The following is a 144,179-nucleotide window of genomic DNA, read 5'->3' on the forward strand; positions in this document are numbered from 1 at the left end:
GAGCCCGGGGGCTGCCACGCGCAGCCCCGAGCACTCTCTCCCGAGCATTCTCACGCTAGCCCTCGGGGAACTGTGCGCTCGGGGACTGCTGCGCGCGGTCCCCGAGCACTCTCTCCCGGAACTTAGCTCTTCTGATCGTCGGGGAACTAGGATGCTCGAGGATGACCGGGCACCTCCCCGAGCACTTTCTTCCCGGTACTTGGACTCTACGGGTCATCGGGGAACTAGGGCGCTCGGGGACCAGAGACTGTGGCCCCGAGCACCTTCTCCCAGAACTTAGATTTTCCTCACCTAGCAGGAGGGACCTCGCGGGGCGGTGACACGTGGCGGATGGCTGGCCTGGCCTCGGGACTCAGGGACCCCCGGTTCCTGATACACCGACAGCGTGGCACTAACATCCAGCCCGTCGCCGTGTATAACTTGTCGCTATGAAATAGTGGGAAGCACCAGAATAAAAAAAACAACTGCAGGAATGATGACAGAATTAAAACTCATATTCAATGTACCCATCAGTACATTGTCACCCTCGTGAACTTCATCAGCGGTGGTGTGGTATGCTCGGCCACTCTTGGGGACGTGGGTGGCCAGAGAAGATTGTGGTGCAGACTGAGCAAGTGGTGGCCTTGGAGCAGTCACCACGACGCCCGGCTTCGGATATGGGTAATCCTGAGCATAGTGGCCAACACGACCACAGTGGTAGCACGGGCCACCAGGGCCACCTGTCATGCTCACTTGAGAGCCAACGGGTCTTGCAGACTACCCTTGTGGAGCGCAGAAAGACGGACGCTGCACTAGCCACATCGGCCGTGGAGCAGTCGGTACCAACATGTGAGATGGTGGAGGCTGACTCTCAGTGCGGGCGCATTGGGAGCTCCTACCCATGGAAGGTGACAGACCCCTCTTGTGCTTCTTCTTCTCTTGATGGTTCTTGAGCTTGAACTCCACTGTGAGGGATGTGCTCACCAATTTGATGAAGTCAGTAAACTCATGTGCGGACAGCCGGTCTTGCATCTTCGAATTGAGGCCATTGACAAAGCAGTATTGTTTCCTCTCGTCGGTGTTGATCTCATCCTGAGCATACTGTGTAAGGTGGTTGAACACCTGCACGTACTCCATCACCAATTTACGTCCTTGCATGAGGTCCATGAATTCCCTTCTTTTGTCCATAAGACCCTTAGGAATATGGAAATCCTGGAATGCCTGGCGGAACTCCGCCCAAGACACCCGATGATTGGCGGGGTGCAAGGCCAAGTAGTTGGACCACCACCATTCTGAACTGTAAAACAAAAGGGTAAACATCAAACTCCGACTTAGCACCATGCATTCGCCGGATACATCGTTAGAATCCCTTAACACATGTATAACATGAATGCATGCATGAATGCCATGAAATGATGCATGCTCGAACCTAACTACCGCTTCTTTCTCAAAATAAGAACTGCACCTGCAAGCATCAAACCACAGGCAGTATATAACATCCAGAACGTACCCTTCGCGCTAGAAAGGGTAAGAGCGCGAACGGCCCTTGTACCTCATGCCGTACAAGCGACAATCCATACGTCGACAACGACATATTCACTTCCCGTAGACCCTACGGGACATCTCGTGTAATCGCCACACGAGTAGACGACCATGTCTCCCATCGCATGGTGGATGTTCATACGCTATTGCTAGCGTATTCACTTCCCGTACGGATCGCCGTACGGGACACGCTGGGCCCCTGCCTCGCATCCGACTGAGCCCTCGGTGATTAACCGCCACCGAGCGTCGTACCTTACTTGCCGACGATGCAAAGCCGAAGATGCAATGCTCAACATGAATCAATGCAGGGTCAAAAGCAAAACAACGTGGTATAAGACATATAAACGCCACTCATAATACGCATTTTAACTTAGGGGCATAAACGATAGCAGTTTAATACATATTAAACATGAAGAGGCGTAAACATAAATTGTGGGTTGTTTAGGTGGAGTTGTCGACTTACTAAACAACGCACTAATTATGTTTAGGCTACTAAATTAAACCAAGCTCTGATACCAAGCTGTGAGGAACCGTCCAAATAGTATTCTAATTAATCATCAGGAGGATCATTATTCATAATCACAACCTCGACGATTGACCAGAATACCATTCCGGTAGTCCCGGCACGTGTTTTGTGCCCAGGATCGGAACACATGCCTTCCAACTCAAATATCACAACACAGTTTAATAGAGAGCAAGTAATTAAACTGGATTACAATTATTAAACATGCAACTGCTTCCACAATTTACAACAAAAGAAGAACAGCAACAACTAAGCAGCGGAAGAAAAACCTATACAACAAAAGAGTATGGAGCCGTATGCCCTTAGGCTCCATACCAAAAGCGTCGGAGTTCGGAGTAGAATGTGCTACTCCTGCCCGCCACCCGGATCGGCAGGCAAAAAGTAGCTGAAAACTGCCTCTTCCTCGCCGACCTGTGAACCTGAAAACAACTTAAGGGCAGCACCCCTTAGTACGAAGGTACTAGCAAGTCTTACACAGTATGAGTATATATATTCTCGACTCCAAGGATCATGCATTTAAAGCTGTAGCAAGGATTAAGACATGTTTAAGTTCATTAAGCGGTAAGCAACCTAGACTCTAGGTGTAAGCAACTGACTTAACCAACCACCGACTCAAACTCTGCCAACCAACTGACCACAACAGATATGTAAACAACAAGTGTATAAAAGTAAACCATTACCACCAAACCACCGACCACATACCCACCAAACCACCCCAATCCAACCATGCCACAACCCATATCGAAACTCTACGACCAAAATATGGTCGCTCGGTGGAGATAAGCGATAGCGATGCTCATGACCGAGAGCGCGGCAGTTCGAACTGATTATACACCCTGCAGGGGGATACTCCTGGACCCACACGACACAGGGACCATACGGCTTGTGCCACCCGCTAAGATGCACACAAGGGGGTACCCGTGACAACCTTTCCCAACCAGGCCCAACCATGTGGATCAACCATAGCTCGGCGAGGCGGTATTAGAACTACTCCTCGAGCAAACTAATACCGCTAAAAGCCCGGACTCAAACCGGACTCACACCGTCTATGACGAGGCCCATATGACCACGTCTGCGAAGGTAATCGGCTCGCCTACCATTATATCAGCATGTGGTGAGTAAGATAAGTGCTAAAGCCGACTACACCGATGATCGGTGCTTAACCGGTACAAGCGGTCTACGGTGTCCGGGTTCCCTCCCCGAACTGCCTGAGGACTCCTCGTGAGCAGATGACACCCCTAACACCGCCCACACCTCGTCTCAACTCACCACTCAACAACCGACACATCATCAACATAACCACAAATGTGAACAGGTAAAAAGCCCTAGGCTCGCGACAACGGTGGATGCCGTCATCGACTTCTACCGGAAAGCCTAAGTACCACTAAGCATAGCGAACTAAAATTAGACCGCGACGACACCACTAGGCTCCAATGGAATAACACATGACACGTGACCGAAATGGAAGAATGCATAGGCATAGGTTCTACCCAACTCGGAACCCGACACATGCAATGTATACATAAGCGTAGATAACATATTAGATTTTCAAGTAGACACGGTGCAATATGATAGATGCTTGCCTTGCTGCCCTAGCTGCTGCTCACAGCTACCCGAGGCACGATCACCACTGCGGGAACCTCCGGGGACAGCCTCGTTCGCCTCGCTCGCCGGGTCGAAGTTCCCTAAAAGAATCACGCATGCAATGTAATGAATATGAATGACATGCAACGAAAGATGCTTCACTATAAGACAACAGTGGAGATGCAATGCACTTATGCCATGAGTTAAAAGCCTTAAGGATTTCCTAATCTGAATTATTATTCAGCATTTAACAACTTCCTAAATTGATTAAACTTAACTCTCAGTTTAAATCTAAAAAGAAAACTAACTATACTTAACATGAGGGTGACCCTTTTAAGGAAATAGGGAACCCACTAATATAATTTACACAACTCTATTTATAGACCAACAAAACATGAAATGTTGAAAGATTGAAACCATTTTGACAACTCACCAATCCTCAGTAAGCATTTCATAAACCCTAGCACTTTTACTGAACATGGCATAATTTAACAAGATTAACAAAGCTGGACTTACAAATTTTGGACTCATCAAAAATTGTTTATGAATTATTGAAGATTAAACACATTTCATTAATTGAACAAATTTAATTATACATTTCACAACACCTAGTATTTTTTCATGTGCAGAGTATGATGATACAAGGCCAACAAAATTAGATTCATCAATTTTGGAAATACCAAACTTTAATTATAAATTATCAAAGCTTAGACATATTTTATTAATTCAATAATTCACAGCACACATTTCATGGCCACTGGTATTTTTAATGAACAGATCATGATACAACAAAACCAACAAAATTGGTTTTAGGAAATTTGGAGCTCTACACAATTTCCTCTGCACTTTTCAAGTTTTTAGCCGATTTATCAACTAAATAAATATTCATTTCGCAATTTTCGATTTTTTTTTAATACTTAAATACCCTAAACCTTTTTCCACTCGGGTTCGGACAGCCGCTGCGACTGACAGTGGGGCCGGCGTATTTTGACCTGAGTAAAAATCGACTCGCGCCCAGGACACTGCGCAGCGCGGCCGGCCGGGGCTCGGTTCGTGCCCGCCGGCGAAGAGCGGCGCAGGTCAGGCGGCCGGGAGGGACAGCTGCGGCACCAGCACGAGCGCGCAGATCCATTTGAGGCCTACGCGGTCGCTGGCGATGGCCGGAGGATGGTCAGCGGCGGCGGACAGCGGGACTTCACGGCGGCGGCACGGCTTTGCCTCGCCGTCGGTGAACGGCGGTGCAACAATCCTAACCGAGCACCCTACGCGTTCTACGCAAGCACGTGGACCTAACAGCACGTTTGCCAGCCGACGAGCTCGACGACGGCACGGCTGGCGGCACGCGCGGGGAGGCGGCGGCGGCTCAGTCATCGCGGACACACGCGCCGGTGACGGGACGGGAGGAAAACAGCGCGCGCATAAGGTGTACAGGAACACGGGGAAACTCACCGTGCAGCAGGTTGGGCCGGAGAAGCGAGGGCACGGCGGTTCGACGAAGGGCGGCGGAGTTCGGCTGCCGCCGTTGGGGAAGAAGGCGTGGATGGCTCCAATCCTTGCGGGAAACGGCCGGGGAAGGAGGGGAAACGGCGGAGGAGCTCGGGACGCTCTTCCCTGCGGCTCCACTGGGCTCGGGCTCGAGGGAGCTTGCCGGTGGCGCGTCGGACTTGGCCAGCGGCGCGGCGCAATGCAGCTCGGCGCTGTGGTGTGCTGGGCGACAGGAAGAGCAAGCGAGGGAGAGAGAGATATAAAGCAGAGGCGAAGGAGGAGATAAGGCCTGGGCCGATCTTTTGGCCGGCGACGTGGAGATGGCCACCGAAGTCAAGGATTGCGGCACCGCCTTGCTCTGTGAGAGCGGGAGAAGGGGGAGCAGAGGCTGTCTGAGCGAAGGGGATGACAGGTGGGGCAGACGAATAGTGACCGCCAGGCAAAAATATCTTCACTACTTTGGTTATCAAGGTGGAGGTCTTACTGTGGTCTAAAAATTGTGGAACAAATTTTGTTGGCTTCTATAAATTATGAACAATCCATTTTACCTTGTTTGACCCAAAAAGCTTGCACCAAATTCAAATGAAAATTCTCTAAAGAGGCAAGCTTTTCTAACTTGTTTTGATTTTTATGCCTTTAAAACAATTCCCAAAAATTTGGGAAAATTCATTTATATTCTCCTCCTGACATCTATTAATTTCTAAAATTGTTTCCAGCCCTATGTTGTATAGCAATATGGTGAGTTGCTGGACAACGCATCAACTAATATTGATTTTTACGATTTGTTTAATTGAAAATTGAAATGCCTAAAATTGCTCAAAACCAAACAAATGATGCTAATGACACCCATTAGCACTTAACTACATGTTTTAGAAACTCTGGGCCGTGACATAAAGCCAACTACACCGACGATCGGTGTTTAAATGATGCAAGCGGTCTACTGTGTCCGGTTTCCTCTCTCGACCTACCCAGGGGAACTCCACATCCGGGCATGATAAACACCTCCTAGCACCGCCCATATCTCATCTCATACTCACCACTCATACAACCATCATCAACAACCCTTATCCAACATTGTGATCAATACGAAAGTAAATAACGCCTATGCTCACAAACTATGAAACAATTCACCGCTCGACTTCTACCAAATGACCTATGCATTGCTAAGCATTTCGATTTAACTTGTAATCTAGACATCAACAACATACTCAAGGCTACAAGGAAAGAATGAATAAGCATTTAAGGTGGAAGTAATGCATTCAACATAGGTTCTACCCACTTGTACCCAATCTCGACTCGACACATGAAAACATACATAAGCATAATTTATCAATTTTAGACTTCATTTAACTGAAAAAATGTGCAATATGCTTAGTTGCTTGCCTTGCTGCTCAGGTGGTTGCCTATAATTACCCACGCAACACTCGCAAAAATCTGGAAGATTGGAGTCGTCTTCAACTGCAACCGCGACACACTCCGGCTCCTTGTTCACTAAACAAGAACGCGTGCAATGATGAGCATGAATGAATGCAACAAGGTATTCCACAATGCTCAAAAACATGCTAGAAGTATAAGACATGCGAATCAATGCAACTCTAAATGATCTAAACAAAATCTGAAAAATAATAGCCATCCGGAGTATCCGGATTGGTTCGGAGTATCCGGGTTCGGACCCTTCGGGTGAACCTCCGGAAGAGGCGCTCGGTTACTTCCTTTTTATTTGACTAGCCCAGAGTATCCGGGTGAATCCAGAATATCAGGGTTCTAGAGTATCCGAGCCATCCTCCGCTGAAGGCTCTCGGTTAGCTACTACTCTAACGTAACCCGGAGCCTTCGGGTTTGTCTAGACTATCTGGGATATGCTTGACACTCCGAGTAAGGCTCCGAACGAAGCTCTCGGTTACTCGATAATGCAACTACACGGAGTCTCCGGGCTTAACCGGATTATCCTGGTAATACAGACTTTGGGTTCTTCACAACTTTTCCCTAGAGTGATTCAACTCACTTTACAAATCTGTGCTACACAAACGTGCATATGCCCCATCCAAAGGATTCTAAATCAATCTCGCACCCCAAACCCTAACCAATTTTGAACACAATTCAACAGACAATTTATGCTAAACTCACAGTATCCGGGTGAGGCCGGAATATCCAGGTCAGCCCAGAAAAGCTGTTCTTGAGTGAATTTTTGGTTGATTCGACTTGCGATTTTTTCCAATCCTAAAGGGAACATGTTAGGGGTAGTCCAAGGGTACTGGAACTCGCTCACCAACTAGCAACACGACTCTAGAACTCATTTTCGACCAAAATTCCATTATTGCTCTAAAAAGCTCAAGAACGTCAAGAACTACTCGATTCCTCCACGAAAGCAAAAATGAATTGGATAGATGAGCAGCTCATGAGCTAGAGAATGCAATAGTACCACATGCATATCTTGAATCCTCCACTTGAGCTCAGATTTTGGGAGAAATGGAGAGAGAGCTTGAGTGGGAGAGTGATAGGGGGAGTTGAGTGAACTACAGCAGCTGTGCTGCTCAAGTGAGGGCGTGGGGAGTGAGGGAGGAGAGAGAGGGAGCAGCTGGGGCTGCCCCATTTGGTGGTTGGGATGGTGGGCCACTTGTGGGGTCCACATATTAGAGAAAATAGGTATTTCCAATGCAATTCCTATTATTTTCAATCCCAATTTTCTTTCTCTTATCCAAATAATTTTAAACGAATTGCTCTAATGTGCCAAAATAATTCCCCTCGAATTTAATTATGATGCTAATGACACATGATTAAGCTTAATCACGCGATTACAGAATTTGGGACGTGACAAGGGCTCACTTGGCCTATCATCAGATCATTTGGTGATTTAGTTTTCAGCGGGACCCACATGTCATTTAACTACTTTGCTCGGTCGGCTCTCTCCTTCCCAGATCTCACGCACTGCTGAAGTCGCTGTTCTCATCGCCTCACCATCCATCGCTGTCGGCCAGCACCTCCACGCAGCAGCCTCATCACCACAGCCTAGTGACACTGCCACAGCTCACCGTCACTGTAGCTCACCACAGCCACCACCGCCGCAACACCTAGCGTCGCTACCATTACAAGAAATCAAAATTGTTGCTGACATAGCTCGTTGTCACTAGCAAACAGGCTCACCTCCAGTCATCAAAATCCACATATTCATCATGTTGAGGCTTATTCTTCGGTGATTCCTTCAATTTGCAAAACCCTAGCACAAATTTTCTTAAATTCCATGAAATTTCATTCAAATTCAAGAAAATTTGAGTCAACCTGCTTCAATTAAAGTTCAATCCTATGCAATTGTTCCTCATTTAGAGTCGCAAACATGAATTCCTAGCATGTTCATCTAAAATCTCCACAAAATCGTGCTTAGAACTCAAAATTTGGGCAAAATTCATTCAAGATTCCTAAACCCGAAGTTCTCACTCATCCATATATTCATCTTTGATCTTTTAGATGGGTCGTGAGTGCCGCGACATGGGCATGGTCGTTGAACAACCCAAGAAAAAGAAGTCAAAGGAGTAGAAGGAGTGGGATCAGGCTATTGCAGACCCGCCGATGCCCCTGTTTATCAGCGAGGGCTGTAGATTAGAGGACGAGAGGTGTCTCCACCACATCGATCCACTCGCACCCATTAGGCAGCTAGGTTGGGTTCGACTTCGTCTGGTCAGGAGAGCCGGAAGAGGGCTTGACATGAGCCTCAGCCAGAGTCCGAGACAGAGCAGACAGAGGAGCCTCAGTCTCAGGGGGAGATTCAACTTTTGGACTTGTCTTCATACAAGTCCCCGAGGATCAAGAAGCTCTAATTTGTGCTGATTGCCAAGTGGTTCACCCGCAGAGGGATGAGGGGGTTAGCCCCATATTCTAACGATTCTCCAGGAGAGCTTTCACGCGTCATATACCTCAAGAGGGGGTCAGCTTGAGCGTTCATAAGAAGTTCAATTGGCACTATCTGGAGTTGGCCGCTAGAGGTGTGGACATGAGAGCACACTTTGAGGCTATTCCAGGGCTTATAGAGTTGTTGTCAGGAGTGAATCATTATGTGGAGGATTGGGTGAGAGTTTTCTATGCCACAGTTTGGATAGCACTCGAGAGGAACTTTATACAGTTCATGTTCTAGGGAGAGAGTTGGAGACTACAGGAAAAACATTCTAGAGGCATCGGGTCTTCAAGCGAGCTCTCAGTATTTGCACGAGATAGTACACCCTCACGCTCAGCCACCCCATCGTCCTCTCGTTGGTGGAGTGTTCCTAACAAATGATGAGATCTAACCGATCTTCAGGCAACCTTCATTACAGGAACCCCCCGAGTGCCAGACATGCTGATTATTGAGGCGAAGGCGTTACACATGACTTTGAGATGCAGCCTACTCCCGAGGATTGGATATGAAAAGGCAATCACCATCTTGCAGCAGTGATTGATTCTATCTATACTCGCTCACCAGCGCTTTGACGTAGTTGACCTGATCCTATGTGAGATTGAGGATGTGATTGTAGAAGGGATGACCATGACCAGACAGCAGCCATACGCTCATTTCATATCTCATTTGCTTGCACATTTGGTTAGGTTCCCAGAGTTTGTTCAGGCCTACGAGCAGTCTCTCAAGCACTTCAGTGTATATGCTCCCGCAGCACCTTCAAACAGACACCGAGGTCAGCGTGTGATGTTCCATGCTCAGGAACAGATGTCAGCTGCTGACAAAGAGTAGTAGTAGAGGACTAGACCCTTGCAGAGGTCGAGGCAGACCTCCCGCACACTTTTCACCGATAGCTAGGTCGGATTCTTCGAATCTCAAGTATTTCTCACCGATAGCTAGGTCACACGATGCTAAGGCTAGAGGATCCTCTCAGACTGTTCCTATAACTACAATTACTTTAGCACATGAAACGGCACCCTCCGTGCCCCTGCTGCACCTCTGTTAGAGTTCGTTCTCATCATTCAACAGATGCAGCAGCAGCAGCAGGCAGCTCAGGCTAAGCAACATGCCAAGTTACAGGCAGACATGCTACGCTAGGCCGAGCAGTAGGCCAAGTTACAGACAGACGTGATACGCTAGTAGGAGCAGCAGCATCAGACCACATTAGCAGCACTTCAAGCTGGCAGAGATAACAACGACTGCATGTTCACATTCATATCCGGATGTCTTGGTTCTCTCTTTCAGGCATCTGGCCTTCACCTAACCAGTAGCTCCTCAAACACCAGCCCCAGCACCTAGTCCTCTTCCGGGCGGTGTCAGGGGTCTTTTGGGTACACCAGTGTCAGCTTTTCACCTGTCACCACTCTTCAACAATGGTATCTTTTCTCAGCCTGTTGGGATGATGTAGGGGCCAGTCTTGCCTTCTCTTTATACACCGTTGACTCCTGGTGCTCTTTGTTTTGAGGACTCACCACGACCGTACCATCTCAGTAGTCGTACATTCAGTCTCCACCTGTCATTCAGTTTGCTTTCTAGGAGCTCGATGTAGCATTACAGGAGAAGGCTACTCAGGGTACCAGCACTACTAGCTCCACCCTAGCTCCAGCTTCAGAGACCCCTATAGAGACAATACAGCCTTCTTAGCCCGTTGTTGACCCCGCTACCGTTGAGCTGTCAGATTCATATGCAAATTTAGACTCACAGTTTGAGGTGCGACTGTCAGCAGTAGCGCTGACTTTCTCCTCTCCTCCAACTTCATATGTCTAGGAGTATACTCTTTTTAGTGCTTAGATGTCAAAGTGGGGGGGGGGGGGGAGAGTCTAGGTGATAGGGGGAGTCTTTTGTGTTGGAGAGAGATAGTATAGTGGCTAGTGAGCTTTCTAGTTCTTAGTATTAGGTGGAGCTTGGATAGTCTAGGGTCGGAATGTTAGTTCTTCATGGTTTTTGACGTAATGACAAGCTATTTGGTTCTTAATTGATGTGTTTCGCTTGTCATCGTATTGTGTTTCCTTTTGTGCTCAGATTTAATTCTTGTTCTACTAGCTTAATAGATTGCTCTAGTGCTAGGTTTTCTCTTGTTTAATTGTTATATGTCGTTAATTGCCTAGTATGATAGGGTGTTTTTCAATCAATATCTTTATCTTCCTATTTATGTTGTCATCAATCACCAAAAAGAGGGAGATAGTAGCATCTAGGTCCCTAGGTAAGTGGTAAGTGTTTCGATAATTAATAACAACCGTATCATTGTGACTAACGCGTATGTTTTGAAGGGAATCAAAACTTAAGTTCACAATGATTGTATGAGTTTTCTTGGTCCCTCATGAGTTTGTATTGGACGATTAAAGGATATTTGCATAAAAATTAAGGATCTTCTAGTTCTAAGCGTCCCAAGGTGATGAAGAACACTTAGAGTATATACAGGTTCCTTTCTAGTCTTTTGACCGTACTATAAAGGGGGCCTAAGTGTTGTAGCTTGTCCTAGTTAAATCTAGACTTAGTTAGATGCACACCTGCGAAAATCTAGCACTAGGTATCTCAAAGAAGCCCATGGATGAGAAGTCAAGAAGTTAGTGCTCAAAGTCGATTGAATTGGATGAGCCTCAGAGTTTTTGTTTTCACCAGATTGTCTGGTGCTCAAGATCTTGGACTCACTGGACCTTATTTCTGTTTTGAGCAAAAGCTCAACGACCTCACTGGATTGTCCAGTGATGATAAATATGTGCACCGGGGTATTTAACAGAAGGGATATTTTTTTAGGAAAATTGAAGTTAAGTACACCGGATTAGTCGGTGTTCAGAGAAGATGATCACCGGAGCATTTAACAGAAAGTTAGAATATTCGAACAATTTGGAATTCAAGGCACCAGATGGTCCGTTGTTAAGATGTGGAACACACTGGAGCATTTTCAGACTTGGTGTCTTGGTGCATGGGAAATGAACTCACGGGATTGTCCAGTGATATGGTATGAAGAGCACTAGAGCTTTTTAGGCAACTTCTACTGACAGCTGGCAAGCCAGCTTTTGGAAAAGGTTACACCCTGGATTGTCTGGTATGTGCACCGTACCATCCAGTGTTCATAGAAAGTGTGGGTGGTTGAGCAATAGCTAGATTTGGACCTCAAGCCTATATATACCCCCTCACTCGGTTTATTTTGTCTCTCTTGCAACCCAGAGGAGTTCATACACTGTGTGTGTCATTAAAAGTAATGGAGAGTACTTGAGTTGATTTCTAGTCTCTAATTGAAAGTTAAGGACTTCATTAGTGCTTCAAGAGTAGCGAATGTGCATCTAGCTGTTGTTTAGTCTTGATATGGATCGAGTGAACCAATTAGCTTATTAATTTTGGTGGTTGGCAACACCTAGTTGGTCATGGTGATTGGAGCTGTTCTCGGTGAGCTCTTAGAGTTGTTGTGGAAGCTCCGGGAAGAGCTTGTACTTGGTTTGATGTTCGCTAATCTGGATATGGAGAAGTGACAATCACTAATGAGAACTTGAGTCTTGGTGACTCAAGGGGAACGGTATCCTTATGTAATGCTCCAACGAGGATTAGGGGGGAGTGTCAACTCTTTAATACCTCAGAAAAAATCGATGTCCTCTTTCCCTACTCTCTTTCTATTCCGTAATTTACTTCTAGCATCTACTTCCATGCAAATTTCAATTTTGTAATTTATTCTTAAGTTATATCCTTGCATGTTTGTTCTCTATATTCTAGCTTGCTTGCTCAAGTAGTTGTATTTCCTTCTTCTAGGCTAAGGTTGTTCCTTGTTCTAGAAATTGATATTTGTTTTAAGGTTTGATTAGAGCTCTATTCACCCCCCCTAGGGCCATTATATCCTTTCAACAATTACATATATCATGTATATATGTTGTTCTCTTTGTTTAGTATATTTTTATGTTATCAAAAGCCAAGGATGGCTTTTCTTAAAAAAGGGAGGATGATGCGGACCTCCCTACTAATCGCACACTAAATATTCTACCAATTGATGTCAATGCTTCAAGTATATCTGAATAACATGAACTCACAAAAACAGCTGAAAACATTTCTGATGCATACAAAGAATCAATGAAGCGAGCATGTGTGTGGAAATATGAGAATAAGGTGAATATGTTCATAAATACTTTAAATTATGTTTTTTATGAGAATAGTATACTACCTAATGTATTTACTTTGCTTATACTTATCTTTGAAATAATAGCACAATTGGAGGATGAAGAACTTGAGGATAACCTAAATCTTGATTTGAGGTTGTGCATAACAAGACTAATTGAAGATGAGTTACCATCGAGGTCGACTTCAATTCAAGAATAGGAGGATGATGAGGACAACGCTGTTGCGAATATGCGCACTACAAGTAATCGTCCAGAATTGATTGTGGTTGTGCCATTGAAAGGTCCTACGACACGAGCTCGTGCACATCAATTAAATCATGAGGTGAGCTTGTTTCTCTGTGTTCATAACCATACTTACGAGGATAGGATGCTACTAAATAATTCTTATAATATCTATTTACATAGAAATATGGGAGAAGATAACTAGTTCTAAGTCTAGTTCCTACTCGTTCTTCTACAGTGGAAAGGTCGGATCCTAAGTTCCAAACAAGCTAGTCGAGTTCCAAGGCAATTACTACTCGAACTCCAAATTCATTTCGAATTTAACAAACAGTTGTGCAACAAAAGGAAGATATCTCTATCATACGCAGTCCAATGAAAGTGTTTAGCCACAAGTTGGAAAGATTACGTCGTGATCTTTCGAACAGACCCAACCCTATTAGCATATTCATCATGAGCGACTCGAAAACTTCAAAATGAGTCAACACTGTAACATATAGAGTTAGAGTTAAATTTTATTTACTTAGTTTGTTTTGTAGCGTCTAAATGGCTTGCATGCCCATTACTAGAGGACAGGTGAGGCTAGAATAGTTGAGCTTTGATAAAGTATAGTTTCACTTAGAGCCAAACAACATTATCTCTAGTTTTGTCTTGTGACCATCTAGTTGACTACTTTATATAATTCCACCCTATCAATATATCGTACTTCGTCTATATTTACAATTTTAGATTGCCTTCTTATTTTTGCTTGTTCTCCAATTGTTTGCAGTAAAAACTTCGTGTTTAGGCTGATCGTGCCCAAGGCAAGGTTAGTAACCTACAGAAATTGGATTAGTGATTGCCCAGGCGCTTCGTCATCGTACAATTGTAACTGGATCGTCAAAGTCTTCTCCACCAAACCGACTTTCGTTTGCCATCGAAAGATTGGGACACCCATCCCCATATCACGTGCATATCAAGTGCTAGGGGAACACGTTGACGGATTCTGCTGAGTCAGCGTGCACAGTTAGCTTTAGTTTTCTTTTTATTTGTTTTATTGTTCTGTTCACATCATAAATCCTACATATATTGCGCTAGAATTAGTTTTTTAGTGTAAAATAATTATAAAAAATAGGAATAATTTAGAAAATAATTATAATAATGTTTAAATGGTTTATTTAATTCTATTTAATAGTTTTATAAAGTTTAATAATTTAGATAAATGCTTGAAAATTTCAAAAAAAATCCTAGAAAATCGTAGTTGACTTTGAAAAAATTCTAGAAAATTCCTAGCAATATAATTTTATCTGTATATAATCTTTTTTGTCATGTTTTAATCTTTTGAAAGTCACAACTTGTTAATCATAGCACCATTTTGACCTATTTTTTCGCTGGATTGTCTAGATTTTTTTCGCTAGATTGTCCAAAAAAGTATGATCTTGTGTGTGATGATGTATGTTATGTGATATTTGGTTTTTTGGATCTTGATGTTTATGTGTTACCTTTTCTCTTATGTTACAAGTAGACGTTAATGTTTCGAAGGAGCTAGAAGGACTGCATGATCAAGACTTTTAAGACCCAATTGAGTACATAAAAGCAAGTTGTGTTCTTGAATTTATTTATCCTAATTTTTAAAATATTTTGTTTTACAAACATGCATACTAATAATTTATCGAGAATCCCAAGAGTTAGATTTTACCCTAATTTTTCATTATTATCGTTGTCACTAGGATTATGTTTTTGGGTTATGGATGGTTAGATGATGCTTAGCCTTACTTTGGGATGGTGATCAAGATAATTGCTCTACAAAACTTGATAATGACCCTATGCAACAATGATGATGGCAAAATTTTGTAGCAACATGGTATAAGGTTTGAGCAATGGTTTGATGAGACTGGTACGGGTTGTACAATTGGGATGTGGTAGTCTTGCTCAAAATCTAAGGATCGGTTCATGGAGTGATATTTCCATGTAAACAATACAACAAGCCTGGAATGGGATAGGCCTACCCAACTAGTTTGCATATTCTTAGTATTGTGTAGACCATCCGGTTATATGGAACGAAAGGGTGTACTTTCAGGATGTTCTATTGTCGCAAGAGGGGCTTACATTGTTAAGGTGTATTCACACAACGGTGAAACCTTATCAGGTATGTACGTGTTGGGTGGGACATTGTAAAGGCTTTGTAGTGGTCAACTCGATGTATACCTTGGAAGTGTGTAAGGTACTGACGGATGTCAGTAGCATAATATGATTATGATTTGTGGGTAAAGTGTACGACTTTTGCAGAGTGTAAAACTAGTTAATCAGTCATAGTCATGGTTACGAGTGTTAAGAAAAACTTCATATGATTAGAACTTGATAGTTTGGTTGGTTTGGTCAATCATGATGGTAGAAACTATGATTGAGGTGTGTTTAACCTTGGTGGTGGGAACCTTGGTTGAGGTGTTAGAATGTTGGTTAGGTTAAGATGGTTGGAATCTTAAGGTGGTTGTTTATTTATATTTATTTAATTAATTATTTACTACTTTACAAATACTTTTATTTAAATGTTGTTTCATGCAAAAGAGCAATATTGCTATATCCTTGTTAAGCCTTCATATACATATTATTTTCTCACAATTTGCTGAGTATGACATGTGCTCACTTTTTCTATCACTAAACACTCAATTGGAGAAAGAATCTAAGAGTTCGCTGAGAGCGGTTCATTCTAAGATGTATTCTACGTCGATCGCGCCTGTGGAAATATCATGAAGATTTAGAAAATGTGTAGCTATATTGTAGTTTTATTTGTATCTTAGCCTTCAATAATTACTTTTGTAAGATGTTTAATGACAATTAAGTGTGATATTATAATAATATTTATATGTAAAATCATTTTGTGTTAAAATTGATTTATAAGCTTAACCTATAGATGAGATTGATCAGTGGCTTTAACCGGTCTCGACACCCATGGATGGATTCGTCATGCCAAGTTGCACCTTCTAGTGTCGTCCATCAAGCGCATCGTGCCGCCAATACCGTCGTCAGTAAAAGAAGGTGGGATCACTCGTCAAACGCTGTGCAAGGTTGGTCGATTCACGTGCAGCTCTTGGAAGCCACAACATCTGTTGGAATCTAGTGCTAGGTGATAGAGAACCCTTGAACGGTGACCTACGGTTGAATCACAGCCGTTGGTGACTGATATAAATGTGATTAAAAAAAGAAAATATATTTGTAGCACGAGCTATCCTGAATTTCTCTAAAAGAAATTGTACCAAAGAGTCTATTGATCAGATATTGATCCTAAGCAAATAACATATAGTTTAGTCTTGGCTGAGTTCTTTTCTAGATATAATAGAATAAACATTCCCTACATCACATCCGTTATTACAACATTGCAGCGTAGCTAAAAATCACAAAGCATAGAAACTGCAATGTTTAACAAGCTCATAATAGTTTGGCATCTTAAACTGTTAAATATCACATATTTTGTTACTTGAGCATTGCCCATATCATTAGTGGCGGAGCTTATTTGTGGTTAAGTGGACGCAAGCCAAGTAGGCCACGTCTCCCTTGTCCAACATAAGCATGTAAATTAATGGTTATATAGAATACTATTTAGATTTATGTGTTATATAATTTTACTATTTAGCCCCTGCTGCAGACCAAATCTATTTTACTGGCCTCTACTGATTTTTGTCCAAGCTCCACCAACATGTCGGCTGAATTTCTTGGCTAAGTTATTGCCTCAAATTGTTGCTCCCTACAACGGACATGTTGCTTTGCCAGCCTCTTACAATACTAAACTAATGTGGATTAGGCATAAGTGGCCAACATCTCATCGTACCTTTGGCAGTTCATGATGCTAATTCTTGCTAATCAGTTACTGCATTACTTGCTTAGCTTCGTCTCTAAGAAAGATGATCAGTTGACTTTACCTGAAGATTTCCTTTAAAAATGAGTGAGTTAAAAAGCGTGGTTCGGAGAGGTGAATTTATCAGGTTAATAGTATATGTATCTATTTGATCGGGAAATTAGTTTGCTTGGATGTACAATGCTAAGTCGAGTGTCAACTTAGAACATACCTAGTTGCAAGCCCCGGATCTAGTTGTCGGCATAATTGCACGGAGGCTTTCATGGAGGTACATCTTGATCTCCAACTTCAATGTTCTTGAATCTGGTCATGGCGCGGCGCAGGAGGGTGGATCTGCCAACGCATGCTCCTCTTGTTATCGTCTTCCATCCATGTTCTACTGCAACGCTAAAAAATTGTTCGAGGTTTTGCGTGAAACTTTACTGTATCGTGACTCCACAAGTTCTTCCATGAAAGCACAAAGACAAAAGGATGGTTTTTCATTCTGTCCAACTGTTGCCTCAGCGATTTAAATTAACAAATTATTGGCACTTCCAAATTGATGCATATATGATCCATCCAAAGAAAAATACAATATTTTCATATCCCTTTTCCAGTATCATGCCAATGATTTTAGCAGCCTTGGTAAATTTGGCATAATTTTACATGTTTAGGGCCCGGTTGAGCTGTTTTTCAATGCCTGGGACCTAAGCAACTATTCGCTGACTCGTTTGTGCTATTCTCTCTTTCCGGAATTTACCATCAATTACCTAACTGCATATTCTACACAAAGAAAATCTTCATATTGCGATGTACTTCTAGATTAGTATCGTATATAATATAGGTTGTTGTTAAGAAATTCCTCTAGATCTCAAGCCATGTTTGGAACATATTAACTTATACAAATTCCGCAGCAATGTTATAAAAAATAGCAGTGCCCAAAAAATGGGAGGGAAATCATGTATCCCAAGCGGGGCCTTACGGTGAATGTAAACGAGCAGCCAAGTCATTTGATAGCAGCGAGGGGGAAAAAAAAGAAATTACAGTGGCCGGGATGGACGGAGTGCAGTTCAGACATCCAGACATGCAGTGCAGACATACGCGGCGGCGTTGAATTGAATTCCCACTGACACTCCCCACCTACGCTGCCTCCAACCAGGAGCTCCTCTTCAATGCCCGCATTCAATGCCCTCGTTTCCCTCTCCTCCCCCGTCCTTCCTCTCTCTCTCAACGAGCACACACGGGCGCCGCTCTTCCTCACTCCAAGCCCGCCGCCGCTCGTCTCTTGGTGGTCGGGTGCAGCGGGGAGACCTGCCGAGCGTGGATTGGTTCTTTCTTCTGCTGGTGAGTGAACAATCTTGTTGGCTTGCTTGCCTGGAATGGTTGTATTCTCTTGCTCTAGGAGGAGCTTGGTTTTGTTCTCAAATCAAATCCAAATCTTTCTCCCCTTCCTCTCTCCCCCCATTCAGTTTGGTGAGCACTTGTGTGCTGCTACTAATCCAATCTAAATCTGTCCCTCCATGGTTTGATTAGGTTCTTCTTCTTCATCACCACTCAAGATAGGCATTAGTTTGTTACTCAAAGATTTCGTGGGTTCGGCTAGCCCAATGCCCCACGCTGAGTCCACCCCTGTGGAGCAGGGGAGTCGAGGAAGCAAGATGCTGCACTGACGCTCGTGCTTCCACTGTTCATGCGTGCTGGGAGGGGGACGCTTGAAGCAATCTTGGTCCAAGAAAGCGTCGATTTTCTGGTACGGATGAATTATTTCTCACTTGTTATCTGCTTGGGTCCTTGATTCGCCGCTAAAATGCAGAAAGGCTCAACAGATTACGACTTCTTTTTAGTCAGGTTGCAATGCCGCTGCTCTAATCGTAGGTGTTCTTTCTTCTTGGTGGTTAGGGTCCTAGGGAAGAAAAAGAGCAAATCAACAAAGCAGTGTCCTGTTCAAATGCTATGCAGTGAGGGTGACTGATTAGCCACGCCACCATCCCTGTTTCTTGCTTCCTCGTATGTACTGAGGAAAAAGGTCCTCTTTTTGTTTCATGTATAATAAGACTCGCCTGGTTCTTGTTGGTATTAAGAAATTGTGTTTCATGTATAATAAGACTCACCTGATTCCTGTTGGTACTAAGAACTTTTTTTTCAATACAATAAGACTCAGCTGTTGGTACTAAGAAAGCCCAAAAACCTGCGTTTCTTGCAGGAATTTGCCCAGCATGAACGCCCAAGGCCCCAAGTTTCAAGAAATGGACCATGTGTTAGTTCTAGCAGTATGCTTCCTGGTTTTGCTGCCTGGCTGGGCCTGTGGCCTTGGCTCCATGTCATCCATTGCAGTGTCTTATGGGGAGGATGGCCCGGTGTTCTGCGGCATGAGCTCCGATGGCTCCCACATTGTCACATGCTTTGGTGCGGATGCCTCTGTTCTGTATGGCGCTCCCCCCAATATCCCTTTCCTCGGCCTTACAGCGGGGGACGGGTTTGTGTGCGGTCTTTTGCTTGATACCAGGCAGCCTTACTGCTGGGGGAGCAACTCCTACGTCAAGAGTGGTGTGCCACAACCGATGATAGAGGGCGCAAAGTATTCTGAGCTCAGTGCAGGGGACAACCACCTTTGCGCGCTGCGAGCATCCGCAGATGGAATTCATGGTGCTAATGGTGGCACGTCACTGATTGATTGCTGGGGATACAATATGACTGCCACACATGTTGTCACTGAAGCCGTTTCTACCATCTCAGCCGGTTCGGTGTTCAATTGCGGCTTGTTTGCACAGAACAGGACGGTGTTCTGCTGGGGTGATGAAACGGTGAGTGGTGTTGTCGGACTGGCACCAAAGAATGTGCAGTTCCAGTCTATAGGAGCAGGTGGCTTCCACGTCTGTGGGGTGTTGGAGAATGCACAGGTGTTCTGCTGGGGCAGGAGCATGGAAATGCAGCAAGTGGCACCGTCTAGTGCTATTGGTGATGGGGATGTGAACATAGTACCAATGGATGCGATGGTCTCTGTAGTCGGTGGACGGTTTCATGCTTGTGGCATCAGGAGCCTTGATCACCAAGTAGCTTGCTGGGGTTTCACACTTCATAACAGTACATCGCCACCAAAAGGGCTGAAGATGTATGCACTTGTGGCCGGGGACTACTTTACTTGTGGTGTGCCTGCTGAAACATCTCTGATGCCAAGGTGCTGGGGCAACAGTGGGCCATCGGCACTACCAATGGCGGTTCCCCCTGGGATTTGTGTACCTACTGCATGCAGCCGTGGGTACTACGAGTATGCGAACCATGGTAAGCTTGGCAGCAGCAAGGTCTGCAAGCCTGCAAATTCTAGACTCTGCTTGCCCTGTAGTGCAGGTTGCCCAGAAGACTCATATGAGTCATCGCCCTGCAATACCACGGCTGACCGCATTTGCCAGTATGATTGCTCAAGGTGCGTCACAGATGAGTGCATGTCATTCTGCTTATCCCAGAAGCAGACCAAGAGCCAGAAAGTAATGGCTTTTCAGCTGCGTATTTTTGTGGCAGAGATTGCGTTTGCCATCATTTTGGTGTTGAGTGTGACAGTAATTGCTTGCCTTTATGTCCGGCACAAGCTTCGGCATTGTCAATGTCCAAATAGCGAGCTGAGACTGGCAAAGAGCACAGCATATTCCTTCCGGAAAGATAACATAAAGATCCAGCCTGATGTGGAGGATCTGAAGATCAGGAGAGCTCAGGAATTCTCCTACGAAGAATTAGAGCAAGCAACTGGTGGCTTCTCGGAGGATTCACAAGTCGGCAAAGGCAGCTTTTCATGTGTGTTCAAGGGCATCTTGAGGGATGGGACAGTGGTTGCTGTGAAGCGTGCAATAAAAGCATCAGATGTGAAGAAGAACTCAAAGGAGTTCCATAATGAACTCGACCTCCTCTCTAGGCTCAACCATGCGCATTTGCTCAACCTGCTTGGTTACTGCGAGGATGGCAGTGAAAGACTCTTAGTTTATGAGTTCATGGCTCATGGATCTCTGTACCAGCATCTGCACAGCAAGGATCCAAACTTGAAGAAGCGACTGAATTGGGCCAGGCGGGTCACCATTGCTGTCCAAGCTGCTAGGGGAATTGAGTACTTGCATGGCTATGCTTGCCCTCCTGTAATTCACCGAGACATCAAGTCGTCAAACATATTGATTGATGAGGATCACAATGCTCGTGTCGCTGACTTTGGTCTATCTATATTGGGTCCTGCAGATAGCGGCACCCCACTGTCTGAGCTGCCAGCAGGGACACTTGGCTACCTTGATCCCGAGTACTACCGTCTCCATTACTTGACTACGAAGTCCGATGTCTACAGTTTCGGAGTTGTTCTCCTGGAGATCCTAAGTGGCAGGAAAGCGATCGACATGCAGTTTGAGGAAGGGAACATTGTTGAATGGGCAGTACCACTGATCAAAGCTGGGGACATTTTTGCAATCCTTGATCCAGTCTTATCTCCACCCTCAGACCTTGAGGCTCTCAAGAAGATTGCTTCTGTGGCATGCAAGTGTGTCAGAATGCGAGGGAAAGACCGGCCTTCCATGGATAAGGTGACAACAGCTCTAGAGCATGCCCTTGCTCTGCTTATGGGCAGTCCATGCGTTGAGCAACCCATTCTGCCAACTGAGGTTGTTCTTGGAAGTAGCCGGATGCACAAGGTGTCACAGATGTCCTCTAACCACTCTTGCTCAGAGAACGAGCTTGCCGATGGGGAGGACCAGCGGATCGAGTACAGGGCGCCATCTTGGATAACTTTTCCAAGTGTGACCTCATCGCAGAGGAGGAAATCATCTGCATCAGAAGCTGACATCGCTGGCCGAACGACCACAGATGGCAGAAATGCCGGGAGCAGCATAGGTGATGGACTGCGGTCGCTGGAGGAAGAGATCGGGCCGGCCTCACCTCAGGAGAACCTGTACTTGCAGCATAACTTCTGAAGAAATGTCAGGAGCAGCAGAACATGCAGTGACTCTGCCATTTGTGAGCAGCATTTCAAGTTCAGACTTCGTGACCTACTGCTATATGGAAATGCATCACAGTGTTTATACATCCATAGTAGCAGGCCATTTAAAAACAGAGAGCTAGTTATTAGAGAAGAAACCAGGAAGCATACTGCTATATTAGAGTACTGGAAAAAAAATTAGCATCTGGGGGCCTTTCTTTGTAGATTGATTTGGTTTCTTCTCTTCTTTCTGATGCTATTTATCTGCGGATGGTGGTGGTTAATGGATTATCTTATATCGTTAGCTTATGGAATTGTGTAGTATTCCTTAATCCTGCAAAACATCTCTTCATGTCAATTTTCTTCTGGCAGCAAATTGCAGTGCTAGATGCCAGTAGCTTTGGGAACCAACTGCATGTCTGGATCATCATATCTAACATTAGTTAACATATGTTCTTGTGGAAGGTTTCTTTAGTTGCTTTGCTTGTGATTCTCAGTAAGAGGTTGGTTGGCCCAGTCTTCTTCGGTAACAGGTGAGATGTAATTCTCAGTGGTCTGCCTCAGCGATGGCTGCTGCCATGTTCCATGAACTGCTTAGGGTGTTTGCTTTCAACATAATGGAGACAAGTTGCTGTTGATCAATTAATGTTGCTGTGACCTAATAAACTTGCCATTATGTTTGTTGTCGATGCTTCTTTCAGAAGTCATCTTGTGAGACCGTACTTAAATGAATTTTGTTGCTTTTGGGGACAGAGAAAAGCTACCCATCAATAATGTCTCGGCCAAGGTTTCAAAATTTGATTCAAAACCGAACACCAAGCCCCGGCGATTTACACGATATTCATGGTTTTTGACAATAATTCAGTAGAAATTAGTTGAATTTTATCAAATTTTTAATTTTGAATTTAAACTTAACCGAAAATCGGTCAATTTCTGAATGTAAACAGCAGTAAATTAGTCGATAACCATGAATATCGGGCAGTTACCAACACATTTTGAAACCCTAGCTTGACTATTTGTAAGTTTTGAAAATTTCAGCTTGCTGGCCTATGTTGGCGTTGACAGTCCTGTTAATTTGTAAAAAAAAAAAAAAAATTATTGTGGGGGGAGGGGAACCACGATGTCGTCGTTGAATTAGATTATGAACCGCATGATCTAAATTGGTGCTTTATTTTGTCGAACTTTTGAAAATATTTTGAGGGAAAACCATGACGTGGCCCTTGAAATTTCAAGCAGGTGTCAAATTAGACAATGAACTGCATGATCCAAATTGACGGCAGTCCAAACGATTAAAAAAAGCTCCGCTAACCGACGTGCTGATCACTTCCTCGGGTCGTCTGCGCTATAAAACAATTAACTGCGCACAGAAAAGGCATGGCAGATGGTTTAAGCAAAGAGTAATCAAGAACAACTATAATAATTTATTTTCGTTTTAAGGTTGAAAGACTGATCGAAACCACAGTTCCAAACAGGATAGTGAAGTATTTTCAAATTTTACAAGAATAATACCAAAAGTAATACTTTTGGGGCAAGTTCTTCTTAGTATCAGTTAATTGGAGCAACAGTTTTAACTTTTCACCTTAGGCTGGTTTCGTGAGTGGTTTCCCCCCATGTTAGCAGCTACGGTCATTTATTTTCGTTTAGGTATTTTTTTTCATTTATATAACTTTCACAAAGCTACACATTTTACAAGACATTTCACAGAATTATGCTAACTTTGGAATTGGATTCAAAGCTACTTTTTTTTTCCTTTCCCCTTACATGCGACGTAATTTGATTTCCTGGCAACACATAGAAGACTCAAATAAATAAAAGGTGACTCCATGTGGATCCACTTAACAGTAGCTACATCCATGTGAGTCTCAGGTAGGTCCAGATGGTCAAACACATCTAACATGAGCACCCAAAATTTTGATTATGTGATAGCAATGGCTATATTAGTATAGTTCCTAGAAAGATAATTTAAGTGAAGTTTTCTGATAGTTTGCAACACATATATAATACTAGAAAGATGGCACGCCCTTGGCACGCACAGTTCCTTGAGCCGGCTGGACTTGCAGTGGCCTGTCAGACTGGAATAATGAAAAGCTTCCAGGCAAGAGAACGTAAAAATAAAAGAAAAATGATTGTTTGAACTATGAGCCTGGAAAATAAATATAGTCATACTTGTGTCTATAGATTTCAACACAAGATGAGGTATCTTTGTTGAGGTTGAGATGGCAAGAAACAGATCTGTTTGGCGTGGATGCTAAGAAAACAGACAAGGGCAAGATTGTCATAGCTTCATTGCGACATTAATATCACTGATATATCCATATATAAATGGCTAGTTTCTTTGTGGCAAAGGTTACTGAGGAAGGTTAATATTGCAAAATTCTAAAATACTGCATATATCAAAGCAAACCTCAGGTAGAGAAGGATAAATTGGTATGCTACAACCAACAAAAAGATGGTCACTTTGAGTATTCAATATCATAGCCACTGGGATATCCATTTCGACTATTCCAAAATCTTCACAGACGGAGGTACCTCCATTTGTCAAAACAGCGGCACATACAGTCTAAATGGTGCAAGAGTTAAGTACACTGAATGTATAACTAATCCAAACTCAGTAATAAATGATCTCAGAATGGCATGACTTACAGAGTTCCCCACATCCTTTGCAGATAGCTTTCCGGTAGCATTTTAAACTTCTACAATTTCCATGTCCAAACTTGAGTAATCAATTGAAACTCCAACTTTTCGACCACCTTTAACGGAAAGCTAAACAGGAGGAAGACAAAACTCAGGACCCATTTTGTTCTTCACATAAGTAAAACTAAAATGTTAATGAACTGGCAACAGCACATGCTAGCAGTTTGGCTATCCTGAAAAGAACATACAAAATCTCGAGGGAATGTTAATTGAAAGTGATCACCCGGAGTGAGGTAGATGTACTCAGGATATATTTGTAGTAGTTTGTACACTTGCATCCTTACAACCCGACTCAAGACTCTTAGTCCAGAGTGTTGCTTAGTACTGACCTGAAGGTCGGACATAATAAGGGGCGTCAGCCAATAAGCAACTGAAGCTAACATATATCTATTGTCAATTTACATAAAGAGATGTCATGCCAGCTTTTGCATCTTTAATCATCAACTTGTGTGGACTAATAAGCTCCAGAATCTCGTCACCAAGATGCAACTCAATGCCCATGTACTTGTTCTGCAAATAATACAGCGAAATTAGCAAACTCAAAGAAATACAGTGGTGACTAGTAACTGTAACAACTTAAATGTGCAAAGACCAAAGGAAAAGAAAAGGACATTCAATTGACACAGTATGAAGATTTGAATAGGAAAAGGGATCATGAAGACAAATGAAAACTGTACTTGCAGGATTGGACCAGCAAGATAACTTAGAGTTAGACAATAGACTTGGTGTAGTTGATTGAATACAAATGCAAAGGGAATCTTCAAAGACTACCAGCTAAAGATGAGTTTGCTAAATCTAGAGTTGAGACAAATATAAATTACCAGAAAAGGTGTCCAAATGAAAAGGATATCAAATGAAAAGGAGAAATATTAGGCAACTTCCAAAAGACATAGCAGTCCTAATTGAAGCGTGATAAGTGTTTTTCATATCTTACATACACCTTATCATGCATGTTGTGTAAGAGTTCTTGCGCAGTGAGCAAAAGAAAAACTCTTGTGCATCTTCTGATTACTTGCTTCACAAAATATATACTCTTTCTTATATAATGTAAATCTAAAATAAACAGAGATAGAGGGATAATCTATTGAGTTACATTCTCCCTGGTTTCAGGAAAATTAATCTAGCAAACTATTTTCCCATATTGGCAGATAACATGAAACTACTCTAAAAAAATACTGGGAGGAAAATCATATTACGAAATAAAGATGCCTTTTAAGAAACAAACATCAGATGCAATTACGGGTGTATTTTGTATGCAGTTCTGGAACTCACCTTGTAAAGCGCATGACACGTCAGAAGCAAGCATCATGCTAGCATGGATATACTCCTGGAACTTAAATTGGCAAATATGCATTGCAGCAAGTATAAGAGGAGCGAATATTTTCTCCTGCACAAACAAAATAGAGTTTCAGAGTAAGCGGATAACCAAAGTCATAATTGGTTACTTGCAGATGTTAAATCAAAGGATCATGACTTCAGTCTAATTTCAATATTTTTTTCTTTGATATCCTGCTGTAACAAAGAGCGATTCATGGACATATGGAAAAGGAGACCAAGGCTAATTAGCTCATCAAAATATTGTCATATTGTAGATGAAGCAGACAGTGAGCTTGATTGAGTCAAATGTGAGCTAGAACATGGTGATTGCAGTGAACTCCTTTCAAACTCTGGATCATCATCCTCCACCGCCACCGCTGGAACATCGCCAGTTCTCACTGCTAGCACCCGAGGAAAACAATAATGAGCAATCAAACAATACCACAGGCAAGCAAATGCTTATGGGTCAAACCAGTTTGCAGCTGCCAGCAATGCCTGATCTGGTTGGGATGGCACAATCCCTAAGGCTAAAATAGCAATGAGCAGCCATAATGGGTTAGAGGTGTATGTGTTAATTAATCTTCACCCAACCCACCTCGCGTCGTCACAGGAAGCGCAATACCGGCAAACATCAAAATCAAGAACCGTGAGCAGATCGCCATCACAGGCCACATGAAGACGGCATTGCTCTTCAAGGGGGAGAGAGAGAGAGAGAGAGAGAGAGAGAGAGAGAGAGAGAGAGAGAGATACTCAAGTGCAGCAGCGCGAGCGTCACGGTCAACAGCTTGAACGCGTTTGCATACTCAGCAAGATTCACCGTCGCCTCCCCCAGCAGCGTCGCCTCGCTCCACCCCTGCACCGACAACATTACCCGGGTCAAGATCGAGAGGAATCTCGATGAAATAATTCTTTGAAGTTTAATTTGGACTTTGCTTTACAGAAGAAAACAAACTACATGTACCAGGGGAGGGCGTCTCCGGGTACGCAGGAGGGCAGCGGCGGCGTGGGAGGGGGACAGCGCGCACCAGGGAGGAGGCTGATCCACGCGCGCGCGGCTCCCTATGCTCATTCCGCGGTCAGGCACGGCCGCGCCCCCGCTCGTTGCTCCTTCCGTGGCGGGGAGATGGTGGCGGCGGCGATAGGGTAAGCGGAGGGCAGCGGCCGCGCGCGGGGGAAGAAGTGAGGCGGGCGATGCGCGCTGGGAAGCCGATGCGCCGGGGGAGGAAGAGCGTCGGCGAGGTGGCAGCGGGAAGGCAGAGGAGGCGGTGAGCGCGGGAGGTGGCGGAGGGAGACGCGCGGGGAGGAGGTAGAGGCAGAGGCGTTTGTCGCGCGTGGGAAACCAAAAAAATAAGCGGCGGCGGTGGCGTCGGAGAGGGGCGAACGCCGCGATGGCAGTGGCCGTCGTGGGCAGGAGAGGAGGGTGCGCGCGGTAGAGGTGCCGGCTGGGGAAGCGGAGGGCGTGGGGGTGCGTAGGAAGGAGGGGGAGAAAGGAGGGAGGCGGCGCCACAACATCCGACGGTGCTGTCCCTCCTGTCTAGATCCGACGGTCCTCCATTTTCTGCTGATGTCGCGCGATGACGTTTCGAGAATCCGAGGGGATTAGGGGGCAGGGAGGTGTTGGAAGGAGGGGAGTAAGGAGCGAAATGACACGACAACGATCTGATGGTGCTGCTTCCCTCCTGTCTAGATCTGATGGTCCTCCATTCTCTGTTGATACAACGCGACGACGTTTTGAGAATCCGATGCGGATTAGATAGTAAAGATTGTAATATTGACTACTAGATAGTACCTAGCACGTTGCCACGGAGGGTCATTGTAGTCACAATTGAATAACTAACGATTTAAATTGAAGTTAAAAATGATCTTGAAGGAGAAAAATCACTAACGATTGACCTGTGAGGTGTAAGTAGCTCTAGAGATCAATCACTAACGATTTAAATTGAAATGATCTTGAAGGAGAATGGTCACTTGGCAGGGGCTTTTAAGAGTACTGTCATGAGAACACAGCATACAAGACAAACTGTTGTTGACATAGAGAAACAAAAGTACAGTTGGATAAACATAAAACCCAAGTAAAGTTGTGAATGTTGAGAGACATCTTATGGAGACTAGATTTGTACCTGATTTTGGACTGCAATGAGGCTGCATAATTTCTGCGTAGAAGGGCAAAGACAGGTGTGAAACCAAGTAAGAGAACAATTATGGAAGAGAAAAAGAGAAGATGATAGTTTCCGGTGAAAATGAGCCTTTTTTCAGCATGGCAGATTCAAACAGTTTAAAAAAAACTAATGCAGAAATCGCTTTGGCACTGACGAAACTTCTCATTAAGAGAAGGTATGACTAATGAAAAATTGCATATATCACAGAAAAGGTCAATTACTTCGTACCGAAGAAATAAATAACTAAATCATATGCACGTTTATTATATGGAAGTATTAAAGGAACTTGGAACCTGAGTTTTTTTCTAAAAGCTCAAGACTCTAATGTATGCTAGCCTGGTTTTTTTCACTGTGGTTTGTTCTACTGCAAACCAGCAATTAACATGTCATATTTCAATTAAAAATCTGAACATACGTTGCACAACAATGCAAAACAATGCCTCTCATATAGATGACTCGAGTCTTTGAAATATCACAAAGGTTACTATTTAAAAAAATCGACAGAAAATACAACTAAAAATACCTTTATAGGTATCAATGTATAAGGATAAAACTAATACCGAATTCATTTTAGCCAGCACCGTATATCTATTTAGCATATCATATATCTACTCCATAGATTATATGAAAGGAACAAACATTCTATTCCAGAAAAACAAAAGGGACATAATAGAGGGTACATGATCGACAGAAAATACAACAGTATTTGCGGTCCAGAATCTTGCACTTCACTGTAACAAAAATTGTTGCTCAGAGCTCAGCCAATAAGCTAAAATCCCACCAGAAATCGTAGACAAGGAGCATCTACGATTAGTGTCCATAAATCACAAAGTATGTATAGCCGAAATTTGGGATTGATCTCTAGGGATTGATCTCTAGAGCTAAATTAGCATCTTGAGCATGTAAAGACCTACTGAAATTCTTATATTGCAGGAGATAAATCAAATATAAAAAGCTATTACCTCAGCTTCTTGTGGTTAGGGATTGTAATGCTTCGAGACATCGATCAACCATTGCATCCACTTGAATATGAACAATAATTACGTCCACTTACAACCAGGGTGCGAAGTTAGGAACCTGGCCGAGGTAAAATATAGAGTGGACACAAACTCAGCCTCTAAAACACCAAGAAGAACAAATGGATATGCTTTGAATACATGTTGATACCAGTTTGGGCCTTTCGGAAATACGGATTGTTCAAGTTTAATACTAAATTCCTCATTAAAATTGAATTTCCTTTCTAATAGATCAAGAAAAAGTGGGATGTAATATATCCCAGAAGTACACGATAAATAAATGATTTCTTAAGAGGTCATCAATTGCACCGTCCCAGAAGTACTTACTATTTATAGAAGTACAAACCAAAAAAATCAGAGTGAAGAAACACATACTATCGTAATTATTTAAGTTTTCTCCTTGATTTGCATCATTATATATTCACTTGAATAGGGGAGCTGGACATCAATCAAAGCAAATGTGTAACATATAGAAGAGGACATAGATTAAGGGAAAAACAGCAAGAGGATCTTTAGTGAAGCCTACTACTGATGGTTCAGAGGAGCAAGATGGACATACATAGAAACTGTGCGCCGGGTGTGGCCTTGGTGCCAGTGACTGCAGATGACGTGGAGCAGCGATGGGATCAAGCCACAGTCAGAAATTCTAGACAGAGAGACAATCAAATTGGGCAAGAAGAGAAGGAAAACAATTGTAGAGAGAGGAGAGCTAACCAAACATTGATGGATGTAAGGTGATGTCATCTGGTCAGCGCCATACCGCCAACAAGGGGTAGCGGAGTCGAATGACAACGACGACGCCTGACAGTCAGAGCAGGGCGGCGTAGAGGGAGAGCTAGCGAGGAGAGAGCACGGACGTTGGGACCGAAGGTGCGCAGCGAGTATGCGGTGGTGCTGTCACGTCCTGAAATCCGTAATTGTGTGTTTTAATCCTAAAACATGCAATTTCAGCTTCATGTTCCAGTTTGGGTCACTGGAGCACCTCACTTTGAATCAATGAGGTGGGAGAAGGAAACTAAGAGAAATAAAGGAGCTAGAAGCAAGTCTGGACTTTTCCTCTAGGTAAATAGGGCCCACTTGGGTGAAAAATATCTCTCTATAGGTAGGCAACAACACTCTCTCTCCCCCTCAAACTTGCCCATACGTACTACTCACCCACTCCACCAGATAAGGCTTTTTAAAGAAGCAAGTTGGAGTTGACTATCTCTCACTCTCTCTCTTAGTCTTTCCCCTTTGGATCCCTACCTCTGGGAGCAAGATCAAGATACGTATGTGGTACTCACGTGACCACCAGCTCAAGGACTACTCGTCCATCCAATTCATTTTCAGTTTCCCCGAAGGAATTCGAGCTGGTTCTGAACTTGTTTGGTGTTCTTTGGGAGAAGCAAGGAAGCAGCAGTTTTTCCTCTCTTCTCCAAGCCATTTTCCGTCGTTTCCTCCTTCAACTGGCGGTCACCAACCTCAGCAAAGGACATTGGGTGAGTCTGCTAGGCTCCCATGGCAAGTATGCTCTTTTTGGTTGGATAGATCTTGAATCTGGAACTAGGGTTGCAAAGTTCTTAAAGTTCTTCAGTCTGGGAACAAATGAGGATTTATGTGGATTTGAGTTAGGAATCATGTTGCTAGGCGGTTGAGCAAAGTCTAGACCCTGTACACCCTTCTAGGTATTTTTACTTTTGATTTAGAGAGACTCCCAGGTTAGTTTAGCCTAGTTTTTCCCTTCGTAATGGCTGCTGTTCTGGAGCTGCACGAGGCTGATTTTACTGTAGTGCCGAGCACTGTTCACCCGAGCACTCCGGGTACTGTTCACCCCCGAGCACCCGAGCACTCTCGGGTACTGTTCACCGAGCACCCGAGTACTGTTCATCCCGAGTACTTCCCGGTACTGTTCACCCCGGGCACCCGAGCACGATTCATCCCGAGTACTCCCGGGTACTGTTCATCCTGAGTACCCAAGCATTTTCATCCTGGGTGCCCCCGAGTACTGTTTATCCCGGGTACCCCGAGCACTGATCACCCCGGTATCCCGAGCACTGTAGCAGTGGTCGCAGGGCGGTTATCAGGCTTTTCTGGAAGCTGGTAGCTTGTAAAATTCATAGTTAATTCGTACGAACTCCAAATTTCATGAGACTAGTTGCGTTGGCTTCGTAGGAACATGAACTACATGTTAAAAATGTTGAAACTCATTAAATACATTCTGAGAATTTATTTATTGATTAAATGTATTCCAGCTTAGTTAAAGTACAAATAGTCAATACCATGTTCGAAAGTTGTGAGACCACTGGGAAAACTCTTGTTTTGCACAGTGCGATCTGGGAAAAATATTGTCATGTATTGTGGAGCATATTTTTCTTATATGGTCGCATTTCATACATGCTCATTATATTGCACGCGTTGCTCTCTATAGTGAACGCCGATCCGTCGATCCCGGAGGCCGTGGGCGATCGTGAGGCGCTCCACCTTTCTGATCCAGAGCAGCAAGGCAAGCATCTATCATATTGCACCGTGTCAATTCAAAATCTAATATGTTATCTACGCTTATGTATACATTGCATGTGTCGGGTACCGAGTTGGGTAGAACCTATGCCGATGCATTCTCCCATTTCGGTCACGTGTCATGTGTTATTCCTTGGAGCCTAGTGGTGTCGTTGAGGTCTAATTATAGTTCGCTATGCTTAGTGGTACTTAGGCTTTCCGGTAGAAGTCGACGACGGCGTCCACCGTTGTCGCGAGCCTAGGGCTTATTACTTGTTCACACTTATGGTTGTGTTGATGATGAGTCGGTTTGGTGAGTGGTGAGTTGAGACGAGGTGTGGGCGGTGTTAGGGGTGTCATCTGCTCACGAGGAGTCCTCAGGCAGTTCGGGGAGGGAACCCGGATACCGTAGACCGCTTGTATTGGTTAAGCACCGACCGTCGGTGTAGTCGGCTTTAGCACTTACCTTACTCACCACATGCTGATATAATGGTAGGCGAGCTGATTACCTTCGCAGACGTGGTCATGTGGGCCTCGTCATAGATGGTGTGAGTCCGGTTTGAGTCCGGGCTTTTAGCGGTATTAGTTTGCTCGAGGAGTAGTTCTAATACCGCCGTGCCGAGCTATGGTTGATCCACATGGTTGGGCCTGGTTGGAAAAGGTTGTCACGGGTACTCCCTTGTGTGCATCTTAGCGGGTGGCACAAGCCGTATGGTCCCTGTGTCGTGTGAGTCCAGGAGTATCCCCCTGCAGGGTATATAATCAGTTCGAACTGCCGCGCTCTCGGTCATGAGCATAGCTATCGCTTATCTCCACCGAGCGACCATGTTTTGGTCGTAGAGTTTCGATGTGGGTTGTGGCATGGTTAGATTGGGGTGGTTTGGTCGGTATGTGGTTGGTGGTTTGGTGGGAATGGTTTGCTTTTATACACTTGTTGTTCATATATCTATTCTGATCAGTTGGTTGGCAGGGTTTGAGTCGGTGGTTGGTTAAGTCAGTTGCTTACACCTAGAGTCTAGGTTGCTTACCGCTTAATGAACTTAAACATGTCTTAATCATTGCTACAGCTTTAAATGCATGATTCTTGGAGTCGAGAATATATATACTCATACTGTGTAAGACTTGCTAGTACCTTCGTACTAAGGGGTGCTGCCCTTAAGTTGCTTTCAGGTTCGCAGGTTGGCGAGGAAGAGGCAGTGTTCGGCTACTTTGTGCCTGCCGATCTGGGTGGCGGGCAGGAGTAGCACCTTCTACTCCGAACTCCGGCGCTTTTGGTATGGAGCCTAAGGGCATACGGCTCCATACTCTTTTGTTGTATAGGTTTATCTTCCGCTGCTTAGTTGTTGTTGTTCCTCTTTGTTGTAAATTGTGGAAGCAGCTGCTTGTTTAAGTATTGTAATACAGCTTAATTACTTGCTCTCTATTAAACTGTGTTGTGATATTTGAGTTGGAAGGCATGTGTTCCGATCCTGGGCACAAAACACGTGCCGGGACTACCGGAATGGTATTCTGGTTAATCGTCGAGGTTGTGATTATGAATAATGATCCTCCTGATGATTAATTAGAATACTATTTGGACGGTTCCTCACAGGTGCCGAGGAAAGGGATGGTGGAGGCTATAAGGGCGACGCACAGAATCTCGGGGTCCGTTCTCCGACGTGGTGGTGGTGGTAGGGATGGAAGGTTGTTCTCCAACAGGGGCAGTGGCGGTGCATCGGTTTGTGATGGCTGCGGTCGGAACGGGCGCGGTCGTTTGGTTCCAGGTGAAGCAGCGCAACGGTGCATAGCATGGAATCAGTGCGTGGCGAGCACACGCCGGCGGCTGGTAGACATTCTCCGGCTAGTCGCCAGTGGGAGTGACCACGCGGGGTAACAAGCGATACAGGACGTGTGACGGGCACGCAAGAATGTGGGTGACCGTGCTCCAGTCTATTCCTCTGTGGTGTGCAAGTGTGGGGAGGTGGCATAGCAGTAGCATGCGACGAGGATTAGGCTGAGAGGAGCGACGCCAGGAAGGGCGAGGAGGAGGGGATGTAGAGGGAGATAGGATCTCTGGAGGGTTCAGCAGCTTGGAGGAATGCTCAAGGTTTTTTTTTCATCCGTTCCATTGGTCGCAACGCTAAAGGATGTGAGACGTCTACTAAAGATTGGGCGATGTGGCTCGCTGAGGCTCCAGCATTGGTATACAAAAATAAGGGATATGGTAGATTTGGTTTACTTAGGGTCTGATTGATTACCTATATTGGAGTAATCTGGAAAAAATATAAAAATAGACAACATACGCTGGCGTATTTACGAAAATAGACAACATATCGGCGTATTTGTAAATCTAGCACATGTATTCGGCACCTTAAAATCCAAAAACTCAATTTCGGTACCTCAAACTTCGAAAATACGTCGAACACACTGATTTCGGCAACTGAAGTACCGAATACGGCACTATTCACCGTATTCGACACCTCAAATACCAAAAACGCTCTGTATTCGGCAACTGAGGTGCCGAAAGCCATATTCGGCACCTCACTTGCCGAATACGGCTCTGCCGTGCGGGCTCCAGAGAAGCTAGCAAGCTACTGTAGAAGGAAGAAGGTGTCCTAAAATTCATGTTTTTTATTTAACTCACGATTTTATTTAGGAGTATAAAAATAGTCTAAAAATTCTAAACGTTTTCATGAGCAAAATAGAGGTCACTAGCAATCCGTTTTAATTGGTTTGATCCAAAAAGCATGAGCCAATATTTAATTAAAATTCTCTAAATAAGCTAACTTTTATAAATTCTAGCAATTTTTAATACCTCAAATAAAATCTCAAAAATCTAGAACAAATCACTAATATTCTTCTAATGTGATGTACTAATTTATAAAAATATTTTCAACCCTATGTTATTTGGTGAAAAAATAAGTTCCTTTATAATGATCCATTTATATGAATTCTTATCATTTCATATGATATTCTCTTTTTAATTCAATTTGAATAAAAATAAATGCATACATTCTCTTTTAATTCATTTCATGTGATATTCTCTTTTGTGGAGGATGACCGCCCTTGTTGTCATGGCTGGAGTGGTGTGAAGATACACGGCTGAGGAGATGAAAAGCATGACAAGGCAAGAGTATGTTGCGCACTTACGAAGGTGTTTCGATCTACCGAGGAATGACAAGGTTTGGTTGGGCATGTTTTGCTTCCTTAGTGCAGACAACAAAGGTGCATGAAAAAACAATCTCAATATGTTCATGTTGACTGCATCATATGAGAAGAATATTAGCACATCTCATCGTCAAATGTGCTGGGTGAGCTTGAAATGATAAAAGAGAATATCACATGAAATGAATTAAAAGAGAATGTATGCGTTTATTTTTATTCAAATTGAATTAAAAAGAGAATATCACATGAAATGATAACAATGCATATAAATGAGGATGTCTAACAAAGGGGATATTAGCACATCTCATCGTCAAATGTGCTGGGTGAGCTTGAAATGATAAAATATTAGTACATGAAATGAAATGAATTAAAAAGAGAATGTCACATGAAATGAATTAAAAGAGAATGTATGCGTTTATTTTTATTCAAATTGAACTAAAAAGAGAATATGACATGAAATAATAAAAATTCATATAAATGGATCCTTACAAAGGAACTCATTTTTTCACCAAATAACGTAGGATTGGAAATATTTTTATAAATTAGTACATCACATTAGAAGAATATTAGTGATTTTTTCTAGATTTTTGAGAATTTATTTGAGACATTAAAAATTACTAGAATTTATAAAAGTTGACTTATTTAGAGAATTTTAATTAAATATTGGCTCATACTTTTTGGATTAAACCAATTAAAACGGATTGCTAGTGAACTCTATTTTGCTCATGAAAACGGTTAGAATTTTTAGACTATTTTTATACTCCCAAATAAAATCGTGAGTTAAATAAAAAACATAAATTTTAGGACACTTTCTTCTTTCTACTGTAGATTGCTAGCTTCTTTGTAGGGCGCGCACGGCAGAGCCGTATTCGGCAAGTGAGGTGCCGAATACGGCTTTCGGCACCTTAGTTACTGAATACATAGTGTTTTTGATATTTGAGATGCTGAATACGGTAAACAGTGTCGTATTTGGCATTTTAGGTGTTAAAATCAGTCGTATTTTCGGAGTTTGAGGTACCGAAATTGAGTTTTCGGATTTTAAGGTGTCGAATACAGGTGCTAGATTTACAAATACGCCGATATGTTATCTATTTTTGTAAATACGCTGACGTATGTTGTCTATTTTTGTATTTTAGCCGAGTAATCTGGTCCAGCATATGTGTATAATCTCAGAGATAAATGTGTTTGGTTGTCTGCATACACTGTTTTAGCATGGCTTGGCAGATATAAATGTACAACTACAGTCTGGCCATACGCATGCAGGAGTCTATATCCGCTCATGTAGTTAGGCCCACTTGTTAGTGTCATAAAATCATTTTCATACGAACAACCAATCACAGTCTCAACTCTTGCATCCGCTCATGTGGTCTCAGATTCGGTCAACTAAACAGAAATTCAGCTCAACCTGTTCAGACAAATACAACCAATCAAACACTCTTTTTTTTAACAAATATAACTCCGCTTAACCCGCTTCCTCTCAACCTGCCTATACGGTTCATATGGGTAATCAATCACACTCTCATTTGAAGACATCCTTTACCTAGTAAAAGCAGGTGATATGAGTAAATATTTGATGCAGCTATATGGCAGCCAAAACTACTATGGTGACCGCAAAGGTGAAGAAAACCATCCACAAAACTAGTTTAGGAGTGAAAAATGATAGCTATAGAAAGCAAAGTTGATCCTATATAGGGATGTGTGTTGAGCGATCAATCAATCAATCTATTTTAATTAAACTTAATCAACTAACTATTTATTTTGACTAGATTAAAATAACTAGTTAATTATTTAAATTGTACTACCGTGGATCTATGAATATGCATTGGTGCTCCACGCCTATCCCTAATGGTACACATTTCTTCCAACAATCTTGTTCCAAAGGGAGTCTGAGGCCTTCACTAGATAGAAACGTCAGAGGAAACCAATTCATATGTGATTTTGATCTATCCTACCATTTTGAAATAAGAATGAGCTGATAAAATTCTATAGAATTATTAGCATCCTTTCAAATCCATAGGATTTCCATAGAAAAAAGAATATCCACTTCAACCTCATTTTATTACTCACTTGTGCAGGATCAAGGCGGCTTTCTATATTTTTCCTACATTCTATTCGAACGAATATTATGTGATTTTTCAATCCTCTATTTTGCATATATATATTCCTATTAAATTCTCATGTTTTTACTACTCTTTTGTTTTTACATTCATGTGTTCCGAAGGAGGCGTTAAGGAGAAAGCCCACTCTTTAATCTTGGCTACCATTTTCCGATCCCCTACACTCAGCTTCGAATTGCAAATTTAAAATTTACATAGCTGGTCTAAGGCCTTCTCCAACAAAAACTGCATACTTCCGTAAAACACTGTACCAGCGATTTTTGTCGCTCTATGCGTCCTTCAGCCGCTCCAATAGAAACGGCAAATCCCATTTGCCGCTCGCTACAGGGAAAAGGGAGCCGACTTCTTGCGACAAATTTGCCGACTGGATACGGGAACCGTATTCCTGTTCCTAGAGTATGCGTGTAGGTCCGAGAAGAGGAGGAGAGTAATAAAAGATAGGAAATAGAGTGTCTGTTAGAGATGAAAAAAATAGAGGATATTGTAATAATATTATAAGAGATAAATTTTTAAAGTTTCTATTAAAAATGACCTATATCTTGTGTAACTCGTAACATGGTGCAAACCATCGGACTATCAGAAGAACGAATGCTGGGGAAACTCCATCCTGGACCTTACTGACTGGGCGGCACTATCCTTGTCGTCCAGCATTGCTCCGAGATTTGTGCCAGGATAAAGGTGGGAAAAGCTGTAGAGGTCTTACTCATTTTTTGGAAAATCGAATGGAGGCTCTGACATCGCAGGCAGAGAGGTGTGAGAAATAGATTCTCTTGTTGGTGTACTGTGGTACAATACCACGTTGTCACTCGCTGGAGCCGGACACACTACCGTCTACTGAAATTTGTTAGAAATCTTGTTTACACTTCTTTGATTAGTGAACTTACTACTAGAACTGAAAAAAGAACAATCGAGAAATGAACGATTTGTCACATTACTCCTCACTAGACCTTTATTAAGAATTAACCCAAAAGACATACAAAGAACACCGCAAATGAGTGCTTGAGCAGATGGTAAGATCATATCCAACTATATTCTCTTTATTTCATTCTTTTTTTTCTCATTACTTTTATTTTCTCTCATCTCCAACAGCTTCTCTTCGAAGTAATCGTGAAGGGAAAGAAGAATCTCGTTCTAAAGAGAATGATTCTGAGAATCTTTTCGTGACGAAAACCATAAAAATAAACTGTTGAAACGCTGAAAGAAACAAAAATTCCTTCACGACGGGATTTTCGTCCGCGACAAAAATCCCTTAGGCATAGCCTAACGAGATTAACATCACCAGAACCGGAGTATCCCATGCAGCCCGGCGTTAAGAGAGAAGAGAAGAGAGAGAGTGGAAGGAGAGAGAAAACCGTTTGGGAAGGGAAGACGGTCACAGGAGAGAGAATGAGATGAGCAAAATGAAAGTATTATTTTATTTTATTGGTGGTGGTCTGCATCTACACCAAGGTCCACGGCCCATGTACTAATTCGAATTCTTGGACTGCGGCACTGGACGACGTCAGCCTTAAAAAACTGCTGCTATCCAATATAGTTTAATAATTTGTTGAGAGAAGATAGTAAAAGAGATATAATGTAAGAAAAAAATTGTATATTTTTATTTATTTGTGTTTATAATAAGGGGTGTTATCCCTTATATATAGTGTTAAAACCCATAAAAAATATAATTGAATTTTTCAAAATTCCTCAAAAACCCAATGAGAAAAATCGGAAGAAAGGGTATATAGCTCACGATATAGTCACACGAATTATCTCATTAAAAACATTAACATGAGAAACTTCAGGAAAACTCATTTTAGGAAAAAGGAGTATAATTCACCCAAAATACTTTATATAATCTTCAAGATTATCTTTGGACACTTAATCTTCTTAACTAAGATTTAATTTCTCGTACGGTATTATATAAAAATTCTCCCCCTGAAATATGTAATTCTCTAAGCCTCATCATCCTAATACCATGAATACACCTTTCGAAACTAAATGCATGAAGAGATTTAGTGAATAAATCTGCAAGATTTTCACATGACTTGATATGCATTACCTTTATTTCATTCATTTTATGCAATTCATGAGCATAAAAGAACTTGTGATTAATATGCTTCGTTAAGTTACTTTCATATATCCCGATTATACATATGCGACACATGCAGCATTATCTTCATAGATAATGGTAGAGGTATTAGTAGTATTCAAACCATATGACTGCTGGATATGATTTATCACTCTTCTAAGCCATATGCATTCCCGTACGGCTTCATATAATGCTATTATTTTCAAGTGGTTTGTCGAAGTAGATACAAGTCTTTGCTTTGATGATTTTCAGGATATTGCAGTTCCACCACGTAAGAAAAACATAGTCAGTCTGTGATATCGCTACATGTGGGTCTAATAGATACACAGTATTTACGTAACCAACCAGACTTAAGTCCTAATTTTTTCTATAGAACAGACCCAGATCTTTGCTACTTTGCAAGTAACGCAGAATATTCTTCATATCCTTCCAATGTCTTCTAGTGGGTTCTGCACTGTATTGTGCAAATAGGTTTACTGCAAACGCTATGTCTGACTTAGTGTAATTAGCCAGATACATCAGCGCACCTATTGCACTTAAGTATGGGAATTGCGGTCCCAATAGTTTCTCCCTCTCTTCTCTAGGTCTATAGGGATCTTGATCTGCTTGCAGTGATCTTCTGACCATGAGGGTTTTAGCAGGAAATAATTTTTTTAAAATCAAACTGCTCTAACACCTTCTAAGTGTATTTTGATTGATGTACAAATATTCCATCTGTCACATGTTCTAGCTATAGGCCTAAGCAAAATTTGATTTTACCTAAATCTTTCATTCTGAATTCAGACTTTAAGTATGAACTTGCTTCTTCTATTTCTTCTTCTATATCGACAATATTCAGATCATACATATACAAATATTATACAAAATCCATTATAGGGCCTTCTTATAAATACATAGGGACAATCTGTGCTATTTGTGTAGCCTTGTTTTCTAATAAATTCACTCAGACGATTATACTAGATTCTAACTGACTATTTCAACCCATATAGCGACTTCTTCAACTGTACGCTATAAAAGGTGTCTATTTCCTCTATCCTGATTTGGCAATGGTATTCTTTCAGGTACCTTCATATAAATATCCAAATCTAGACTCCCATAAAGATATGCGGTCACAACATCAATCAATTTCATTTTCAACTCCTGGTTGATTGCCAATAAGATTAAATATCTAAAGGTAATATCACCCATCACTGGGGAATATGTTTCTTCATAATCAACGTCAGGTTGTTGAGTGAAACCTTTTACCACTAGTCATATTTTGTACCTCACAATTTCATTCCTTCCATTCCTATTACGAAAAAAACCCACTTGTATCCTATTAGCTTAATGTGGGGAGGTGTGCGACATTCTGGCCCAAAAACCTCTCTTTTGTTCAGGGACAACAGTTTAGATGTTATTGTCTTCTACTAGTCTTCCCAATCTGACCTCATTCTACATTCCGTGAGCGATGCAGGCTCAGGGTCATGATCTATAACTGTGAAAATTTTGTTTACAAAGTATGTGTCGACTATTGTGGTTGTTTTATTCCAGGATTCCTCTGAATTCACATAGTTTATTGTTATTTCATCATAGGCTGCACTTTCAGGTGCTTCTACATCTTGCTCTTCATAATTTTTTACTGTTGGAGCAATGTCCTTTAGTTTACCAGCGTTAATTTTAGTGCGCGTATTTTCATTGGTTTCTTCCTACATGGGAAGATTCAAATCTGGTATGCCTACTTCCTAAGGTTCCATACCATCGCTAGGTCTCAACTGGCTCTACTTCTTTTTCCTTTGGGGCACTCTTGTGATCAGCTATGGTAAGCTCTCATTTCCCACTTTTATCATACGTCTCCGATTATTTGGGACTTAAGAAATCGAATTTCTTGTCCTTTTATTGTTTTTTGAGCTCCTAGGACAAGATGAGGGGTACATTCTTTTGGTACTTCCACCCTCTTCGGTGCATTGCATGCAGGCACATGTGACTTAGTTACGCTCTTCAAATCACAAAATGATCAGGCAGATTGTTTGCTAATTTCTGCAAATCGATGATTTTCTGTACTTTGTCATTTACTTCACTTGTGCGATGATCATGTGCTGCAATTCCTTCATCCTGTCATATAATTTCTTGACATTTTTCATCCAAGGGTATATTTCCTCCCCTAATCATGAAAAATTATTTTCGTTAGATATGCAATCAGCGAAGCGAGCCATATACAAGGTCCCATGGCAGTTCGTTGTGACGGCGATATCGACACATGAACCATTCATCCAGGTTTGCATAAATAGAAAATTTTCAGAATTATCCCTTACACTAGTTGTATAGTTGAATGAATGTTATAGGGGGATGGTCTATAATTAGTGAGAGCTGCTGTATGTAAGACTATATGTCCTCAACATGCAGCAGATAAATTACAATGTTGCAACAAAGGTCTAGCAATAAACTTTATTTTTTTAATCAGTGCTTCGGCTAGTCCATTCTGAATGTGAACATGTGGTACATAATGTTCAATTTTAATTCTCATAACAGTGCAATAATCATTGAACGCTTTAGAGGTAAATTCCCCAATGTTGTCCATTCTAATGGACTTCACTCGGTGGTAAAGAAAAATATTCCTAATATGTATGATCTGCGAGATCAACTTTGAAAATGTGTGCTTGCGGGTAGATAATAGACATACATGCGATCACTCCGATGATGCGTCTATTAATACCATAAAGTAACAAAATAGGCTAGAAAGCGACTGAATAGGACCACAAATATCCCCTGGATTCAGTACAGGAATACAGGGATTTCATCTTATATCTTCAAGGTAGATAGTCTTAAAATTAATTTTTCGGTAGCACATATAGGGCATACAAACTCTTCCTGATTCAGGAAATTCTTCATATTTATGCCATGACTTTGTTTCTCATCATTTAAAGAACATGGTGACTTCCTCCATGCGGGCACCACACATATTCTATACCGAAAAATATTATTTGTAGCTAAGCTTGCTCTTCTTGAGGTCTCATTTATTCAATCAATCCTTTTAAATTCAGAAACTAAGTAAATGGCTAATTACTCTAATTCTAGATAGAGTCTACGAAATATCCAGCCACTTTACCTTCAATGGCTTTCTTTTCTACTTCATCCATTACGACATCATCTATGGCAGTGGAGGAGGGCAAAATAGAGGCCTCCACATCTTTCATTGGGAGGTCTTTCACTGTCAGTGCGGGAGGTCACAACGGCCCAGCCACTTGTAGGTGACGCAGAGCATGGCGTGCGACGGCCCGTACAGGCGGGGTGGAGCATGGTGCGTTACGGGCAGCACACACAACAGCGCTGCGTAGCTGGCCGACGACAGCTAGACTTCAGGCGACCAGCTTCGGACCAGCGACGGATCGACTTCGGGCAGCGACCCAAGGGTGCGGTGTACCTTCACAGCCAGCGACACGGAGAGCCCGTGCAAGGGCGGTCTAGTGGCGAAGGCGGGTGGATCCGTTGGCCCTATGGCACCGTGAAGCTAGAAGGTCGACGGCTTCTATGCCGGCGCTGTGCCCGTAGATCTGTGGCGGTGGCCTTCGAGCCACCTTGTTCTGTGCTTGAGGGCGGGTGCTGGTTTCTGGTTGGCGTCGCAGTGGCGGCTACGAGCCCCACCAGCTTAGCTACGCCGTGTTCATTGCAATGTATAGATCACACGCTACTGTTCATGCATACGTGTTACTGATCATGGATACGTGGTGATGTTTATGCATATACACTACTATTCATACGATTTCAGATCTATTTAGACGCAAAGATAATTGTAGTGACAATATGTACCGAATCGATCATACCTTTTAATTCTTGCGAATAGATTCGTGCCGCATAGGACATATATGCTAGGCCATGATCTGTCCACAAGATGCAGTGCAGATCCGTTCCGATAGTTTGGTCTCTAACAGAGCTTCATGCTGATAAAATGTAGAGAAAATGCTGCTATCGGGTGTAGTCCAACAATTTTTTGAGAGAACAATTGTAAAAGAAAGACACAATATAGAAAAAAAAACTATCTATTTTTATTCATCTATGTTTATAATAAGAAGTGTTGTTCCGTATATACAATATCAAAACCTTTAAAAAATAGAATCAATTTTAAAAAAAAAATCGAGATGGATCATGAAACTCTATGTTACCCTACAAGCCTAACACTGGGATGCGACGATTTTCCTCTCTCATGCCATTTTGTGGGAATCATTTGCTCCGAAAATACCTTTTCCCTAGCACGAATATCCAAATCGACCCAACGTCCCAGAGTGCCTGGCTTGTCTGTTGTCATCACGGGTTACTAAGAGCAAAGTACAAGCCATGACGGCCCACATGCCAAATGATAAAGAGATGGCGCTATGTGATCCACACATCTCAATACCCCCATGCGTCAACCTGCAAATGCATGGGCTCCCTTTTTTCCCTCTTTTATTTATTTTTAAAGAAGACATGGATCTCAAAACCAATGAAAAAATCGTGCTTATCAACTTAAAACAAATCCATAGACTCTACTCTTGAGCTCAGGAGAGCATCCAGCACCAAGCTTCCCTCTCTCAAGAGCATAATTTATATTTATGAATAATCTACTTGTCTGTGCCCCAAAAAAATATGGAAACAATGATTAATATTTTATTTGTTTGGTTAAAACGAGATAGCGTATGTTGTCTACAATATAAACAGGCAAACAAGCTCTGCCGTCCAGAGCGTCCAACTCGGCCATATCTTCATGGACGCTGATTTACATGGACCATATCCGTAGACCCAAACATCCAACTCCAACATGAAAATGCATGCTTTCTGTCTTGCAAGTTTCGATGCCATTTTTCTAAAAAATGGTTTTGACTTTGCTTTTTAAAAATATGTAAAACAATTACTTCTTTTTCATATTTAATGGATTTACAAGATAATCTTTGTAGAGTTGGAACAGAATTATCTCAACTAATTAGACTAGGGGAAAATGCAGCAATGCTATAAGTTGGCACTCGTGCTCACCAGTCATTACATTGCCCATCTGCATCATTCGTAAAAATATCACTGATTTTACAAAATGAAACCACAGATAAATGTAATTTTACAAAAGGGCTAGACCTTCTCGCTGATTTGAAAGTTTAGATGATTACTGTAAAGAATTATTTTTGTGCCTACTGTCCAGGGCAGAGGCAGGATTGGACGATAGAGGAGCCGATGAGAGATAAATTTGAATTAGTTCTAGAAGCTATTAAATTGATCTTTGTAAAAAAGCATAATTTTCTCTTAATATTAGTTAATATATTTATATTTTTTTAAAAAATAAAATATAAGTGTTGCGATGAATCCATGTTCCATAATTAGTTTTAAATATATATTTTTTTATTCATACACAAACTTGCTCACAATAACAAATATACCATCTTTCCAATAATAGATAATAATAGCTATCTATACAACATCTCGATATTGCTTTTTCTAATTCGATATTGGCTTACCATAGAAATTGCTAAAAACATCTACAACTGAAAATAACTAGAGCTGAATAAAGAGTAAATCAATATAGCATAAATCATGACTATTAATGACAAATGCTTTAAAATTAATAAAGTTTAACAAAAAAAATATTTTATCTAGATGCATTCACAATAACCATATGTAATAAATTATACTTAATGGTATCTAAAACCTAAAATATGTTTTAAAAAAATATAATACTTAGAACATATATATAGTAAATAAAATGAGCTTATATACCAATTAGATCTTAAGTTATTTAGGAGGGAGGGGGCCGGGCCCTGTCTCCACCCCTGCTTCTGTTCTTTTGGAAAGAAAGGAAGGAAATGACACCTATTTCAAAAAAAAGGTAGAAGCTTATACCTGGCACAATGCAAATAATTTATATAAGAAATTAGAAAAAAGAACTAAAAGTGGAAATCCAAATCTTTCAAAAAAAAAGTTATGCCCTACTAATGTATTGAGATTGCTCATGTCATTTTAATCGCAAAATTTGCATTTTATGTTTGTTGAAACTTTTAAGTTTCAAACCAAAATCATGGTTAAATGAATCGAAAATTGAATATTAGGCTAGCAAGGATTTAATTCCAAGTTTTTTCCCCCAAGAGACAAAAAGAAAGTACATGTCAAAACTGTTGTGTGGACTTGACCAACCCACCTCACCCTCCCCTCCTAGACATATCTCTGTTTGAGCTGCAATAGCCAGTATCCTCATCTCACCCAGAATCCACCAATCACAGCCCTCCTTTGTATTCTCTCCCAGATGCACCCCTACAAAACCACCACCAAAATCTTCCACAACCCTTGACACATGACACACAACAGAGTCGCACAGCCAGGGCAACACACACTCTCAGGTCTCCACACCACAGCACCACCAGCCAGGTACACACACTCCTCTCACTAAACCCCATCCACTCCTTTATCATCATCATCTCCCTCCCTTTCTTCTTCCTCCCCTCCTCTACTCGCAGCTCACTCTTCCTGCCATCCATGGCAAATGCTTCTCTCCAGTCCTTTCTTCTTCCCCAACACCATTCTTTCCTCGGAACCGGCATCCATGACAGCTCCCCTTCTGTTGTGCTCAGGTTCACTACCAACACCAGCACCAGCATTTCCTTCAGGCTCTTCTCCAACACCTCCCCCTCAGTGACCACAACCTCAACCCCCAACTCATCGACTCCGACTCCAGTCACCCTGGCTGCAGCAAACACGCCGCCTGCCCCCTCCCTAGACCTCCTCGGTCACCAGCTTGCAGTGGGAGATTACCGACAGGCCGACGAGACCACCCGCGCGCTCATCATTGACCTCGCAGGTGAGTCCGCACGGGGTCGAGGGTACGTCTTCTTCTCGGAGGTCCAGTTCATCTCCGTCGAGGACCTCCGTGCCATCGACAAGCTCTGGAGGGAGCACAGCAATGGCAAGTTTGGGTACAGCGTGCAGCGTCGGCTGTGGGAGAAGTCGCGGCGCGACTTCACCCGCTTCTTCATCAGGATTGGCTGGATGAAGAAGCTGGACACTGAAATTGAGCAGTACAACTACAGGGCCTTCCCTGATGAGTTCATATGGGAGATGAAGGATGACACACCAGAGGGTCACCTGCCTCTCACCAATGCCCTCAGGGGGACACAGCTCCTGGGAAATATACTCACACACCCTGCCTTTGAGGAGAGCCAACAAGAGGAAGCAGCAGAGGAGAGTGTCACAGCTACTACCACTGATCAGAGCAAAGATGGTAACAAAGGGAAGGAGAGACCGAAGTTTATGAGAGATTTCGAGCCTGACTACTCCTTTTGAGGCTGGCAAGAAAGGCATGGGAGTTTGTGATGCAGAGATGCTGTCATGGGGCAATTGATTTAAAAGATCATGTATCTGTAGTTCTGTTTGCCTTACTTTGTCTTAAACATGCATGAAAAATTGCACAATATATTATGAATATAATTGGTTGAGGTATTTGCTCTGCGCATGAATGATGCATGTAGACAAGCAAGTAAAACAGCCTGTGCACGACAGCCACAAATATAAAATTATGAGGAATGCCTGGATGCAATGCATCTCGCACTCAATGGCAGGTACATAGAGCAATGCGCTACCGATGATGCATGCATTTTCGTTTGATATGCAACATCCTACCAAATACCATGCGAGGACTCACAGGTACTTCATCCCCTTTGCATCCACGACCCTGCCTGAAAACCGGTGAAGAATGGGATGTTTGTGTTGAGACAACCAGCAGGTAGAAAGGTTGTTCATCATGGGGTGATGGAGAACCATCGGTTTTCAGCTTCCAATCTCCACTTGTTCCTGTCAAGTGATGGCGACTGACGTGAGAACCAATCTTGTCGATACCTTGGCAATTAAATGAATCTCTAAAGCCTGACAAATCTTTTTCTGGGAAAACTACCACTCTTATGAGTGTCACGGTCCTTTTTCCCATGTCATGCGCAAGGACAGAGCCTCTGGGTATGTTGATGCGAACCATCACATGTGAGCCGCTCATCCATCTGCATGTATAAGCATGCTCCTGGTTTCTGAAATAGAAGCCAAAAGAAAATTAGTTCCATGTTTTAACTGTGACCGTGGTGACGGTTATATTTAGAAAATAGTTCATTTTCGGTCCCTCAACTACCGTTTGATTTTCATCCCTCAACTTCAAAACCAAAAATCTTACGTTCTCAATCTATCAAAACCGTTTACAACTCGTCCCTAATCACTTTGGACGGCTGTTTTGTATATGTGGCTGGGCTGACTAGGCGCTGAGTCAGCACCTGTCCCAAGCTGGCCTCCCTCGCGGCATCGTGCCATCAAAACTGCTGGTCCCAAGTACATGTCTGCTCCGTCGCGCCGTCCCGCGCACCACCAGCTGCTGGTAGCACTGTCGCGCCGCCGCCGCTCCACTTGCGCAGGCCATCATAAGCGCCGCCGGCCGACGCCACCGTGTCGCGCCCTTCGCCGCCGCAGCACCCCATCCGTCGCCATCGCCGTATACGTAATGACAATGACTCTAGTACAGGACAATGACTCTAGTAACTTAACATATACGTAATAGATAAGGACTCTGTATTCTTAACAAAGGCAAGGATATAATGAACAAGTAGTTCACAGGAAAATTTGACTATTTTGATTTTTAAAAAGGAGATATATAGAGTTAAAAATCATGCTTCTAATTTGGAAAGCAGGGATATCAAGAGCTTGATAGCAAAAAAAACAGAAGGGCAGCAAGATGAGAGATTCATTTCAGAAGGTATCTGGCAATAAGGTGAACAAAGAGATGAACATGCTTTAGGTGACTTCGAGGAGTGAAGTTGCCAGTTGCCACTATAAAATATTTCAAAAGTAGCCTGAGAATTGAGAAATTTCTCCCACTACACCAAATCCTCTCCTTTGTATCCACCCACTCTCCTGTGGGTAAAGTTCCAGATCTAGCATCCAAACTCCATGTGTTATGCCACGTAGTAGATGTTTGTGGTGCTGCCTTAATTTTATCAATATCAAAGTGGAGAAATGATATTAAATGTAAGCATAATAAGTCTGAGCATATAAAGCATGTTCAGATCAAGCTGAATCTTGGCAGAGGTGTCAAATGAAGCCGTGGAAACTAACAGGTTGATGGGGTCATGGATAGGGCCAGGCAGAGTGTTCTAGTGCTACCTGGATGATTTGACAAACAATGAATTTTATGAGGTGAGAAGCTTGTCAACATCCAAAATTTACATATGCTCACAAGCATCTTTTGCATAATACTCTTCAGGTGGGCAAGATATAACCTTGTGCAGATAAACTGATTGAGAAACCATTATTAAATGGTAGACTATTTTGAGAGAGTGGTGTAAGCTCAGCACAATGAACGACGGTTTAGAGTAGGGACATTTTTTTTTTAGAACAATGCAGGAAAGCTGCGTGTCATTTCATTAAAGAAGAAAGGGTACCAAAATTACAACTCCTCACACACCACACCCCCAAAACAACCACACATTAGACAAAACGATACATACGCGCCACGATTACCAAGAAAGCGACCACAGCGACAGGACACCGATCCTAAAACAGGGGCTGGAGGCAAAGGGCTCCTGCTGATCGCCAAAGAGCACCCACCTCCTTCACTGTCCTCACTACCAAGGAAACACTAGGGCTAGCATTGTTAAAAACACAATTATTTCTATGTTTCCAAATCTCCCAGGCCACTAGGATGATCAAAGTGTTGAGGCCTTTTTGGTGTTCCTTGTCCAAACTCTTGATTACCCTGCTCCACCAGCCAGAAAAAAGAAGCAACATCTGGTTGTGGAGAAAGCCCCAGCAAGCCATATTTCCGGAAAACAGTAGACCAAACTTCCCTCGCAACCACACATGAGATAAGCAGGTGGTTGATGGTTTCCGGAACTTGATCACAGAGAGGACATGCCGCCGGGTGAGGTAATCCCCGCATAGCTAACCTGTCCACCGTCCAACAGCAATCGAGGACAGCGAGCCATATGAAAAATTTGCAACGTAGGGGAGCCCAAGACTTCCAAATCCTCCTCCAAGGTGCGAATTTAATGGCCCCAACAAAGAACACGTTGTAAGCTGATTTGCTAGAGTAGATGCCAGAGCTAGAGAGCCTCCAGAAATGCTGATCCTGAACATCATGATGAAGGTGAACGTTTTCTAACATCACCCACAAATTGAGATATTCGAACAAAGCACTCACTGAGAGAGATCCTTTAATGTCGCTCACCCAACTCCGGTTGTTCAAGGCTTCTTGCACAGTTCTCTTGGCGATTATTCTTCGTGGGACAATAGCAACCAGATTAGGTGCAACCTCAGCTATTGATGTCCCCTCTAACCATCTATCCGACCAAAAAAAGGTGTTAGAGCCATTGCCAACTACTGTTATCACAGCCATGGCGAACAAGGCTCTAGCATTTTGGTGAACAACACAGTAGAGGCCTGCCCATGGTTTTGAAGGATCTGTTTTTTCATGCCACAGCCATCTAATACGCAGTGCACACCCCAAAAGAGAGAGATCATGGATTCCAAGCCCGCCATATTGGATAGGCCGCTGAACTCTTTGCCAAGAAACCAAACAGTTACCTCCGTTGGCCCGTTCTTGCCCCTACCAAAGAAAACCCCTTCTTCTCTTATCAATTGCTTTGATTACCCACTTAGGGAGGTCCAAAGCAATCATCGAATAGATAGGAGCAGCAGTAAGAACCACCTGAACCAGCACTAATCTGCCAGCCTTTGTCATCAAAGAAGCTCTCCATCCAGGCAAGTAATCTGCTACCTTATCAACTAGCGGTTGTAGCTCAGCTTTGGTGAGCTTCTTGACCGACAGGGGCAAACCAAGATAAGTGCAAGGAAAGTGCTTAACCTCACAAGGAAGAACATCCTGAATGGTGGCCAAAGCATCAGCATCACACCGAATTGGAGAAACAGAGCTTTTATGGATATTGATCAGAAGACCAGAGGCAACACCGAAAATATGCAACAGCCCTTTGATTAATACGAGATCTGCTTCAACTGGCCGAAGGAACAAGACCACATCATCGGCATAAAGAGACTTACGGTGGCGCACACCCCTAGCAGAGAGAGGTCGGAGCAGACCAACCTGAGAAGCCTGACTGATCATAGAATTAAGAACATCCATAACCACAATGAAGATCATGGGAGAGAGGGGATCGCCTTGTGAAGACCACGGCGGTGAATAATCTCCTCTCCTGGTTCACCATTCACAAGAATCCGAGTGGAGGAAGTTGACAGCAAAATGCAAAGAAGGTTGCACCATTGTCGACCAAAACCCAATCTTTGTAAAACTTCCAACAAGAAAGGCCAAGATACCGAGTCAAAAGCCTTAGAAATGTCCAATTTGAGGAGGATGTGAGGCTCCTTTTGCCTATATAAACACTTTGCCGTTTGCTGGACAAGATGAAAGTTATCGTGAATGCATCTCCCCTGGATAAAGGCGCTTTGGTTTGGTGAGATCAAGGAGGATAGCCTTGGAACGAGTCTGTTGGCCATGAGCTTTTCCACTAATTTAGCAAAGCTGTGAATCAGGCTTATGGGACGAAAATCCTTAATGTGTAGAGCATCAACCTTCTTAGGCAAGAGAGTGATGAAAGCCGTGTTTAAGAGGCCAAATTTCGCACCATGCCCAAGCTGAAGAGCCCACAGCGCTTCCAATATGTCATGCTTGATAATAGACCAGCAAGATCTGTAAAAACGGCCTGTGAAACCATCCGGTCCCGGGGCTTTATCCTGAGGCATGTCCCTAATAGTAGACCAGACCTCATCCTCGGTGAATAGAGCATCCAAAGCCGCAAGATCATGCCGCTGGACATGAAGCTCCTGAAGATCGATGGTGGAACGCTGCACAACAGTACCCAACAGATTTGAATAGAAATTGAACACAGCCAGCTGCTTTTCCTCTTGGCATGTGATAATTTGATCATCAACTGACAGCTTAGCAATAAAATTTTTCCTTTTTCTGAAACGAGATTGATGGTGGAAAAAGGAGGTATTGGCATCACCCTCCTTTAAGTATAGGATGCAGGAGCGAAGGCACGCAATCGTGCGTTCAAGAGAAGCCAAACCGAGGCAACTAGATTTCAGCTTCATGCGTGAGCATTCTTCATCAGAAGAGAGTTGTCGATGGTCTCTAGCAATCTCAATGCGGTGGAGAATCTCCTTGGCCATTGCAAGTTGAAACTTAACATTGCCCACTTTACGTTGCCCCCAGCTTTGCAAACCCCTGCTCAATCTTTGGAGCTTAATGAACAGACAATCCACCGGGCAAGAAGTAGAGACCAGGGCAAACCAATTCTGCTGCACAGCTTCCTGAAAACCCTGGAGGTTGGGCCAGAAACTTTCAAAATGAAAGCGACGCTTACCCCGGGTGTTAATTTTGAGGCCAAGAAGTAAAGGGCAATGATCAGAAACTGTAGAAGCCGAGCTCTGGAGAAGAGAATCCGGAAATATATCCTCCCAATCAGAAGAACAAAAAGCTCTGTCAAGCTTGACCAAGGTAGGTGTAGCTCGCTCATTCGACCAAGTGAACTTTTGTCCCAATAACGGAATTTCCTTAATTTCAGTGTCATCAAGAAAGCGGCGGAAACGGCCCATCATTGCCCTATTCAAAATCTCATTATTTTTATCAAAAGCTTGATAGATCAAGTTGAAATCTCCTGACACGAGCCAAGGACCATTGCAGAGAGCACGAATATCCCTCAATTCTTGCAGGAACAGCAGCTTATCAGCATCTTCCTGAGGCCCATAGACACCGGTGAACCACCAATTGTACCCACGCTGGTCAGCAATAAGGATTGAGACCGAATAAGAATCCACCCTAGAAGCAAGAACCTGACAAACAGAGCCTTTCCAAGCAACAAGAATTCCTCCTCTTGTCCCTTCCGCTGGCAAGAACACATACTGATCATACATCGAGCCAAGAACCAAGTGGAGGAGACGACTAGAAATGGAGGCGACCTTCGTCTCCTGCAGGCATATGATATCTGCACCACACGAGGCCACAACATCATGGACAGCATTGTGTCTATCGACCTTATTGAGACCACGAGCATTCCAGATTAATAAAGAAGCAGGATCCATTGACAAAACAAGACAAAGACGACCAAAAGAAACAGCCCAAACACTCGGACTTAAGATATCGACAGATCGTCCTCAGAACGGACTTGATCAATGTCTTCTGCTGACCACCCAAAGATAGCAGCTAGCGCCAAGATGTGTGTACGGGAGAGAGCCTTCTCAAACAGCTTGGCATACTTATCTTGAGCATCGAGATCAACGCGCTCCTTATCAGCAACAATTCCCAGGCTGCGGATGATCTTTTTCTGCGCTTCAGAGACGGCAGGCGGAGGAGAGCAAGGCAATGCCCCCGCTACACGCCTGCTGCGCCTTGGAAGGGAGCCCGGAGGAGGCCCCTTCTTCCTTCTTTTAGGAACATCAGGCAGTGGGAGAATACAATCCAATGGCTTGGAAACCTTGCTGAGAAAAGCTTGAGCCCTAGCCACAGGTGGAGTAAGCGCAGAGGGAGACTCCACTGCCAAGACCGGGTCCAACCCTGGGGCACTCGGCCGCACAGCGCGACGCCGTCGTCTGGAATACACGAGCAGAGGGCTTGGCCATCTCCGAAAGAAGCACCCTGGAGAAGGCCTAGAGCTAACACAATCTACCGGGGCAAGGAACACAGCCATAGCCGAAGCAACGACCAAAGGTTGCGCAGCTATGTGATAAGTCGGGGCAGGAGCAGACACGCAGGCAGGCCATTGATCGCTGACAGCATCGCACCGAACAACTGAGGAGGGCATGGGAGACGAGGGGATGGCAAGGACAGATGGAGCCTTAAACGAGCCGCAATCGACTCCCGCGCCACAAAATCCACCGCCAGAAATACGATCAACCTTCCCAACAGCAGGTTCCGAGGCAGGCACAACACCTGGGACCTCGCGCAAAGGTGGCAGCAAGCTGGAAAGGCAACCATCGTTGCATTGAACGATCACACGATTCCCTAGCCACGCGTGCACCGGGACCCGAGGGCGGCCGCCAGCAGGCCCATCACCTAAGTCACCGCCGGCAGGCCAACCACCACGAGAAGAAGGCCCCGGCGAGGAGTCCGTACGCCGGCGGCTGCGCTTATCACACCCCTAATCATCATCATCTTCCAAGCTTGAAAACGAATCGGCTGCTGATGCGGACACGGAGATCTCAACAGAGTACACCAGAATTCTCAGGCCCATATGACCGTCCCCCACGTCGAACTCCGGCGGCTCCACAATAACCAAGTCTTTGCTCGACGAGAAGACCCCCGGATGAGGAGCCCAAGCAAAAAGACGAAATATTGTCAGATCTGAACGATCAGTTGTAGCCGGATGAAGATATTTGATCGAGCAAAAAGGATTGAGTAGTTGCTTTGCTGTCGCCAAACTCCAAGCATGAACGGGGACGCCATGGAGTTCAAGCTCAACCAAGCAAGGCAAAGAGCTGCCCACGGAGTGAGCATGCCGGGACCAACGCTTGACAAGCAGGCTGAAGAAAGGAGTCTGAATCACCCGGCCCCCATTGAGGACCTTGTCCACAGCTTCATCATTAGGCAGGAACAGGAGGAAATCCTCCAGCCTGGAGCGATGGATGACCAATGACTCAACCGGCAAGGAGAATTTGCGAGCAATTTCATCCGCCGCTTGAAGAGGGGTGACCGGCGGCCTATCTCCAACGACCGTGACAAAGACCGCCCGACGCAGGTCCACTTCTGAACGAACGATGCACTCCGAACGGTCGATCACGCAAAAGGCCTTGACGTTGGAACGATCCCAAGCAGTCGCAGCGGACTCCGACACCGGGCTGGCCAGGGAAGGATCGCGCGAAATACGACCACCTCCAGCAGGCTGGTGAGGGGGGGAGGCTGGTTAGTGGGCGCCCCAAAGCGGGAAGGCCGACGACGCCGAGAACGACCAGTCTCCGAGCCTTCCCCGGCCGCCGCCAAAGCCCCACCAGAAGAAGCGGCCAGGGGACGGCGAGGATCCGCAGCGCAGAGAAGACGCACTGGCCGCCCATCAGGCCGAACAACCGAGACAGTAGCCGCATCAGCCACGACAGGCATGATCAGTGGCGCGAGTCGGCTCCAAACGGAGTTATCAGCAGAGGAGGATCGGCGATCGCCCGTGGACTGAGAGGACCTCAAGAGCCCTCGTCGCGGACAAGCGGAGGCGCGCTGGCCGAGCGCCAAGCAGCAGAAGCACCTGGCGCTGCTCCGACACCTCGCAGCCCGATGCTTCTAGAAGAAACAATTGAAGCACCTTCCGCGGAGGTCGGCAGGAACGTGACGGTGAGGGCGGCGCGGAGGACGAAGCAAGTTGTGACAAGCACGACGGCTTACCACCGTCCGCCAGCCGTCAACATCAGCTTCAGGCGGCTGCGGGGAAACCACCTGAGAACGACGCGGAACCCAAACGAGATAACCAGGACAAAGGTGCTGGGGAGGGAAGCTCCTGGGTGACAGCGAAGGAGAGGGCAGATTGTGACCGGACGGCGCAGCCACAGAAGACGGGGACGTCAACACCACTTCACGATAGGAGGGTGGCGGAGGCGAGGACCGTCCGCCGGTAATGGGAGAGGACGAACTATCCTCCCTCCAACGAGACTCTTTCGAGCGGCCGGCCGGGAAGAAAGGCCGCGCCGCCGGAGATAGAGGAGAGCCTGGCGCCGAGGAAACTGGGGGTGCCAGCCTTGGGGGAGACACGGCGAGCTGGGTGGCCGCCGGGCCCAGGGTGGACGCCGGTGTGGGGCTGTGGAGGGAGTGGGAAGCGCCGGGAGGGAAGGGGTGGAGAGAGGGAGCCATCATGAATCATGAAATCACTCCTGAGAGTAGGGACATAAGCCGCATAACCAGAGGAGTACACAAAATATGTCTTATCCCTTATAAGCTGACCAGTGAAAACTTTCTTTTTTTTCTAGATATAAACTGTCTGCATGTGGTGAAACAACTAAATATGAAAATGAGATAGATAATAGTCTAAAAATTAAAAATTAGCAAATCCAAATAAAACTGAAGTCATACCAAACTGGTTGGAGCTTCATCAACTACTTCAGAAGGCTGATCTGGTCCAAGGCTGCGAAAGCAACCGCTTTTGCATCTCAAATACTTCTGCAAACTGGATTGAATAACTGGGGTTAAGCAAGTGTTTTCATTCATAAATCTATGAACGGATAAAAAAACATAAAAATATCAAAATTGCTCCAGTTGTATCAGCTAATCCTCACCAAGAAAATGTCCTTGGACTGATGATGGGACATGGACGAATTTTTTGACAATCAAGATAGAAAGTGATGTTGAATCTAGTTTCACAGCAAGAAACATAATCTAGATCTAACAAACTGTTTGGCAAGCTAACACAAAGAACGGAAGAATCATAAACATGAACAAATAATTCATGCATGAAAAAAACTACTAACAAAACGATAAAAATAACAAGGGTTACATAAGTCCCAGATGAAGTCTACAACGATTTTGGCCAACAATACAATAATATTGACAGTGCTTATGCAGACTCAATCAAAGTTATGTGTACTTTATGTAGGAATTAGATGAGCACTTCAATTTTCAACGAGGGTATTATACAAGATATGAGTTCAACTCATGAAGACAGCTATGGAACAATTTTTGCAGATCGTCGGCACAAAACAGGCTGTAGAACCATGTCAACACAATGGTGCTTTCTTAGCCTCCATCACTGTTGGGGGAATGGCACATTGTCCCCACTACAACCTAAGAGAAGACAGCAAGCAGGAGTCCAGAGCGAAGATGGTGTAGCCTTCGCGGAGAAGGCGAAGCCAAGACCTGGCCTTCAAGCATGAAGGCGAAGCCTAAAATGAGAGTGGAACCCTTCGATCTCACATCAAAGGGTATAGCAAAGCTTGATCCTGCGAAGCATCACTCGGAGCCCCGCCCCCCACCCGAAGCAAAGCCCTCGTCCCGAAGGCCTCCTCCGGGGGCGGGGCCTCACAGATGATGTGTAATTATATCCTAGGGCAACTTCGAAAAGACCATTGTATCCAGGGAATATACTTCCAAACAAGGGTATTTTAGTAAAGATCCCCGGGTGGTTGGGTATGGGCTATAAATACCCCCACCCCGAGCTGTAATAGGACACACGATTTTCAGGTGCAAAGCACCTAATATATGCCTACTTTGTGTCCCGTTTGATCCTCTCCAAGCCTTTGAGGCTCCTCCTCCAGGTGTGAGCCTCGAGGCCCTCACTTATTTGGATCGGTATCCACAACAATCACTTTGTGGACTACTGTCACTGGAATCCTCATCTCTTCTCCAGCTATTTGTTTCCCTTCATCATTTTACTAAGTTGATAATATCTCATCTCTTCTATTCTTCATTTAATGAATTAACTGACATAAGTTGATAGTATCGAACTTGGCTGGCAGTGCCTACCAATGCATTTCCACAAAGGAAAGTTTATGATACCACATCTAAATTGGACGAGGACTGGAAATGGCCAGTAACTGCTACATGATAGAGCAAAACATATGCACCCAGAAAGATTAAGCACTCGGACAATCTGTCAGGAAGCCCAAAATTTTGCAATTCATGAAAAACAGCGCAAAAGTCGAGCTTCCTGGAGAGGTGCCTGCAGTTAAAACAAACAACTGTTGTATCAAGATCTGAGTTTGAATTGGATCCTAGTCCTGGTCACAGATTAATGTGTTCGTGACGTGGTCAAATTTATATGGTATTACCACTGGGCCAATATCCTTTTTAATCCTCCAACCCCACATATCCTTTCAGATATAAAGTTTATGTGGACCCTATTCAGTCCAAATTTGAATTGGGCCAGGTTGCAATGCAAAACCCAGAGGAGTCCACATGAGACTTATGTAGTTACATGGCTCCCTATAACTAATAAAATATACACCCACCACAGTTATTGAGGGGGCAGAGCTCTACTCTGGTCAGCACAATGTCTCACCTTCCCCTTTTGCTCCAAATTCCCAACTTAGTCTATTTGGGATGCTCCTGTTAAGGGTATAATAGTCAAAGGTATTATGATAATCTCCTAATCCTAGAGTTTCCCTCATGTACTCTATATATTGCCCCCTTAGGGCTAAGTTGTTATTCCTAACATAGTATTACTATTAGAGCTACGGTTTTTTTTATGCCGCAACTCGTCCTAATCCAGCCACCCGTCGCCGACTCTCTTGCCGGCCGGTCTTGCCGGCCGGTTCCATCCCACCCACCTATCGGCTTCTCTCAACGTCGACTCCTTCCCGTTGCTGGTTCTTCACCTCGTTGCCGATGCAGTGGATCTACCGTTGTCCAGATTAGATCTAGATGCAATGGTTCTTCACCTCGTCACCAATGCAGTGGATCATGCCAGCTTGCCACTGCTCTGCCTCTCTCGTCGCCGCCGCGTCATCCTCCAACACGTCTCCTTCAAGGACGTGCCCTCCGTCGTCCACTTCAGCCCTGGCACCAGGTAGTCGGTTGCTTCCCTTGTTGCGCCGCCCGTCACCGGGCTCACCGTTCGGTCTTCCATCGTCGCCTAGCCACCACCAACGCCATTGCTGCTTCCCCCGTCGGACTCCAATTCCGTTCGCCCGTGCGGTTGCGGCCTCCTCGACCCACGCTTCCACCTGCGCCGTTGGATGATGTTGCCCGACCCCTGCCTCTACCCCAGCCACCCTAATATTGGCGGATCTGACCCGTGGGGAGCCCAGTGGCCAGTGGTGGAACTGGGTGGCGAGCACGAGACATCGAGGTAGCTCCTTAGGTAGCGCAGCTTCAGCTCTACAGGAGCTTGTTGTGTTCGTGCTGCCGATTTTGATTGGATTGGACTCTGCTGCTTTCTTATGGGCTTATGGGCCGAGGTGCTGGTCTACTGCGTGTTGTTGCTTGCTAGCTTTTGCTCTGTTGCATGCTCCGACTCATATCCACACCCGAGACTTCTCTCCGTCGTTTGGTCTCTTGTTTCTTGTGGCATAGCTTGCTCTGCTCTTCTACGTCTGGGCTGTGGGCTGCTACTTTTGGAGATTTGATGATGGGTTGTTGCGTCTTAGGTGTGGTGTCTTGCTGCTGTGCTAGGCTGTGCTTTGGTGCTACTACTGCTAGTATCTGCTAGTATCCCACTGCTGCCATTATAGTTTTTTCTTTTTCATTGCGTCCACATCCAAGTTTCAATATCTCTTTATGCTGTGCAAATCCACATATTCCTTTGTCTATTAGCCGTTTTCTTTTGTGGTTAGACAAATATTCATCTTTATTTAGCTAATCTTTTCCCGTCATTATTGATGCAACAGTGCCATCTAGGTCTTTCTATAGCTTTAGTGACAACTTCATTTGTTGTCTTGCCACTCCATGTCTGTGTTTGCAATTCTTGATGTATGGCATAATTGTGTCATCTTGGTCTTTCCGTAGCTCTAGTGACATTTTCGTTTGTCTTCTTTTGTTGTCATCATCACGGATCTACCTATATCCTCCGTTTTGCACTTCTTCAACTTGATTCGATAGGATTACTAAGACTCCACTCTACAACGGCTTTGAAGAGACAATTTTTGGATGTATTAGTTTATTTTGTCTAAGTTTATTACTTAGTATCAACTCTTTCAAATGCAACGATATTGCATACGTCTTGCATTCGAAGGGGGTGTTAAGAGTATAATAGTCATAGGGTTTTCCTTATGTACTATATATAATGTGCCCATGGGACTACCATTGAATACAAGTTGCTATTCCTAACAGCTCCTTTCGTGAAGGACCCAAAAATCTACCTGTCTGTTCATTTCTGTCAACAGCACAATCAAAACATTGTACCCACAAAGAAAGTATATGTATCTCGAGCAGAACTTTCATAAATGAGGGCCTCAATCAATGCAAAATTGTGTTGATGCTGATGGATTGATACCTGTTGAAACTTGAGAAATCCATATAAATAGCAAGACATTTTTCAAGTATGTAGTTGTTAGCTTGGAATATTTCAGACTTTACAGTAATACGGACAGACTCATCCAGAGACAGTATGTTGTTGGCTATAAATAAGTTAGGTTCTGCAAGAAATCTCTCGGTCAATATTAAATTCAAGCCCACTCCCAACGCACTGACAATGGAACTTGCAAGATGACTAGTTAGTTATATAGAAAATTACCATAGCATGGCATGCGATTTGCAATTTGAGGATAAGCTATTGAACTTCAACCATGTAATGTAATTCGAATATACAATTGAACTTACATCTCACATTTGTTCAGCATGGAGAGCCTGCTCGGAACACATGACTGTCCTTTTGCTTTGCAAACCAAGCTGCAGGATTCCCCCGGCCTAAATTTCATGTGAGATCACAAAACAATTCTCAGAGGCTTCATTCACTTTATAGAGTTTTTTAAAGTGGACAGGCCTTACCTTCCCACACTGATACTAATTCCCAAAAACCTTGATACAGAATTAGATTCAATTGATCCTGCAGAATGTTTGCACATAATTCAAATATCACTCATAATACATAAATTAGAAGTCAAAAGAATGAATCACGGGCACTGATAATGGACAGAAAGGTAAAAAACTGGTTATGAGCTGCTCGCACAGGCTTCCAACAACACCCCCCCCCCCCCAACACGCCCACCCCATCCACCCACCCGCACGTATGCACAATACCAAAAATTCCGTAAGACCAAAACCTTAGGCTCCCATCCTTGCTTCGAAACTGTTCACAACTCCAGATTCCCCATGGCCCTTGCCACGTCCCTGTCAGTGGTGTGCCCCAGCCACCCAACCCGCCCTCCAGCTCCACACTATCCCCATGTGGTTAGGATTATACAAGATATTAATTCTGGATTTGCATCCATATTTTAGTCAAGATAACAACGGGAAGATCTTATCATTATCAAAGTTCTAAAGTCTAAATACATATTTATAAAGACAATATGTTCATAGATGAATATCAATGTCAAAAGGGAAGAGATGGCTATATCCGCCTGTCCACCTCCCCTCCCCATCTCTCCACCTTCCTCCCCCTCCGATGCTCCCCTACTCAACAGCCTCCCGCCGGCTCTACTCCAGGTTCTGGCAGTCCACCCCCTCCCTTGCCGCACCGGTTTCACCTGCTTTATCTCCTCTCGCGCAACCCTTTCTACCCGGTCATCGTCCAAAGGCGCTCCGCTGGTGCGATTCTAGCCTAGCTTCTTCGAACTCTGGTAGTTCCGGTGCCGTTTCTCGCCCTGCCGGCTCCTATCGTGACGTGGTGACTTCGGCCTTTCTGGCTGCATGGTCTCTTTCGGTGCCTCCTCCGTCGGCAGGGCTGATCGGTGCTCCTCAACCTTCCTTGCCTTGTCCTGCCATTGTCGTTGCTGCTACCCTGTCGCGCCCTTCTACTCCTATCCGTCAGTTTTCTCACCTTTCTGATGGCGTTGGTGGCCTCAAGGACGGCGGCTGGCAGTTAGTTGAAGGACAGCATGTTCGGTGGGCACAGCATCACCCCCCTCGCAGGCCTATCCCTGCGACCTTCGAGGCAAATGCTTCAACTGCTTCTCGAGGAGCCATTGTGCCACGATGTGCCCGCGGCCTCCTTGTAGCTTTCGTTGTCTATCGTTGGGCCATCTTTCATCTGCTTGTCTTCGCATTGATCCAAGGAAGAGGGTTCTCGCCATGAATACCCTCCGTCCACCTATGGAGAAGCGTTTCGATTGGCGCCGTATTTCACCTCCATTGGTTTTGGCGGGTGTTCTTCGCATCCGCCACCTCAAGCTTCCCCTGCAAATGGGGGATTTGCTGTGGGTGGTTCTGCTCTGACAGATGATCGTTTGTTTCTAGATGGTCATCGTTCCAGGCGAAGGCCGCGTAGGCGCCGATCTTCTTCGAGGTCTGGTGGCGAAGCTCCTCCACTCCTCCTCCGGGCTCTGCTCCGGTCCAACATGATGCTGCAATCTCTGGTTCTTCATGCCTTGATGGTCCTCTAAGCCTCTATGTCATTGGTCGTTCTTGCAACATCATCTAGGCAGAGGATGATCTGTGCAGAGTGGTGTTTGTGACCGTCGCCGGTACTAGGCCTTCGGTCTCTCAGATGGAGGTTTTGGAGGCGATCGCGGACCGTTTCGGTCCAGGTCCTGGTGCATTATCTGTCCACCATTCTGCTCCAGAGGATTTCCTCCTCCCCGATGAGGCGACGGCGGTGTTGGTCCTCAACGGCGGTCGACCTGTGCGTGCTTCGGGGATGACTTTGCTCATCATGCGCTGGACTCGTCATGCTCATGCGGTCGAAAGGTCCATGCCTTGCAAGGTTCAGTTGGCTCTTCGCGGGATTCCGCCGCACGCTTGGGATTTGGCCACGGCGGAGCGATTATTGAGTTCTTGTTGTTGGATTTCTCATTTGCATCCTGCTACTGAGGATCGCTCGGATTTGTCTTCATTCTGTCTTACAACTTGGTCCTTCCATCCCGAGTCAATTCCCCATTTTTTGGACCTTATTGCTGAGAATGCGGTCGCCGGTGAAGATGTTTCTGTTGTATAAAGTGGAGGTCGTTCTCGCTGTAGTTAATGATGTGTCCGTCTCCTTGCTTGACAATCAAGACCCTCCGGATGACAGTGACAATGGCAGTCAACGGCATTGTCGGCGCACTGGTTCCTCTCCCAAGTGGTCATGGTCCCTCTGGTGGTCCAGCGATCTTTGATAATCGTGCGGATCACGTGCTTGTTCATTCAAGGCTGGGCCCACAATGCCTTGGGAAGACTTGTGCTGGTTCGTTTCCTGCGCGGGATTTTAATGAGCTTCATACTGGCGCACCTTCAGTTGATCTTTGCTTGCGCCGGGTTTGAGGAGGGCACGTGGGACACACTGCAATTTCGGCCGACGCTTCGACAGTATATGTTGGAGATATGGCCTCTTCGGTTCCTGCGTTTGTCTCTCCTGCTGTTCTCGGTGTTGGTCCAACGGGCTTTAATGTTGTGGCCCCAACATTAGCAATTCCTCTTGACATTCTTGGCGGCAGTCCTTCAACTTTGAATATTATGGATCAGGCTTCAATTCTTGCTCCTTCAGCTCCTGAGCCTGTGGAGCTTTGTGGGACATCTTGCTCGGTTGTGGCGACCCCGATTTCGCTAGATCCTCTAGCGGCTTTTGAGTCTATGGCGATTGGTGCTCCTGCCGGCCCCTCGAAACCTCTTCTTGTTTATGCAAGGCACCGACGTCACGTTTCTGCCGGACCTACCTCTTCTGTTAATTTGCATGGAGATGGGGGTTCTTTTCAAGTTGCTTCCTAGGAGGGATTGACCTCTACTATTTCTTTGGTGGTTCAGAAACCCCTGCTTGTGTATTCAAGACGACGGCGCCGGACTGTTGAGCTTAATGCTCCAGTTCCTGGCCCAGTCTCTGTTGATGTCTCAACTCTTGGCCTGTTCTCTGATGGTGCCTCTCTCCCCTCCCAACTTCAGCCAGCTAAGGGGTTCGTTTCTCTGATGTCGAGGTTGATTTCTGCTATCCTCTCTCCGCCTAAAATTTCTAAAAGGTGTAAGCAACCTCCTCCTGGATCTTTGTCGAGGTGTAGTAGGAGGGTGGCTGGCGCCCGTCCTTGGTCTCCTAGGATGAAGGTAGGCACAACTCAAAGGAATATAATGAAGAAGCTTGGAATTATTTCTGATGTTGCGCACATAGATCAGAAGGCTCAGGACGTCCACGACAGCCTCTTCAATCAACCTCTTACTAGTACCCACTTGTCTGCTTTGGCTGCTATCTTTGGCTAGGTGGCTGGTGATGCTGATCAGCACAGGGCTGTTAATTTTGTTGTTGCATGCTTTTGATGCGATTCTTCGGTCTTGGTCGTCCAATGTCATTTTGTTCCAATGAATGTTTCAAACATCTTAGTATGGAATGTAAGAGGACTTAACATGGACGCTCGTTGTGACGCTGTTCGTGATGTTGTGTTTTTTTTAAAGATGGACATCGTATGTTCTCAAGAGCAAATTGTCAGCAATTTCTTCTCGTCTGTTGTTGGCAGTTCTCGATTCTGATTTTGGCCAACATATTGCCTTGCTTGCTGATAACACGAGGGGTGGAATACTTATTGCGTGGAAAGAGGCTGTTTGTCGCACTTTGGGCTTCGGGGTTAACAATTTTTCAGCCTTTGTGTTGTTTGCAGACGATGATGGCAATAATTGGTGGTTCAACGGTGTGTATGGGCCTCAAGAAGATGCGGACAAGCTTCTGTTCCTTCAGGAATTTTGTGATGTTCGCGCTCTCTGTGTTGGACCTTGGCTTTTGGCGGGGGACTTCAATTTGATCCATCATGCCGAGGATAAAAATAACAACAATCTTAACTGGCCGATGATGGGTCGTTTTTGTCGCTTCATTCGTGACTCTGAGATCAAGGAAATCAATTTGTTGGGGCGCAAATATACTTGGTCGAATGAGCGGCTTTCTCCAACCTTGGTTAGACTGGATCGGGTTTTTTGTTCAGTCGGCTGGGAGCAGCTCTTCCCAGATTCTCTTCTCCAAAGTGCGGCCTCCTGAGTTCCAGATCACTGTCCTCTAACTATCAATCTCGAGGCTAACATTCGGGGTAAGCGCCGCTTTCACTTTGAATGTTTTTGGCCCTCCTTGCATGGGTTTCAGGAGGTGGTCAGCTCTAACTGGGTTGCCCCAGTTGTTGCTGCCTGCCCTCTTGAACGGTTCCATCTCAAGCTGAAACGTTTAAGTAAAGGTCTTCAAAGTTGGAGTCAGCGGAAGATTGGCCATATCAAATCTCAGTTGGGAATGGCAAAGGAAATTCTCCATCGTTTGGAAATTGCTAGGGACCGTCACCTGTTGATGAGGACTAATTGAGGGTCAATTTGAAGAGGCACTATCTTGGCTTGGCTTCTACGGATCGCACCATTGCTAGACAACGCTCTCGTGTTCTCTTTCTTAAGGAAGGCGATGCAAATACATCTTTCTCCCATCAGCAAGCCAGGTACCGAAAAAGGAAGAACTTCGTTGCCAAATTTCAAGTAAACGATCTTATTGTCTCCTCTCAGGCTAACAAGCATTCAGCTGCATTTGATTTTTACTCCAACTTGTTGGGTTCTCCGGAGCAGAGACCTTTCACTCTCAATTTGGATTTGCTTCATCATCATCAATACTCTTTAGGATCTCTGGATGAGCCTCTCTCTTTGGAAGAAGTTTGGACAACAATCAATAACCTTCGACAAGATAAAGCTCCGAGTCCCAATGGTTTTATCGGGCGTTTCTATAGGTCTTGTTGGTTGATAATACATGAAGATTTGATGCTTGCTCTATTGGTTGTTCAACAAGGAAGCTGTGCCGATCTGAGATTTCTCAATTCAGCATTTCTCACCCTTTTGCCAAAAAAAGTGGATGACATTCAAGTGGGGGATTAGAAACCAATCAGTTTGATTCATAGTTTTGGTAAATTGGTGGCAAAAATTTTAGCAAATCGGCTGGCTCAGAACTTACCTTCTATGGTTTCTTCTAACCAGAGTGCTTTATTAAAGGAAGGTGTATTCATGATAACTTTATATTGGTTCAACAAGCTACAAGATGTTTACACAGAAGTAAGGAGCCCCATCTTCTCCTTAAATTGGATATCTCTAAGGCTTTTGACTTGGTCTCTTGGCCCTTCCTTCTAGAGGTTCTTGGCAGCTTGGGCTTTGGTCGTCATTGGTGCAATATGTTGTGCAGTTTGTTATCTCGTTCTTCTACTCAGATTTTGTTGAATGGTGAACCAGATGAAGTTATTAGACACCATCGTGGCCTAAGGCAGGGCGATCCGCTATCTCCCATGCTCTTTCTTCTGGTTCTGGATGTGCTGAACTCATTAATCTCTCGTGCTTCTTGTGATGGCCTTTTGAGTCCTTTGTCTGCTCCTGGACTTCAGCATCAAGTATCATTATATGCGGATGACATAGTGCTCTTCATTAAGCCGGTCGCCGAAGACCTTGAGTTAATCAAGGGAATTCTTCAGATTTTTGGGGATGCCTCGGGGCTTAAGACTAACCTTCTCAAATGTTCTGTTTCTCCTTTCCATTGCAAGGATCTGAAGATAGCTGCTGTCCAAGATGTCTTGCCTTGTCCGGTTAAGGAATTCCCATGTCCTTACTTAGGTCTTCCTCTGTCTATCCGAAAATTGTCTAAAGCTGATCTTCATCCTCTTGTTGATAAAGTAGTTGACCATCTTTCAAGCTAGAAGGCTTTTTTGATGAATCGTGCTGGACACTTAACTTTGGTTCGCTCGGTTTTGACAGCTACTCCTATTTATCAGATGATTGCTATGGACTTGCCAAAATGGGTTATTAAGGCTATAGATAAATTGCGTCGAGGTTTTCTTTGGAAAGGTCAAGAACATGCTAATGGTGGAAACTGTTTAGTCTCTTGGAAGCGGGTTTGTCAGCCTCTTCAATTTGGTGGCATTGGTATTCATGACCTTTCAACTCTCTATTGGGCTCTTCGCATGAGATGGCTTTGGCTTCAGAAAATGGATCCCTCTCGATCTGGGGCTGGTTTGCAAGTGCAAGTTCATCCAAACTCCAGAGCCTTGTTTTCTGTTGCCATGATAACCTGAACCAGAGACGGCAGTAGCACTTGTTTTTGGCTTGACTGTTGGCTTCATGGTCAATCCCTTGGTAAGATTACTCCACACCTCTTTACTTTAATTGCATGCCGAATTGTGAAGCAAAGGATTGTGTCCGAGGCTTTGGTTGACCTCACTTGGGTTTCGTACATAAAAGGTCCTCTCTCGGTCCAAGCTATTACAAAGTACCTCCATGTTTGGGACATGCTTGATGGTTTTATCCTGCACCATGGGGTGCACGATCAGCATGTTTGGAGGCTTTCTAGCTCAGGGGTTTTCTCTAGTAAATCAGCTTATAATGCGTTCTTCGTGGGATCTATAAGGTTCACTCCTTGGAAGTGTATTTGGAGGTCCTGGGCACCGTTGCGCTGCAAAGCCTTTCTTTGGCTTGCGATTCTCAATCGTTGTTGGACCGCAAAAAGATTGGCCAAGCGTGGTCTTTTCCATCCGACTCATTGCCCTCTTTGCAACCATCTCCTAGTCTCTTGAGTCTTCTCCAAACAAGTTTGGTTCTCAATTCTTTCTCAGGTTGGTTTTGTCAACTGTTACCCTCAACCTGGTTGGTTGGCGTTCTCTAGCTGTTGGTGCTTCATGCTGAAACAAGTTGACAAGCAACACATGAAGGGTCTTAATTCCCTCATCATCCTTGTGGCTTGAGAAATTTGGAAACTTCAAAACGATTGTGTTTTCAATGGGGTATCCCCGGCTATTGTTTTGTTGAAGCAGGTTGTGGCTGTGCAAGGGCAGCTCTGATGCGTTGCTGGTGCAAAGGATCTTCAAGCTCTATTGGTTGATTCTTAGGTTTCTTTGCTTGTGTTCTTTTAGCTCCTTTGAGCCTTTTCTTTGTGTTTTTCGTCTCTATTTTTAGGGTTTTGTTCATTTCTTTGTGTGAGTGTGTTGTACTTTGGTCCTTTTCTCTCCTTCTAATGAAATGACATGAAGCTCTCCTGTGTGTTCAAGAAAAAAAAGGAATATCAATGTCATAACTAGCCCTAGCCATGATCCCTGGTCATAGCATAGCTTACATATTTTGTCTATGGCTAGTGCTGCTAACCTGCTACGCTATGGCTTGTCAGCCGAGCCCATGGCCATCGCAAGCTGGCCCTGCCCGAACCAAGATGAATCGCTACATATGCCTTGTAGCCGCGTAGCTTCAGCTGAGCCGAACGAAGCATATTTGAAATGTGGAAGGAAGCAATGAGCTGGGATTGATTCCACTCCTAGTGGGGACTTGAAATTTTTTAAACATTAAGTGCGCAATTGAATTTGAATCCCAAGAGGAAATAGTAATAGTGTTTACATAAATAATTCAGGTCCAGCAGTAATGATATGAAAACATGCTACAACTGATGAGTTGTAATATAGCCAAGAAATACAGTAAATAGTTTGCCATACCCAATGATTTTTTATGCACTGAAAAACAATGATGGAAGTCACTAGCGTAGGCATTTTCGTGAACCTGGTAAATTCAAAGAACAACTTGGATTAAGAAAAATGCTTGTTATCGGAACTACTTGAACAAGTAATTGCTGTAACTATAACATTAAGAAACAAAACACTGCAACAGTTGCTTGTTTTAGGTACGACAAACAAAGCATGCTCGAAGTAAAAGAATAGTCGTATTGGCACTCAAAGCGGGAAAAGAGAAGCAGTACCACACTTGCAGAACTATGGCGGCATCTTCCCACACAGAAATCGAAGACACTTGTGTATGTTCCTGGAGAAAACTAACTGTAAACTACTTTCAACATATTCTAAATTCACCAATTAATAATTGCAATTATCTTACCAGCAGTAACTGGCTTAGCTAGCTTCAGCTTCAGCACATCTCCTTTCTTGGTCTGTCAAAAGGGTGAGTGAAAAAATTATGAAATAATTCAGTTTAATGTAACAAATCTAGTACAACTAGTTAGGACTTACCTTAGAAGGATTCAAACAGCAAGAAACACAATATTCATAAGAGTTGCAGCACTGAAAATCAAGTTTGCAGCCCCTGTATAATGTCATGAAGACTCATGTAATATTCGCGGGTTACCCAGTTTGATGGTGGAGTGCTGCACATGATATGGTGCAATAAGGATAGGAAACTCACTGACAGGAAAAGCGGGCCCCTGTTCTTGGGCAGCAGTGAGACCATGGATCGATTGAGAGTGCAGAGCATACATAACCTACAGGGGGAAGTGTTTTATTAGTGTAGTAAAGGTTGTCAGATATTGCAGCATTTACAAGAAAATATCTAAGCAAGACAAAGAAGCAGGTGTATTACCATTATCGTCAGAGATCAGATGCCGCCCCTGAACAGTGCTTCTGCACATAATGGGTGCAACAAGGCCAATATCCTTCCTGAACAACACTTACAGGTCTGTCATTAGCTTTATTGAAATATATCCTAAATTCCTAATACTAGACTGAAGCTGCGCTAATACCCATGCTGCTTTATGCAAAGAAAACATTGCCCTGATACCAGAAATCAGGTGGTGTGATTTGATTCGAGAACTACTACCAGATATATGTAGCAAAATGCCTGCAAGCTTTTGATAAAATATTATGTTACATATTCAATTCTTGGATGCAAAGCTCCCAGCAACCTGTCCAAGCAGGTTGGGCCCTCTGTCATCCTAACCATCCTATGGAAGATCTGGTGCTCGCACAATAATATTGTGGATAGATCGGGTGTGGTATTTTCCTCAAAAAGGTACTCTTGCCAGCTCTCAAAGGCAGATCCATATCAATTGTACCATTGCATTCTAGTGAGCAGCAACGACTTGCTCCAATGCAAACACCACAACCACAACTGGCATGGTTATTTATTTTCTAGACAAAAGTAGGAACATGCTTGCAATTTTGTGCCCAGAGTAAAAGCATAGTGCCACTAACAGTACGAGGTACGTGAGCATTATTTGGTAACGACAGATCATAGCAAGGGATGCACACCAATATCTAGAAGTATTTTTGTTGGTCTGGTCCTTGCCCTTTTTATTTATCTACCTTTCTCTTTCTTCTTTATCAGCCTCATCCACACTCCTCGCTTCCAAAATTACATCTCTCCTGTGCTTCCTCATCCCTTCCCTCTTCCAATCCCAGCTGCCTTATGCTAGGAAATTGCAACATTGCACTCCAATCAAACAGCTCAATGAGAAAGGACCCAACCAACCAGGAAAACTTTGTCGAAAATCAGTGGTATACTGGCATATTTATGTGTGGGTGGGCACGGAAAGCCCTTATTTATGATCAGTGGCTCCAAAACAAACAAATAGAACCGCGTTGAAACAGATAAACATCATTTTGATTTGAACAGTCAAAATTAGCTTGCCATTCATCATTTTATTTTCCTTGCAATATAAACAGTACTAGAATCAAGCACGAGGCTCAAATCCGTAACCAAGTAAATCCTTACTGGTCTGAATGAGTGCCTCACCTCCGAAGAAATTTTGCAGCAAGAACTACACCGACTGCAACGAGCACGGGAAAAGGATTCGGGTCCTAGCAACGACAGGGGAGAGCGGATCTCACCGCATGCCGGAGACGGGGGCGGGAAAGCAGGCGCAGGCGGCGACGGAGACGGCGACGGCGAGTCGCAGGATCCAGAGGAGTAGGCCGCGCCGGTCGGCCATCCGGTCGGAGAGATCAAGGCGGGAGGAATCGGCGGAGTGGAAAGGGTCCGGAGGTTTCAGGCCGGGGCGGAAAGGGACCGCTATTTTATTTTTTTTACTAGTTAGTGTGTTGTAATAAAAATATATAATCTATACGGAATAATTATGTTTTGCATATTAATTATGGTCGAATATTTGAATTTATAAAAAGTAGAACATGTGAATCATTCTAATATTTTGTCACACTCAAACGTGAGATTAATTTCTATTTCTATTCTATTCATACAAACAAATATCATCCGAATATCCTCAACTGAATTGCTATTAGGATCCCTCGAATAAAAGCTATCAAGTAGTTCAGTTTCAGCTCTAAAGCTATCGGATAGGAGCCAACAAAAAATAAAATTTAGCAAACTTTTCAACGTCAAGCCAGTTGGTACAGATCTTTTGATATAATTAGAAAGAGTTATAAAAGTAATCTAATTATATGAAAGAGTTATAAAAATAATATTTACAAAACTTACTCCATGTTACCTTAAGATCATGGTTCCATATTCCTTACAGATTAGATAACTGTGTTGCTTGAGATGAAGAGATAGCGATCATATTGAAATAACAGTTCAACCAAAGAAGGATCCTCGTTGCTTCGAAACATGTTTACTCTTTCTGTTGTGGTCCCGATAGCTTCACCAACTTCTCCCATATTTGGTTTTTCCGTTATTGATGCTTGTGATAGTTGCAAACTTATACGATGAACTAAAGCATAGCTCCTAAGCCTCCTCGAGAGACGAGAGTAGTCATATGTTGAAGCAAATATAAAGATGTATCCTCTCTCGTGACTCCTCTCACTGCTCGTCATTGCCTTATCCTTCTCCTCCCCTCTTCCAAGGCTCTCCCATCACCAGATCCGCCACCATCAGTACCTCTCATCGGTCATCCTCCACCACCCATGACTGGCGGAGCCTAGTCTCACCACTCTGCCCACCTTTCTTCACCATCCGTTAAGCTCGGGAGGCCTCCCAAACCCCAAAACATAAAAACCTCAAAACCTACCATGGCCGGCAGCGTGGAGCGAGCCATGGACTTGAAAACATAAAAAAAAAGTGCATAAATTAATTTTGAAACTGTAAACATGATATATTAATTGAATTTGTAAACTGTAAACATGATATATTCAAATGAGCAGCTTTTAGTGAAAACTACGAAAACAAAAGAAACCGTTGCCTCTTAGTCTTCCATTGTCAGAAATTAATTTTGAGTACTGCTAGAAAAAGATAATTTGGAGGCAAAGTTTTTAAAGCATGCTGGTAAAAAAGTAACCTGATGAACTTATAACATAAATCTTTTATATAGAATTCTTCAATTACATGAACATGAAAACTTGAAACATGCCCCACTGACTATAATCTGAAGGTAAACAACTATCAACTGTATAAAGGTCACATGTGCCATTCTCCTCATAAATCCTTTCTACAGTAAATAGAGTTCATTAATTAGCGGGCCATATCACTTTCAAAAATCCAGCATTCACAAGCCATTTGATGGAAATCTCATGAGGAAAATACTCATCATTTTTTTCTACTAAAACAATTGTACTACTAAAACAACCATATTGTAATAACTAAGCAACAGAAAAATGAAATAGAAGACACCACACCATTTGCAACATAGCAGGGCTTGGAAAAAAAGACTCAAGTTAGTTTACTTTTGTAGAACTAAAAAAACAATAGCAAGCTGTGCACTCTTTCTTTAATATTTTTTCTGAAAAAGACATCTAAGAAGTCACCTCCGCATGATCAATGCCAAAGGCACTATGAGAAATCTGAAAAGAATATACTTAGCCACAAAGGTATATTGTACATAATTGCATTGTAATCACCAGGGCACTTCCCACCGTCTGCTTGTAGAGTAGAAAAGGAAGCAGACATCTCGAAACCTTAACGAACCTAGTACAATATTTTTTGTCAATTCAACACCCTCTTGAAGCCTAACTGTAGGAACATCTGCCGGAGGCCAATCTCGCTTCTCAAACGACAGTAAGTGACACATTGTGAACAGATTATAAATGGTAATCAGAAGATTGCAGAGCTTGAGGGCATATGTTACATAATATAATTGATGAGCAAGACAAAAAAAAATCAAAGGAAATTTGTCTACTTTTTTTTAATTTAACAGGGGGACAATTGGTTACTGAAAGAAGCTGAGAGACTATTGGATTGTTCGCAACCAATCGTGCGTAAAGTATAGGGAACACTCACATAAACAATTACTGGATTAGCGAGTAACAGAGACCCATGAATCAAAGCAATTTAGGGATAGCTTGTGCTCTGAAACTGGTTGGATCGGATCAACATGCTTCAGGAGTAATCTGCAACACGAGGGGCTAAGTTGGAGGAGTGACTCGCACGTCTCCATAGCGAAGGTGCTCCACGACTCCACGAGCAGGCCACCGTGATCATCCTGCACGCCAATGTCTAGCCTCCAGTAATCCGCGATCGCAACGCAGGCATCCCTGCCCTCCTCGATCCATGTCACCTTGCCACCGTCTCCTTCTCCCGACGTTCCTCTCAGCGGCACGGGGTCGGAGGGGTTGCGCGGGTTAAGGCCACAGCGGAGGAGGACGCGGGGAAGGGCAGCGAGAGGGGGACCTCGGTATCATAACTGATCCTAGGTCGTGAGGGCATGCAGGAGAGAGGTGGAGCGATTTCTTTTTTGCTTCACGATTTTTCCAGGTTTTTCACGGTTTTATTTTAGTGGTTTTCTCTGACTTTTTATTAGATGGGGGTGGGAGAGGGGAGGACGAACGACAAAACTGATGCTTTATATTAGTAGAGATTTTATTTTGAAATACACGGGGCGGATGGAGTTAGGAGGATTCTATAAAAAATGCGTTAAATGATAAGATTCTATAGTAGATTATCAATAAGTGCATTTTAAGATGAACTACATAATTTGGAGAAGAAGAATATGTTTTTCATGGAATTTTTCAAGAAGTAGATTATACAGAAGTACAAACTGTGTCAAAGAGGGCCTGAGTAAGGCCGTGTCCAGCGGACGTCGTATCCGGGACTATAGTGGAAATGTCGATTCCCGCTTGCCTGGTATCCATCTCCAGCAATGTTGTTTCCAGCTCTACAGGGATGCGGACGCTGTTTTTTGGGACATGCATAGCTTTTGTGTGGGAGCTCAAGAGCAGCTGTATCATTGTTTATAAGTATGCGTGTGGTTTCGAGTGAAGGAAGAGAGTAATAAAAGGTAAAAAAAATAGGATAGCTGTTGAAGATGAAAAAAATAGAGTATGTTATAATAATGTTAGATGATGTTGTAATAATATTATAGGAGATAAATTTTTAAAGTATATGTTAGAGATGATCTAAGGCCATCTTTAGTATCTACCTTATAATTTTATACCTTATAACATTGTTATAATATCCACTATCACTATTACAACATTTTCTTTTCCAACCATCTTCAGTAAATACTCTATAAATCAAGCCACATCTTCTCTCTCCTATATTAAATTAGTTTTCATTTAGCAGTGAGCCGTTGCACAATATTACGGCCTAGCATTTCCTCCAGCAAATATGTCACTCCTCTGTCCTCCTTGAGTCTTCACCGTATCACTGTAGAGCTTTAAGCCAATTCTACTGGAGTACAAATACGGAGCAAGCATGACTCGCATCTAACATAAATGTGATGTCGTTCCAGATAGAGCTTATGTTGAAGTTGGTCTAATTAGTGGGGGCTTCGAGAGCCGGTCAGATCTCACATGTGCCTAACTAGTTACATCTAATGCGACACCCGAATGTCGATCTTAGGGATCAAATTCTGTGGGCAGCACTACACCGAGCTAGAGGCCAGGCACAATCAACACTATCACTGAGCTAGAGGCCAAAGACTGGGCACGACCAATACTACCATCGACCGCAATTTGGCTATTTTAATTAAAATTTTAAACAAGGGACCAAACTACCGAAGTTTTTTTTTTAAGATTCCATTAAACCATAGATGCCACACAGTTGTTGACAACCAAAACCTGATACAAGACCGGAAGCTTTCCAGCACGGGATCATCCTCTGTTGAGCAAACAAATCAGAGTGTTGTGTGATGCTAACACACAAGCTATCCTATTAGTTTAGTTGGTGGCATTGTTTGCGAGCTGAAGGACCAAACTACCATATGGGAAGAATAGTCTTTTGCTTCAAACAAAAGAAAGCATCAGAAATATAAACCAAATCTTAAAAGTGTAATTCGCCGCTTTAGCTTTTGGCAATCAGATCATCAGCCAAAAATTCCAAAATTGTCCTACTATATGAAATCATCAATATATCAAGCTTCTCTCTTGCAACGCATTTTATTAGGGGAGATACTTATAAACAAACGACTGAAAACATTAACTTTACAGGCGATCAAAGTGACGTGCTAGATGTCCATCAAATAGCTCATATATCTTCTTTAATCTTTGGCTGTTGCTTCTCCTATCTCTCTTTTTCTTTGATCCAAGCTGACAAGCTCCTTGCTCCCACCCTCCTCCTCCGTCGTGCTCAACTAGCTGGATTTGCCACCGCTCACCTCCAAGCTAACCTAGCGTTATAGGGCTGTTTCCTTACTTCTCTCACCACCCATCTTTAGCTATCACAATCAGAGCACTTAAACCATCAACGGTGATTTTCAGAGCGGTTTTACCATATTTGTTGTCACATCACCAAATTTTACTTATAGCTGTCCATTACATTTTTCGAGTCAAAATAAAATAAAGTTATTTTTGAGCCCACAAGTAAAAAAACCAATAGCATCTTTTCTCTCATTCTGTTATCACTTTCTTCCCTTGTACTTCCACGAGCTGGTTGGCTGAAATTTGGTAACACTGGCAGTTGACTTATTGAGGGGTTAGGGCTATGCTTTTAATACATGAGGGATATGAAATTGAACAGTGTTGGAATTGAGGATGACAGTTAGACAAAAAAATTAGTTGAGGGCGTAGATTGAACTGTTCTTCAATATTTAAAATACACAGCAAAATTGTAGTATCTGATTTATGTTAAAATATCTTGGAAACATATTAAAATTGTAATATTATAAGACTACTTTTATGAGCTAATATTGTTTCAACCTACAAGCTCACCATAAAGATAGAAAGATCAATGACCAAACCCGAAATGACTGTGCTAAAGCAAGCAAACAAACCCTCATTAGTTAAATCCCACAATTAACTATAGAAAAATTCTCGTCATCATTTAGTCGAGAATATGTTGCCGTGGGTTGAAATCCAAATAGCACTATAGCACACTAACGATATCCGTGGCACCACATGCTTTCTCCCATCTTAGCAGTTCTCCTTAACACCATCGTTATCATCACCCTAACACGTAACCGACGTGCTGTTGCTTTGCTTCCGACGCGTCTCACAACCCTCCCTCTAAGCCTATATCTACGTAGACCCCAAAACCTGAACTCTCTCTGAACCACGATTATAAATATTGTCGGTAACCGCTTGTTTATCGTAGTTACCGGACGATTTGGTCCGCACCACTTTTATAATCCGAACGGTTACCAACTAAACTTAAATTTAAAATTCAAAAAAAATCAAAGATTTGATAAAATTCAACTGATTTATATCGAATTTCACCGAATTACTATGTAGTTACCGCGGTTACCACCGAAGACCAATAACCATCTGCAAAACGGTAACTAAAACCCTGCTCTGAACTCTAACCTCGCTGGCGGCGGGTGAAACTGGTGACTGAAATTTCTTCCCCATAATTCCTTTAATTAATTATTATATATAAGTAATGATCTGAAAAAGCTAATCAATTCCTCAACAACACAAGCCTATCAGAGGCGATGCAATCATGCAACGCACCACGAGACTAATCTAGGCGCCACAAACACACAGCCACGCAGTAGGATGTAGGACGGAACACCACGAAGACACAGGGGAGAGAAGAGAGAGAGGCACAGGGGAGAGCAATGAGCAGACACCCCACGCATGGCGCTTAGCAGACCCTCGTCGCCGCTAAAACCCTAGCGCAGCGGCGCGGACGCGGATGCCCCTCGCTCTCCTCCTCTCCCGCATTGGCCTCTCCCTCTCGCCGGCCGCCATGTCCAGCACCCGCTCCTCCTCCTCCAGGCTGGTCCGCGCCGACCTTGGCCCAGGTGAAAAGCTCGCTTCTTGCCATTTTCTTTTGGGCCGATGTTTGCCCCCTTCATTGTTGATTCGGATAGTTTTCTTGCTCAATTTGCTTTCCGAGTGCCTAGCCTAGTGGCCAAGGTTTAATTTCCCTTAACCTGGTGGGAAATTATGGGATTATTCTTGAAATGGGATACATGATTACCCAATCTTTTCCTTGTCTGAAAGTTTTCGTACATGATTTCATAGTTTTATTTCTCTTAGGCTGGGTGAGATCAGGTGTTATCTGAATTTTGTGTTTTTCTTGGGCGTTTTAGTTGCAATGTGCTCGCTTCTATGATGTATGAAAAACTGCAACTTTTACTTGGCTGCTAACTGGATGTGGAAATACGTCTTACTCATTCTGCTACTACTTGATTAATGTTGGCTGTCTGCTTTCTACAAGTTGAAGATATTTGGATTGTAGTTTGATGAGGGAAAAAATATTGCTTGGTACTGCTGGCATCTTCTGTTTTGTTTTTGGATTGAACAATATGCGTCTCATTACTAATTCAGAGTTATATTTTTTAATTTGTTCCACGTTTTAAAATATTTAAATTCGATACAGTGAGTAGTACCAGTAATTGGCGTTGCTCGTTGCTTACATAATTCGTTTGGTTCGCTGTTCCCTGAAAGTTCAACTTCGATTTCCCGTACATTATTGTAAGTACTTTCACTAACATGTTCAGATCAAATTTAATTCTATCCATCGGTTTCAACAACTTAATCCACCTACCATATCAAGACATACCCATGAGACCATGAATATAATTACCTATATGGAATTTTTCCGATTCAAGTTTATGTGATTTTTCTTATCAACAAGGCATGCATTTGATTCCTTTTCAGGTGTAAGAGAAGTGAAACGTGAATCCAGTGTTTCTTTTGACACTTCCAAGTCTGAATCGTCTGCTTCTCTGAAGAGGAAAAGGGTGAAGCGAGAGTTTGAAGTAAATCGGGAGCATCCTAAGAAGCAGGTGCCTGCTGACTAAATAGAATGTCTTTATATTAGAAAAAAGAAGAAGATTCATGTGTTTATTATTTTTCTTTCTGAACTTTTTGTACCCTTCATTTAAATTGCTTGTCTCTTGAGTATTTATTCTTAGATGTAAGTGCACCTTTTGCTTTAATTGTTCATTCATGTTGTTACTTTAATAGTTGGCTGCTTGCTCCCTGTTCTCCTGTTGGTTTGGTTTAATTCAGGCCCCTGAAAAGAAAAATGTTTTGCACATACACAGGTTGGTGTTGTCCCTGACATTGAAGATTTTCGATATGACAAGATCAAAGCATCAGCATCCTCAACTAAGGAAGCACCATCTTTGGGTAAGAACAGCTGATCAAATAATGTTTTTTGGAGTTTTCTTCTAAATGGTTGGATCTAAAATCGTACTTCGTCAGCCAAATGTTCCATAATCAGCGAGCACATATGCTGGCCATTACTTACTTTTGGAAAAAAGGACTATTAAAATTAAGAGTGTCTTTGCATGTCTTGGAGTTTCACAAGTGGCACTATTTTTTCATGCTCCAATCGGGGCTTTTTTACTCATTAATGAGTGCTTGTCTGTTGATAATTCTTTTGCTTCACGGTAGCACCTGGATAATCTGCTTGCATGCCTCTATGTACCATATTACAATCCAGTTTGCAATTTGTGCCATGTCCTGCAAAAATTTTAACGCTTCCCTTCAGTTAGGTTGGAGAAAAAGGTCAGAGTCTCATCAGTTGTAAAAGGTACTCATATGTGATATGTTAGAAGACTACTAGTAGAGATAGTTATCACATTTTTGTCTACCATTAATTTTCTTGTTATATGATTTCTTCTGCTGCAAGTTGATGCCTGATATCAAGGCAAACCTATTCAACTAGTGTCTACAATACTTTTCTCATGTTATGGTATTACAGATTTATATGATTCTCTTCATGTAATGCTCACATGTTTAAATTTCTTTGGGTTACTGAAATGAAGAGTCACTGGATTAAAATTTCTGTTCTGCTAAAATGAAGTAAATATAGCCACAACCCACGCATGTTGGCGCCGACATGACCAGAATATGCGGTGTTTTTTCAGTTCTCAGTTTCCCAAACACATCTCTAAATCATTCATAAAGTGCAGATTTTTTTATGATGCTTTGGACTTAGATTTCCCATATTTTCCATGTTTTCAACTAACATTAATGCTAGCCATAAAAGACAATCAAGTCAAGTTATAATACAGATTAAAACCTGAAATCAGATTTAGTGTTTCTTCATTCCGCACATCAGTGCATTTTCTGCCACTCAAATTCGTCATTGTTGCACCATGCAAAACAAATGTGTTCATACCAAATTTATAAACTACTGTGTTAATAATTTATCTTCTCCATTTGATATGGATACTTCTTATGTCCATGTACCCATAAGAAAGCTAATGCAGTCATTTGTACAGTTGAAGCTCCGGAAAACTGGGAAGCAGTTCTAGAAGGTATAAAAAACATGAGGTTATCTGGCCAAGCACCTGTAGACACGAAGGGCTGTGAAAAAGCTGGTTCTCTTCTTCCACCCAAGGTAGTTTTTCTCACTTGAACTTAATCATCTTTTCAACCAGATATTTTTCTGCAAGTGCGGTATTTATTACAGAGCCTATTTATTGTGATCAGTCCCAAATTTCTTTCCCACCAGATATAACCTGAGGAGAGGATGCTCTTTAGCTAAGGTCTTACATCGGTAGCATCAGGGTAGTGCAATTCACCTAATTTCCGTGTGCTGTGTTTGGCATATAAAAAATGTAGTTCCTTTTCCCATGTAGACATAAAGTGCAGTTTGTACATGAATGTTGTGCCAAATAGATTGCAAATTTGCCACAACTATGACTCTTTACTTATTTATTTCTTTAAAATAGAACTACACCATTTTTCTAGGGAAATGTTTTCCATTGGTTAAAGGTTTGGGTCCAATTGCATGGAATGAAGTAATGTGACGCTTTCATGCATGAATCACACAGTACCTCTCTTGCTTCACAGGAAAGAAGATTTGCAGTTCTGATATCAACTATGATGTCAAGTCAAACAAAAGATGGAGTTACACATGGTATGTTTTGGATATTTTCTTATTCGGAATTGGGTATACACGATATATGACTATAAAGTAGCTGCAATGAGTTGTTCTTATGAAACAAACTCACCTTTTGTTTTATACAATGTAAACTCACAATTCTTTAAAGCAATAAATTAAATCATTTGGGAAGCCCCCATGGAAAGAGAGTATTTAGTAGAAATCTTTCTACACTTTCAATCAGTACAGATTCTTAATCACCTTCTCAGACTTACACAATGGGATAAGACTCTGGAAAAGAAATCCATGAAGAATGAGAGAAGCAAGTCAAGCATTTAGATTCTAGAATGACAAAATCAAAGAACCTGGGCATACCGCACTTTGCTATCATCTCCTATGACTCTTGAAGTAGCTCTTGCCTCGGTGTGCACTGAATTGGAGAGGGCGGCCAGAGGAAGTCCATGCCAAATCAGTGAGACACTGATCATTACTGTGGAACTGTTACAAGATTATTATGGTCTACTGTTAATTTAATTCCATGATTGTGCAATAGCATCACAACAGAAATTAAAGCACCTTCAATCAAACTAGTAGCAGTAGACAGGAAACACACTAGTACTCCAGAAATAAGCAGTTAAGCATCAGATGGAAAACGACTACAATTTTAGGTAGTTCGAAAAAAGTCTAGAAACAAATCCATTGTTATTCGCAGGAATCAGTGTTCACGCTTACAAACAGCAACCATGACACTGTAGCACGAGGTGAGATTAGTTATATTGGTTTGCTAGTTTGAATCAGATTCAATTAGAGATAAGATTAGAGATCTATTAGTTTAAATCAGATAAGATAGAGTTAGAGTTGGATTTGAATTAAGACTTTGTAGGCTGGCTGGCTATATATACATGGCACCAACCATGATTAAAGAATCAATCAAGCAAGAGAAATTAATCTAGTTCCCAGTCCCCTTCTCCTATGTCTCCCCTAATGTTCCAAGTCTTCCCAATTTATAGTCCTATCGCTTCCCTAGCAGCCGACGCCGTCCGGCTATCCTCCCGACGGGTGTTTACCCTAACATCCATCAAAATGTATAATCTATAAATTTGAAAGACCATTTCATTGTGGATGAGCTAAGGTGAAAGTCATTCTGTAGATGCCTTCGACCTAAATTTTGAGAAAGTGGAGTAACATTGAGCAGTCGTGCAAGGGCTATTCTTAGAAACTATGTTGCCACTACTGTCCAGGTCCTCGTATCACCTGCGATGATTCTCGCCCTTTGCCCCATTCACGGTGGACGGAGAGATGTCAGAATTAGGGAGGCAACAAGAGCAATGAAATAGAAGGAAGAGGTAAGCGAAATTATTTTCACGTATCTCTTCTAGGACGTCAATGGAAGTGTGACATCACTCATGATCTGAACTACCTGATATCCATGAAGAGCCCCTATAGAGTCGATGGTGCGCCCAATAACCGTTTGTCTTTCAATCCACATCATCACATGGTAGCTTAGGTGTCAGTGGCGTGGAAACCTTGCACATGTGACAAATGAATGTACACGCTGCATGCCATGCTGCGGTTGCGTGTCATCGTGTATCTTGTGAGTTGCGAAAAGCTCACACATAAATACAAAAATGCGATACGCGTGCATATATGTTCTCACAGCTGGCTCTAGCCTTGCATGCCATATATTTGGAAGGACTATTAGCCCTCCTTGTAAGTTGGATTCCACCAAACTAGATAGGCAATGTCGGACTATAGTCTTACATGTTATCTCTACACCACCTTGACTTTTCTATTTGAATTAATTGGACATTTTTTTGGTAATTTATTCCAATAAGCCCCTACAAAGAATTCAGGGTCTTTACTACAAAGTTGGTATTCAATGTGCAGGGCAAGTTGCCTATTCTAGACCTTGACTTTTGGTCGGGAATGTGAATTAATTAGCCAATTAATTCATATGGAAAAGTTTAGGTGGTGTATATGTTGTATGTAGGCTTTAGTCCCACGTTGCGTATCTGATCGGTCGAACCCAACTTAGAAGAAGGCCTCACATGGTCCTTCCAAATGTGACATGCAAGGCTAGGGTTAGCCGTGAGTACAAACACGCATGTGCATCACATTTATTTGCATGACTCGTGACTTGCGACGATGGGCAACCATGACATGGAATGCTATCTGCTTATGTATACATTTTCTTTTGCCATGCGTGCATGATTTCCATGTCATGGACAAAGTGACATCTAGGCAGTCACATGATGACGCAGATTGGGAGACGCATGTTCACATGTAGTAGGTGCACATTTCAAGATTCCAGGGATGGTTCTTGGATATCAGCCAGTTCGAATCGTGGGTGGTTGTCGCTCCTCTCTACGTAGGAGATGTACTTGGGCAGCCTGGAGTAGAAGTGCTACATTCAAAGTTCTCCCACCACATACCTCTTTGATTACACTTGCTGCATCTTGAGTTTTGCCATCCCTTTTGCCTGCTGTGCAGCAGATGAGGGAGAGCAGTGTCTTGGAACCTTCACATGTGATTTGAGGACCTGCACGGGTATTGGCATTTGTTTTTTTGGGAAGCTTGCTTATGCGACTCCTGTTCATCACTATTTGGAGCATCTTCTGCCGTCGCCACCACCTTGCTGCATGTTGAAGCTTGGTATATCGGTGTTGTGCTGGTGAGGTGAGAGTGAAGGGGCATGATAGAATAAAGCAGAGAGGGAGAGAGTGGGGTAGAGATAATCTGACATTTATGGTCAGCTGTGGTAAGATTAGTCCACTTCATATCCATGAGGTAATATCACTTAGACAACCAGCCTAGTGGTTAAGGGTTTATTTGCTCTGTTGTGTGAACTTAGGGTGAGAGGATTGTGGGGGGGGGGGGGTTAAACTTTTCAAAAATATTTTTTATTGCTATATTTTTGCGCGATTGTGTCTGTCTTTCATAAATATGCTGATTGTATTTTGGAGTTCTTATCAGCTGCTGTGGAGCGTCTCTCTGAGAATGGTTTACTTGATCCTGATGCTATTGTCAGAACTGATGAGGCCACACTAGCGAATCTTATCAAACCTGTAAGTTTCAAGGGGTGTTCACTTGATTTGGATGAATACCAAGGGCACATTGATCACAAAGCAACAATTACTGCAGTGGAAGTACACTGAAAATAATGAACTTAGATGCATGGAAATATAATTTCATACATCTACTTTTGGTTTCACACCATAGGCTATGGCGAATACCCCAGACTTAACAAAATTTGAAACAGAACTTGCTTTGGACTCAAGAGGCCAGAGCTTACAAGAAACTTCTAGGACGAACGTTTCACACCATATTGTTTATAATTTTTCAGGTTGGATTCTATCAGAGAAAGGCTCAGTTCATAAAAGAAGCTTCTAAAATTTGCCTTGAACGATTTGGAGGGGATATTCCAGCTTCTCTGAGTGAGCTGCTTGCTCTGAGGGGAGTTGGCCCTAAAATGGCTCATTTGGTAATATCTACTTATTATATCCTTTTTTTTGCGATTTACTTATTATATCCTTTGTAAATATAATCATATATCTTTTTATAGCTATTTTTCTTTAACTGAACAGGTGATGAGCATTGCTTGGAAAAATACTCAAGGAATCTGCGTGGACACACATGTGCATCGTATTTCTAACCGTCTTGGGTGGGTTTTCCGAGAAGGAACAAAACAGGTACTTTTAGTTTGCTTTCTGTTGTCTGCTTGCTTAGAAAATTACACTACTATCCTTATGAGGCTTGGGAATTTGTCCCTTATGCTGCCATATATCATGCACAGAAAACTACAACACCAGAACAAACAAGAATGTCTCTTGAGAAGTGGCTACCCAAGGATGAGTGGGAACCTATAAACCCATTACTGGTATTTTCTTCTGAAGTATTTTTTATTTTTTAGTACCACCGTTTTTCTTTTCTTTTTTATTTAGTTGTAAGATAGGAGTTTTCGTTCTATGCATATATGAATCCAACCATGATTGCAGAAGTGCTAGTCTGTGCTGAAGAAATTGAAAAATGTCTTGTAGGTTGGATTTGGGCAGACTATCTGTACTCCACTGAGGCCCAAATGTGACCTCTGTGGCATAAACAACATCTGCCCGTCAGCTTTTAAGGAGTCATCGAGTCCAAATCCGAAGCAAAAGAAAACGAGGTCTCCATAAAAACTGAGGATTATTGGGTTGTCTTTGGTTGTGCTTGGTGCCAGTACCATTGGCGAATCATATATCATTTTGTATAGCTGTAATTTATTGAAGACAATAGGTAGGCAGCTCGATCCTAGCAGAGAAGTTCATGTCCTTTGTTGGATATGAAGTTGCGAGGAACGGTGATCTTTTAAGAGGGGAGGTGAATTAGGATATTTAAAAATGAATGGTTTTAAAAACTTTATAAGATAATTTTATTTTTATCTAAATGTGCTTTGTATTTATCGAATGTGTCTACTTTATCGCTTAAGAGGATTCTTTAACAAGTTAAATTATAAGTATGTATATACAGAACATAAATAAGGTAAAGAGATAAACTCATAAAAGTGTATATAGTCTTTATGTGTGGGTTTATTAATTAATGATAATACCTATGAACTAATAAGATTGTTAAGAATTGTTAGTAGGATATTTTATAGGTAATGAATAAAGATATTCATCAAGATGAATGAGCTCTAGGTGATATTTGAAAGGAGAAGTTCAAATAAGATTAACAATTAAACATTAAGGTTAAGTTATTTGTGGAGACTAAGTGACTAAAGGTATAAAGTTATCATTGAATTTGTGCTTAAGAATAAGTTAGGGTTAGGTTCCTTAAGGAGATAGGAGTTGAACTGAGATATTCTACATGCCAAGAGTGAAGAATAAGATTGGACTTCATATATAATAAAATGAATTTATTGAAGATGTCGGATACAAAATAGTTTTATCTAGTAAGACGGTGAATGACAAGCAAGATTCGGCTACGATGGATCATCCTGTAGTGAAGGACAAGCAAATGGTATGACGTCGAATGACCAAGTCGGTGGTGAAGAGCGAGTGAAGGGTTTGCGTCAATACCGTGTGTGATCTTAGGAAGCTATGCGTGATTTACATCAATCACAAGAAGAATAAAAAAAAGATGAGGTGAATATGATATAGAAGTTGACAACCCTCAAGGTTTGAAAAAAAAAGAAACGATACTTGAAGGTATTTAAAGCCTCAAATTAGTTCAAACGAGTTTTACATTTGAATTTGAGTATATATATGCCGCACTATTAAGAGGGATGCAACATGAGCTAATTATCGTGTCTCAGTATTTAAGAAGTTTTAACCAACTCAAAGTGAGAGTTTGCTTTAGGAGTCTAGTGTGGAAAGTGTGAAAGTGTTCGAATTGGATTAAGAGTGTTTCTAGTTTGATCCTATATGTTTGAGATTATGATTTCAGTTGAGATGTGTAACCCTCTGAATAAGCTTTCTATAGAGTCCAAAATCGTCGAAATCAGATTTCATGATCAAAAGTTATCGCTGTTTTCAGAGAGCCAGCTATATTGAACTCGGATGTTCCTGGCTGACCTAGATACTCTGGGTTAGCCGGAGTCTCCGGGTTTAGTTCCGAGCTGGGTGGTTTGTTAGGACCTAAGTGTTTTATCTGGATGTTCTAGGTTGACTCAGATACTCTAAGTTGCTAGAGTCTTCGGACTTTGCTCTGAATAGGGGTGCTCGGATAAGGTCTAAATGTTTTACGCGGAGGTTCGGAGTTGAACCTGGAGTATCTAGGTTAGGCCAAAAAATGCTATAATAGCTAGGTTTTTGGAAGGGTATAAATACCCATTCACTCCATCCTTATTTGTTGTTGCTTGGGTACGAAAGAAAAATATTCTAGAGCTAAAAGAACTTCTACTCACTCTATTTTAGTATTAAGATTCGAGAAGAAAAATGAATTGGGTTGAGAGATTGAAAGATTAAGATTGAGTGCAAGTGGACTAATCCTATCTTGAGCACTCGAGTTTATTGGCAAAAGGTTCACGAAGCGTTTGTTACTATTTGGGATTCAATCCCCTAGGTGGCTAGGCGTTGTCGCATCTAAGGTTGGTGTGCCGAGGGAAATTTATGAAGGCTTCGATTTTGCCTCTAGAAGGGAAGAAATCAAGGGTGAAAATCCAAACTCAAGTGTGTCTGAGCTTGTAGAGAAAAAGGGTTGAGAGAGATCTGGCTCAAGTGTGTCTGAGCCTCTCAACAAAGATGCAGGAACCTCTAGAGGAGGTGTTCGAACTCCGCGAAATAAATCTTGTCTCCTTTCTCGTTTTCTTGTTCTTTAGTTCTTGCTCAATATTTATTCATATTGCTCGATCTATTTGCTCGTGTGAAATTAATTGTAGATTCTTCATAGATCTACTTGTAATTATTATTTGCTCGTGTGAAATTAATTGTAGATTCTTCATAGATCTACTTGTAATTATTATTTGGAACACACAACTTCACTTGATTTGAGCTAGAATTTCTTAGGCGCCCTTTAATTTTAGTTTTGAATTCATTCTCTATTGAACCCGGATGTTCTGAATTTAACCTGGAAACTCTAGATTCTGTATAATCAGATATGAGCCTGGAGGTTTCGGATTGAACCTGGAACCTCCGGTGAACCGTGTTTTAAGGTTTTCAATTAGAGTTTTCTTGTATATATTTTGCTAGTTTTGATTAACCTTTGTTATCCTAGGATTGTAATTTTACACTTATTTAGTGTGACTGTGCACTAGTTAAGTCTAGTATATTTAGGATTTTCACTTGTGAAAATTCTGTTAGTTTATTTTTCGATGCAAGCTTACGCCAACGGTAAAAGGTGATAAATTTTTATAATAAAAGTTTATTTACTTTATCCTATGTGATATCATTGTTCTTTTATTTGGTATCAGAGTTAAGTCTCTTTTCAGGTTTTACCGCTTAGAGAGTAAATATGTCGACTAGTGGATTAGTATACATAGAACCACTCCTATTAGATAACTCTAATTAATTTGAGTGAAGTACTCACATGCTATTAACTTTTAGGACTATAGATCCTTAAATAGAGCGAGTTATAGATGTAATAATTTATTCTCCTAATGACATCTTGCTAATACTTGGAGAGGAAAATAAATATCTATATCTCAATGCTCAAGCTACTAATGCTTTAGGACGCTTATCTCATTTGGATTACTCAAAGAAATATACGATAAGTCCAAATATGATGGAGGAGAACTTCTTTGGAGACGTTATTTGAGAAATACTCTACTTTATCATCACATTATAAAGAGCACAAAATGACTTCCTCCCTTGTTCAAGAGGATGTCACTTTGTCATCCACCTCATTACTTGATAAATCTGAGCAAGATAATGATATGGTGAGTATGATCAGTAAGTGTTCAAAACTTTTTTTAAGACTTTGACAACATTACTAGTGAAAATTCTATATCCATTTGTGTTGTTAACCTTGTATATCATCTAGCACAAAAATGCATATTTATCATGATAATATGCTCAATTGTCCTTATTGTAATGCATCTATTTTCATTAGTATTTGTGAGACTAATATTTTAAAATAAGTAAAATCTTACTTGAGACAAAGCTTATGTGGAAAGATCTTAAGAAAAATCATGAAGAAAGGTTCTTTTAAAAGAAGATCAAGGAGAACATGCTATATATGTCATTAATATGAACATTATAGTACGGATTGTCCTCAATTTGGAATTGAAGCATCCACTTCTTCGAGGTGCTCATCTTTTGGGGTAAAACGAAAGGGGTGAGTGAGGATAATCATGTCAATGCTAGTTTTAGTGCTAATGATAGTGATGATCTCGAGTTTGATCTTTTGAGAAAAATGATATGCATAAAATGATCAAACTCATGCACATAATAGAAGACCATGAGGAAAGCCTCGAGAGGCAAGATGAATTCATCATTAAGAAAATAGGAGAACTTAAGGCCTTAAATGAGAAATATGGAAAACTTTAAAAATCTCATAGTTCATTATCTAATTTTTATAGAGATCTTAAAGTTAAGCATTTTTTTTATTGATAAATTAGATGCTATGCATTCTCTCGGTCGTTCGGTTATCACCATATTGACTAGTGGGTGAGGAGTGTAACCATCTTGCCATGCTGATAAGAAGCACAAACAATGTTCTTCTCAAACTTGAGTTTGAGCAATCCTCGGATCAAGCCTAGTGCACTCAAACAAGCAAATCAAAGCTCATGTGCCCTAGTCTCTTATGCTACATTCAAAGCTCAGAAGAAGGTTGGGTAATTAAACACCGAGAAGAACCAGAAGATTCAGAAAAATCAGCTCTAATTATTCTTCTAACTCAAGAAATCTTGCAAATCAAAGCACCAGAAGAATCAAGAACTCGAGAAATATCACGCTTGAAGTGCACTTTCAAGTCTTCATCAAGCAACTGAGATACAGAAGGCAATTCATATCACATATGCTTAACTAAAGTCATGTCTTTGAGAGTGAAACTCTCATTTACCTTTACTATTTCTTCGGTCTTCACTCTACCTTTCAGATCATCCTCGAATGTGATCTACTTGTGATTCCGTTGGGATGAGGCTGGAGAACCATGATGAATCTTCAGTCATGTGACGCGAATAACCGGAATCGATGAGTCACTTGTTCTTCAGGTCTCCGTTTGCCACCTATATATGAGAATAATAGAAGGTGGATGACTCAGGGGTTAGTTAAAAATCTCCTGAAAATTCAGTACTGGGTCATCCGTCCTGAAGTAGAAATAGTAGGTGCATGTAATTTAACACCAACACTGTCGGTGAATCAGGAACCAGGAGTCCCCGAATCCTGAGGCCAGGCCAGCAATCTGCCACGTGGCGCCATCCCGTGGATTCTCCTCTGCAAGGTAAAAAAGACTAAGTCCCGGGAGAGGGCGCTCGGGGCCACAGTCAGTGGTCCCCAAGTACCCAGGTTCCCCGATGATCTGTGAAGACCAAGTACCGGGAGGGGTGTGCCCGGGGCTGCGAGCAGTAGCCTTCCGGGCACCCGAGTACCCCGAGGGCCCACTGAAGGAAGTTCCAGGAGAGAGTGCTCGGGGCTACGCGCAGCGGCCCCCGAGCAGTCGGTCCCCCGAGGATCCGTACAAGCATGCCCGGGAGAGAATGCTCGGGGAGGTGAACAGTAGCCCGTGGGCCGGCCCAGGAACCCGACCGCCGACAAGCACGCCGGGCGGCCGCCGATAGACGGCCTACGCTCGCGAGGGCTCCGGCCCGAGCCCCTGCGAGGGCTCCGGCTCGAGCCCCTCCTAGGGCTTCCGCTCCGGCAACGGCCCCCGCTCCCGCGGGGCCTGAGCCAGGGAAGTGGTGCTCAATCCACTAGACTAGGTGGCATGACCTCACGGAGTGCCGCACGATCAAGGGCCTCATTGAGTAGCGCCAAAGGGACCGCGAGGAGCCCCGCAGGGGTGGCGACGACGGAGCCGCCCCCAACAACCCAGAGCTCGGCTTCCAGGAACCCGATCACACCGTCGCCTTCATTGACGGAGGCGCGTACACGCCCTCCTCCCACCGCAGTGTCAAGACCATGCGGCGCGAGGTGTGCTCGGCGACCCCGAGCGAAGAGGCCGTAAGGCCCCTGAAGTGGTCGGACGCCCCGATCACGTTCAACTTGGCTGACCACCCCGCTAGTACTGCAGGCGTGGGGCGACTACCCCTGGTGGTGTCCCCCACCATCTGCAATGTGAAGGTTAGCAGAGTGCTGATCGACGGGGGCGCAAGCCTTAACCTCCTCTCCAAGGAGGCTTTCGAGAAGCTGCAGGTGCCCTCCAGGCGCCTAAAGCCATCGCTCCCCTTTTACGGGGTGACACCCGGGCACTCCCTGCCCCTCGGGCAGGTCGAGCTGCCTGTGACATTCGGGAGCCGGGACAACTTCCGGACGGAGAACGTCATCTTCGACGTCGTGGAGCTCCCCCTCCCCTACAACGCCATCCTCGGGCGCCCGGCGCTCGCTCGATTCACGGTGGTCACGCACTATGCGTACCTCATGGTTAAGATGCCGGGCCCAGCGGGCCCCATCTCCATGTCCGCCGAGACCAGCAGCGCCATCTCTTGCGCCGAACAGTTATACTCGGCCTTGGTCTTAGCTTGGGCCGAGGTCGAAGGTCGTCCAGGGGGCCTGGGACCCTCTTCATCCAAACCCCGACTCGCTGCCGACGCCTCCGTTCCTACGAAGGAGGTCGTGGTGGGCGAAGACGCCTCCCAGGTCGTCCGAATCGGCGGTGACCTGGGCGGCAAATAGGAAAGCGCGCTCGTCACCTTCCTCTGGGCTAACGTCGACGTGTTTGCATGGCAGCCGTCCGATATGCCCGGGATCCCTAGGGAGGTGATCGAGCACCACCTTGCTGTGCGTCTGGATGCGCGCCCGGTGAAGCAAAAAGTCCGGCGGCAGGCGCCCGAGCGCCAGGAGTTCATCCGGGAGCAAGTCAGCAAGCTCCTTGACGCCGGATTCATCCGAGAAGTCCTCCACCCCGAGTGGCTGGTGAACCCCGTCATCGTCCCGAAGGCCAACGGCAAGCTCCGCATGTGCGTGGACTATACCGATATAAACAAGGCTTGCCTAAAAGATCCTTTTCCTTTACCCCGTATAGATCAGATTGTAGATGCAACCGCGGGATGTGATCTTTTGTGCTTTTTAGATGCAAACTCTGGTTATCACCAGATTCGCATGGCCATAGAGGATGAAGAAAAAACTGCTTTTACCATCCGGTGGGGACTTATTACTATGTATCGATGCCTTTTGGTTTGCGCAACGTTGGGTCTTCTTTCCAGCGCGCTATCCGCATCACCCTTGACTCGCAGGTTGACCGCAACGTCGAGGTCTACATCGACGATCTCGTGGTCAAGTCTCGAGACCGTGCGACCCTGCTCGAAGATCTTGCCGAGACTTTCAACAGTCTCCGCACTACCCGCCTGAAGCTCAACCCCGAGAAGTGCGTCTTCGGGGTGCCTGCGGGTAAGCTCCTCGGTTTCTTGGTCTCCAGCCGAGGGATCGAGGCCAACCCAGAGAAGATCCGGGCCATTGAGCAGATGTGACCCCTGGCTCGACTCAAGGAGGTTCAGCGTCTCGCCAGCTGCATGGTGGCCCTTGGGCGCTTCATCTCTAAACTTGGGGAGCGAGGACTCCCCCTCTTCAAGCTTCTGAAGAAGACCGGTCGTTTCGACTGGACGTCGGAGGCCGAGCAGGCCTTCCGCGATCTGAAGAAGTACCTCACCTCGCCACTCGTATTGGTGGCCCCCTCCGAGGGCGAGCCACTCACGCTGAAAGGCGCGGGGGCCGGAGTGGTTCTCACCTCCTCAACGGGTGAAGAACTCCTGTACGTCGTGCAGCTGCAGTTCCGCGCAACCAACAACATGGCGGAATATGAGGGCCTCATCGCTGGCCTCCGAGTCGCGGTGGGCCTCGAGATTCGTTGCCTCCTGGTCAAGGGAGACTCCCAGCTGGTGGTCAACCAGGTATCGAAAGAATACCAGTGCACGGATCCTCAAATGGCGGCGTACGTGGCGACAGTCAGGAAGCTGGAGAGGCACTTCGACGGCCTGGAGCTGCGGTACATCTCTCGCCGCGACAATGCTCTGGCCGATGACCTTTCTCGCCTGGCCTCCTCCCGTGCGCGCGTCCCTGCCGGAGTCTTTGAAGAAAGACTCACACGGCATTCCGTCCTGCCTACCGAACAGGACGAAGGGGAAACCTCGAGCTCAATTCAGGTGACCCCGGCGGCGCCCTTAGTGGGAAGCCCCGACAGGGTGCCGCCGTCCGGCGAGTGCGCTGCGCTTGCTGGCAGTTCTCAAGATGCCTTGTGGATGGACGCGATCTGAGGGTACTTGAAGGAAAAGTTGCTCCCCAGGGATGATGCCTCTGCTGAAAGAATTGCTCGGCAGTCCGAAAGCTATACCATAGTAGATGGGGATCTCTACCGGTGTGGCACAGGCGGCGTCCTCCTGAAATGCATCACCCGGGCAGAAGGCGGTGAGCTTCTCGCTGAGGTCTATGAGGGCGAGTGCCGTGGCCATGCATCGTTCCGCACGTTGGTTGGGAAGACCTTCCGGCAAGGTTTCTACTGGCCTACAGCCCTCCAGGATGCTTCCGAGCTGGTTCAGCGCTGCTGGGCGTGCCAGTTTTATGCAAAGCAGATTCACCAGCCAGCTCAGGCTCTTCAAACCATCCCCCTGTCATGGCATTTCACGTCTGGGGGCTGGACATTCTGGGTCCATTCCCCCGAGCAATCGGGGGCTATGAGTACCTCTACGTCGCCATCGACAAGTTCACCAATTGGCCAGAGGCGGTTCTAGTCGTCAAGGTGACTAAGAACACGGCGCTCCAGTTTATCCGCGGTATCACCAGTCGCTTCGGTGTTCCGAACCGGATCATCACCGACAATGGCACTCAGTTCACAAGTGCCCTGTTCGGGGACTACTGCGAGGACCTCGACATTAAGCTCTGCTTCGCCTCAGTCGCTCATCCTTGGAGAAATGGGCAGGTCGAGCGCGCCAATGCGGAGATACTGATGGGGCTCAAAACCCGGACCTACGACGTGCTCGCAAAGCACGGGAAAGGGTGGATCGACGAGCTGCCTGCCGTGCTATGGGCCAATCGGACCACGCCAAGTCGCGCTATCGGGGAGATTCCTTTCTTCCTCGCGTACGGCGCTGAGGCGGTCCTCCCCTCCGAGCTCACTCTAGGCTCCCCTCGGGTGCACGCCTACTCTGAAGGCGAACAGGAATAGCAGAGGCGCGACGATGTCGACTACTTGGAAGAGCACCGGCGGCGTGCCGCCGTCCGAGCAGCCCGCTACCAGTAAAGCCTACGGCGCTATCATCAGCGTCACATCTGGGCCCGGTCTCTTGAGGTGGGGGATCTAGTTCTCCGACGCGTCCAATCGTGCGAAAGAAGGAATAAACTGTCCCCTATGTGGGAAGGCCCCTTTACCGTGATCGGTGTCCCGCGAGAAGGCTCCTGTCGGTTGGCTGTAGAGGATGGGCAGCCGCTCCCCAACGCGTGGAAAATCGAGCACCTACGCAAATTCTTCCCGTAGATGGCATGTATGCGTGCTCAGGTCAACCAGGCCGGGGGCTTCCTCCCCGCCCAAGTTGACCGGGGGCTACCACTAACCGGGTAAGTCACCCAGTCTTGTAAAAATTGTCAATACAATATATATGTTATCAATGTGCAGTTCTTATGTCAAGTTTTATTTTTCCGGATTCCATATGTTTAATCTGTCTGGTGAGATGCTCGATTGTGCAAGAAAAAATTTGCTCTCTCATTTTCCCTGTTGATAAAAGAATCCCGATCGGTATGCGCGCGGGCAGTTGCTGCTGACTTATGTCTGTTGTGGTAGGCTGTGGTGTTCGGTGTCGTGGCAGTCCCCCAGGCATTACCGAGTCCCTGGGGTTCTCGGGTAATCCTATCGCTCGAGCAAAGAGTAGTCCGGAGCCTAGGCCCCAGGGGCGGGCTGTCGGTGCTCGGTCTGGTCTGTCATACCCGGGGTTATGCCTCTGCCTGTATAGTCCGCCGGTCTGGGTATTCGAGAGGTCTCGGGTCGAAAACAAGAGCAGCCTATAATGAGTACCGCACTAACAGAGCACACCAAGCAAAGAATCTTTCTATTTTTCTCGAATCACAGATCAATAATCAAAAGCAAAAGCAGCTCGACCGCGAGGGCCTCAGTGCCCAGGTCGCTGCTCGGCCCTAGGGGTCCTCGGGTGGTCCTACCGCTCAGGCATGAGTGGTTGGGATCGCCTGGTCCCGGGCTCCCTATCGCGCTCCCCAGTGCTCGGGCGCTCCAGCCGAAGGAACCAAGTTCCCGGGCACCCCGAGCTCGGAGAGCATACCTCTCCTGGATCAGTCGGCCAAAAAGCTGATAGCTGTCCGGTGAGTGGTTAAATTCATATGAATTTACATTCAGTAATATATTGTTCCCGAGTTATCCTCGGGGCCCTCGTATTCTAATCTGTTCGGCGAGACGGTCTCCTCGCGCACAAAACCCTGCCACGTGTCCGCTTTTCCCGGAACGACAGAACGGACAGTAGAAAGGTGGACCGTACGAACGGTGATGTCTGACCGAAGTCCTTCATGGTGGTCATGGTGTTCGGTCCGCTTAAAAGGCCCCGGGCACTACCGAGCCTCTAGGGTTCTCGGGTAATCTCACCGCTCGAGCAAAGAACGGTCGGGAGCCTAGACCCTGGGGGCGAGCTATCGGTGCTCGGTCCGGTCCGTCCTAGCCTAGGCGCCACCAAACCGTGGGGACTCTTGGTTGCATTTCCGCCCGCACGTGTCTCCAGTCTACCTGTTTGAGTGGTCGCAAAATGGGATAGTGTTCACTGGTCGTGGCGTGCTCCGTGCTGGATCGACCTATCTCCCGAGCAAGGAAGTTCGTGCCTTTGTCTTTTGACTTAGCCGCTGCGGACTCGTGGGGTCCCGGGGGCTGAACGCGCAAAGAAAGCCTCACTGCTCGGGCGACGAGTGGTCGGGGCAACTTCGTTCTTAGGGAAGGAAAGGTCGGGCTCGGTCTGACTGAGTACTCCTCGGGACATCAAGTGAAAAGAACAGAAACTTCATCTAGCACTTAGAAGAACACTAGAGTTGCGACCCAAAAGAAAGGCTTCCATTATATTCACAAAAAAAGACAGCTATTCTGAGGGATCACTCCCATATTTACATCAAGTCAAATAAAAAGAAAATTATAAAAGCCTAATCTAAGTTAGAGCCATCAGGCTCGGAAGATAGCGGGGCCTCCTCGCCGCTGCTCCCCGGGTCCGGAATCAGCGGTGCCTCCCGCGTGAAGCAAGCTGCCACCTCGGCGGTGGCGCCCCGGACTGCCTCCCGGGCGGCCTCCTCCTCGGTCTCGACCACCCCTTCCCGAGCTAGTTCCAGCGAGAAGTTCGGATCCCGGCTCCGGTAGCAGGCCAGAACGTGCTCGGCCACCGCTTGGGCCAAGCCACGCCCTTCCCGGGCGGCTAGCTCCTGCACGGCTTGGGGGAGTGCCTCGAGGCGCTGGCTGATGTTCTTGAAGCCAAAGCCGATGCCCGTCCCCTTCACTCCCACATGGACTCGCCCGAGCCCGGCCACCCTCACGGACCTCCGTGCTTGCCGAAAGATGTCTTCCATCATCAGCTTCACGTTGGCTCGTTCAGTCCTGGCGGTCTCGAGCTCATCCTTCATGCTCTGCAGCCGCTCCTCGAGGCTCAGTCCCTCAGCCGCGCTGGTCGAGGCGGCGCCGGGCGCCTGGGCTTCGGCCTGCTTCACCTGCTCTGCAAGGGTAGAGAGGGCCTGCTCACGGGCGGTCAGCTCTGACTCCCACTTGGCGGCTTGCTCCTCCCGAGCGGCTGAGGCCACCAACGCCTTGGCAGCCTCCGTCTCCCGGCGGATCAGCAGCTCCTCCCGAGCGTCCAGATCTGACGCCGTGATGCTGACGTCGGTCTTGCGGATCGCGACGTCCTCCTCCCGGCGCTGGAGCTCCTCCTCCCGACGCTGGAGTTCGGCGCGAATCTGATCAGCCTCACCTTTCTAGCGGGCCAACTCCACCTGGGAGGCCTCTACCATCCTCTCGCGGGCCAGGACCACCTCCTCCCGAGCCTGCACCTGCCTCTCCCTGGCGAGTGCCTCGGTAGCCTGCTGCCACGATGTCTCGGCCAGGCGGGCGGCTTCTTCCTGCTCCTGCATGGCCTCCGTGCGTATTTCTTCTAAGGCGTCTCGCTCTGCCTCTATCGCGCGCCGCTCACTCTCGTTGGCGGCGCGCGCCGTGGCGACGCGGGCCTCAAAAAGGTGCCTGCCCTCGGCTAGTCGCTCCCTCTCGTCAGAGAGGGCGGCGCGGCCTGCCTCAAGAAGCGTCCTCTCCCCCGCCACGGCCGCCTCCAGCCGTCCGATCACCTCCCGGGCGCTCCCTAGCACGTCCAGAAGGGGTTCTGCAGGTTGGCTGGGCGACGGTCGGGCGCTGGGTCCCCTGCGAGCTCTATCTGAGGGGCTCAGGGTCCCCGAATATTGCCACGCAAGCACCACCATCGACGAGGCCATCCGCCCCACACTCGATGTGCTCCGGGTGGGCTCTGCCGGCGTCGGTTGCTCGGGCGCGGCCTCTGCCATCGGCTCGGGGCAGGGTGGCGCCCGTGGCTCTATCTCGACCGGCGCGCTCAGCGGCTCTGGCTCCACCGGCGCGCTCGGCTCAGGCGCGCTCGGCTCGGGGGCTGGAGCCGGCCTCGGCGCCTCCGGCCATCCTTGGTCTCCAGCGGCGTTCGTAGGCGGCCTGCAAAAGAAAACGAGGTCAGTCTCCAAACTCACTCCGGGCAGGGCATCCTCAGGAAAACGGGGGAAAACTTACGCAGATTTGGGTCTTCGGTATTGCCACCTTGATTCTGGGATCCTGTATTCCGGGCCCGACGGCGTTGGCCCGGAATCCTCCCTCCTCCTTTTATACCCTAGGGAAATTCAAACGTTGCCTGCTGTGACGCGCTTGACGCGACGGTTTCCTCGGCCAGCGCAACCGACAGGCGAATCTCCCTCGGGCCGTGCGGTTGTCAGCGGTTGCCAGGCGCACTTTCCTCGATCTACGCGGTTGCCACGCGCGCCGCCTGCCTCATTATCACGCGCCGCCCGTCCCGTTATCACACGCCTCGGGAGTCGGCTGGACACGTGTCCGTTCAGCTCCCCGCTGTGCCGTACCAGAAGCCCGGACCGGAAGGGCCAACGCCTAAGAGCGTGCCGCGTGGCGTCAGTGCTGGGTTCGGCCTCGTTGACGACGAAGGGCCCATCGCAGTCTTTAGGCCATCGCCTACTAATGGGCCCGGGGGCTGCTGTCAATGAATCAGGAACCAGGGGTCCCCGAATCCCGAGGGCAGGTCAGCAATCCGCCATGTGGCACCATCCCGCGGAGTCTCCTCCGCAAGGTAAAAAATACTAAGTCCCGGGAGAGGGCGCTCGGGGCCACAGTCAGTAGTCCCCAAGTACCCAGGTTCCCCGATGATCTATGAAGACCAAGTACCGGGAGGGGTGTGCCCGGGGCTACGAGCAGTAGCCTCCCGGGCACTTGAGTACCCCGAGGGCCCACTGAAGGAAGTTCCGGGAGAGAGTGCTCGGGGCTACGCGCAGCGGCCCCCGAGCACTCGGTCCCCCGAGGATCCGTACAAGCATGCCCGGGAGAGAGTGCTCGGGGAGGTGAATAGTAGCCCCTGAGCACTCGGTTCCCCGAGGACCAAGGAAGGGCATTCTCGGGAGAGAGTGCTCGGGGAGGTGAACAATGACCCCCGAGCACTCGGTTCCCTGATGACACAGGAAGCCCCCTGACAGTGGCCCCCACAGGGGTCCAGCGATGAGGTGTCAGCCAGTCAAAGGCCTGAGGCCGCATTTAAGAGCGTGCGTGGCCTATCACCTCCAACTGCTCCCGCCACGCTCGATGTCAGTTCCTGCCACATTCTGGCAGAAGGGCGTGGGGACATTAAATGCACGGGTCCCATCCCGTGCCATCCGCCACGTCACGGGATAACGTCGCAAGGAGAACAAGACAGGGCAGGCACGCCGGGCCGCTCTGCGGCTGCCCGGTGGGTCCTCTCCACGGCGCCCGTTGCCAGTGCATTTATGGCGACAGATGACCGGACGCGGGGCACATTTTCAACCCCCGGTCACTTCGCACAGAGGCTATGATGACGCCCTTTCCATTTATGTTGCCTTGGAACTCGTGCCCTCCCATTCGGGGCACGCTACTGCCGGCGGGTATTTAAAGCAGCCGGCAGCACGGACAAAGAGAGGCTCTAAACAAGTTAGACGATCTCTCAGAAGTGGGAAAGTCCCTGAAAAAGTGAATATCTCTCGGCATGCTCTGCACGGTTGAAGCAGTTAAGGAGGTAGAGAAGATCGAGAAGCCCAGAGCACCAAAAGCCAGCAGACACACACAAACCGAAGAACAAGGAGCCCTAGGCTCTAGGATAGACAAACATTCTTGTAACCAGCAACATCCTTGAGGGACATTCTCAGGGCATTTACAGTATCCATACATGAGTAGGGTGTTACGCCTCCGTGCGGCCCAAACCTGTCTAAACCCCAGTGCATTTACTTCATTCTGCACTAGATCATTCCACCCCACCAGCCATCTCATTCATATCCATTTATTTCTCTGTCAAACATATTCAGAATCATCCCTCCGGCCAAATCTCTAAAAAGGGGTCCCTCAGGATCCCTGCGACAGGAGTTAACCCTCCGACAAACACGTTGGGGGCGAGTACCACAATGAGGAAAACATGGTCCGCCTAAGCATTGAGACACAAAGCCTCTTACATGTAGACTAAAAGCATATGAGCTATGGTAAAATTCACGCCGAGCAACACCTCTATGAAAAGACTAAAAAGCGTTAGAAACTCGTAGGTAGGAGTGGGAAAAAGGCTCATGTACATTAATAGAGGGGCGGTACACGTCGCGGGTACTTCACTCCCACTCACGTCACTCATCTCTCCTACGACGAAAGAAAAACCCAACCAAGTGACCTTTTCTTTGACAGTAGGTGCAATGGTAAAGTCTCTTGGGAGCTTGACTGCCGGTCACTCTGAGCTCTCTCACAAGTGCCCTTATCTTAGGCGATGGAGCTCTCTTGTGTGTGGGTTTCTTCTTTGTAGGTTGAGGTGTGTGCTTGTTCTTTTCTGGCATAGATTGTGAGGTATTGATCTTAGCTTTCTCCGACTCTAGGGTACTGGGTGAGGTAAAAATATTCTTGTTAGAACTGGTGTAAGGAACTCTATCAAAGCTCAAACTCAAAGCTAACATAGCCTTATCATCATACATCTTGATCTTGACCAAGATTAAATATATTTTGCCCTTGCCTTCTGAGCACTTCTCCACAACAGAAAGGAAGGAGGTACTCATTATCAGCTATGATCTTTTCATCTTGCCCTCTAACCCAGTTGAACTTGTCCTTAAGGATTATACAGGTGGGACACTTTGGCTGCACATCTGTAAAACTCTCAACACTATCCAATCTAGACTCTATCTCTTTTATGCGCTTGTCTTTCACATCAACATTCTTTGAGAGCAAACGGTAATTCTTGCAAGTGCCTTCTCAAGGAGCTTCTTCTCGGCACTCTCAAGCCGACTACCGACTTAAGCATGAACAGTTTAAAGCTCGGCAAGCTCACTCATGACAATCAAACAACTCTCACAATCCTCATTCTCAACCTTGGCCCTAGAGCTATGTAACTAAAGCTCAGAAGAAACAGACTCATACTTATGCCTAACCTTTTTCAAATCATACACAACTTTCTTAAGTAATCTATGCTGGCTAATGAGAGCATCATTCAAGGTATCGACTTGGATGAAAAACTGATCCTAGGAAGGTAATACCTTGGAGGGATCAAGCTTAGGGTCGCTGTCGTTGTTGTCATCTGCCATGAAGTAGAGGCCGGTGAAGTCCTTAGCCTTTTTCTTATTCTTCACTTGTGGTTCCTCCTCCTCCGATCTCTCCTCCTCGCTTGAACAGGTGTCAATGTCGCTAAGAGCCGCCATGAACGCCATAGAAGTCGGCTTGGTCACCTTCATGGCCATCTTGTCACGGTTCTTCTTGTAGAATGACTTTTTGTTCTTCTTCTTGTGCTTGTTAGAGTCGTAGTCGCGGTCCTCCCTCTTCTTGAGCTTGTGGCAATCTGTCTTGAAGTGAGTGATATCACCACACTCAAAACAAGCATGAGTCCTCTCTCCTCCGGTCTCTTTTGTTGTTGTAGAAGTGTATGAACTTCTTCACAATAAGAGTAAGGTCCTTATCATCTAGTGCATCCACCTGCTCCTCTATGATAGAAACTAAGGTAGATAAAATAAAGTGTTAGCACAAGAATAGCTAGCTCTAGCCTGATTGCCACCATTAGGTCCGGAAACCAACGCTATGTTCTGAGACATGGGGTTTCGAGGCCTATCCGAGCTGTCTTGGCTGTCTCGGTAGATTTGAGTTTGTTGAAGAGTTCATCACAAATTAATGTGTCGTAACTTGGTGACTCTTTAATGCTTGAGATCTTAACTTTTCATATGATATGATCAAGAGTATATAGAAGCTTGATCACTCTCTCGTGGTTAGAGTTGGGTAAAACACCAGTGAATCTAAGGTTGCTCACAATTCCATCAAACCGAGCAAACATAGCATCCAAAGATTCACCGGGCCCTTGCACAAACATTTGGTGTTCTTGGTTGTAAGTCCTTTGACGTTTGACCTTAATTTGATTAGTGACGTCATGGAAGACACTCAGAGTAGTCCAGATCTCCCGGGCAGTATAGAGTTGCTGAACCCTATCAAACTCATTCCAACTTAGGCTAGTGAACAAAATATTTCTAGCCTTGTTATTGGTCTCAAACTGTTAGATTTGAACCTGAGTCGTGCGAGTAGTAGAGATCTCATAGTTGGAATCAACTACTTACTATATTGCACTTCTTTGGTTTAGAAGATAAGCCTCCATGCGTATTTTTCGGTACAAAAAGTCTCTTCTATTGAACAACGGAATCTTTTCACTTCTCTCCATATCGCATATGGATAACAAAGCCAGTTAAGGTCAACAAGTGATCAAACCAGCTCTGATACCAATTGTAGGATCGAGATATATGACTAGAAGAGGGTGAATAGGCACCTTACAGATTTCTTGTGAAATAGATTGTCTTCTCCTTGTTCACCCAACCCTCCTCAACAATACACAAACAGAAGTATAAACTTTAGAGAGACAAAATAAGAAAGAAAGTTTCAGGCAATATGACTCCAAGGATGGAATATGAAGCATAAGCTCTATTTAAAACTATTCTATGTGTCTTTGTTCACAAAAGCTTAAAACTTGAATGAAAAACAACGTAAAAAGACAGTCACCGAAAGAAGTAACTCTGCAAGTTGATGCTCTAGAGGCAAGGGGATTCAAGACCCTCTCAAATACATAAGTATATGATCGTTTATGCCTGTAACAACAAGAAGAATTACTTCACAGAGGTGAAAAAACTGCAGCTCAAAAAGAAAAAAAAACACAACTAAAAAAGTAAAACTTGCAAACTTGCAAGGAAACTAATAGAGAGAGACTAAAGGAGGGGAATTCAAGCATATGTAAAAATATAAACTTCATTAATCAAAGAGGTTAGCCCTATTTTAAGCGGATTACAAGTTGTTTCTCTCACAAAAGCTGTAGCCTATTACAAAGACTAAGACTATCATCTCCTCTTCTCTAAAACCTATCACTAGGCTCTCAAATGGTTGTCTCAACCTCTCTCTATAGCTTTACCTCTCTATTTATAGGTCTAGGGAGGTGACTTGACCCTTAAGTTTCTTTGTTCCCATAATACCCCTCACCGATAATGTACTCCTACCTACCACCGGGGCACTTTTGTCCATTCTTAGCTCCGTCCATCGAACGTTCACGACTTCTTCATGACTTAGCTTTCTCTCGATGCAAGCTTTGCGATGATATCACGTGATCCTCCAGTCCTCTCATGGTCAAACTGCGAAACCCTAGTATGCTTTTTAAAGCATGACTAGCCGTCACTTGCTTTGCTTAAGCAGGTGCTCCGATGTCGACACGTGTACTCCGTCTTGCGATCTTGACTGCTGCCAAGTCTCTCCCACTCCTGATCCTTCGGGCTGCCTTGACTGACATCCCCTTCGTCAGCACACCGTCTTCATCATTCTCCATCTATACTTTGCTTGACCTTCATGTGTACCGTTAGGATCACTCTTGACTTCGCCCGACCTCTTTGATCATCTGACACTAAGCCTTTTGCTTGGCCCCGATCATCCCGCCGTCGATCGTCAAGTTGCATCCATCACCTACACACCATGAAGCAAGCAAATATGTTTCTTCCACTAGAAAACCATCTTCAGGTCAGCTCAAAACAAAAATCCTCAAATGAAAGCACATCATGCAAAAATCGTGAACACCGGATGTCCCATGTGTTCTGCTCCTGAACATCGAACCATCTGGTGAGTTCAACTTCATTTGCGCATAGAAAAATTGTTCTCTGCAAAAAAAGCTCTGGTGAGATGCTACAGTCAACTCATGTCCATCACTAGATCATCCGGTTAGTTCAGATGCACCAAACTGTCATTTGCAACCTATATGCAAGAATTTGTCTGGTGAATAGTCTGGTTGCATAAGGCATAAGCACCAGACCAACTGGTGGCTTCATCTCCACCTAACTCCTTCTGTACTATCTCTTCAAGAATTAGTTCAGTGACATCGCTTGCCCTGACGAACCATCCGGTGCACTACTTCCACTTTTCTTACTATGCTAAAATGCTCTGGTGCTCTCTTCACCTTAACACTAGACAATCCGATGAGTGTAAAATCCTAAGCACTGGATGGTCCGATGAGGTAATTTTTTCTAGACTCACACCAACTCCATTGTACTTTCCAACAATGGTTAGCCATAAGCAAAATCATGCATAAACACATTCCTACCAACCAAGTTCCACTCAAGACCAACGTTGCCAATAACTCATCACAAACAAACCAATACACATCTCAACTTGGTTTTTCACTTCCAGTCATGGCTCTTAAGCTACAAAGTCACCAAGACAAGACCTTAATCACGATGAGCCACCAAGCCAGCAAGATAAGGTCTCACCACTAACCTCTCTTTCGGTCACTTGTACACCATCTTCCCTTCTGAGCTTTAGTCACAAAGGCAACGGCCTCCGCGTCCCTGCACAATCTTCTTGCCGTTGCTCCACACCAAGTCAGAGGGTTAAAAAGTTACTGACGAGTTACAACGACTCTAAGGTACTGGCGTACCTTTTGCTACATGGTTGGATCACTCCTTGATTCACTCTCTAGGTTGCAGCATCTAGCAACACTTCTCTCTAGGCCTATAAGAACCAATCACTCTCTAATGATGTGCTTAATTGCCTTGGATGAATATTTTTAGCACTTTGATAGCCTAGATGCCTTCTCAAGTGTATATAGGCTTCTCTAGACTACAACAACTTTAAATGACCAAGTGGGTGGGTATTTATAGCCTTAAACCCGTCAACTAGTCGTTTCTCTAATGACTTAATTTTACTATGAACACCGGATGGTCCGGTGCAGACATTTTGTACTCACCCGACCATCTAGTGGGTACACCATCACAAAATAGCCATTGGAATCCCACTCAAATACTTTCTAAACACTGGATTGTCCATTGTATCCTTCACTTCCATCATCAGACTATCTGGTGTATTGTCTTTAGCTTGACCGAGCCATCTTCTTCACTATTCAACTGTCTAGTGTGTAGATCTTGTGATCGCCGGATCTTTCCGGTGTGTTGATTTCCATCTCTTTGCGAACTCCTTGGAAAACTCCGGTATGCACTATCATCTAATTATCTGTCACACCCTGATTTTAAGATTTATCAAATTTCTAAAATTTTCCAAGATTATTGAATAGCTTCACTCGTAGAATAGGTTTAAAACCTATTTTTATAAATAATAATCAAAATAGGTTGTTATGTTTTGTGAATTACACGCTGAGATTTGTTAGGAGCCAGGTAAACGCATTAGATTTCTTTTTCTTTTTCTTTCTGTTTGGTGTTTTGAGTGAAAAAGATTTTGAAAAGGTTTTTACAAAACTCTGTAGTAAACTAGTTAAAGATCTTAATGATTGCATAATGGTTGGAATTCAGAATCTTTGAATTCATCATCTATTCAATTCTTGATCATACCTGATCCTTCTCTATTTCAATTCAAATCTTATCCAAATCCTTGTTTAAAGCCAATATTTCCTCTTCTTAAATTCTACCCAAATCCGATTTCAAAGTCCTTATCAACTCCTATTCTTGTTCAACATTATTTTTCGTTTCTCTTAAATTCACTCAAAGCTCAATTCCAATTTAAACCCTATTCAAATTTTTTGCAAAAGTTTCTTTTCTAAAACCCTAGATATGGCTAAGATGCTATTAGACTCAATCCTACCTAAGCCGAAGCCCTTGACCGCCACACAAGTCATCTAGAAGGCCCAACACAAAGGATCCACGGAATTTGTAAATTTTCGTAGAGTTCTAGACAACCTTATCTTCCCATAAAGTTTCGGAGTTCAAAACGATATCAAATGCAAATCTTGACAATACCAAAGTTGTAGGTCTCGTCGAGTGCTTCGATTTGAACCTATGGATGTCCCCTTTTGGATAATGGAGCTCGACATTATGGGCCCCTGAAATCAGTGTTGCGCAGATAAGTCTAAGTTCAAAAAGTTTATCTTATGGTGTATTTTTGAAAATTACGGTGTCGTTTTCAGAAGTTCCAATAAATACAAAAGTTGTAGATCTTTTCGAGTACTGCGATTTAGAGTCTAGAAACGTCTAGTTTGGAGTCCGAACGATGGAGATATCATCCTCGGAATATAGAGCTGTAAAAAATGAAATTCTAATCGACTCGAACTCGAACCCGATTTGTGTTTGGATTGGACTCCACCTCAACCAGCCGCCCCTAGGCCTATAAATAGGAGCACGCCCTCTCTTACCCTAATTCCATGCCCTCAAACTCTAGACGCCGCTGCAGCCCTGTTCGTGCGCTGCCGTTCGCTAGAGCCGTTGCCGTTGCCCGTGATGCGGTACCTCGTCGTCTTCTCCATGAATCCCCCTTCCTCGACCATCAAAGCAAGGTGAGGACACTTTCTTCTCCTCCCTTAGTACTATTTTACCATCAAACTGAGTCCTTAGCCAATCCCTAGCCCCGGCCAAATCCCAATCTACACCACCACAGTCGTTGCCGTCGCGAATAGCCGTGCTATCACCTATTGGCATCGACGTTCCCGGTTGACCAGAGGTCAAATCACCGAGCCCTTTCATCAGTGCAAGACCCATGATGTTGCCCACTCCCTCACCAACCAGGTCGTCCAGTAGATCAGGCAAACCACCGGGATCAAGGTTGACATGCCCGTTGTCCGGTTTTTGGACGCGTTCTGCGCACGCACTGGAATTGCATTCGCATTGTTCGTCAATCCAAAAGCCGTATGGATACAACAACCACGTCACGGCGTGTCCATCGAGTCTTCTACGTGACTCTAGGAGCCCATCCCCGTTTGTGCAGCGACACGACCGGAATGCGATTGCCAACCATAGTATATTGCAACCATCACCCATCTCATCTGTGCTGATCTATCAAAACCCATACCATAGCATTGTGTTCCCAGGAAATACGAACGTCTCTGTTCAAATATTTTCTCAAATTTCATAGCCAATCTCTTGGAACGCGTGCATCTTCGTTGCTGCATCTGTTCGCGATCACCACCAAACTAGGAGCAGTCATCGCTGTTTTGCCGCTACCTTGGATGACCCCTTCCAAAACGAACCATACCGCTGAGTTTTTTTTCCCGCGTTCTACGCTATGCTTCCCTCGTTTCACTGAAACACCACTAAAGCCCAACATCGATGTTAGTGGCTACGTGCCCGATCGTTGTCTTCGACGAAACCTGAGCTGCCGCCGCTATGCAGACTTACCAGTAGTATTCTTAACCTAGAAGCATAACCCCAGCCATTTGATCATATGTGATTGAGACTAGATCTTAGCGTACCCCTTCTTTAATCTAAGACGGTGCTTGCATATCATGCCAAGTCAGCACCACATCATCCTCCTTAGCCAGTCAGCGAAGCCTAGTCAGTCATATACTTCTTGAACCTTGTGCAATGATGTCAAGCCTGATGCAGTGATTGTGCGATAATGATTATTTTCATAGGAAGATAACTCCAGTAAAGTAGCCTTTCCTTTTCAACCTAATCCATCTTACAAAAGTTCGTTATCTTTCATTCTAACTCTAATTTAGGCGATTCTTGTATCTAAATTCTTCTAAAATCATGCTTATCCAATCATAGTTCTTAGTTAGTTTTATTGTGTGCTTTTTCGATGTGTTTCAAGAGCAGACGAAGAGCAATTCAAGAATCACCAGGACCAGGTCTTTGAAGAGTTTGAGCAGCAAGTTGGAAGAGGCAAGTGTCCTTGAACATTCTGATCCCAATTTTTCAAATGCGTTCTTTATTTCAAACATGCATGCTGTTAATCCTGAATCCTATTTACTTATAGTATCCTGTTCCATATATTCCTTGTCGCCTAGTTGTCAGTAGTAGTTTTGTTGGGTAGCTTATGCTTAGCTTTGCACAAGGGTATGGATGAGTAGCCAGTTAAACATGGCTAATGAATTATACAATTACGAGTTGGGAATACTGGTAATGGTATAGCAATATGGAGCCTTAGGCCTTGAGCAAAGAGTTGTTTGTGATGGTGGTCGTAGTGAGTTGTTAGTTTAGTGTTTGCTCAAGTGACCTAAGTAAGGACCGGTTCGTAGAGCGACAACCTAAGAAATATTGTACCAACCACGAGACCTGGTATGGGGACAAGCTTGGCCTATTAATTAGTGGATTTCAGTTTTTGTGCGTGCCAAACCGTAAGAGTGGATGTGTGGGGACGACTAAGGTCAGAACTATTTGGTTAGTGGTATGAGATGTGTAGTGGAAGGTAAGGGTGAAAACTTGCTGAAACTACAAGGCGCAAAAGGGGGCTTCTGGGTGGCGTGAATACCACTTTGACGGTGGTGAAATCTAGCGGGCATGCACATACTGGATAAAATATTATAACGAACTTGTAATGACTTTCTGGGTGACACACCACTGGCTTGTGTTAAGTATTTTACGGACACGACAACAAGAAAAATCATGACTCGTGGGGAAAAATGGACAACCTCTACAGAGTGTACAATTTGATATATCAGCCGTGCTCACAGTCATGAGAGACTTGGATCCTCGCATGATTAGTGGGTTGTGATTATGAGTTTGGTTGTGGTTTCGGTTATAGTACAAGGAGTACTAGGCGGTTATGGTGTGCAAGGTGGGGAGCCTTGTATACTGGGTGTTGCACTGTATAAGTTACATTCACTTAATAATTGTTTAATGTTTTTTGAGTCCAAATCTCTTTTTATTACTCACATTTACGCAAATATACCATGTGTTAGCCTATTCTTATTGTAATCCTACATATCATTATCTTTCCCACACTTGCTGAGCGCGTCATGTGCTCATACTTACTATTTTCTCTATGCCATGTGACATGTATGGTGCTGCTCAGTGAGTGAAGATATTGAAGACTATCAAGACGAGGTTGTGACGTTCTAGGCGTGTATCTTACGGTTGGTTGCCTGTGGTGTTGTTGGGCACTAGTGTTTCTGTTCCACTGCAGATATCTATGTAAAAGACAATATATGTCAATTGTTGTAAGAGTTAACGTTTACTTAATAAAAGTATTGCTTTTGTTAATTCACCTGTGACGTTCTTATGTGTTCTGAATATCCTGAGCACATATAAGCCGCATCTAATTTTGGCTGTTTAAAATCAGGTGTGACATCATCGGATCTTCTGGTGTATTGATCTTTAGTCTTCGACAGTTGCAATTTTTTCTGGAATAAATGCTCCGGTACGTAAAATACACAGATCAACGGACTATCCGGTGAAGTCATTTATTTACTCCTCTGAGTGAAAACACTTCGGTGTGTGCAATCTCCTGAGCACCAGAACTTCCGGTGAGTATAATCTGATTTCAACTTAGTTTTCCATCCTTCTGAAAATGTTCTGGTGTGTACTACACATTGAGCACCGAACCATCTGGTGAGGACAACTGTATCTGGACACAAAGCTCCAGCGTGTATAAACTTATCCGGCGTCGGACCATTCGATGAGGTCATTTTCTCGGATCTTTTCTAATTCAATCAAATTTTGTCCTAGTTTCAGTGATTTTTTTTCATATATTATATTCATAAGATCTACTAACATATATTCTTGATAAACATATAAACTATGTTATCATTAATCATTAAAATCATGATCATAATTTAATAGGATCATTTTCGTTACAGAAGTAGCTGATGCTGTAAACAGCACATCTAAAACGTCAGTGGAAATTGCGTTTCCGTTGTCATGGATTCGTTTTAGGGTCATCTAATTAAGAATATTTGTTGTGAATGACATTTCTAGCTTGTTTAGGCGCTTTAGTTAGCCAGGGGAAACAAAGTAGATTAGTCTTTCATAACAAAATCTGCAGGCCAATATGTAGGAATATCACTCCTGTGAACATAAAAACGACAAAATTTCATATTTGACATTGTGCATAGGAAGACAAGTAGCCAAGTACTTGTGCACACAACAAACTAGGCACCCCACGAGGCCACGACGACACTTGTACACGAATCTCTTTGGAATGAGTGGTGTCACGTAACTATGTATTCAAATCATAACACTACACCGTCTAAATGTTTATGGAGCATGATACGATGAATCAAAGGTAACTATGCATTTTGAAAGAAATTGAGTAGTACTGTTAACTAGCATCATACTTCGTTCTTTTAATGAGTTCGTTTGGAATCATGCATAAACTCACGCACACGATGGATGCAGCCAGGCTTAGCGTGCTAAAATTTCAAACATTCCCCCAAAATTGTTGGAATACTGCCATTACCTATTATTATTGTATTCAATTTGCAATATAACTTGAGGTACCTACCCTCTTGATATCTACACTTTGTCAGTAAATATTTTGTCACTGATTTATTCTAGCTGACGCCAAAGATTTATATTACACTGGTAACACCATCAGAAAACTGAAGCCCACTTGCTAAACCTGACTGAAAAGAAATTGCAAATCTAGTAATGAAGTAGTGCATGTCTTCGCACGTGAATTTATCTTTTCTGAATGCAACAAACAACTTTTTCATGAATGAAGGGTTGAACAGGCCACCGTACTGCAGCTCATTGATAAAGCTAATTCATCTGATACTGTAGTCAAGGCATAAACCATCCATGATCCATGCCCTAAAAAAAAAAAAACCATCCACGATCCATGTCTGTTACATATCAGATCCCTTCTGCCTCTCATTTATTCAGTTACCTTGTTATTATATAATGTTCATAGATCTGTTCACAACACTATCACGCATGCAATCACCAGGATTCATAGATACAATTGAGGTATATGCATGCACACTACTGCAGAAATCCCTTTCACTTCCGGTTCCAAAACCACATTCACTGTCGGTTTTGGAGCTGGTAGCGCGCAACGGGTAGGCAGTGATAGTCGTGGACTATCGCTGTCGGTTCGGTGAACCGGTAGTGAAAGACCTTATCACTGCCGGCTCAAGGATTTAGCTAGCAGTGTTTTGCCTTTCCTCCTTCCCCTCCTTCCTCTCTCTGTCCTCTTTGTACTCCTTCTCACTCCTCGATCTCTTCGTCTCTCTCTCAATACATGCATACAATGATACATATTTTTAATGTAAATCAATAATAAAAGTACCTTCATTAATACATAGTAATGAACACATATTTCAAGCCATAGGCATCGACAAACACACATATATACATAATAGTTCTCACAGGTCACCTCCTGAAAAGTCGATCGAGTTCAGCCAGACCAGTATCTTTCTACCTCTACTTCTCCCGTGATGAGGATCGCGTCTTTGCATTGTCGACTGTTGGCGTGTGTACGTCCGGGGACGCCTGGGGGGTGATGGTGGTGGAGCAGAGGACCTGGCCACGCCTGATCGACCGCATCGTCGCCTAAGCTCTAGGCTCGTTGGCGTGTCAAAGACATCGAAGTCTAACTCTTGAACACCTCTACGGTTTGAGCCTTCAGCCTCCTCCACAGCACACTGACAGACCACCCTCTCGTTCTCCTCATCCTGGGCACGCTTACGGGACGCAGCTTCTTGCTCCTCCACAGCGCACAGCTGACGGGCCAACCTCTCATCCTCCTCCTGGGCACGCTTCCTAGCCGCAACTTCTTGCTCCTCCTTCGCATCATCATTGGAAGGCCATCCCGTCGGTACCAACTTCGCATCATTCATAGTAATTCATATCATTAATTAATAAATAGTAATTAATGACATTCATTAATATCGTGTCATTTGATGAAATATAATACGTTGTCAAGCCTTCCTCCTTGTTGCATACTCTCTACTAGAAGGAATGGTGTCATCTGAAGTTCTGTCACGTGTGGACGGCACGATCGGTTTATGAAACTCGCCGTTTGGGTTGATAATATGTTCCAAGAAGGACCCGGCGATCTGTTCTTTAAGGACATGTATTTCTGCAGGTTGTAACGCATTTGTGCGTAGCTTCGAGCGTTGCGTTTGAAGAATCGAAAGAATTAGTCCTTGAACACGTATAGAAATTGAAAAGAAGGTATTGATATGTTATTTCATATTTTAAGATCATTGAACCTAACAGCGTCTCCATTCGGGCTGAATGCGTGCATGTTAATAACAACATAAAACGCGCAAAGATTGTTGCCGGATGCCTACCTCATACACTTCAATAGGAAAGGATTGGTCAGTGGAATAAATTGAACCTTTTTATTCAGAAGGAAATGCAAGATATGAATATTACCTGCATACCGGAAAGTCGTTTTTTATATCATATTGCTTCCTGGATGGAAAGTAGATGATACTCTTTTTTCGGTATCTTGTGTACACCCTATACGTGAATATGAATACCAATTAAACTTAGATGCAATCGTCAAGAATATTAAATGATCGAGTTAACCTGTTTAGAATGTCGATGAGGTGTTGGTAAGTCATCTGATCTCTCTTTTGTGAGTCCAAGACAATGATCTTGCTCAAGTCTGGGTGGATGACAAGGAGGATCCAATGAAAACTGGAGAAGATGTCACCACAACAAATTAGTATTAGAATCGAGTTGCCCATAAAATGAGGATGCCCTGGCGTGCAAACACGTACTCATAATTGTAGGGTAAGAGGATGAATTTCTTGTATTGGTGCAGACACTTCAATAAGTAGTCCTCGATGAAGTCTGGATTCTCCCTTATAAGTTTCTGGTTCACAAGCCCAGGATTGATGAATCCTACTTGCTTATCTAAGTCTTGTTTGCATGCTTGGATCTCCATTCTACGAAAGAGAGAAGTTAGCTATGCAATTTCAAAGTACAAGATCATATAATGTGAATTATATACATAAGTCACTTACAGAGTCCACACTCTGACTATAGCCATGTCGAGGGCATCTGTCTTATACAGTTCATACAAGTCATTGAAATACACCCAGAAGGATCCATCCCCGTTGAGAAAATAATCATCTGTATATCTTATAGGGAATGCCTGAAAACCCTATCTGGAATGCTTCAAGTACCACTGATATAATCGGTGCATTTGAGTTGTAAGGTTTCTTTCTATATCTGGTTTGACCAAATGTTTGGTCAACTCAAACAGCCATGTAACATCCAACTTTTGGATATCCGCTCCCATAGTAAGCCGTGCTAGTTCCTCTGCTGTTATTCTTGATTCAGCCAGGAAGTCTGCAATGCTTGAAGCATCATTAATGATTGGGCCTGACTTGCTCTTGGTCTGCTTCTTGCTAATGCGTTCATAGTCAGTCAGTGGCTTTCTTGAAGCCGCCTCCGTCTGTTTAACTTTGGCCATTTTCATTAAAAAATTTACGGCATCTTCAGGCACAACAGGCTTCGGTGGAGGTGGTGGAGGATGGAAATGAGACGTGACACTGGCATCCACAATCTTTTTGGTTTCCTCAGCAGTGAGTGAATAGACATCATTGGGTTTCACCAACTTCTTAGATGCCACCGACTTCTTAGATGATGTCGTCTGCTTGGATGCTGCGAACGTGTTTTCTGAGTTGATGGCTGGGTTCTTGATGGTACTGGCTTGTTGAGCAGTGGACTTCTTTGAGGTGATGGCTGAGGAGTTGTACTTCTTCTAGGAGATTGGTGAGGAGAGGGAGATCTAAGAGGCGACGACGGCCGATGTGTACTGGAGAGTAGAGGTTCTCAGGAGCTGTCCCTGGTGGAAACACTATGAAGGCCTTCTCCCATGCAATGAATGTGTGCTCGTTCTCTCCTATAGTGTCCACACCCTCCTCTGCTGGGTAGTCCACCTCAACATGGCGGTACTGGTCAACTACCTCGTCTACTTCGATGACAGCGTAGCCCTCCGGTATCGGACGTTCGCCCAATTGTTCATGGGAGCCACGGGGATAGCCATGGGGATAACCACGCCAGAAGCCACCTTGATGGTAATGTTCCTAGCACCAATGTGTAGTTCACATGGTGTCCGTGCCATGATGAGGTCCACAAGATAAGTGATGGAGTCAGCTCCCGGAACTCCCGTAGACACACAACTACTCTGACGACCACCGGGGCTGGAGTGCGCACCATCAGGAGACGCTCTCGGTCGTTCTTGTTCGCTCACAATGGCACCTCGTTGACGCATGAGGGCTTAGGACACTGCTTATGAATACTTTTTCTTCTGTATGCCCCCTCTCCTTTTTTAGTGCTTGTTCAAGTATTCCATCATCCTAGCTTGTTCTACCTCTCGTTTTGCATCTCGCTCTGCTTGGGATCTCTTTCGACTCTTGTAACTGTTGACGTCACTTGGGAATCCTTATTTCCAACCCATCACCCCAACGTCTCGTGTGCGACCACCGTGCTCCTTGTTTCCCAGGGCCAAGGTGAGCTGATCCCTATCCCTGTCTGGCTTGAAAGAACCTTGTGAAGACTGCTTGTGAGCTTCCGCAAGCTTTTTGCAAGATCTTGCGTCGCTTCCAGGTCTTTGGAGGTTGTAAAGGATAAGCTTCCGTCAGACGAGTAAGAAGCACCCCTCCCAAGATGGAAGTGTGTCAATCGCTCGCTCCAGCCCTCCATCTCAGGTGTGACGCCTCTCTCTCGTAGTTCATCTAGCTGCTGTTGGCACTGCCTTTCTTTCTTCATGTAACCACGACTGCTGACTCTGTGGGGGTACAGGTTCTTCTTCGAGTTTGCTTTGTTCGCCTCACTCAACCTATGTGCTTCTTCCGACAACTTGTACTCCGCAAAGGCTTGCCAATGATCTTCAAGTTGTGGCCATTTATAGAAATCTGGCGTTGTACCTTTCTGTTCAGTGTCCCCTTCCAGTTCTTAAATGAAAGGCCCATGATCATTAGCATCTTACGCTTAACTACTTCCATATCTGTCTCTTCAGGGAAGTCGAACTTCTCTAATATCTTGGGGCACAAGATGTCATTCTTGATCGAATCAGGAACCACGTGCGGATCACCTCGTTCACCAGTCCACAATCTATAGCTGATGGGCACGTGATCCTTAACAGTAATCCCATAGACTGACTTGTATGGCCCCAGAACTCTCTTTGGTGTAGTTGGCTCCCCTGCTGGTGAGACCTCCGTGATCACAAATCGTCCCGTAGGCATCTTCGAGGGACCTCGGACATGATGCTGCTCCTGGGGTTGCTCATTGGCGTGACCCTCTGGAGCATGAAGCATCTACGCATAAGTGAAAAAAACTATTAGGAACCTATACGATAATATGTAGAACAGATGCATTCATCTACTTATGAATTAACTCATCGCCTCCACAGGCGTCTGTTTGGTCTAGGTTGAGGTAGTGGCTTGGGCTACCTTCTTCAATGTTTGACGGCGCACTACATCTCCTTCTAACACCTGGCCTGGATCGGCGGTTGGTGATGCCATCACTTCCTGGGAGTTCTGCATACGATGACGACGAGCGGTTGAGTATTCTACATATAAAGAGCAGAGGAAGGAGGAAGATAGAGATAAAGCTGACGAGGGAGGGAGGGAGGTTATCGAAAGAGTGAGATAACTATGAAGGAATCGATAGATAGAATGCATACACGTATAATATTATAAATGAGTACGTTACGACCACATTTAACAAAAAAAAGTTGCATCTTACAAAGCAAAATAGGCATAAAGGTACTGATAGTTGATACATTGATCTTACAAGTCACATCATCTTACATAGTAAAATAATGATGATTACAGCCAGAACTAGGATTATGACATCTTTACACGTGAAACCACATTTCTTATTTTCAAAGTTAGCCAATTTTAGCTTGGCTTGAATGACTTGACTGTTGTATGCTGGAACAGCTTCATGTTTGGACTTGTATCATTTGTAACATGCTCATTTGAATCCATTAACTTGTGTGTGGCATTCCTCCCAACTTGAGAACACTCCACTTTACTGACCACGATGAACAACATACCATGTCATAGCAGTCCTAAATTTCAGATAATATGCAAAAATGATATAATACAAACCACACTAACACCAAAAAATGTTACTGCGAAGAAAAGATAGTATTGATTTAACATTACAACACAATGGCTCTAGCAAATAGCGTTATTAGGACTTCAGTACTGATTACCTATTCGGAGAGAAAGTATTCTTCTCAAGTCAGCATTTATGTGCCAGTCCTACTAGTTCAGAGAGCAGCTTCTCTCAAGACGAGTTGGACGCCTATCTGACGTTGACCTCAAGAGTTTTCTTTTAGGTTGGGTTGCAGATTCAAAAGCTGCAAATTAAATTTAGAAAATTTCCAACTGTGGAATTGTATTGCCTTTTGTCTAATTATGATATCACAACCGCCCTAAACTATCTGAGTATCTGAACTTTTCATGGTTTTGCAGTTTCACATTTGAGATTAAGTAGCTAAAATCAAAGCATTTAAAAACAAAAGCTCCAGACTTGGAATAGTAAAGCATGGCCATATTCAGATTCAGATGCTGAGATTAAGTATCTAAAATCAAAGCGGAATAAAAGTATCACTAGCACAACAATAGCAATGAATTGCAGATAGTTGACAAACTTGTAGAGGTGAGAAATTCGATGAAGACCAAGTGATAGAGTGAGCAGTGGCAGAGTGTGACCCAAAAGTAAGGGGTGGCCAAAACATCCTTCAGTACCATTAACATGAAAAATTATTTAGTTGCATAGTCTACACAGTAAGGGAGGAAGGAGGGCGGGGAATTACCTTTGCTTTATTGGTCGGCGAGGCGGGCGGGCGCAGGCAACGGCGGCACGTGGATGGCGGTGTAGGGGACGGAGACGGCGGCCTCAGATCCGGGACAGGGACAATGGGGGTCCGGGGAAGGGGATGGCGGGCTCCAGGATGGGGACGACGGGGCTCCGGGGACAGCGAAGTTGAGGAGGATGCTTGCCTTCCATTGTAGCAGTGAAAGCACTGTACTCAACTTTATGTGCTCCTTCTTGCAGCCCAGGAACAACGGTGTTTTAGAGTCCTTTACCATACTCTAGAACTTTTGAAACTCTCTTTCATTGGTGAAGTTCCCCTCCCTATCGCGCAACATCTGCTCCAGATCATCAGCGTTGGCATCGACTAATATCTCCTCTAGATTATCATCGACCAACGTATCTCCGGCTGGCGGCATATCGGTGTATTCGTCAGCCGACATATCGATGCACAAGTCTTCGTCTTCTCTGCCAATGTATTGCGCTTCCTGTACGATCTTAGCTTCATTGCGCTCGGTCCAACGAGTATAGCTAGGCATAAAGCCCCTTGGCATCAAATGGGAATGTATCTGCTAGGTGGTAGAAAATTACTTCTTGTTCTCGCAATCGACGCATGGACAATACATGTATTGAGATTGTGTATTTGACTTGTGCGTCGCGGCTTGTACCAGGAAACAATCCACGCCGTTCTTGTACTCTGCGCTCACACGGCTCGCATCGTACATCCATCTTCTGTCCATATATAATTATATCATTATTGTAAATCCAAATTTCTAACATATAGAAGATTTTGCGATCACCAACAAATAAATTATCTCGTCATCTCCTACCGGCAATTGGCCCAGGTTGGAGGAGCCACCTTCTATATGCTTTCGCGTACACTTCCGATTAGTAGTTGTTGGTGCCATCCCTAGAATTTTTCTTTATTATTCAACCCTTTTGTAGGACTAATTAAGTAAAAATAAAAAATAAATACGCTCATACATAAAGTTTATATATTGGAATTTGCTAATTAAATAAAATATAAAAATATAATTGGATCTCGCTACATATCTAATAATCATGGAGAAATTTTCTAATTAATGAAAAATCAAAATAAATATGCTCATACCTAATGTTTTCATATAGGAGCATGCTAATTAATTAAAATATAAAAATATAATTGGTGCTTGCAACATACCTAAATATCATAGCTAATTTTTCTAATTCATTATAAATCAAAAATAAATATGCTCATACCTAAAGTTTCTATATTGGAGCTTGCTAAATTAATTAAAATATAAAAAATATAATTGAAGCTTGTTATATATCTTAATTTTATGACTAATTTTTCTAGTTCATTAAAAATAAAAAATAAAAATGCTCAAACCTATAGCTAATGTAAATCAATAATAAAGACACTTTCCACCATAAGCTACTAATTTAAGCTTCCATATAATAAATGAGATATAATTACATCTACATTGTCTTAAAACATCATGACTATACATGTATCTCCATCATTTGAAAATCTAGAGTAATTTAACAAATAAATTCATCGAGAAATGGATTGGAGATGAAGTTATATACCTTGTAACACCTAGGGTATGAGGTTTTCTCAAAATTTTGAAGCCACTAAGAACTTGGTGACCAAAAATAGCCGCCACCGAGCAAACAGAGCTTTTCTCTATTGTGTGCTCGGGCTTAGGGAAGGAGAGGACGACTTTTATATAGTCAAAACATCACTGCCGACTCATATAACAAGCCGGCAGAGATGCCCTGGTATCACTACCAGTCGGTGGATTAAACCGGCAGTGAAGATGAAGCAGGGCATCACTGCCGGCTCAAGCCAACAGCTGACAGTGATACCCTTATCACTGCCAGTTCGTAAGCCATTATGACTTTATTTTCCCACGCGGCTTATGAACCGGCAGTGATTCCCTATTACTGTCGGCCCATTAAGAACTGGTAGTGATGGATCGGTATATATAGGGTTTAAATAGTAGTGGCATATGCACACGTTTTCAGAATAAGCGGCGTTGGAAAATTGGGTTGGCATTGGACTCACTCTATTTACATGTATGGTGTTTGTGATCAAGCATCTACTGAAACCTCTTGGTCTCCATGAGACAACCAGGACGAGAGTCGAGCGCTGCCTCTTCGTTGGCCATATGAGCACCTGTTAATTGTTGAAACATGCCTTAACAAGTTTAATCTCCTTGAGTGAGCTTGGTGCTTGTTCTAGGCCAATGGCCATTATTTAAATAATTACATTGTAATTTTGTTTTTACCACGGATTGGTCTACATCTATGCCCATAATAGCGTCGATAGGCAAGCGGTTAGCAAACTAGCACGTCCCTGGTGCTAATACCCCTCAGCATAAACAACAAATAAACCTGTCGGTTTGAAGGGTAATATCCCTGGTGGGTTTTTCTTTTTTCTGATGGAGAGTAGCCAGCAATTGGGCAACAATGCATAGTAAAAGCTCACCCGTTAATGTCATCATCAAAATAAAAATAGATAACAATATGTGTACTGAAGAAAAACCATTCTAATAATATGACCTTGCATAACTGAAAGTAGCTAATAAAGAGCGGCATAAGAGAATCTAAAATAATATGGTGCAAACTTTAATATGGAAATAATAGCACTAAATAGAAGCAAAGCATATATATATATATATAGAGAGAGAGAGAGAGAGGGAGAGAGAGATGATAATAATATGACAGTATTAGCATAACTGAATAAAACAACATCAATATCATGTTAAAGAGCCATACAAATATGGAACCAAATATGGAGAGTGGGATTGAATATAATAATGGCTCTCAGTTTGATCATTACAGTTGACCCATGGCTGCACATTGGAGCTCCCAAAACCGATGAATTCAATATGCACACGTGCTGTTTAAATGTTAATATTGAACATGATGTTGTCCTTATTCAATCCCCATATCAATTCCCTCTTTATTTCCCTCAATTCATGATCAAACCGCCACTTTAATGGCCATAATGGCAATTGAAGCCGACTGCCAGTTACTCCTTGTCGCCAGCCTCGTCTTATCATGAAGTTTCGGAGTTCAAGATGGCCCCAAATGCAAATCTTGATAATACCAAAGTTTTTGGTCTCGTCGAGAGTTTCGATTCGCACCTATGAAAGTCCCCATTTGGATAATGAATCTAAGAGTTATTGCCCCATGAGATCAGTGCTGCGCAGATAAGGTAGAATTCAAACAGTTCCTCTTGTAACGCATTTTTGGAAATCAAGATGGTATTTTTAGAAGTTCCAATAAATACCAAAGTTGTATATCTTTTCGAGTACTATAAGATAGAGTCCCGAAACGTCCAATTTGGTGTTCAGATGGTGAAGTTATCATCCTTGAACCTATGCTGTTCGTTTCATCTTCCTACGCACGTTCGTTTCGTCTTCCACCATCACCATCCTTTCACCTCCCCTCATGGCTGTCCCTCTCCCTCCCTGCACCTATAAAAGGCACCCTCTAGGTAGTTGCAAGCAGCACACCTTCTACCTCACGTCGAAAGGCTACCAAAATGCCGCCCCAAGACCATCTACCCCAAGTCTGGCGGAGCGCTGCCCATGCTCGTTCACTAGTGACCCTTGCATCGCGTCCTCACTTCCAGAGCATCGAAGCAAGGTGAGACACTACCCTATGGCCTCGCATCCGCTCCCCGTCCTCTGGCAAAGCACCACGCTGAGCCTCTTCACCAACTGCCACCGAGGATCCTCTCAACAACCGTGCCTCGCTAGACTGCGTCGCTATGCCACCGCCGTCGGTGTCGTCTTGTCTCCGTGAATCCTTCTTCTCCTATCATCGCAGCAAGGTGAGGACCCCGAACTAGCCCCTCCCCCTCCTCCTCTCCCCTGTATGGACGCCATTTGTGATCCCCAACCGAACCCCTAACCCCGGCCAAAGTTCGATCTGCGCCGCCACGACTGTCACCGTCGTGGATAGCCATGTGGCCGTCGATTGGCATCGACGTTCCCTGGCTGATCATAGATCGAATCACCATGCCCTTTGACCAACACATGCCCCTAAATGTTCCCCATGCCCGCACCAGTCAGATATGCTATTTGAGCCTTGAAACCATCGGGATCGCGATCGGCGTTGCTGCTGCCCCTGTCTGGATAAGTTCTGCGCGTGCATTGCGGGTTTAGTCCGTGTTCCCTGTTGATCTAGCGACCGTATGGGTGCACCGAATGCATCATGGCGTGTCCCATAGAGTCTTCTACGTGACCCCAAGAGCTCTTCACCAGTTGTGCAGCGACACGACCGGAACGTGGTTGCCAACTGAAGCATGCTGCAGCCGTCACCCTTCTCATCCCCGCTGTTTGATCTCCTTTTCAGGTGAATTGCTATCCAAACCTCCACCCTAGCATTGTGTTCCCAAGATATATGAACATTTCTATTCAGTTGGTTTCTCAAAGTTCACAGACAATCTCTGAGGACGTGAGCGTCTTCGTTGTTGTGTCTGTACGTGGCCACCACCAAACCTAGCGGTGTTCGTTGTTGTTTTGCCGCTATCTCGGAACCTCTCTACCACAACCAACCATAAAATCGAGCTTGTCTTCTTGCGTTCTACACCGAGCACTCATTGATTTGTGAAACACCATTGCTTCCCAAGATCGACGTCGGTGATAATCGCCACCGTCTCCATCAAATCGTGCACCTCCCCACCTTCAACTCGCCGATGTACGTGTCCTTCTATACCCCAGGTCAAGCTGGGCCCTCAATGAGTTCATGGCTGCGATGCGACCTCATCTACACCATCTCCGTCAACCCCGGGCCTTTTCCCCCATCGTCGACACCGAGAGCCCACCGTTGGCCGACTCCTCCATGCCAAACTCCCCTGCTTTGCTCTTTGATCTCTCTCTTGGTGAGAATCCCAAATAACCCTCCAGAGATCCTTTATTTCTGTCCTTATCTCCTGTTTAGGATGTTTTCTATAGTTAATTCTGTTCTAGCTCTTATTATTCAAATCTTGTTCAACAAATTCAAATCCAAGCAACACTCTATGAATTCACCTAAATCTCGTACCATATCCAACCATAGCATTTTCTTATGATGTGATGCCTCTGTTTGATGTACTGTTCTTAGTTGTTTGTATTTTCTCTTTTGTTGGTTATTCCTGCGAGTAGACGACTACATTCTGAAGCAGTACGAGGATCTCCAGGAGCAATAGTTCGAGATAATTGAGCGACATCATGAAGGCAAGTGTCCTTGAACATTTTGTGCCTACTTTTATAAAGTTTTATTTTATAAATTGCATGCTCGTCAAACATGATATCCCATTATTAGGGTTTACTAGTTTTTCCTCAATCTTCCTCAAAACCGACTAGATGCTCTCTGACCAGGCCATCGTGGACCTAGCGTCTACGCAGTGTGGGAAGAGGCCGGTGGAGGACTTGTCTATCACGGAGGTGTCCAAACGCACCCGTAGGACCCCGTGTACTGGCGGCCGCATAGCGGGTTTGTCCCCGACCAGTCGATTCGGCGTCTTCGTGAGGACAGACTTGTGCTTAGCTCCCCGTCGTTGTGGTAAGTTTCTCTGGGTAGGTATAGATACCTTGAATTTTCTTTCCTTCTTGATTCCGTAACTTTGTTGTTTGCCGTAGGCCCGTGGTAGCTCTTATAGCTCTTGTCACGACCCCTCTGATGGCGCCCCCACAGGACATTCTGGTCCCTCCGCTAGCTCTAGCTTTGTCCCTTGGAGCATCGGCGGTGGCTTCGGTCCCTGTGGTGCCTGTCGAGGAGCCCGTGCCGGTCAAGGAGCTCGTGCTGGTCTCTGACTTGCTCACTTTTGTCAGCTGTATCCCCGCTTCTATTCGCAGACTAGTCAAGGAGAAGGAAGCAGCGACTAGCAAGTGTGCCGAGCTAGAGAAACAGCTAGCCCAAAAAAGGGAGGCCGGACGCTTTCTGCATCAAAGGTGTGGCGAGCTGCAGCAGGAGAAGACTGTGCTTTCTACCAAGCACTCCTAGCTCAAGGAGGATGAACACACTACACTCAACATTCTCTAAGATGCCTTCAAAGCGCTGGTGGATCCCCTGGGAGCCTCGGGCTAGGAGCCATCGAGCCGAAGGACAACCGCATGGCTCGGGCCTAGGCCTACGCCATCAAGGTCTTGGCAAAAAAAATTTCTAAGCTCCCAGCTACCCTGGCGTTGAGGGGTGTAGAGGACGTGGCGCAAGCGGTGAGGTCGACTGCGGAGTATATTTTTTGGTGCTACTGCAGTCATGACCCTAACTTCAATTTGGACCTTGTCCAGGAGGGAGTTGTGGTTGCCGGACTCGAAGCTGAGAAGAGACGGCAGTGGGAGTGTCAAGGAGCGGTAGACTGTGTGACTTTTGTCTTCTGGGTGACGCCACCGAGGAGTAAAGAATTTGATTGTAACTTCTGTTTTGTAATATATTTTAATGATGCCCCCCACCTTTTGTGCTCTAATGAGTTTGTGTCATTGTGGTCAGAGAGTTCTTGGAGTGTCCGAACCATCCGTCCGTACGGGGACCATACCTATGCTGACCAGCTCCTAAGCTCTCACCGAACCCTTGACCATTCCTACTGATGATCATGCCGACCGACGTATAATGGAGGAGGTGGCCAAATGTGAGCTGGGGTTTGTGGTCGAGTCGGTGAGTACACCGAGCGATCTTCAAGGTGTGTTATTCCGACCACCTGAGCCACGTTCTGGTCCTAGGTTACCCATGCAAGACTTGACCAGCTGACTCTTGTGTGGCTTATGACCTGTTTTTTCATCAGCCTGCCTGGAGGAGCAACTCGTGATGCAGATGCATCTTGAGCAGGTGACTAGGGAAAGTGTCTTGCAGAGAAAGGAATTCTACAACCGCCTTCATCGTTATCGGGAGGATCTATTTGTAGTGAGGAAAGACCTAGAGCAGATGACCAAGGAGAGCGATGAGTGGCGAGTGACTTTCTACGACCATCTCAGCCGAGCCTTTAATCCCTTCGACTCATTGCTTTGGTCCGCTGGTGTTCACGTTTGCCCGACACCCAGGGACACCGTGACTGGTCACATTGAGTGGTTTCTAGCAGCCTCCGAGGAGGTAGGTGGCCCCAAGTAGAGGATTCTTGAGACCGTCGATGACCACCTATTTGAGGTCGGAGTCACTAGTGCCTACCTTTCCATTGCTTATATCCACGACCACTTCCTCGACCTGGACCTCTTGCCGGTAGTCAGTGTTGGTTTTGAAGGTACTCAGATAACCATGGAGGAGCTCAGTGCCTGCGATGACTCACTTTTGTATGCCATTCATTCTTGCCTTTGGACCGTCTGATTTGACCCGCTTAGGGGGTATCTTTGGATCCTAGGAGTATTGTCTCAAGGTCATCTAGAACCAGCCCCCGGGTCTTATTCGAGTGGTTGCTTTGTAATGAAGAATGCTTGTCCTTATGTGGATTTTTTCTGTGCTTGGGCAGCGAGTAGCCTCGAAGTGCTCGTAATGCCTAAGGAGGATCACGTTGACCCACTTGCTAGCTAGGTTCCTGGCACTAAGGATGACCTTTAGCCCGAGAAGCCTTTTAAGTGGCGACCAGTGCTAGACCCGAGCTAGAGCTTATGGCATCGTGGTTGTTAACCCTCGGATGCCTTCACTTTGGCATCATGTGAGCGATCAACTTTGGATCTCGTCCCATCAACATGAGTGAGTGGGCTAAACAAACCTGGCTGCAAGAAAACAAATCACGTATCCTAATAGTTCTAGCCCCCGACTGTCTAGTTGGCAGAAGAAACTGTCGACCAGACGGTCAAGTTCTTCAAAACAGAAATGCTTACAATTTGGTGGGTCCACACTCGTCTGGAAGGTCCTACAAAATAGAAGAATAGCCTCATACACAGAATTGGCGTTTCGTGGGTTATGTAATTTTCGGCTGACCACCTTGGCTAACCTAACCCCATTAGGCTAGGGAACTATAGGTCGCTTTAGAGTACCTCTCACTCCCCGGGAGGAGCATATTACGACCTGTCTAGCCTTGGAATGAACACAGGTCGAGGTCACCCATGACCAGTGTCATTCCTGTGCCCACTGGTTGCGGTGGCGCCTAAGGCCTTGTTGGGACCGGGGTGTTCAAGCCTTAGAGCACGTTCATGGAACTCTTCACTCGAGTTTTTAACGTCGTCCTCACCCGTCCACCTGGTCAGGCCGGGATGGTGACCAGCGTGCTATTCGCAACTGGCAAATCGAGTTCTGTTGACCGTACTTAGGGGACTTGGACTGTCAAGCCGCACTACCAGCGTTCATATGGACTTTAATCGTTGTAGTGGCGGTGATCTCCCTAACGGGCTCGGTTTCGATCCACCTCATGAATTTGATGATTTCCACGAGTAGGAATTTAAAACCGCATGTGGCTTTAGGGAATGGCTCCATGATGTTGAGCCCCCAGATAGCGAAAGGCCGAGAGAGTGGTATGGTTTGTAGTGCCTAGGCTGGTAAGTTGGTATTTCGGCCATGGTACTGGAACGTCTCGCACTGTTTCACCTGCTCGCAAGCTTCATGGAGGGTGGCGTGAGGTTCTACCTCCACGTATGCCTCCGAGGATGTTAGGGAATACTGTGCTCCCCCCATCATGAGCGATGTATTTCAGTAAAGAGTCATTTCTCCCTTGATGGTAGAGGCGTCCCTTTACTAAGGAGGATTCTTGCCGTCTGCTCGTGTGACCCTTTCTGCTGACACATCATTGTCAGGGGTTGCTTGATTCTGAAGGTAGTCGAAGATCTGATCCATCAAGGTCGTACCCGAATTGAGCAGGGCGACCACATGATGGCCACCCGAGGTTGACGGTACTGAGCGAGGTGTTGACTCTGGTGTTCCGTTTCCCAGTGGAACATCCCTTCCACGTTGGCCCGAGGCCACAGTGGGTGGTCATGTGAATCTTTTTTCAAAGACTCCGACCAAGGCGGGTTCGCAAGAAGAGGCCAGAAGGACTAGCCCATCGGTCAAGGAAGTAGACCTTGAGAGAGACATGCGTGACTTCCTGGTCGATGGCGCGTCGCTCAAGCTTTGTCACTTCAGAGTGGTATGTCACCATTGTCTGGTTCAAGCACTGGAAAACCCTTTAGCACTAGGGTCACACCCAATAGCGAGTCCCTCATCGCTAGTAGGTATTTCTCCCTCTGCGCAGGGGCTACTCGCGTTCCAGATAAGAGTCCCTCATACTCCGTAATGCTATTATTAATTGGAAAAACATAACTAAACCATGTAACTGACGATGCAAGGTCCTGTGCTTGTTCGTTCCTATCGGGGAAGAATGCCTCGCTTAGTGACCAATACCGCGCCCGTGACCCCTTGAAATCCTGCAAGGTAGGACAAGGATTCCCCCTTCAAATCAATAGGTGGTTAGCACCGGGGGAGGAAAGGGTTACCTTTCTGAGATCCTGGTAGACTGTTACCCTTTCTGGTATCCAACAGGAAGTGGTCGTTACTCATGTAACAAGTGCAAAGTGTAGACCCTTCTATTCATCCTCGGGTTGAACCTGCTCAAAGAGACAACACACCAGATTAGTTTCTAGGTACTCTTTTACCTAATCGGATCATACCTGGCCGATGGTTTTGGTTTGCGCCACGGGGTAGGGTATTGGCTGTCCCGACACAGTGAGCGCTCTTCTGGGTGGGGCTGTCGTTGATGAGGTTGGTTCCCCGAGGGCATGCGATCCGTGAACTCCCCTCGGCGCCGGGAACATGGATGCCTCTGATGTTCTCCATCAAATCCCAAAGCATTTGGATCCTGATCCAATGTCCTGAATATGAAGCATATCGGGTTCGTCTGGGTTGTATCCAATCAAGAACACCTCGTTGTGACTCGGATCCTTGGATCAAGACTCGTTGGTCGCCGGGGATTCGAACATCGATAGCCCAAAATAAATTAACGGTACTTAACGAAACTCAAAAATGCACCCCCTACCTGGCGCGCCAAATATCAAGGGTTAATCCTTGATAATAATTCCGGGGTTTATGGGATGACGGATGCGTGATTTGCATTCTGGGTGTGCCTACGGAATGTGTGTGTGTTGCTCAAGAATACCAGAGATATCCAGGTTCAGACCTCCCGTGGGGTAGTAGCCCTATATCCCATATCTTCTTCTTCAAAAGTCCTCTCAAAAGATATCCCTCTTTATGTTCCAGAGGGGTAGGAGTCTTTTATGTGGACCCAACAAAAAGACCCATGCCTGCCTACATGATCAATATAGGCTATCATTATAGGATACACATGCGTTATGCCTGCCCTGGAGCACTGCAATACCCGTCCCATCAATCGGCCGCCTTCCTGCTTGTCATGCCTGGGTCATCCGACATGTCCTATCCTACCACCGGTTTCCCACGTGTGCCTGCCACGTCTCCTGTTGCATCAACGAGCCCGTCCCACAACAATTAATGTTACGGGATGTGATACGGTAACCCTGCGTCGGCCATGCCGCCTCCACCGGAGTGAACCGCCTGGGGAAGGAAAATGGCATGAGTAGCGACATTAAATGATGTTTGGCTGGCCAAACGAGTACCTGCCCCGCGACCTGGTCATGGGAAATCCCCCGAAGGTCAGGGTCGTGGTCGTGCTAGCGTCGACTGGTCACGCGATGGGCCTGGGCCAGAGAAGGAAAGCTGATACTGCCAAAATTGGTTGTTGTGGGCCATCCCGGCCAGAGACCCCTATATTCTTTACATAGGCAGTGATGAATAATATGACATGTAGGGTGAAGTATTCTCACTTGTACGGATCTCAAACCCCAACGTCTTCAAACCAGAGTGCTTTAAGATCATCACCAAATGATTGAGGTACATATCAATCTCGTTGCCAGGTTGCCTCGGACCACAAATTAAGGTCAACAATATATTGTATTTTTATTTTTTACAAAGCCAAGGTAGAAGATTATAGATAGACAATACAACAGGCCAAGTCATATGTGAAATACTCATGTTAACAAATAGATTCATGCTAATTGTGCTCATAGCAAACTTAATATTTCTTAGTTCTTCCGTGAACCAACCAAATGAGGAATCATTTTTTTGCCACTAAGTTGAATCTGTGGGTGCCGTATCATTATGTTGTTCTTACGACCCTACTTGTGTCACCGCAGCAATGGAGCTCATTTTCGTTCGCGAACAAATGCTTCAAATGGAGAATCATAGGAAAATACCACATCACCTTCCTAGGAGTCCCTTTTATCTTGCTACCTTCCTCCACATCGCCACGATCATTTCTATGCTTGTATTGATAGGTTTCACAAGAAGGACATTGATCCAGGTCTGCATACTCTTCATGAAATTGGACATAATCCTCCTTACATGCATGTATTTTTCTATTTCTAATCTCAAAGGATAAATTATCTTCATCACATCATAGATGGTCTTGGGTACCTTGTTTCCATCTGGTAGCATGTCCCTTAGCAGATGCAATAATGCTCTGAAACTTCTATCAAACCAACGATGGGTTGCCTTCAATTACACAAGGGTAAGCATTGCAAATAAAATGGTGTCTTTAAGTCTTGCACCAGTTTCTAGAATTTGGCAAGCTCACCATCACTATACTCGTTGTGCCCCCCAACATCACGCACCATTTGGTCCACATTCTCTACCAAATTCACATAGTTATCATTGAATCCTAATATGTCTGCATCCCTAAAATAATTATCCATATCACCGGCTGGCGGAAGTCCTTGATCTAAACTACCGTCTGAGAGGACCTGGTCCATTTCCCCTTCGCTAAGTCCTTCCTCTTCGTGTTTGTTTCAAATATGATATCTGCCTTTGAATCCACACTTTAACAAAAGATTGTACACATTGTCAGGTTTTTGAAACTTATTCTCATTCTTGCAATCACAATATGGACACCACATTGCCGTTTTACTCCGACCTTCCATATTTGCCACCGTGGCACTCATAAAAGACTTCGCCCCGCTCATGTACTCGTTACAAGTACTGCAATCAAAGTACATCTAACTTTGGTATGCCATCTACAAATTAAAAAAAATTCATTGTTAATAGAAATGACAGAGTACATACAATTAAATAAGTATAAAACTTATAACTAAATTTAACTAATTTATGCTAGTTTCTTATCTAAGGCGAAGGATCCTAGCTAGCTACTTTCTACATAGGCAAAGATAGGTCATAATTCCATTCGAGAATATGTGGCACAAGTAGATTTCTATGCCCTTATATGGTTCTAGAGTAAATTTTGGTAGCATCTTCTCGCCGTTCTCCAAATATACGTCTCGATAACGAGCCAAGAGAGTTTGTATCCAGAGAACAACATAGAGATGATACTGAAATTCTCTCTAGAACCATACAAGAGCACATAAACCTACTACTCGGTCCACATATCCTTGAAATGTCCAAAGTTCGCGAATAATTTGGGAGCATCTTCTTATAAATATGACGAGTTGCTAAGTCATATTTATAATTAAACACTCCTTAACGGGAGACGTATGTTACGCAAATTGGGTTCACTTTTAGGAATATAATTAACATAATTGAACTATAAACATATCAAGATTTGCACCTAACAACACCATAATAGCAATATAATTTCATTTTTAGGAATATAGTAGCACCATAATTGCACTGTAAATATATCAAGATTCTACTCAAACCCTACAATCTAGCAAATAGGAGCAAGAGGAGGAGGAAAATGGGATGCAAATATTCAAAGGCCAAGTGGGACAATCCACTTGTATCAAGATTCGAGAGAATGAGCAAAATTATTGATTCCAACTCAAACCCTAGAATCACCATATATGAGCAAGAGGAGGAGGAGAAGGGGGAGCCTAACCTTCAAAGGCAAAGTGACAATCCCAATTTCAAATTACCAAGATTTGTTTGGTCCTTAACATAATCGGGAAAAAATTCGCTTCTTTGCTGAGCAGCTGATAGACAGACACTGTCTGGTCGTGCTGCTCGACATAGTAAACATAACTCATTAGTGATGGGTGATAAGGACACCCATCACTAATAACGATGTGACGTTGGTCTCAACCAGTCCAAGAACAACACATTAGTGGCAGGTGACAACTATAACCCGTCATTAATTACTTTCATATTAGTGACGGGTGTTCTCATTTACTCATCACTAATGAGTGACCCCGGCTATGAATTAACCGTCTGATGCTACATTTTGTGACATGTGCCCTCTCTACCCATCACTAATGATTACATCTTGTGGTTTAGAAAGCGACTTGTGGTTCCAAGGGTCCATGAGTTAAGGAAGAAGATTTTGGATGAGGCTCATGACTCTTTGTTGTCTATTCATCCCGGAAGCACCAAAATGTATCAAGACCTCAAACAAAGATTTTGGTGGATCCGCATGAAGCGTGAGATACTCGTTATGTCACCGAGTGTGACGTTTGTTGGAGAGTGAAAGCCGAACATCTCAAACCAGTCGGTACAGTCCAATCCCTGCCTATTCCCTGTTGGAAGTGGGAGGAGATCGGAATGGATTTCATTACCGGACTTCCTAAGACCTCTAAGGGGTATGACTCGATTTGGGTCATTATGGGCCGTTTAACCAAGTCTGTTCATTTTCTTCCCGTCAAGACAATGTTCTCTGCTAAGCAATATGCAAAGCTATACCTCGCTCGAATAGTTTTCCTCCATCGCATTCCCACGAAGATAGTTTTCGACCATGGATCCGTCTTTGTCTCTCATTTCTAGAGGAGCCTTCATGAAGCCATGGGTACCTAGCGTGTGCTGAAGGGTTCTGAAGTCCTAGTCTCCTCGCGTGTGCTCTTTATCATGTTCATGTTTGTATGCTGATCGAATGCGCAAATTTGTAAAAGTTCACAAAAAATTCGATACGCCCTTTCTTTTTCAAGCTTTGTATTAGTCTTTTCCTCACTATTACGGTCTTCTCGAGTACTCGAGGGCCGCACATCTAATGGCTTATCTAGTTAAGATTTCAGGTGTTGACAGATGCGTAACCGTATGGTCTTGAGAACGATGGCAACATGTATCTATCAGTTATTGCATCTACTTATGCTAATCCTAGTTCGTCGACAAGGAAATAGGAGACAAAAACATAATAGACTGGCAAAGTGTAGTCTTGTTGCGTGCATTCTTAGATCATAAAATGTGTTTTACATGTACCAAAACAGGATAGACCATCAATCCAAGGGACTCCCCTCACTATCGTCACTAGGCAGACTAAGCCTCAATGATTCGACAAAGGCTGGAACTACCAACGGGACACTTTCTACAAGTTTTGCGGCCTCCTCGCTAGTACAATTAAACCCGACTATCACCAATGAGATATCGAGCATGGGGTTATAACTCTTGAGGATACCTAGCAATGTGGCGGCGCTTATAGAGGTTGCTTGGGACATAAGGTCGAGTGTCTGCCCCTTCAGCTCTTGAAGAGCTAGGACAGCAGCATCCCTATGAGCGATGTCAGCATCCCTTTTAGTCATCATCGCCTTCTTTTCAGCTCAAGCGGTGTTCACCCGATTCCTGAGTCTCTCCCGATACTTGACATCGTCGTCAATCTTCTTCATTGCATCAGCAAGAAGTTTTTCCTTGTTGCTACAGGAGGACTCAAGGCCTGAAAAAGGTAAACCGAAAAGTAATTTTTGTTAGTCACCCAATAATCGAATCACGCACTTGTGATCGGGGACAGACTTACATTCAGTTTTCTCCCTCTTGGCTTTCAGCTTCTTGTGGTGGTTGGCCTTGACGGCAGCTACATGAGCGCTTGTAGCCTGGAGAAGAGTCTTTATCGCCTCCCACGGGTCATTGGTTGGGATTGATATTGAAGTTTCGTTCCCCTTGAGCTACGGATTTTCTTTGAGCGCACTCGAGGCAGGATCTCTAATTGGAGCCGAGGCCGAGTCAACCGGGGAAGTTAGCCCTGGATGACTGGTCGAGACGCTGGCAGCCTTGGTTTGCTCTTCAATCGATAGTATGCAATCAACAGAATAAGGGAAGAGGAAAAGAAAAGACTGTCAGTCGACCAGTCGAGATCAGAATCCAGGACAAACCTCTTTGAAATTGGAAAGTGATAAATGATGCTTGACTTTAGCCTTTTTGTGGTCACCTTCTTTGTTCTTGGTCCGGCAGGCAGAGTCGGTGAAGGAGTTACATATGGACTAGGCAAAGCTAAGGCATTAGTAGCCTGCGAAGAACTAGATAATAAGAATTCATTATCAAGTGGAAGTATGACCAACTAAAGAGCAATAATTCGACTGAAATTACCTCTCTAGTTGAGTCATCAGGCATGACGGTCCCTCGAGTGGGCTATTGCGAGGACGCGCTAGACGCCGCTAAAAAATCCACCAATGCAAATTCGTCAGTAGTAGAATGACTGAAAGAAAATTGATAACTCGAGAAGAGTTAACTTTTCGATTGGGTCATCGAGAGTGGCGGTTGCTCGAGGAGGCAATTGGGCTGGTATGCTCGCCGTTCCCTGACAAAAGGCCACTCATCCAATCCGATTGCATTCAAGTATCCACTCAATAATTTGAAAGGAAATAAGAAGATAATAAGAATTTCAATCAGCATACCCTAGGGCTCCTTCGCTTGCGCTTCAGAGGGCTTGGCAGCAGGTAAGAAGACAGGGACGATCTCTTCGATCGAAGAGACCCCTCGGCCTCCTCATTGGTTGTTCCTTTCCCCTTGTCGACGACAGCGATGGAAGAAGCATCGTCGAGATCAAAGACCTCGCTCGAAAGGATATTTTCTTTATGGAAGACTGGAGCCTGCAGTCATACAAACAAGTCAGATTAAATAGATAATAACCATTCCTACTTTTCCATTAAGAAAATCCTTACGTCTGGTCGAGCGCTAAGGAGTAAGGCAGAATGCCACACTCCGATGTGCCGGAAGAGAAAAGCTTGTTCAACCGGACGGTGACATCTTGTGCAGGCATGGCTGAAAAAGAGAAGAAAGGTTTACTCGATGAAGCTCGAAGATCATAGCAAAACGAAAAGGGAAAAGTGCTAACTAAGCCTTACATCCGACCGCATCCCTGGAAGCATCCTCATCCCCATTGTATTCCCCAGCCAGGCGCATTCGTGCCTTCAAGGGACTTAATCTATTACTAATAAAGTCTTTGGCCACATGCCACCCAGTTAGGCCAAATTACCTCAGCATGCCAATCCTATTGGTGAAGTAGGTGGTGTGGTCAGATTCTCGATGCTCTTGTGTCCAAGAAAGATTTTGGACGGGAAAAATACCTCTATACACTAAAGGAAAACCAATCGGGTCAGGATTGAAAATGTAAAACCAAAGCTTTTTCCAATCCCTCGACCAAAAGGAGGTTAGGGGAACCAAGATGTAGGAGTTTTTTTATTCCACTCCTCATTTGGAAACCACACCCCTCGACATATTTATTTTCGGTAATCCTCTTCAATTATAAAGATACTAAAAAAGATTCAAACTTGGCTTTATGCTAAGGAAAGCCTCACAAAGATAAACAAAAACACGCAACATGGTAACAGAGTTGCGGTTCAAGTGGTGGAATTCAATCTGATATTGATCGAGCATATTGAGAAGAAAACTTGGAAGGAGGGATGTTAAAATCGCAACGGAAGAAAGACTCGAAAACTATAAACTCGTGCTCAATACTGCAGGAAGGGAATCTGTCACTGGATGCCATCCTCCATTCGACCAGGCTGCGTAGTAGCACCACTCCTTCTGCTTCAAGTTCCGCTAGCCGAGATTTTTGCATTGCCGAGGGTGTCCAGGCGTCGATCATGAACCTCGTCTCATTGTACTGATCGGGCGAGGCACCAACAGCTGTTGCATCCGACTGCTTCTCCGGCGAGGAGGAAGTCGGGATCTTCGAGGAAGAGCTAGGATCCATGGATCTAAAATTCTTTCTGGTGGTGGTGTGTGCTGTGGCGGAGAAAGCTAAGAGGCTTGTGTAGGAAGACTGGTGGCAATGACTAGGAATGGTTGCTGCAAGTCCGGGTCTTACGGGTAAATAACCAAAAAGTTACCGCCTCTTTAACCACTCCCACCTTTACAACACTTCAACCGGTGCGAAAGGAGGAACGATGACGACATGCAAATCTCTGCACGCCCTTCTGCCCGCATTAAATGCGCCTATACCCGCTATTTCAAATTTCAAAATGTTTTTTTAACTCTACTCGGAGTCGGTGTTGATTAGTTGAGTTCTTTATTTTTTTTCAAGTATCGAGTGCGGTTAGCCATAGGGCGTTTGATTGGACTGAGCTTCCACTCGATACTCGAGGAATGATCCATCCATACTCAATTCTTTCGACTATGAGCCTGATCCACTTTACTTGACCAAGCTTAAACTTGGCGATACTCGAGTGGGCGCTTATGGAAACCTCTCCTCCGGGGTAGTGTTAGGGGACTACTATCGAATATCTAACTATAGAGTATATGCACATAAGGAGTATATCATACACATATGAGGTATATATAACACATATTCGGCAACTCTAGATATCACAGAACCAAACTAGCGGTACCTAGTACACCTGAAATCAAGAAAGTACATACCAAGAAGGTTTAGGTTGATTACACAACTCGATACGACCAATATTCAAAACAGATCTATCTACTTGGACGTCAAGGAAGACAACTCCCTATCGACTACGGTTGGATAGAAGTCAGTACCTTACCCCTATATAATGCGGAAAGGCTGCAGGGAGGATACAAGACGAAAAACACGATGAAACACATGAGAGAAAAAGAGAGAGAGGCAAGCATCAAGACCCTAACAGAGGAGTTACTCAACAACTTTAGTCTTAGGATAGATTAAATATGAGAAACTCCTTATAATATTCTTAGCCACATTGCTTGTACTCGAGATTATCAATACACGGCAGCAACACCCCCACAGGACGTAGGGTATTACCCCAATCGGAGGCCTAAACCTGTTTACATCGTTTGTCTCATCACATGATTAATCCCTACACTCAAAGGTACCTAGTCAATTTAGGGATATATTGTCGGGAACTAATCTTCGAAAATAAATATTACCACTAAAATCATTCGTGTGTGTAAAATATGGGAATGGAGTTTTTGAACACTGGAGAGTATCCTTCACAACTCCATCATGCTACTAAGAGCTGGTTCCCAAGCGCGAAGTATTTTCATTGATCGTATTTGGCTCCAAAATGTTCCGACGTTGCATAGTTCTTTGCCACACGCTCACGCTCTCCATGCATTACTACACAAAACGTCATCACAGGCGGGTGGTAACACCGTTTCACAGGCGTTTAGTGCACCCGCCTGGGACCGAAGGCCTGTGGAAATAAACGATTTCCACAGGTGCAAAATAGACCGCCTGTAGAAAACCATTTTCACAGGCGGTTGGCTTAAGAAACCACTTGTGAAAATGGATTTTCACAGGCGGTTTCTTAAGCCAACCGCCTACGGAAATGGATTTTCACAGGCAGTTCCTTAAGCCAACCGCCTATGGAAATGGATTTCCACAGGCGGCCCACTTTAGCTGTCACCTATAGATATAAAGATTTCCACAAGAGGTTCTGTAAGAGAATCATCTATGGTATGTATTTCTTTTAAAAAAATAATGAGCATATATTTTATTCCCTCCAGATTTCACACAGTTTCAATATAGATTTCAACATCACAGATTTTAATAGCATCAAAGATTTCACAAAATTTAATATTTAATACAAGTATAATAATATTCACAACATCATAAGCCTATATTACTAAGAGTCTTTTCTCTCCCACTCACAAAGCTTCAGATGGCTAGCTAATTCACCTCCGTGATCAAAGAATCTGCCACTCTTGTGGATAACTTTGTGCATAATAAATCAGCACATGTCACGTTGGACGTTTTGTATATCTTCATCTGTGAGAGATTGGTTGGTACATTGGATCATCCGTGCCTGGAATGGAAAAACAACTAAAAGAGTTAAAACACTACTGACAACGGAAACATAACCAAATAAGAATGTGCAAGCGCAATGATGACTTACGTCCTTAGGGTTCGTTGTGTACCTCCTGTTTATCCTAAGAAATTGGCAAACATAGTATCCACAAAGAACGCTATTGAAACCTTGCTTGTGGCACTACAAATAGAAACATAACGTATTTGTTAGTTCAATAAGACTCCTCGTCATAAATAGTAAGATACAAGCATTATAAGTGTGTTATTACCGGAAAGTGTGTACGGACCGTCATCACATCTGCCTTGTCTATATCGTGTATCCCACCTTTCATTACGTACCACTTGAAGGCCCTATTCGAATGCTAATAAGTAATTATCAATTCATAAATGATTTATAAGAATTTTATGTATGGAGATTTCCTTTACCTCTGTATAACGTCAATGAAATCTTGGTAGGATTTTTGTTGAAGATCAGCTGAGTCAAGGACCACAATTTTGCTCGACTTCGGCATCAACATTATACAGATATAGTGGTTGCTACATGAATACTTATGTTAGATTCTTGATTGATCAATTAAGAATACTTATGTTAGGTTCATGACATATCACACTTACTTAGAGTTATAGGGAGCCAAGATGCAGTCCTTGTCCTGCATTTCTAGCATAGCCCTTCCTATGTAGACTAACATTTCAAACCTTTTTTGTTTTGGTCAAATCTCTTATGACCCTTGATTTCTCCTTGTTACTCTTCCCCTTAATCTTAGGGTCATTAGACCTCAAGTTTACGACCATGTTGGGCTGGGAAATTCGTTGCGGATTAATGAATTCGACATGCCTCTTCAACTTTTCCGCATCACTAAATTGCATCCTACAGAACAAGTCACTAGTCATTACCTTCTATAACATACATAGGTAGATATATGAACGTAGGGATAGATTGTAGGCACTTACAGGCACCACACACTTATGAGATTGACGTTGAGTTTTTCACGACGCAACAAAGCGTGCATGTCCTTAAAATCCACCATGAGATAAGAGTCTTCGCTTAGGTAAACGTTAGCAGGGACAGAAGCAATGATTATGAAGAACCCCACGTGACATGCCCTCATGTATCATTCGTGGAATTTCCTCATCTCCCATAGACCTTCTTGGAGTTGAAACAATGGCAGAAATGGCTTGCCATGCTCATATTTCTCAGGAACATCCAGTGTAGGCAAGAAATCCATTTGAGAGGTACTTAATGTTTTGCCCATCTCTTTCGCGAGATTGCCCTTCGCTGATTCCTGAGCGGATGATGCCTTTGCTTTTGATGAGGTCAGAAGCCACCTCTTCACTAGATCAGGTAGAGTCTTGTCGTACGGGGTAACCATGACAGGGACTCTCCGATGCTCAGGTGAATGTGGTGGAGGCACAGACGCTGGAGGCGGAGATGCCAGAGTCGCAGGCGCTGGAGGCAGAGGTGCTTGAGTCGCAGACGGTGAAGCATGATGTGAAGATGCATGAGGTGAAGATATTGGGCGCAGGGGCGAAGATGCCTAAGGCGGAGAGGCTTGGCCCTGGGGCGGAGGTGCCTGAGGTGGAGAGGCTCGGCTTTGGGGCGGAGGTGCCTGAGGCAGAGATGCTGGGTGTGGGGCGGCCATGACGCTGGCGATTGTGACCTCTGATGGCTGAAGATGATATCCTGTTTGGGCCACAGAATGAAGTTGCCAACAGCCTCATCGAGAAGCTCGATACCCTCAGGTGTGCTGATGTCTAGCTTGTACTTCATAAAAAGTGGCTGTACCGAGTCCACTTGTACCTGATGTAACCGGCTGGAATGTCTTGATTGTGAAACATACAGCCTGGAATGGTTTGGCCTGTGACAGCCTCGACAGTGAAGTCTCCCTTGCCGACCGGAATATGTAGCATGCAGGGGGTAGCCTCTGTGATATCATCCACATGATATCTCTGGTTATCGGCCTACATGGACCCGACGCTGCTCCGAAAGTTTGGGCTGGTTGGTTGCTCTATCAGCATTAATGTCGCCCTTTCCTTCTCCTTTTCATTCCACATCTTCATGAATTGGACCTTGACCTGTTCTTGTATCTGTTCCTCTAAGGTCTTCTTATATCTATTATGGGTCTTGTACTGGCCCGCGGCGTTTGGGAACCCATGCTTTCAGACCACTTTTGATCCGATTCCTCGAGTGCGACCCGGATGTTCCTTGTTCTCCAGGGCCTTGGTAAGCAGGTTATTCTCCCTGTCGGGCTCTAGAGACCCTTCGTTAGCAATACCTTGAATGGTCTGGGTCACCTCCATGGTCTCGAGGCTATTGAAGGCTAAGTCCACAGACTCGAGCGTAGACCCAGTTCCTGCTTCACTTGTCACAATTTTCCAAAGAGTTCGGTTTCCCAGCCAGGGCAGCCTCTTCTTCTTGTCTCCTCCACTCAGGAATTTTAGGGGCGTACCCAGATGAGCTCAGGTGATGGTGGTGCTTGTTCTTCTTCGCAAGGTGCTTGAACGATTCACCCAGTTTGATGGCCTCAGGTGTGGTCTTCTGCCTAACAAACTCTGCCCATTGGTCTGACGTAATCTTTCCATATTTATTAAAGGGTACCAGGTTCTTCGTCACGAAGTCCTTATTCAGCTCACTCTTCCAGCCCCGGAAGCTCTTTCACATAGTTTCAATGCATTCTGTTTGGCGGCTTCCTCTGTTCCTGAGGGGAATCGGATGGTTCTCTACAATGTTGGATGAGTAGCCAGTCGGGACTCTCACCCCACGTAAGCACTTGCACGGTGCCTTTTTTCTCCTCAGGTGTCAGAGAGTAGCTAGCCGGGGGAAGATAATGTTTCCCATTTGGTCTGTCTTCAGGGTGTAGCTCTGGCCTGATTTGAAAATGCACCAAGTCCTTATGTGACTTGATTCCATCCTTTGTTTTGCCCGGTATGTCCAGTAAGAGACCAAGGATGCTATCACACATATTCTTCTCAACATGCATGAAATTGATGCTGTGACGGACGTCCAAGTCCTTCCAGTAGGGCAAATACTTAAGGAAAATCGGCATGTTCTTCCATAGCATGCTGGTCGGTGTCTCACTTTTCTTCCTCTTTTTAACCTTCGGTGGCTTCCAAAAATAACCTTGATGCTACTGACCATTTGAAACACTAGTGCCTCGCTGTGAGGTTTTGGGCCAGTATCTTCCTCAACCGTGTTGTCAAAATGTTTCTTTATCTTGCGGTATCTGTGAGTTCTGAGTAAGAACCGTTAGGGTCGCGTGTACACTACCTTTTGTGAGTACGGAAGGTACACAGACACGATTTTATCCAAACACACTTCACATCCTTGCTTCCCTTTAACCTGTCCTGATAGGGAAAAAAGGGCAGGATAATCATTGATGGTAACGAAAATCATGGCTTTCAGCGTGAAATACTATCGTCGGAATTCATCCCACACCCGGACCCCCTCATGCCACAGTTTCACAATATCTTCCATCAATGGTTACAGAAACACATCTATATCGTTGACAGGTTGCTTCGGTCCTTGGATAAGAATGGACAGCATAAGGTACTTCCGCTTCATGAATAACCATGGAGGAAGGTTGTAGATGGCAAGGACCACTGACCAAGTGCTATGTGGGGTGCTCATGTCACCGAAAGGATTCATTCCGTCGGTACTCAATGTGAACCTTACATTCCTTGGTTCTTCAGCGAACTCTGGATACATGGCATCAAACTTTCTCCATTGGCTAGCATCAGGGGGTGTCGAAGCTTAGTTCCATCCTTCTTGCGCTTATCGAAATACTAACATATCAGTTCAGAGTCCATAGGGCTTGAGTACAAACGTTGCAAGTGGGGGATCACTGGTAGGTACCACATTACCATCGCAGGACTTTTTCTCTTCTTCTCCACATTGGAAGAAGTGTCTTCTTCGTCACGACCAGTATTACTCTTCTTCTTCTTCGCGTTGGCGGAAGCATCTTCGTCCTCACAATCATCATTCCTCTTATACCGATTCGCATTGCACACTGGACATCTATCCCAGGCTTCGCACTCTTTATGGTAGAGGATACAATGGTTCGGACACGCGTGTTTTTTTTGCACATCCAATGACAATGGGCAGATAAGCTTCTTCACCTGATAAGTGGTGGTGGGTAAGGAGTTAGGCTTCGGAAGCATGTTTGCTAAGAGACTCAACAGATCCGAGAAACTCTTGTCAGACCATCCGCTGCTGGCCTTCAACCTTAGAAGTTCAAGCACCGAATGCAACACCGTAAACTCCTTATTACAACCCTTCGATTCCTCGTACAAAAGTTCCTTCGATGCCTTCTGTAATACCTCGAAATTATCTAAACCTCTCGTGTCCCTTAAAACATGCAGTTCTGCGTGGCGTAGCATTTCCTCCAGATTAAAATTAGTATCATCATCCATCATAAAATCAGTGTCGCATTCGACTGCTCCCTCATCATCACTATCCACTTGATCAACAGCGATGTCCTCGTTTGGTTCGCTTGTACGTTGTTCGCCTTGATTGGACCAACTTTTGTAATCCTCAACAAAACCTCTCAAGATCAAGTGTGATTTGATTATGCTTGATTTGTCCCACAATTTCTGGTTTTTGCAGTCAGAACATGGACAATATATTTCCTTTGTCTTCTTAGTCAAAGCGTCATTCTCAGCGGCTTCAATAAAAACAGAGAGTTCTTTGATGTATATTTCTTCGTGTCTTGGTGCATCGTACATCCATACTCTGTCCATCTTTAACTTCAACCACAAAATTAGATACATCAATTAATTAATTTGAAAATCAAAATTAAAAAGATTTTTTTAAAAAGGGGAAAATGGGCTTGTTATGATTATAATATGTCTACACAATTGAATCTACATTAGAGCAAATTTATGGCTCAAAATAATGTGAATTCATTACTCTCTCTCTCCCTCTCCGTAGAGATCTAGATCTAGATCTAGAGAAAAAAAATCCTAATTCATGATAAAACCTCCTAGATGCTAAAAGACATCAAATTCTAGCTATATTTGTTTATATAATGTTAGAACCATGTGAATCTATACAATTGAATCAATATTAGCAACAAATTTTAGCTAATTCGAAGATCTAAATGGCAAGAACCACGAACATCTGTAGATCACATTTAAACCCTAATTAAGCCTTAAATTTAAATCTAAACATAAAAAAATGGTAGCTAAGGATGAGATAACCTTACCTTAGATGGCTCTTCCAAGGAATTAAAAAAAAATCTTCCCTCCTTATTTTCCAAATCCACCGTCACCTAGAGCTCTACTGTTCGAATAGTAGAGCTCTCTGTCTCAATGAACTCCACGATGGGGACGACACTATTTATAGAGATATTTTCATAAGCGGTTCACATAAGAAATCGCCTGTAAAAAATAATTTTCATAGGCAGTTCCTTACGTGAACCGTCTGGAAAAATAGAGATATTTTTATAGACGGTTCACATAAGGAATCGCCTGTGGAAATTAGTTTTCACAGGCGGTCTACAGCCGCACATGGCCGCAACCACTTTCTCAGGCGATTGGTCTTACTAACCGCCTGTAGAAATAAAACCTAGATATCTCAGAAAATAGCTTTTGTAGTAGTGATGTCTTTATGGTAGCTGGTTAAAGCATCTAATGCTAGATCTCTCACTTAAAAAAATTGAATTGGCCAATGAAATACACAAATGTAGTATTTTGACACGAGCTAGGCTTCCTTCTTTTCCACGTCGCTACCTAATCAAGATGTCTATCTTGAGAAAATTTGAGGTGAACGTGGATTTTCCTACTATGCATGCACATACAAGTTTTATCTGTCTGTTTACATTGCGATTCATAAGGACGGGTGGGTGGAGTGGACGGTTGGTGGAAGCCACACACGCTTCACAAGAGAGGGAGGGATAGCTAGATAAGCTTTATATGCGCATATAGGGATGTAAGTTTTATATTTTATAGGTTATTGGGTCAATGTTCCGATTCATAAGGTAAGGAAAAATAAAGTAAGTGTTGACTCAGAACTACCAATTGGGTATCCACTATATCCCACTACTAAAAAAAGTCATCACTGTCGATTCAAAATTGACATCACTGTCGTTTTTTGAATGGACAGTGAATAAGCGACAATGATAATCCATGAGGGTTTATAACATGAACAGGAGCGATACAATTTATCACTACCAGTTCTGGACCTCATTCCACTTGATTTGTATACTTAGTAGTACCGATTCCATCTACGAACCAACAGTGATACTCAATTTAGGACAAAACATAAAAAATTAAACATTCATGTATTAATTTAAATAGGATTAGCATTACTAATGATCATATTAATATAGTTTATACTAATTATAACAAAAATTGCCGTCGTGCAAACGACAACGCAAAAACCTAACACGCGGAGAAACCCTAACACACGCGTCAACTAACCTAGCTAACTACTCGTGCTTGAGTTGAAACTCGACCTATGAGCGGAAGTCCATGGCCTCGTTGTCATCATTGTCATTGTCCTCATCGCCACCATCATCGTCGTCATCATCATCCTCGTCTCCACTGTCAACTAACCTAGCTAACTACTCGTGCTTGAGTTGAAACTTGACCTATGAACGGAAGTCCACGGCCTCGTTGTCATCATTGTCATTGTCCTCATCGCCACCGTCATCGTCGTCATCATTGTCCTCGTCTCCGCTGTCATTGTCGTTTTCCTCCTCATCCTTCTCCTCCTCCTCCAATGAGCTTGTCTAGGCCTTATTGACCCTTGGTGGCTCGTTGATGAACGTGTCCCACACCTCTTTATTAGACAAGAGGGATCCCAGCGAAATGCCAGAATCAAAGGTGAGGGCACACCTTGTTCGGCGGGGCCTCCTCCTTTCTAGACGAGGACGCGAGTGTGGGAGGCATCCTCAGAGACGATGGTGGAGGCATCAACGGGTCCATGTGGATCGTGCAGGAGGTAGAGGTGGCCGGCAATGGGTGAGAGAGAAGATTGCTCACATTTAAAGTTGCGCGCATAAAGCCTGGCAGTCACGTGCGTGAAGACGTACGAATTTTTAAGTATCACTACCGATTCGTAAACACAATCGACAGTGATAGTCATTATCACTGTTGATTATTAAAGATACATCTTTTAATGAGCTAATATTACTGTCGGTTCTTAGCTAGAACCGACCATGATAACTTGAATATCACTATTGGTTAGTAATAAAAATCGATAACCAACAGAGTTAGTCATTATCAATATCGGTTGTTATTAGCTTGTTTTTTAATGTGCGGCTGAAACTTAAAGTGGCAGTGAGAAAAGGGCGTGAATGACTTTTTTTTAAGTGTCCCTATGCGCATCTAATATAAATCAGGCTCATTTATATGTAGTATATAAAGAGAACCGTAAGCAATTATATGTGACTTAAAATGGTGCAATAAATTTGCAAGTGCAATATATACGAATAAATCGAAAGTGGTGACGCTTGCGAATACACGAAAGACTCACATCTACGTTAGTATGAAAAGTCGACTTCTGATCCAATCGGCAAGGTCATCGTTCCAAGGTTCACTTGTCCGATATTTCTTATAGAATTACTATACAGGAATCCAATGGTGGTGGTGTAGTTATTAAGCCGATGTAACTGAATACATGATCCTATGCACCCACCCAAATACCCAATAGACCAAGAATGTTGCCCAATTGGTTTTGTAATTGCCTCCTCTGTGATTGTACTCCTTCTACACATGAATGAGAAAAAAAAGAAAAAGAAAAAAAAGACCTTAGCACAGTTGGTACACGGAGAAGAATCAACCATGCCTAATTCTCTTCTAGGTTGATGTTTCGTGGTGCTATCAGTGAACAACAATAGTGAAGTGTCTTCGCGGACTGAACATAGGTCAGTTGGTTAGGGTTATTATGGTAGAACCTATTTACTCAGGTTCCTAGACACGATATGGGTGTTCATATTTTCTTAGGATTAAATCCCTAAAGAAATAATACATGTATACTTTGTGCGTTCAATTGTCAAAATGTGTGCTCACATTACATAAGGTTATATATCTAATGTTGTTTAAACGTGTGTTATGATACACCTATGTAGATGTGTGTGGGTACAAATATGGTATACGTGCCTGAATGCATAGTGTGTCCGACTCTTACTTTCAAAATAAAATAAAATAACGAAGCTCTTCAGTTTAATCAATTAAGGATCTAATGCGACTGGAGGAAAAGAAGCTCCAAACCATCTATACAAATCTTGACCTGCACATCAATGAAGATGAACCAAAGATTGAGACCACATATAGTCAGCATGTGATCTTGATATAGACTAAATCAAATCCACACAACAAAGAAGAACACAGAGCACGATCAAGATATCAACCCCGCTCAACAAGCAAGAATTCCGAGGTCAAAATTTATGAATAATGGACAAGATATGGTCACCAACACATGATGATGTTTCTGAGTTTATTTCTCATGAAATAGTAGATTATGATATTCTTGTCTCTTAGCCTTGGGCGTGACCTTAACATTATATAGAAACTCTAATACCTCAAAAGAAAAGGAAACAAACTCTAAATATTACATGGATTCGAAACAGGAAAAACCAATTGTAGAACCCATCTGCTTGTTGTTTCAATTGCGGTGCATCCAAAAAGAAATTGAAGTCAGGAGCAGAACCAACACGTGAGTAATAAAGTAAGCTTTCTAACTAGTACCCGTCCGTCCAATACGGACTCTGTTTGAGCATTTTATGGTTTTTTACACTAAAGGCATATCTTGCTGTGACGAACAGAATCCGAGACGACATCAACTCTTCATATATTTTGCTTGCTTGTATGAATTGCATCAAAATCTATATAGAATCATACATGAAAGGCCCCCCAAACCTTTGAAAACTCTTGAGACGGCAAGGCTTCATCCGTATATGCTATATGAGCCACAGATTCACCATCTTTGGAAACTCTCATATGACATTTTGGACAGTATGTACAGTTTTCATTCATAGCATATATCTTCAAAGAATACCTCAAATCATGTGCTGTTGAATCCATTAGAAACAAGACTTTGTAAGCTTTATGAATATGTATATTTTGCATCATGAAATTTCACAACTTTTGCTCAGTTTTGACATCTTCTATAAACCGAAAATAATATGGTATATACACATCTGAAACCAGAGTTGTGGAGTCGATCTGCTTGCAGCTGGTTGATCCGCATCACCTGGTCTCCAGAGATTAAGAGCTTGATTGATCACCACTTGGTCATGATCGTGGCTGCTAGGGACATCCTCATCATCCTCGCCAGAATTTGTCTCTAAATCTGGTCTCCTATCCTCATCAACAATTGATTAGCAATCGTGGTTAGTTGGATCCTAGCGCCACAACTTGAAATAGAGTACTTTTTCCACCGGTTTTCAGGGTATGAATAGAGATTGAGCCTTCCGGTTTCCTGTTGGATTTTTTTTTTACCATGGTAGTATGTAATGCAAATAACATGTAACCATAGAAGCTAACTCGTAAGTATGCTTAGAATACACATGTAAGTAGAGCTAAATACATGTAATGTAATAAAAGATAAAAAAATATGTACGATATCCTACCAATAGAATCATCATACAACTTGCAGCCATACTCAGATTTGAGCGAAGCTAGATTTTTGGTTACGAATATGTCAGTCCGAAATACGATCCTTGGTTCGGGCAACCAATTTTGTATCATTTTCTTTAGGTCAACCAAATTTCTTATGTAGGGCAAGTATGATGCAGCTATTAGTCTAAGTTACTCCAACGATTAATTCATGCCAAAGAACTCTAGCGAGTGAGGCCATAAAAAATCCAAGATCCTAAATTAAATTAGATCACAAATGATTGGCATAAACAATTAAGATAGTAAAATCATAGATTATACTAAATATAATCGTAAAATTGATCCAGTTAATCGGTTGGACAGGGAAATATAGAATCATACACTGACTCGAGAATCCGGTAACCATGCTCGCGTGGTTGACGCAGCTATTTAGCCCAGGTTCGAAGTCAAACGAAGCAAATGCAACCTGAGGCAGCCGACCTGAGGGACGCGTGGGCCCGCTTGCAATCGGCCTCCAAACCCACAAGGCTCGTGAAACTCCAAACCTAGAACTAAAAAAGAAAGAAAAAGAAAACCGCAAAGCAGCCGAGCACGAGCGCCGCCGTTCCCTCCTCTCTTCTGCTGGATCCTCCATCCGCTGCATCCCCAGTTAACTGCCGCCCGTCCGGGCGTGGATTGGTTCCTCCTTTTGCTGGTAAGCAATCCACTAGTCCTAGACTCCGAGCTTCCTTGGATGGATGGACCCTTGTTCCAAGATTTGGTTTTGTTCTCAACAAAATCCAGATCTTTCCTTCTCCCCGTTGAGTTTGTCGTGGATTCATGCACTGTTACTGATCCGAAGAATTCACATGTCCATGGTTCGATTGGGTTCACATCGCTCAAGATCGACCTTAGTTGACACCGTTAAGGTGCGGGTGCAGTATATTTTTCCAAATATTTTTTTTGTTGGGGGTGGGGGTTCGACTATCCGTACGCCGCCCCCGTCGTCGGATGACGCTAAGATGGGCAGATGGTTCTTGCAGTATGTAGGATCTATAAGGTTTATTCTTGGATACTCAGGAAAGATCGTTCCTTTGGGCAGACGGGTTGAGCCTGGAGCTCTTGATTAGGTGTTCAGTTAGTTGTTGACTTGCTGCCTTTCGATCTTGCTCGCTGGGAAATTCAACCGCTAGTTGGTATTGTTGAGCATGACTTTTCCGTTAGTCCAGTAGCTCCAGTTGGTTGTGCCCTTTGCTGGCTGGAAGAATTGTAATGTTTGATCCGGAACTTGGAAGCACATGGCAATTTACTTCATTTAGTTTTCTTAATTGGTATTGCAGTCGAAAGTTGATGTGTTGTTTGGGTTATTTCTCTAAATATGGGCTGAACCAATGCCAATATTTTGGTATCTAAGTATGTTCTTAATTGGTATCTAAGTATTTTGGCATTTGTAACCATTTTCATTACCGAAATCTCAGGCATACCAAAGAAGACTGACCCCAAATTCAGTATTTACCACATGAATAACCTTGTAATTAGGGTTTGCATCTAAAGCCTGTTTTAGATTTAAGAAACATATAATGTGATTTATACCCTATTAGGTTTGCAACAAAGAAATCTCTATGATAATTAGTTTCAGGTGCTTTAATTTCTTTCAGTGATTTTGCATATCTGCAGGTATTTTTGTATCGTTAAGCTCAAACGACTTTGGGAACAACTTTGTTCAAGTTGATTCATTCACTGCCTTGTGTGATGCAGGTACCTCCTGAATGGATTTTTTCACTGAGTATGGTGAGGGAAGCAGATACAAGATAGAAGAGGTCATAGGAAAAGGGAGTTACGGCGTGGTTTGCTCTGCTTTGGATACTCACATTGGCGATAAAGTTGCAATCAAGAAGATAAATGACATCTTTGAACATGTGTCTGATGCAACACGGATACTTCGTGAGATCAAGTTGCTTCGCCTCCTGCGACATCCGGATATTGTTGAAATAAAACATATTTTACTTCCTCCATCAAGGAGGGAATTCAAGGATATATATGTTGTGTTTGAACTCATGGAATCTGATTTGCACCAAGTTATAAAAGCTAATGATGACTTGACTCCAGAACACTATCAATTTTTCCTGTATCAGTTACTTCGAGGATTGAAATACATACATACAGGTGATTAGTTATTCTCACATGAAAATTTGTTCCTTTTCATATTCTAACCTTTTCTTTAAGGAGTGTTCTTTCTACAAGTGAACATTCGTCTGCCATCAATAATTGTTATGCTTTTTGATTCATTTAATTGTTGTTTAGGAAAAAGCTTTTGTCCCTAAATAAGTATCGTGCTCACATTTCTAGGTGGAACATGCCTAGCATACCCATATTTCTTAGTGGAATAAGGAATAGAAAGTTGCACGATATTTTTAATTAATTGGAACATTAACTACTTGGACCAAGGAAAAAAACTTTCTTTTTACTTGCCTCAATGCTCAACCTTATTATAAAGTATACACAGGCAGATTTAGTATAAGTACTAGAGCGGTTTCTAGTATATCTGCACTGCAATTCTTATTTTCTTAATGTGGCTCATACACCATAGAATGGAGTCTGAAGAGAGTAATTGGCATAGCCAATGAT

The 144,179-nt window shown here is 44.1% G+C and overlaps 6 protein-coding genes across 17 annotated transcripts in view; 4 read left to right on the forward strand and 2 right to left on the reverse strand.

Annotated features, from left to right (window-relative positions):
- The first annotated feature begins 18,241 nt into the window (after window positions 1-18,241).
- On the forward strand, window positions 18,242-22,841 carry LOC133900124 (putative receptor protein kinase CRINKLY4). 4 transcript variants are annotated; one of them, XM_062341254.1, is made up of 4 exons: window positions 18,242-18,524; window positions 18,714-18,930; window positions 19,080-19,206; window positions 19,384-22,841. In XM_062341254.1, the coding sequence occupies exon 4, from the start codon at window positions 19,397-19,399 to the stop codon at window positions 22,121-22,123; it is 2,727 nt and encodes a 908-aa protein (XP_062197238.1). In that variant the 5' UTR covers window positions 18,242-18,524; window positions 18,714-18,930; window positions 19,080-19,206; window positions 19,384-19,396; the 3' UTR covers window positions 22,124-22,841. The 4 variants fall into 4 exon arrangements, 3 of the variants coding, with proteins under 3 accessions (XP_062197238.1, XP_062197239.1, XP_062197240.1); XM_062341255.1 differs by having other exon boundaries at window positions 19,080-19,187; XM_062341256.1 differs by lacking the exon at window positions 19,080-19,206.
- A 1,573-nt stretch (window positions 22,842-24,414) lies between these two features.
- LOC133900210 (uncharacterized) lies at window positions 24,415-27,953 on the reverse strand. The gene is made up of 5 exons (XM_062341331.1): window positions 27,929-27,953; window positions 27,101-27,669; window positions 26,890-26,992; window positions 26,095-26,537; window positions 24,415-25,332 (listed from the first exon to the last, which is right to left on the reverse strand). Exons 1-4 carry the CDS (start codon window positions 27,951-27,953, stop codon window positions 26,404-26,406), a joined length of 831 nt encoding a protein of 276 aa, XP_062197315.1. The 3' UTR covers window positions 24,415-25,332; window positions 26,095-26,403.
- Window positions 27,954-45,381: 17,428 nt separating this feature from the next.
- Window positions 45,382-46,549, forward strand: LOC133900575 (tetrapyrrole-binding protein, chloroplastic-like). 2 transcript variants are annotated; one of them, XM_062341761.1, is made up of 2 exons: window positions 45,383-45,481; window positions 45,685-46,549. In XM_062341761.1, the coding sequence occupies exons 1-2, from the start codon at window positions 45,408-45,410 to the stop codon at window positions 46,391-46,393; spliced, it is 783 nt and encodes a 260-aa protein (XP_062197745.1). In that variant the 5' UTR covers window positions 45,383-45,407; the 3' UTR covers window positions 46,394-46,549. The 2 variants fall into 2 exon arrangements, with proteins under 2 accessions (XP_062197744.1, XP_062197745.1); XM_062341760.1 differs by having other exon boundaries at window positions 45,382-46,549.
- Window positions 46,503-69,340, reverse strand: LOC133900573 (uncharacterized). Of its 7 annotated transcripts, XM_062341754.1 has the most exons (13): window positions 69,069-69,308; window positions 68,639-68,744; window positions 67,917-67,993; window positions 67,743-67,818; window positions 67,571-67,643; window positions 67,440-67,491; window positions 67,306-67,367; window positions 67,046-67,109; window positions 59,496-59,553; window positions 59,328-59,414; window positions 55,149-55,242; window positions 47,365-47,600; window positions 46,503-47,127 (listed from the first exon to the last, which is right to left on the reverse strand). In XM_062341754.1, the coding sequence occupies exons 2-13, from the start codon at window positions 68,710-68,712 to the stop codon at window positions 46,686-46,688; spliced, it is 1,395 nt and encodes a 464-aa protein (XP_062197738.1). In that variant the 5' UTR covers window positions 68,713-68,744; window positions 69,069-69,308; the 3' UTR covers window positions 46,503-46,685. The 7 variants fall into 7 exon arrangements, with proteins under 7 accessions (XP_062197738.1, XP_062197739.1, XP_062197737.1 ...); XM_062341755.1 differs by lacking the exon at window positions 68,639-68,744; XM_062341753.1 differs by having other exon boundaries at window positions 68,639-69,308.
- A 5,782-nt stretch (window positions 69,341-75,122) lies between these two features.
- On the forward strand, window positions 75,123-82,878 carry LOC133900566 (endonuclease III homolog 1, chloroplastic-like). 2 transcript variants are annotated; one of them, XM_062341745.1, is made up of 11 exons: window positions 75,123-75,399; window positions 76,262-76,389; window positions 76,651-76,735; window positions 77,100-77,141; window positions 77,836-77,954; window positions 78,410-78,476; window positions 81,414-81,505; window positions 81,784-81,921; window positions 82,025-82,129; window positions 82,234-82,317; window positions 82,478-82,878. In XM_062341745.1, the coding sequence occupies exons 1-11, from the start codon at window positions 75,291-75,293 to the stop codon at window positions 82,610-82,612; spliced, it is 1,104 nt and encodes a 367-aa protein (XP_062197729.1). In that variant the 5' UTR covers window positions 75,123-75,290; the 3' UTR covers window positions 82,613-82,878. The 2 variants fall into 2 exon arrangements, with proteins under 2 accessions (XP_062197729.1, XP_062197730.1); XM_062341746.1 differs by lacking the exon at window positions 77,100-77,141 and having other exon boundaries at window positions 75,124-75,399.
- Window positions 82,879-142,062: 59,184 nt separating this feature from the next.
- The window catches only part of LOC133901018 (mitogen-activated protein kinase 15), a 13,560-nt gene continuing 11,443 nt past the window's right edge, over window positions 142,063-144,179 (forward strand). The window contains exons 1-2 of the mRNA XM_062342311.1: window positions 142,063-142,266; window positions 143,310-143,717. Coding sequence (XP_062198295.1) covers window positions 143,321-143,717 — 397 coding nt within the window. The 5' untranslated portion in view covers window positions 142,063-142,266; window positions 143,310-143,320. The remainder of the gene's footprint in view (window positions 142,267-143,309; window positions 143,718-144,179) is intronic.

This window comes from Phragmites australis, chromosome 19 (assembly GCF_958298935.1).
Source record: "Phragmites australis chromosome 19, lpPhrAust1.1, whole genome shotgun sequence".
Lineage (NCBI taxonomy): Eukaryota > Viridiplantae > Streptophyta > Magnoliopsida > Poales > Poaceae > Phragmites > Phragmites australis.

Coding starts and splice junctions, on each gene's coding strand:
- LOC133900210 (XM_062341331.1), bottom strand. CDS start 27,953: ATGACCCTCCGTGGCAACGTGCTAG. Junction 27,670..27,928: donor CCTCCGTGGCAACGTGCTAG/GTACTATCTAGT, acceptor GGATCTAGACAG/GAGGGACAGCACCGTCGGAT. Junction 26,993..27,100: donor CCCGGAGACGCCCTCCCCTG/GTACATGTAGTT, acceptor TTGTCGGTGCAG/GGGTGGAGCGAGGCGACGCT.
- LOC133900566 (XM_062341745.1), top strand. CDS start 75,291: ATGCCCCTCGCTCTCCTCCTCTCCCGCATTGGCCTCTCCCTCTCGCCG. Junction 76,390..76,650: donor GGGAGCATCCTAAGAAGCAG/GTGCCTGCTGAC, acceptor GCACATACACAG/GTTGGTGTTGTCCCTGACAT. Junction 82,130..82,233: donor TCCGAGAAGGAACAAAACAG/GTACTTTTAGTT, acceptor TATCATGCACAG/AAAACTACAACACCAGAACA.
- LOC133900573 (XM_062341754.1), bottom strand. CDS start 68,712: ATGAGGAAGCACAGGAGAGATGTAATTTTGGAAGCGAGGAGTGTGGAT. Junction 67,994..68,638: donor GATAAAGAAGAAAGAGAAAG/GTAGATAAATAA, acceptor AGTGTTGTTCAG/GAAGGATATTGGCCTTGTTG. Junction 59,554..67,045: donor AGTGCATAAAAAATCATTGG/GTATGGCAAACT, acceptor AACATTCTGCAG/GATCAATTGAATCTAATTCT.
- LOC133900575 (XM_062341760.1), top strand. CDS start 45,590: ATGGCAAATGCTTCTCTCCAGTCCTTTCTTCTTCCCCAACACCATTCT.
- LOC133900124 (XM_062341254.1), top strand. CDS start 19,397: ATGAACGCCCAAGGCCCCAAGTTTCAAGAAATGGACCATGTGTTAGTT.